General features: G+C 39.9%; 1 protein-coding gene across 3 annotated transcripts; it reads right to left on the bottom strand.

Moving 5' to 3' along the window:
* Positions 1 to 39,138: 39,138 nt before the first annotated feature.
* Positions 39,139 to 115,788, bottom strand: SMC5 (structural maintenance of chromosomes 5). 3 transcript variants are annotated; one of them, XM_007531098.3, is made up of 25 exons: positions 115,430 to 115,788; positions 110,581 to 110,722; positions 102,021 to 102,073; positions 98,084 to 98,246; positions 94,438 to 94,572; positions 91,194 to 91,334; positions 88,775 to 88,936; positions 87,908 to 87,979; positions 76,605 to 76,860; positions 72,664 to 72,818; positions 67,309 to 67,422; positions 62,481 to 62,575; positions 61,558 to 61,690; positions 60,266 to 60,439; positions 59,992 to 60,161; positions 54,756 to 54,879; positions 53,883 to 54,005; positions 48,706 to 48,831; positions 46,232 to 46,276; positions 45,733 to 45,828; positions 45,181 to 45,285; positions 44,870 to 44,989; positions 43,117 to 43,296; positions 42,947 to 43,042; positions 39,139 to 41,360 (listed from the first exon to the last, which is right to left on the bottom strand). In XM_007531098.3, the coding sequence occupies exons 1-25, from the start codon at positions 115,648 to 115,650 to the stop codon at positions 41,217 to 41,219; spliced, it is 3,345 nt and encodes a 1,114-aa protein (XP_007531160.1). In that variant the 5' UTR covers positions 115,651 to 115,788; the 3' UTR covers positions 39,139 to 41,216. The 3 variants fall into 3 exon arrangements, with proteins under 3 accessions (XP_007531160.1, XP_060055693.1, XP_060055694.1); XM_060199710.1 differs by lacking the exon at positions 94,438 to 94,572; XM_060199711.1 differs by lacking the exons at positions 110,581 to 110,722; positions 115,430 to 115,788 and adding an exon at positions 103,310 to 103,329.
* Between the last annotated feature and the right edge of the window lie 2,501 nt (positions 115,789 to 118,289).

Consider the following 118,289-nt stretch of genomic DNA (forward strand, 5'->3'; position numbering starts at 1 on the left):
TTAAGACTTTTTTTTTTTTTTTTTTACATTTAACAGGAGATTGGGTGTGGGGGAGGGTAGTTAGGGTAGCACAGCCTCACTCTGTGAAGTTTCCCCTCTACAGGTGAGGACTTAAACCCCAGTCCTGGTGCACCACTGCCGAGCCCCTGCCCTCGAGATGTTGTTATCTGTAAGAACATACAGGCTGACAAACTGATGCTTTGACCTGAAACTGGTGGTTACCAGAGGTCAGGAGAGGGCTCTCCATTGGGTGCACAGGAGGAACAATGGTGTTGGGTGTGGTATATGTGTACATATACATGTATATTGTGTATACGCACATAACTGAAACTACTCCTAAAATATTATAAACCACTGTTAAACTGATAAAGAAACAGAAGAAGGGGGCCAGGTGGTGGTACACCTGGTTAAGCGCTCATATTAGAGTGTGCAATGGTCCCTCGTCCCCACCCATAGGGGAAAGGGTTCACAAGTGGTGAAGCAGGTCTGCAGGTGTCTGTCTCTTCATCTCTGTCCCCCGCCTCAACTTTTCTGTCTGTACAATCATAAAAATATTAAAAAAACAAAACACAGGTTGAGATCTCAAAGGCAGGGCAGCGGAACCTATTGAAGATGAACATTGGCGTGTACATGTGTGTGTGTGGGGGGTGTCTCACTTAAATTTTTATTTTGTAGGGACATATTGAAAGGGAAAAGGACAGAGAGGAATAGAGACCTGCAACACTGTTTTACCACTGGTGAGAGAGACATTCCCCTGCAAGTAAGGACCTAGGGCTTGACCCCTGCTCCTTGCACATTGTAATTTGTGCTTTCAACCAGGTGCACCACTACCTGGCCCCTTATATATATTGTAGCTAGTCTATATGTATGTATATATCTGTTTGCTATTATTAGGCACTTACAGTATGCTGGTGCTTTTTTTTTTTTTTTAATCTTTTGTTCCCATTCAATCCTCACTATTGTTAGCTACATCTTTTAGATGAGGAGACAGGGTGAGTTAACTTGCCAAAAGACATCTCACAGGCACTCTAACTAGTGTTTGATCTTCTGGCCCCAGGGTCTCCATCTTTCCCATGTCTGCTTCAGCTCAATAAAGGATTTCCTGAGTAGAAATTTAAAAGAAAAAATGTATTCGTGGATTCACAAGATGACAAGGTCGTAGGGGTATAATTGCACATCCTGAGTGACATTTTCACATGATCCATTTTATTGAGCATCTGGTTGTGCCAGGTCGTATATGCCCCTGAGGACACAAAGCTGCAAAACAGACAAGCTCTCTGCATTCTGAGTTTATGTAAATACACAGTGAAGGAAAACAAGCAAACATGATGTGTGCAATTTCAGATACTGATCGCCAGGGTGTTGGACACAGACAACTTCAGTTAAGTCTCCTTGATGGAACGTTAAGTACATGAGCTGAGGCCTGGATGACACAGGGGAGCCAGGCCTGCAAAGACACTGAGGAGACAACCAGAACAGCAGAGGAACTAGGAGTTCGGAGTAGCTGGAAGAAGGTAGGGTGGCTGGAATACAATACAGACTAGATCAGAGGGGCCTTCTAATACAAATTACAACATGGTGTTTGCTTTTGATTCTGAGATTTAAGCTTGGAAATGCACAGCTGGAAGAATAGCTCACTTGGACAGTGTTCTGCTTTGCCAATTGTGCAAAGCAGATTCAAGCCAGGCCCCTACTACATTGGAGAAAGCTTTGGTACTGTGGTGTCTTTCTCTCCCTTCACTTTTTTTCTATCTCTGAAAAATTTATTCTAGAGCCTTGGTGATGCCAAAAAAAGTAAAGTCAAAAGGCTTTATGATGCCCATCAACAGATGACTGGGTAAAGAAGTTATGGGATATATATTCCATGGGATACTACTCTGCAATCAAAAGAAATGATATTGTGTCCTTTGGGGCAAACTGGATAGAACTGGAGGTGATTATTAGAAAAATAAGCAAAGGTATGAAAGATAACTACAAGATCATCCTATTTTTATAAGCAAAATCTTTCAAACCTTTAAGGAATCATTATTGCCTTAGAAATTTAAACAGAACACAGGCCACAGAAATGCTGGGAAACATCTTAATTCATGCAGAAAGATTGTTTAACACTATTTTATAAGAACAATAACTATTTTGTAAAAGAAACAATATAGTGGTCCAGGAGGTGGCGCAATGGATAAAGCATTGGACTTTGAAGTATGAAGTCCTGAGTTCAATCCCCAGCAGTACAGCACATGTACCAGAATGATGTCTGGTTCTTCCTCTCCTGTCTTTCTCATTAATAAATAAAATCTTAAAAGACAAAAAAAGCTATAGGGGAATTTGCCCCACCAGGAATTATGGATGAAAGTAGACAGCATAATAGACTCATGCCTGAGGCAACAAAGTCCCAAGTTCAATTTCCTGAACCACTATAAGCTAGAGCTGAGCAGTGCTCTGCTTAAAAAAAAAAAAAAAAAAATTGTGTATGTGTGTGTGTGTGTGTGTATATGCCGTTTTCAAGATATGAGGATTTATAAGAATTTAGTGTATTTTATAAAAGTGGCATTCAAAATCAATGGAGACAGCAGGAATTAATCATTGTATTCCGTCAGCTGATTATTTTTTGAGGTGAGAAGATATACATACATTTATGTGTGTGTATATAATTGAATCTTATGTGGATTAAAGATTTAAAATAAGCACTTAACATACAGGCTAAAGACTCCTAAATCATAATATGGAGAAGAACCCAAATGTACAAATATAAAGGTAAATTCTATTAACATAAAGATTAATAAAACTTTCATAATGTGAAAAGTAGTATAAAATTTGAAAAAAAAATGAGTGTCTTTTACATATAGCTTCATAAAAGTGAATATATAAAAAATGAATAGGTATATTTAGAAAACTGACAAGTGATGTGAATTGATACTTTTTTCCCCAGAGCACTGCTCAGCTGTGGCTGATGGTGGTGCAGGGATTGAACCTCGGACTTGAAAGCCTCAGGATGAAGAGTCTTCTTTAGCATAGCCAATATACTGTATTATCATTATCATCATTATTATTAATGTGCTGTGCCAGTAGTTGAACTCAAATCTCGCACGTGTGCTTCATCAAGCGGCCTCCTTCCCACCTGCCTGACCCAGTGATTCATTTCAGGTGTGAGTGAAAGAACACGCACCAAGCACTGCTCCACCATTCATGGAGTCCAGGGCACTCAACTGAACCAGGGGCCTTCGGTTTGTGCGGCAGGTGCTGCTGCATTGCCAAGCCACCTCCTCTCCCTCCTCTTTCAAATTCATGCCTGACTATGAGGACAGTGCATTCCCTGAGGAGCCTTCTCCTTTGTCCTGGGCTTACTCAGGAGCCCCTTTAATTGCTGTGTCTGCTGCCTCCACCTCTTGACAGTCATTTCACAAAGCTGCAAGTGGTGGTGGGTTTATTTGTGTTTTGAGTTCAGTCCCAGAACCCCACTGCACTTTTCCCAGTGATGGAGTAATTTCTTCAGAATCTGATTAATGAGAAGAGCTCGGGACTGGGCAGTGACGCACCTAGTTGGGCACACACGTTACCATGGACAAAGACCCCGGTTCGAGCCCTCAGTCCCCACCTGCAGAGGAGAAGCTTCATAAACAGTGAAGTAGTACGCCAGATGTCTCTCCCTCTCTATCTCCTCTCAATTTCTCTCTCTGAAATGAAATAAGTAGTAGGTGATTCTGCAAAAAATCTTTCATGCCTGAGGCTCTAAGATCCCAGGTTAAATCCCCTAACCACCATAAACCAGAGCTGAGTAATGCCCTGTAAAGAAAAAAGGGGGATGGCATGGGGCAGGTGGTGGCACCCCTGATTGAGTGCACATGCTACAATGCACAGGGACCTGGGTTCAAACCCTTGGCTCCTACCTGCAGGGGGAAAGCTTCACAAGTGGTAAAGCAGGGTTGCAGATGTCTCTCTGTCTCTCTCCCTCTACCTCCCCCTCTAGACTTATCTCTGCCTCTACTGAAATAAATACTTTAAAAAAAAAAAACACCTTTTTGGACTGTGGAGGTCACATAGAGGTTACACAAAAGACTTTTATGCCTGATGCTCGGAGATCTCAAATCCAGTCCCCAACACCACCAGAAGGCAGAGCTGAGCAGTATTCTGGTGAAAAATAAACATACAACTAAGAAACTTAAAAAAAAAAAAAAAAAAGAACACTCAGTTTAACCTTTTGATGCATACATTTTGGGGAACATACTCATTTCTTTCTGTTGGATTTATGCATAGGATTGGAGTTGGTCCATCGGAGGAGAAAAGGCCCAAGATTCCACATTTGAAAAATAGATTTTCCAGTTGGGCTTGAGGCCACAAGCCATCAAGGTGGCCCGAGGGAAATTCCCAGGTGGGCCAGAGATCACCAGAACAGCCTCCTTAAAGCAGAGTGTTGTCTCAAGTTGAGAACCAAAGAGGGAAGGCAGTGGTTGGAAGGCCTAAGGGAGCCTCGCTGTCTCCGTGCTGGCTTGTGACAGCCGTCCGCAGTAACAGATGTCCGAAGTAAGGATAGGTGACCTCCAGGAGCTGGGGGTGGCCCTTGGGGGCATCAGCCCTCCAACTTCCCAGACATGGAGGATATGGATTTCTTCCTAAAGACTCCAGACCAGAACTTAGTCCTTTCAGCCGCCTGGTCTCAGATCTCTCATCCACAGAACTGTGAGCTCATATTTGTTTTTATTCCTCTATGTTTGTAGTCATGTGCTAGAGAGCAAAAGAAAAGGTACCCATGGAAGGCGTGTTGTTTGTTTTAGTAGGTGTTGTCAGTTGCTTTTTTCCTTTTTTCTTTATTCCCTTTTGTTGCCTTTTATTGTTGTAGATATTATTGTTGTTATTAATGTCGTTGTTGGATAGAACAGAAAGAAATGGAGAGAGGAGGGGAAGACAGAGAGGGGGAGAGAAAGATAGACACCTGCAGACCTGCTTCACCGCCTGTGAAGCGACTCCCCTGCAGGTGAGGAGCCGGGGGCTCAAACTGGGATCCTTACGCCCGTCCTTGCACTTTGTGCCACATGCGCTTAACCACTGTGCTACCACCCCCAACTGCCCAGTTGCTTTTTTTTTTTTTTCCAAAGGAACAGTCTTTCTTTTCACCAGCATAGCCTGAGAGTTTTGCTTCTATCAAATCCACACAGGTTGCATCACGAGCTATTAGGCCTATAGTAGAAAATAGCTTGGTTAAAGATCTAAATATGAGTCATTTACAAAATAGAATCAACCATTTAATTTCTTATTTATTAAAATAGAATTGTAATAAGTCTTCTGTTTCAAAAAAATCAAGATTAAAAAAAATTCTACTTGACAAAGCAATTGTCAGTTCAAAGAATTTTCACGAACATCTTCAAAGATTTCATCATACAAGTGTACATGGTAGTGTTGTTTACAAAAGTAAAAAGTGGAAAAATGCTTTCAACATTTGGTTCTAGCGGGTCATCTCGATAATGATGGAATATTATGTCTGCGTCTGTTACAGTTGAAGTAGAATGGATTGTCGCCAAGGGGATGCAGAACATTAATTTCCAAACATTACTGTACCAGATTGAATGATTAAGTAAGTCTGGGGAAAGCCTGGGGAGGTGACCAGGTTACTCTATTAAAGCTCTTTGCAAACCTTTACTTTTGTCAAATCTGCATTGCTAACACCTGAGAGCTGGGGCACGGGGGCGTGCACAAACCCATTTGATTATGCTTGTGTTGCTTAGCTTTAGGTTTTCTCTTTAGCCATCTTGCAAATTTAGACTTTGGGAAACGACAGAGAAAATATGTTCATGATCTACTGGGAAGGGTAAAAACAAATGCTATATCATAGCCCCCCCTTGAAAACTGTAAAGCAAAGTCCAAAAGGGTTGCAGAACTATCACATGAAAATGTCGATCTAGATTTGTCTGATGTTTCTCCCTTTGTATAAAGGGAAGAAAGAAAATGCTCCAAGTCAACCCACATAGAGTCCGTCTCTTGGGGCAGCAGTGTGTGGAAGTAGGCTCTGACACTGAAGTCCACTTGCTGGATGGTCCTGTCTGGTGTTGAGATTTGTTCATGATTTGCTTCTAAACAGCAGATCCCAGCAGAGCAGTCCACCCTAGGGACACCCGCCGGAGGGAGATTTGCATTGACCAGGTTGGGGGGGGGGGACGGGGTTGCTGTCCTAACAGAGTAAGGATTCTCAGATTCTCAGCTTCTTTAATGTGGGCTCAGGCACAGCTGCCTCTGTTTACGCTGGCCTCCAGGCTCGTGCTTCTTGCACTCCAGCTGTTCAGAGTGGAGGCTTCTATCTCTACCCTTGATGGAGTTTTCCTCAGTGCAGACGCCACACTGGTTCAAAGCCAACCCCCACCGCACTAGAGGAAGCTTTTGTGCTATGTATTTTTCATACTCTTTCTGCCCCTATGTAAAAATAAGTCAATGTGAGGGATGTCAGGTGGTGGTGCACCAGGTTAAGTGCACATAGTAGGAAGTGCAAGGACTGGTGCAAGGATCCCGATTTGAACCCCAGGCTCCCCACCTGTAAAGGGGTCGCTTCATTAACAGTAAAGCAGGTCAGCAGGTGTCTATCTTTCTCTCCATTTCCCCTTCACTCTCAATTTCTCTCTGTCCTGTTCAATACAATGAGAAAAAAAAAAGGCTTCCAGGAGCAATGGATTTGTAGTGCAGACACTGAGCCCCAGTGATAACCCTGGAGGCAAAATTAAAAGTGAGAGAGAGAAAAGTTAGTTAACCTCTGTTATATGTATTCTTTACTTTTTTTTTCATTTAAAAATTTTAAAATTTCATTTTTTCATTGCAGGAGACAGAGACACCAGAGCATTGCTTCCCTCTGGCAGATGGTGGTGTTGAGGATTGAACCTAAGACCTCTCAGGCATGAGAGTCCTTTGCAGAACCATTATGCTGTCTCCCCAGATCCTCTAGCCTGTTCTTAGTCTAGATATTTACTTTACTTGTTTATTAAATGAGAGAGTGTGTGTGTGTGTGTGTGTGTGTGTGTGTGTGTGTGTGTGTGTAGGGGAGAGAGAGAGAGAGAGAGAGAGAGAGAGAGAGAGAGGAGACACACCAAGGCAGCACTCTGGTATATGCATATGCAGTGCTGGGGCTTGAAGTCAGGAACTAAAATGTACATAAGCCTCTGGGCCACCTCAGTGGTCACCTAAACATTTGACAGTAAGCTTTATTTTTTTTACTTTTTTACCTTGCTCAGCTCTTGTTTATAGTGCTGCAGGGAAGTGAATTTAGGACTTTGGAGTCTCAGGCAGGACAGTGTCTTTGCAAAACCATTGTTTTCTCCCTGCCCTATCCCCTAATTTTGTGTGTGGTCTGTTGTTCCTATGTGCCTTGAGAATGGCTAAACTTTTGGAGTTTTTCTTTTTTAAAACATTTTATTTTATTTATTTGGGTAGAAACACAGAAATCAACAGAGGAGTGGAAAGATAGGGAGAGAGACAGAACTGCTTCACAACTTATGAAGCTTTCGCTCTGCAGGTGGGGGTCTTGAACCCAGTTTCTTGTGCATTGTAGCATGTGCACTCAAATCATGTGTGCCACTGCCTGGCCCCTGGAGATTTTTCTTATAGAAATCAAAGTGACTTGATTGTTATAATTTTTAAATATTTTTTTATTAATGAGAGAGACGGAGAGAGGAGGGGAGGAGAGAGAGAGGGTAGAGGGGAGGGAGAGGGGGGAGAACCAGAGCATCACTATGACACATGCAATGCTAGGGAATCAAACTCAAGATCTTAGGCTTGATAGACCAACTCTGTATCCACTGTCTACTGCACTACCTCCTGGGCCACATAGCCACTTGGTGAAGTTTCACAGTCCCCTGCTATGTTTTTGGGCTGTTCTTTGGTAATCTTGAGCAGCCTTAAAAATAACTTTATTGGGTCTGGGTGGTAGCGCACCTAGTTGAGTACACATGTTACAATGGGCAAGTACCCAGGTTTGAGTCCCCAGCCCCCACCTGTAGGGGGAAAGCTTCAAAAAGTGGTGAGGTAGTGTTGCAGGCGTCTCCCTTTCTCCCTCTTATTTCCCCCTGCCCTCTCAATTTCTGGCTGTCTCTATCTAATAATAAAGATAATAAAATATTTAAAAAAGGGAGTCGGGCGGTAGCGCAGTGGGTTAAGCGCACGTGGCACAAAGCACAAGGACCAGTGTAAGGATCCCAGTTCGAGCCCCTGGCTCCCCACCTGCAGGGAAGTCGCTTCACAAGTGGTGAAACAGGTCTGCAGGTGTCTATCTTTCTCTCCCCCTCTCTGTCTTCCCCTCTTCTATTTCTCTCTGTCCTATCCAACAACAACGACGACGACATCAATAATATGACTACAACAATAAAACAACAAGGGCAACGAAAGGGAATAAATAAATAAATATTTAAAAATAAAAAAAAAAAATAACAGTTATCAGCACCCATGTAAATACCAATTGGCTTCCAAGGAATTTACCTAAATGAGTCAGCCTCTTTGTATGCTTTAGTGATGTTTTTTTTAATATTCAGGGCTTATCACTTGCATGGTTTTTTATCTTCAGAATCCTATGAAAGAATGTCTTGGCATGTGGTCTGGGAGGTGGCACAATGATAAAGCTTTGGACTCTCAAGCATGAGGTCCTGAGTTTGATCCCCAGCAGCACATGTGCCAGACTAATGTCTGGTTCTTTCTCTCTCCTTCTATCTTTCTCATGAATAAATAAATAAAAACCTTAAAAAAAAAAAAAAAAGAATGTCTTAGCACTTACATATTTACTTTTTTTTTTTTTTTTTGCCTCCAGGGTTATTGCTAGGGCTCATGCACCATGAAGCCTTTTTTTTTTTTTTTTCTTTTCCCTTTTTGTTGCTCTTGTTGTTGTAGCCTTGTTGTGGTTATTATTGTTGTTGTTGATTTCATTCATTGTTGGGTAGGACAGAGAAATGGAGAGAGGAGGGGAAGATGGGGAGAGAAAGACAGACACCTGCAGACCTGCTTCACCGCCTGTGAAGCGACTCCCCTACAGGTGGGGAGCCAGGGGCTGGAACCGGGATCCTTACATGGGTCCTTGTGCTTTGCGCCACATGCACTTAACCCGCTGGCGCTACCACCCAACCCCTAGATATTTACTTTTTAAGTGTCTTCAATTTAAATATCTGAGATTTTATATGTACTTACTCCAAAAGACATTTCAGAATGAGGCTGGCTAAACTTTACTTTGGAAATCAGAATTTAATTTTTTTGGTATAGACGCCCCTGCCCCAGCCCCCAAACAATGTATGAAATCTTAATGATAAAGTATATGAAAACAGTTGAAAAATAAGCTTCATGGGCTGGGGAAACAGCATAATGGTTGTGCAAAAGCCTTTCAAGCCTGAGGTTCTGAAGTCCTAGGTTCAATCTCCAGCACCACCATAAGCCAGAACTGAGCTATGACATATATATATGCTTCATTTATTTGGGGGAGGTATACCAAAAGTTAGAGTAGACCTCTGTTATTCTCTGGAGATGAGGGAGGTGGTGAGTGAGCGTGAAAGCGGGAATAAATTCTTCTTTTTAATCATACATTCATTTTTCTTTCTTTAAATTTTTTAATTATATTTATTTATTAATAGAGATAGCCAAAAATTAAAAGGGAAGAGGGTGATAGAGAAAGAGAGACCTGCAGCACTGCTTCACCACTCACAAAGCTTTCCCCTGCAGATAGGGACCAGGGGTTTGAACCTGGGTCCTTACGCATTGTAATATGTGCACTCAGCCAGGTGTGCCACCATCCAGCCGCCTTAGGGAATAAATTCTAAAGTATTTTTATAAGAATTTTTTATTTTTAAAATTATTTTTAATTTATTAGTTGATAGGACAGAGAGACATTGAGAGAGAAGGCAGAGAAAGAGAAGAAGAAAGAGAGATACCTACAGCCCTGCTTCACTGCTCATGAACGTTCTCCATTGCTGGTGGGGTCCCTAGGCTTGAACTCAAGCCCTCGAGCATGATAATGTGTGCTCTCACCTGAGTAAGCCAACACCTGACCTCAAGGTTTTTTTTTAAAGATTTATTTATGGGACCAGGTGGTGGTGCTTCCTGTTGAGTGCACACTTTACCAAGTGCAAGGACCCTGCCACCCCCCCAGTCACATGATGCTCTCTAAGTAACATAAAGCATTTTCTGCCCCCCCAATTACAGAGCTACTCTACCTGTCACCACTTTCCAAAATACATTTTGTGAGCAGCACTACTGATTGACTTAGTGACTGTTAACTACCAAAAGCCAGCTAGAGTCTGAGCAGGGGAACACGGGGTTTTATTGATTTACTTTCTCATGACTATTATTTTGCCACCAGGGTGATGGCTCACTCTATATTCTTTGCGTGTATGCAAGTTTTCTGGAAGTACACCTAATAATGGGTGTGTGTTTATTTGTTTCCTCCAACCGGAGCACTGGTCAGCTCTGGTGGTGGTGAGTTTACATATGAGAGCCTCCAGAATAAAAGTTTGCATGGCCATTATGTTATCTCCTTGATCCCTAGTTGTTAAGTATTGCCTCTGGGGAGGGAGGTGGAGGACTCTGAAGTAAGAGGGGACTTCCCTGTTGACTTTTTTTGTGTGCCACATACCTGCCCCTAGTAGATTTTAAATTGAAAAAGTATATACATTGCTTTTTTGCACCCACAGGCCCTCTCCAACCCCTCCCTTCCTTCTTCCCCAGAGTCCTTTGCGTTGGTGCAATGCTAAGGTTGCAGATTGTCTTGTAAGGTAGCAGCTACTCAGGAGGCCACACAGTACCAGGATACCTACCCCCCAAACCCTCCTCCACCCCCATCCCCACCCCAGCCCGCTGGTGATGTGGACAGACTGCAGAAATGGGCAGGGCAGGGGCAGGGCAGGGCAGGGCTCACCTTACCTTACCTTACCTTTATCCAAAATGGTTTCTGAGACCAAGGTGAGGCAAGGTGAGGGGGGTAGACTGAGGGTCCCTGCAGGGGCTCTGGACTTGTGAGGCCTGAGGGGGAAAGGCCCTCCCCTACCCCTTCTCCCACCCCCAGGGTATGGCATTGTTCTCAGGAGGCCTGAGGAAACTCAGCACCCTTGTGCAGCCCTAGCCTTCCACACAGAGAAGACAGAATTGGAGAGAGAAACATTCTAACTGCCAGTGGCCCTGCATTTTAAGACTGGAATGAAGGGAATATAACTCGAGGGAGAAGACCGTTATTCAGTGGACACAATGAGGGGAAATGATGGAATGAATTTATACTTCACAGCAGTCACAAAGGTGGTTTAAGGAGTCAGAAGGCTTACAGACCAGGGTGCTACAGTGCCAGAAAGCAAGTACAGAATCTGGAGTTTAAGGTAAAGATGGGTGCTCTTGGGGAAAGTTACTTTTTTTCCCCAGAGCCCTGCTCAGCTCTGGCTTAAGGTGGTGCTGAGCTTAAACCTGGGACCTAGGAGCCTCAAGCATGAAAGTCTTCTTTGCATAATAACTAAGCTCTCTCTCCAGTCCCCTCCCCCCTTTTAAATGGCTTTTTAATATTAATACTGAAGCTTATAAGAGGCTGGTTAGTGGCCTCTTATGTTATAATACATAAGAACTAGGGTTTAAGCCACTGAAGGAGGGAAGCTTCATGAGTGGTAAAGCACATCTGTAGGTGTCTCGCTTTCTTCTCCCTATTTCCTCCGCTCCTCTAAATTTCTTTGTCTTATTAAATGAAAGAAAGAAATAAAAGTGGAAAAAATGGCAACTGCAAGCAATAGATTCATCATACAGGCACTGAGCCTTAGCAATAACCCCAGCAGTAATAATAAAAAAAAAATTCAACAGTGGGGCTGAGGAGACAGCCTAATGTTTATGCAAAAAGACTTAAAAATATTTAAATGAGGGTCCAGGTCGTGGCACACCTGGTTGAGCACACATTGTTACAATGCACGAGGAGCTGGGTTTGAGCCACTGGTCCCCATCTGCAGGGGGAAAGCTTTGCAAGTGGTGAAGCAGTGCTGCAGGTAGGCGTCTCTCTCTCCCTCTCTATATCCACTTACACTCTCGATTTCTGGATCCCTATATCCAATAAATAAAGATAATAAACAAAATTTTTTTAAAAGTCAAGCAAGTTAAAAAATATATTTACTTGAGAGAGAGATTGGAGCACTGCTTAGTGCTAGGTATTGAACCTGGGACTTTAGAACTCAGGCATGGAAATCCTTCCATAACTATTATACTGTCTCCTCCATTGCAAAAAGACTTTCATGCCTGAGGCTCTCATGTCCCAGGCTCAGTCCCATAATCACTATAAGCAAGAGCTGAGCAGCTCTTTGATTAAGAAAGAAATTCAACAGGAAGGCAGCCAGTATACCAGGGCTTAGAATCTGAAGCAAGACAAAAGTGTCAAACCACAGTCCTGAGGCTTAATCACAGTGGAGCCTTGTGAGAAGGACAGCCTTTGTCAGCCTTCATCACCTCCTCTGCAAACTGAGGATAGCCAGGAACAGGGGAAATTGTGTTGTAGGGACTAAATGCTGAGCCCAAGGTCTGGCAGTGCAGCCAATGCTGGTGTTAACTTGTTAGTATAAAAGGTTTTCCCACTACTGGGCAAAAAGGGAAGGGATGGGAAAACTGTTTTAGAGCACATGCAACATAACCTACCCCCATAGTGTGTCTGCAAGGCAGGCTCCACTTGGAGTCCCACTGTGCAGATGTTGGCATAGAAGCACAGTGGTTTAGGTTGGGGAGATAGCATAGTAGTTCTGCAAAAGACAGTCATGCCTGAGGCTGTGAGGTCTCAGGGTCAATCCCCAGTACCACTGGCAGTCAGAATTGAACAATGCTTTGGACTCCTGCTCTCTCTCATTAAAATAAATAAATTAAAAAACAAATGCCACATAGGTTTGAGATCCCTTGTTCGTGGTATATAGGTCTCTGGGACTCCAAAGTCACCTGGCTTTCTTAGCCTAAGATATTTTTCCTCTGCTACTCTAGTGGATATTTTCCCAGTGGGAGAAGATAGGCCTTTGAAATGGGTCTTTGAAAGAACAGACCTGTGGAACTGAACATGCATGCCTCAGAAGAATGCACCCAAGATGAAATACATATGAGAGCATAAGTGAAAAGAAATAAGCAGAAGAGAGGGAAATAATAATTATTATATAGAGAGGGGTGGAGAGAAAGTGTTAAAATATGCAATGTTTGTGGAACTTTTCTTGGCTTCCTGATGAGGAAAATTGTAAATGTAAAAAGTTATAATAGCTCTCACAATTAAAACCTGTGAGAAAGAGATATGAAATTACTTTGGCAAAATAAAAAGAATTTTCCCAATACATTAGTACCAGATGTGAGGTATTCTGTAGCTGCTTTGGACAGTGTTCTAAGGCAATGTTTTGGCTTATGGTCGTGCAGGGGATTATTGAACTTAGGACCTCAGGCTCAGGCTTGGAAGTCATTTTCAGAACCATTGTGCTATCTCCCTGGTGCTGACCATAACATTATATGAAAATTAACAGCTCCAATCTCACTCAGGAGACACATGGTAATCAGTTTATTCCTCTTCCTTGGTTGTTTACACCCTCAGAATAATCAATCACTCACGAGACTTAGTTTTGGGATTGCACTTCCTAACATTGTTGGGAGGAACCATTTATAAAGAGCCACGAGAACTCTTTGAAGCTAACCGCTATGTCTGGGGTACAGTCAGCTGGGACTTTGTTCTTTATCATGTGGACAAATGAGGTTTTTTGAATTTTTAAGGGGAGGATATTTTCTAAATGAATTTTGCTGACTCTATGTCGAAAGGGCTTGGTAAGGTCTCCTGGAAACTCCCAGTATCAATAAAAGCTATGGTGACAGGACCCACAGCCATAGAACAAGCAAACCAAACAAGAGGCTGTATGAGAAACCGCCTCTGTGCTGTGACTGGTTCTGGAGTCAAAGTCTTTGCCATCTGTTAATATTCTCAGATTTATTCTGGAAGCTCAATATTTGATGAAATAATTTTAACAGTTTGAGTCAGTTTGACATAGTAGACACTATAAAGTCTTGATTTAAGTTCTGATGTAGACATGCCTGTTTACATATAATAGATACCCGTAACGTCATCACATTCCATGAGAAGGAACATATCCATCAGCTATCAGCTTCAAAGGGTTCTCATGCCTTATTATTATTACTACTAGTAGTATTATTTTACCAGAGAACTGCTCATTCCTGGCTTGAATGGTAGTGCTGGGGACTGAACCTGGGACCTTTGGTGCCTCAGACTAAAAGTCTTTTTGCAGAATTAGTATGCTATCTCCCCAGTCTCTCATGCACCTGCTCCCTCCCAGCATAAGGGAAACCAGAGTGAAACTTGGACTGGGTGGGGTTTTCTGCAGCAAAGCAAAGACACTGATGTGTATGGAGGGGGGATACTGGGGATCCAGTGCAGGATGGTGAAGAGGGACTTGGGTTGTTGGTGGGAGTGGAGTGCAGACACCTGCCATGGGAAGGTGGGAGGTTAGAGATTGCACCAATGTGCCCACAACTGTCCTGCAAACCATTATTTGCTCAATAAAATTATTTTTAAAAATTCCTGCCTCCTATTTTTCCCCGCTCACCTCAGGTCACATTTTCAAGTAACCGCTGATCTGGTTTTTATCATTATAAAATAGTTTGAAGGGGCTGGGTTGTGACGCATCTGATTGAGTACACACATTACCATGCTCAAGGACCCATGTTCAAGCCCTCCATCCCCCCCCCTCCCCGCAACCCCGGACCCTGCCACTGTCTTCACCTACAGGAGAGAAGCTTCACCTGTGTTGAAACACATCTATAAGCCTCTTTCTCTCTGCCTCTCTACCTCCCCCTTCCATCTCATTTACTGTCTTTACTCAATAAGTGCATGAATGAATTTTAAAAAATTAAAAATAAAGTATTTTGTAGTTGCCAGAATCTTACATTACTAGAAGAATAATACAGTGTGTTTTTTGGGGGGAATGGTATCTGCTGGCTCATACTCCGCGTAATAATTCTGAGATTTACACATCTGTTATCCCCTGCATGGGCACACCACAGTATGCCCATCTGTTAACCTGCTGATGGGCTTGGGTATTTCCAGTTGGAAGCTATCACAATGAAAGCTTTTATAGCCATTTATGAAAAAAAAATTTTTTTTTAACCTCCAGGGTTCTTACTGCTGGGGCTCAGTGCCTGCACTAGGAATCCACTACTCCTTGCAGCCATTTTTTCCATTTTATTGGATAAGACAGACAGAAATTGAGAGAGGAAGGGAAAATACAGAGGGAGAGAAAGATAGACACCTGCTGACCTGCTTCACTGCTAAGTGAGATCATCTGGTATTCCTCCTTTTTCTTCTGGCTAATCTCACTTCATAGGATTTCTTCAAGTTCTTTCCAAAATGAGGCAAAGGAGGAAATTCCATCATCACCTACAGCACAGTAACATTCCGTCATGTATATAGACCACAACTTTTTTATTCACTCATCTGTTTATTTAAATTTTTTATTATCTTTATTTATAGGATAGAAACAGCCAGAAATTGAGAGGGTAGGGGGAGACATAAAGGGAGAGAGAAAGAGAGATACCTGCAGCACTGCTTCACCACTTGCAAAGCTTTCATCCAGTAGGTGGGGACTGTGGGCTCAAACCTGGGTCCTTGTGCATTGTAACATGTGCACTCAGGTGCACCACCACCCGGCCCGACACTCATCTGTTGTTGGACATCTGAATTGCTTCCAGGTTTGGGCTATTACAAATAGTGCCACTATGAACACAGGTATACACACATCTCTTCAGATAGATGTTCTTCCTTTATCTGGATAACCTCCTAAAAGAGGAATGATTGGATCATAAGGCAGATTCATTTCCAGTGTTCTGAGGAAATTGCAGATTGAATCCCATAGAGGTTGAACCAGTTTACAATCTCACCGGCAGTGTGCAAGGGTTACTTTGCTTGTTTCTGTCCTTCTAATGTGTAACATCCTCACAAGTGTAAAGTGATAACCCATTGTTGTCTTTTTTTTTTTTTTTTTGGTGGCCCTGGGTGGGCATGAACCAAATTATTGTCTTTATTTTGCATGTCTCAGCTAATCAGTGACTTCGAGCATTTTTTTTTTCATATGTCTTTTGGATATTTGTATCTCTTCCTTGGTGAATATTCTGTCCATGTCCTCTCCTCATTAAAAAAAAATGTTTATTTATACATAGGGAAACACTGACAAAAGCCACAGGATAACAGGGGTACAACTCCACACAATTCCCACCACCAGAACTCCATATCCCATCCCCTTTCCTAATAGCTTTCCTATTATTTTTTTTATTTAATTTTTTATTTATAAAAAGGAAACATTGACTAAACATAAATATAAACAAATACATAAACATATATAAACAAATAAGAGGGTACAACTTCACACAATTCCCACCACCAGAACTCTGTATCCCATCCCCTCCCCTGATAGCTCTCTTGTTCTTTAACCCTCTGGGAGTATGGACCCAAGGTCCTTGTGGGAATGCAGAAGGTTGAAGGTCTGGCTTCTGTAATTGCTTCCCTGCTAAACATGGGCACTGACAGGTCAATCCATACTCTCAGCCTGTCTTTCCCTTTCCCTAGTGGGGAAGGGCTCTGGAGAAGCGGAGCTCCAGGACACATAGGTGGGGTTGTCTGTCCAGGGAAGTCTGGTCGGCATCATGCTAGCATCTGGAACCTGGTGGTTGAAAAGAGAGCTAACATACAAAGCTAAACAAATTGTTGACAATCATGGACCTAAAGGCTGGAATAGTGCAGATGAAGAGTTGGGGGGCCCTCCATTCTGTAGATAGCTAGTAGGCATATTTTAGTTATATTCCAAAGGGCTTGTGGCTATACTAGTTTTTTTTTTTTTTTGCCTGAGCCTGAAATCTGATATGCAGGTGGATCCTAATTATTATCTGGGGAGGTGATGTCATGGCTAGCAGAAGGACCAGAAAGTTGGATCAGGGAAGAGAGTAGCTTCCAAATATGGGAAAGGTGTATAATATTGTTGACTATAAAACCCATCAATTTGATGTGATCTGGGGCCCATATTTAGCTTAGGAGCCTATGTGACCTCTGCATCCCTGTAGATCTGAGCTCACATTCTGTGGTCATAAGTAAGAATGTTCCAAGCTACCCCAATATCAGGACTCACCTTCCTCAGGTGTAGCATAGAGTCTATTGTCCAGCCTCTCTTCAGAGGATGGAACATTCTCTACCACTGTTGATCCAAGTTGAGGGCAAGGTCTATAGGGGGGCCCACAAAGGGGTCTACTGTGTTGTTCCTGATAGGAATGACCCATAATAATGGAGAGAGGGATTTAATCGAGGTCTAGGCCTATCATGTCTGTTTGGGACTCTAAGGACTCCCCGACTAGGGCCCCAGCTGATGGGGTGGCCTGATAGTGACTAAAGAGTCATTGTTAAAGTATGCCAGTGTCTTGCCCTTATTCATCTTCTGTATTCCTTACTTTGATAAGGTTAGCTTTGGAGTGACTGAAGGAAATGTAATAGGAAGTAGGTGAGGAGGTAAGTCTAAGTAGGTAGTCTAAGTCTAAGTAGTCACTATTTCTTTTTTTTTTTTCCTTTTTCCTTTTTTATTAGTTATTTACAAAATTACAAAAATAGCAAGGTACAACTCCACAGCATTCCCACCACCAGAATTTTGCATCCTCATTCCCTCATTGGAAACTGCAATGGTTCCCCAAAGTCACAAATATGGATTGACTATTATTTCTTTCTTTCTTTCTTTTTTTTTCTTTTTTACCAGAGCACTGCTCAGCTCTGATTTATGGTGGTGCAGGGGATTGAACCTGGGACTTCAGAGCCTCAGGCATGAGAGTCTATTTGCATAACCATTATGCTATCTAGTAGTCACTATTTCATTAGGAACTTTATGGTATCTTTTTATTTCTTTCTACTTGCTTGCTGCAGACTACTGTGTACTTTTGCTTTCAGGTATATATTTTGCCCTAATTTATGGATACATGTGAACATATGACCTATCTCATGGGACCTGGTCTATATCTAGGTTTTGGGTTTTGTTAGGAAGTGAACCTCCAGGAATGGAATTTGAGAATACTATGAAAGGAAAGGTCTAACCCAAGTAATGAGGGTGAAGGGTTCTATACCTAACGTCTCTGGACAGTCTGAAGTGAAGCAGGCTGAGGTGGTACTCGTTGCATTGATTAGGTTGAGATCGGCAGATGGAATATCATTTGGTATGAATTGAGAGAAGCATGCAGGAAAGTGAGCCCCATCCTAGAAGTTCCAGGACTGGGAGAAATATAGGCTCTATAGAGGAAGCAGGAGGTTCCTGCTGTCTTAGGGCTTAAGAAGACAATAGATAGTTATTGCTATAATCTCATTATTTGGCAATTGGGTTAACTTTGAAATATCCCTTTGTTAGGATTTGCTGCATCATACACACCATCACCATAATTTATGTCCTTTGACATTATTTGTATATAGCTGTGCCACCGGTTGTTTCTGTTCTCCCTGGTCTAAGCTTTTAAGAGAATCAGCATACCAAAGACTCAGCCCATGTATTAAAAAGACTCAGTCTGTGATTTTAAAAATTTGAGACAATTTTCCCCCTCTCATATTAATTAGTGATTTATATGACTATAAATTGATAGGAGTGTACATAAACACCATTCCCACCACCAAAAGACTACCCTTCCTCCCTTCCCCTCCCTCCCCCCCCCCCCCCGCACCCCATGAAGCTGAACATTCACCCTCATGCCCTACTCCCTCTTCTCATTTTTTAATGGGCTTGGTTTTTGTTGCTGAGTTTTATGAGCTCTGTATATTTTAGTTATTAGCCCTTTGTATAACACATGGTGTTAAAGATCTCCTATTCAGTAGAGTGTTTCTCTGTTTTGGTGATGCTTTCTTTGGCTGTGCAGAACCTTTTCAAATTGATTTAATCCCATTGATTATTTTTTACTTTTGTATTCTTTGCTGTTGGAGTTGAGTCTTCAAAGATATTCCCAGAACAAGCATCATGGAGTGTTCTGCCAATGTTTTCTTCTATGTGTTTGATGGTTTCTGGTCTAATGTGCTAGCTTTGATGAATTTGGAGTTGGCTTTTGTGTATGGTGATGCATGGAGGTCCAGTTTGATTCTTCCAGATGTTTCAGCCCATTTTTTCCAGAACCATTTGTTGAAAAAGCTCTCCTCTTTCCATTTTAATGTTCCAGGCCTCCTTTGTCATAAATGAGTTAATCCACCAGTGTGAGGGCTTATTTCTGTTCTCTCAATTCCATTCCACTTCTCATAGTGTCTATTTTAGTTCCAGTACCACACAGTTTTGACTACAATAGCCCTGTAATATAATTTGAAGCCAAGAAGCATGATACCTCCTCCTCTCTCTCCCTCTCTCTCTTTCTCTCTCTCTCTTCCCCCAAACCTCTTTCCTTTTTAGGATTGCTTTCATAACTCTGGGTATTTTCATGTCCCAGATAAGTTTTTGTATTTCTTGTTCTATCTACTTGCAGATATTCAGTGGGACTTTGGTAGCGATTGCTCTAAATTTATACCTCTTTGTAGGCTGGCTATCTGAATGAATTTAAGCCATGAGCACGGAACATTTTTCCATTTCTTTTTTTTTTTATTTTTTTTTATTTTTTAATTTATTTCTTTATTGGGGAATTAATGATTTACATTCAACAATAAATACAATAGTTTGTACATGCATAACATTCCCCAGTTTCCCATTTAACAATACAACCCCCACTATGTCATTTATCATCCTACATGGACCTGGATTCTCCCCACCCACCTACCCCAGAGTCTTTTACTTTGGTGCAATATGCAAATTACATTTCAGGTTCTACTTGTGTTTTCATTTCTGGTCTTGTTTTTCAACTTCTTTTTTTTTGTGTGTGTGTGTGTGTTTTTTTTTATTTTAGGAGGGGTACAACTCCACACAATTCCCACCGCCCAATCTCCATATCCCACCCCCTCCCCCGATAGCTTTCCCATTCTCTATCCCTCTGGGAACATGGACATTGAGGGTTGCAGAAGGTAGAAGGTCTGGCTTCTGTAATTGCTTCCTCGCTGAACATGGGCGTTGACTGGTCGGTCCATACTCCCAGTCTGCCTCTCTCTTTCCCTAGTAGGATGGGTCTCTGGGGAAGCTGAGCTCCAGGACACATTGGTGGTGTCTTCAATCCAGGGAAGTCTGGCCAGCATCCTGATGACACCTGGAACCTGGTGACTAAAAAGAGAGTTAACATACAAAGCCAAACAAATTGTTGAGCAATCATGGACCCAAAGCTTGGAAAAGTGGAGAGGAAGTATTAGGGAGGTACTCACTGCAAACTCTAGTATACTTCTGCTTTCTTACTTTGGTGCCATACTCCAAACTCAATTTCTGCTTTGCGTTTCTACTTTTTTTTTTTTTTTTTACATGCATAACATTCCCCAGATTCCCATTTAGCAATACAACCCCCACTATTTCATTCATCATTTTTCATGGATCTGTATTCTCCCCACCCACCCACCCACCCACCCCAGAGTCTTTTACTTTGGTGTAATACTCCAATTCCATTTCAGGTTCGACTTGTGTTTTCTTTTCTAATCTTGTTTTTCAACTTCGGCCTGAGAGTGAGATCATCCCATATTCATCCTTCTGTTTCTGACTTATTTCACTCAACATGATTTTTTCAAGGTCCATCCAAGATCAGCTAAAAATGGTGAAGTCACCATTTTTTACAGCTGAGTAGTATTCCATTGTGTATATATACCACAACTTGCTCAGCCACTCATCTGTTGTTGGACACCTGGGTTGCTTCCAGGTTTTGGCTATTACAAATTGTGCTGCCAAGAACATATGTGTACACAGATCTTTTTGGATGGATGTGTTTCATGTCCCAGATAAGTTTTTGTATTTCTTGTTCTATCTCCTTGCAGATATTCAGTGGGACTTTGGTAGCGATTGCTCTAAATTTATACCTCTTTGTAGGCTGGCTATCTGAATGAATTTAAGCCATGAGCACGGAACATTTTTCCATTTCTTTGTGCTTTTTTTTTTTTTTTTTTCCTATTTTCTTTAGTAGTGACTCAGGTTTTTTTTAGTGTGTAAGTCTTTCACCTCCCCTGTTAATTTTATTCTATACACCTAATTGTTCTTGTTGCTTCTATAAATGGGGCTTATTTCTGTGTATCGTCTGTTTTTCTATTTGCAGAGAGGAATGCCACTGATTTTCTTGTATAGTAATTTTTCAGGGTGCCACTTTACTATGTAGTCTGACCATTTTCAGAGGTTTTCTGCTGGATTCTTTGGGATTTTCTCTGATTACTATCATATCATCTGTGAATAGTGACAGCTTTACTTCTTCTGTTCCATTTTATTTATTTTTTCTGTTCCATTTAGTGTGTATCCATTTTATTTGTTTCTTATGCCTGATGGTTAGGACTTCCAAAACTATGTTGAAGCAGTGATAATTGACAAACCTGTCTCATAAAGGCTTCAAAAGACCTGAGAACTTATCTTTTTTTTTTTAACTAGGCCATTTGCAAATCTGTGATTAACAGTAGTTTACAAAATTGTAAGGTTACAGGATATGACACCCAAATGAGAGCTAATATCTTAACATTGCTAAATTTCAGCTGACTTGGATGGTGTACTGCTTTGCCGTGTGCATGACTCAGATTTGAGCCCAACCCCCACCACACTGAAGGAAGGTTAAGGGCTGTGGTCAGACTCTCACTCTCTCTCTCTCTTTATTTCTCTCTCTCTCTCTCTCTGCTAAGTTTTTCCAACTCACAGAGAAAGTGCCTTACCATATTTTAGCTGTACTTCATAGCTTTCAGTGAGTAAACCTTTCACATTTTGGTTAGTTTACTGTAAATACTAAGCTTTTTTATATCACTGCAAATATTTTTTTTATTTTCAATGTCTATTCATTGCTAGTGTACAATAAAATCTTGCATATTGATCTTGAATCCTACACACTTACTTTACTGTTGGGTCTACTCGTGATTTGCATTATTTTCTTTTGGCCTCCAGGGCTGTCGCTGGGGCTTTGTGCCAGCACTATGATCTCACGGTTCCTGGCAGCCACTTTTTCCTTTTTTTAAATTTTTCATAGGACAGAGAGAAGTTGAAAGGGAAAGGGGAGATAGATATATAGGTAGATAGATAGATATAAAGATAAACACTAGGGATAGGTGGTTAAGTCCTCACATTATAGTGCATGAGGATCTGGGTTCAAGCCCCTGATCCCCCCACCTGTAGGGGAAAAGCTTCATGAGTGGTGGAGAGGCTGCAGGTATCTTTCTCTCTTTCTATCTCTCCCACCCTCTTAACTTCTCTCTGTATCTACCCAGTAATAATTACATAAAAATATTTTTTAAAGAAAAAAGACACCTGCAAACCTGCTTCACTGCTTGTGAAGCATCCCCCCTGCAGGTGCAGAGCCAGGGGCTCAAACCTGGATCCTTGTGGGTCCTTGAGCTTTGTACTATGTGTGCTTAATCGGTACGCTGCCGCACCTGGCCCCCACATTATTTAATTAGTAAACTAATAATGATTAATAGATTGTAAGATAAGAGGGGGTGCAATTCCATATAGTTTCTACTATCAGAGTTCCATGTCCCATCTCCTCCACTGGAAGGTTCCCTATTCTTTATCCCTCTGGGACTATGGACTAAACATCTTCATGGGGTACAGAAGGTGGGATGTCTGGCTTCTGTAATTGCTTTCTCTGCTGGACATGGGCATTGACAGGTCCATCCATAACCCCAGCATGTTTCTATCTTTTCCTTAGTGTGGGGGAGGGCTCTGGAAAGGTAAAGTTCCAGGACACATTGGTGAGGTCATCTGTCCAGGGAAGTCAGGATGGAATTATAGTAGCATCTGCAACTTGGTGGATGAAATGCCGACTGCAATTTTTTTATGGTATTTGATGAAAAATAACTCTGCTACCAAATTTGAAGTAGGAAACATTTCTTTTGTTCATTTTTAAAAAGTTTTTATTTATAAAATGGAAATATTGACAAGACTATAGAATAAGAGGAATACATTTCAACATAATGCCCACCCCCAAAGCTCCATATCCCATCGAGGGCCTCCCTTGATAGCTTTTCTGTTCTTTATCCCTCTGGGAGTATGGACCCCCAGGGTCACTATGGGGTGCAGAAGGTGGAAGGTCTGGCTTCTGTAGTTGCTTCCCCACTGAACATGGGTGATCCATACTCCCAGCCTGTCTCTATCTTTCCCTAGTGGGGCAGGGATCTGGGGAAGTGGGGCTCTAGGACACATGGTGGGATTGCCACCCAGAGAAGTTAGGTTGGCATCATGGTAGCATCTGGAACCTGGTGGCAGAGTAATTTTTTATTTAGACAAGATTTTGCTTGCTTTCATTCTTACAAGTTCAACAGGTGTGTAATGAGGAGCCCTCATGTTACTTACCAGAAGGTGGCGCTACAGCACAAGCTCTTGGCTTCTCCCACCAGAGTTGACTTGCTGTTCATGTTGGCAAGACAAGTGGATAAGAAAGCTGTGGTGTGTTTATACAACAAAACACTAACTACTAAGCCATATGAAAAGATCTGATCTTTCTTGCTACAGAGAGTAGACTAGGTGAAGTGAAATAAGTCAGAAGGAGAATATCAAATACTGAATGTCACTTACAGTTGGATCCTAAGAGTCAGGCCAAAGGAAATATAAAGGAAATATAATATAATTATTAATGAACTGTGATGTGTCTCAGACACAAGGACTCAAAAAAATAGGAAAAAGGAGCCTGGCAGTGGCACACCCACCTGACATGCAACCCAGGTTTGAATCCTACTCCCAGGGCAATGAAGGATGCTTCATTGCTGTGGCCCCTCTCCTCTCTCCTCTCCTCCCCTCCCCTCCCTTCCCCTCTTCTCCTTTCTCTGCCTTTCTATCTTTAAAAATAAAATTAAGGACTAGGTGGTAGCATACCGAGTAAAGCACTCATATTGCAAGGACCCAGATGAAGCAGTACTGCAACTGTCTCTATCTCCTCTTTCTGCCTCAATTTATCTCTGTCTCTATCCAATAAATAAATAAATAAATAAATAAATTTTAGACATCAAATGGCACATGCTACTATGATTCTATCCTGAACTCCCTGGACAGATGACCTCACCAATGTGTCCTGGAACTTTACCTCTCCAGAGCCCTCCCCCACTAAGGGAAAGATAGAAACAGGCTAGGGTATGGATCAACCTGTCAATGCCCATGTCTAGCAGAGAAGCAATTACAGAAGCCAGACTTCCCACCTTCTGCACCCCAAGAAGAATTTTGGTCCATAACCCCAGAGGGGGAAAATGTTAGAGGAAGATGACCAGAGGGCTCTGAATTCCAACACCATCAGGACCCAGAGAGACAGAGGGAGAAGAGGAAAAAAAGGACACTCAGAAGTAGTAATAGGTATAGGTGTGACTTAGAAAAGAAGAGAAGGTAGAACCATAGAAAAATGGGCAAAAATACAGAAATAATAGTCAACCCATATCTGTAACCTTGGGAGAACCAATACCATTTTTTAAAAGATTTTATTTATTCATGAAGATAGGTGGAGAGAGAGAAAGAACCAGACATCACTCTGCTACATATGCTGCCTACATGTGGGGACTGAAATTGAGACCTCATGCTTGAGAGTCCAATGCTGTATGCACTACACCACCTTCCAGGCCAAACCACTACAGTTTCTTTTCTTTTCTTTTCTTTTCTTTTCTTTTCTTTTCTTTTCTTTTCTTTTCTTTTCTTTTCTTTTCTTTTCTGTCCTTTTCTCTTTATTTATGTATTTATTTATATTATTTATTTATAAAAAGGAAACACTGACAAAACCATAGGACAAGAGGGGTACAACTCCACACAACTCCCACCGCCAGATCTCTGTATCCCATCCCCTCCCAATAGCTTTCCTATTCTTTGTCCCTCTGGGAGTATGGCCCAAAGGACGTTATGGTTTGCAGAAGGTGGAAGGTCTGACTTCTGTAATTGCTTCCCCGCTGAACATCATGCGCGTTGACAGGTCGATCCATACTCCCAGCCTGCCTCTCTTTCCCTAGTGGGGTGGGGCTCTAGGGAAGCGGAGCTCCAGAACACATTGGTGGGGTTGTCTGTCCAGGGAAGTCTGGTTGGCATCCTGCTAGCATCTGGAACCTGGTGGCTGAAAGGAGAGTTAACATATAAAGCCAAACAAGCTGTTAACTAATCATGAATCTAAAGGCTGGAGTAGTGCAGATGAAGAGTTGTGGGGGTCTCTGTTCTGTAGGTAGCTAGTAGGCATATTTTAGTTATATTCCAAAGGGTCTGTGGCTATACTAGTTGTTTTTTTTTTCCCCTGAACCTGAAATCTGATATGCAGATGGATCCAAGTTATTGTCTGGGAATATGATGTCATGGCTGCAAAAAGGACCAGAAAGCTGAATCAGGGAAGAGAGTAGCTCTCAAATATGAGAAAGGTGTATAAATATTGTTGACTGTAAACCCTGTAAACCCTATTGATTTGATCTGGTCTGGGTCCCATATTCAGCTTAGGAGCCTATGTAGCCTCTGCATCCCTGTAGATCTGAGCTCACATTCCGTGGTCATAAGTAGGAACATTACAAGCTGCCCCAATATCAGGACCCATCTTCCTCAGGTGTAGCATAGAGTATTTTGTCCAGCCTCCCTTCAGAGGATGGAACATTCTCTACCATTGTTGATCCACCTTGAGGGCAAGGTCCTATGGGGGTCCGCATAGGGGTCTGTTTTGTTGTTCCTGATATAGATGACTGGTAACAATGGAGAGAGGGATTTATTTGAGGTGTAGGCCCATCGTGTCTGTTTGGGAATCTCAGGACTCTGTGAATAGGGCCCCAGCTGATAGGGTGGCCTGACAGTGACTAAAGAGTCATCACTAAAGTATGCCAGTCTCTTGTCCTTATTCAGCTTTTACAGCCCTTGCTTTGATAAGAATAGCTTGGGAGTGAGTGAGTGAAGTATAATAGGAAGTAGGTGAGGAGGGCATCTAAGTCTAAGTAGACACTATTTCATTGTGAACTTTATACTGACTCACTGCAGACTATTGTGCACTTTTGCTTTCAGGTATATATTTTGCCCTAATTTATGAATACATGTGAACACATGCCCTATCTCATGGGACCTGGTCTATATCTAGGTTTTGAGACTTTTTTGGGAAGTGAACCACCTGGAACAGAATTAGAGAATCCTATGAAAGGAAAGGTCTAACCCAAGTAATGAGGGTGAAGGGTTGATATTCTATACCTGATGTTTCTGGACACAGTCTGAAGTGAAGCAGTCTGAAGTGAAGTGATTAGGTTGGGATCGGTAGATGCAATATCATTTGGTATGAATTGAAAGAAGCATGCAGGAAAGTGAGCCCCACTCTAAAGATCTGGGACTGGGGGAAATATAGGCTCTATAGAGGAAGCGGGAGGTTCCTGCTGTCTTAGGGTTTAAGAAGGCAAAAGATAGTTATTGTTATAATCATATTATTTGGCAATTGGATTAACCTTGGAAAATCACTTTGTTAGGATTTGCTGTATCATACACAACATCACCATAATTTATGTCCTTTGATATTATTTATATATAGCTTTTTTACCAGTTGCTTCTGTTCTCCCTGGTCTAAGCTTTTAAGAGAGTCAACCTATCAAAGACTCAGCCTATGGCCTGTGCATTAAAAAGCTTTTTTTCTTTTCTATTCTTTCTTAGCTGAGCACTGCTCAGCTCTGGCTTATGGTGGTGTGGGGGATTGAACCTGGGACTTTGAAGCCTCAACCATGAGAATCTCTTTGCACAACCATTCTACCCCACCCCCTTTTCTTTTTGTAAATATACATTTTAGCTTTAATTTTTTAATTAATTATTCCCTTTTGTTGTCCTTGTTGTCTTATTTTTGTAGTTGTTGTTGTTGTTGGATAGGATGGAGAGAAATGGATAGAGGAGGGGAAGACAGGGGGAGAGAAAGACAGACACCTGCAGACCTGCTTCACTGGTTGTGAAGTGACTCCCCTGCAGGTGGGGAGCTGGTGGCTCGAACCGGGATCCTTATGTCAGTTCTTACACTTTGCACCATGTGTGCTTAACCTACTGTGCTACTGCATGACTCCCTAAATATACAGTTTTAAAGATTTTATTTGTGAGAAAGATAGGAGGAGAGTGAGAAAGAACCAAACATCACTCTGGTACATGTGTTGCCAGGGATTGAACTCAGGACCTCATGCTTGAGACTCCAACGCTTTATCCACTGTGCCACCTCCCACACCATACCGCTATGGTGGTGGGAATGGTGTGGAATTGTGCTGCTGTTTTCTTGTGGTTCTGTAAACCAATATTAAATCACTAATAAAAGATGAACATAAAAACAAAAATGAGCATTTCACAGCCTAGGAAGTGGCACAATGAGTTGAGCACTGAACTGTGAGGCCCTGAGTTTGATCCCTGGCATCACTCATGCTAGAATAATGCATTTTTCCTCTCTCTCTTTGTACTAAATAAAAATAAAATCTGGTGGGGGAGATAGCATAATAGTTATGCAAAAAGACTTTCATACCTAAGGCTCTAAAAAGTCTCAGGTTCAATTCCTACCACCCCATAAGCCAGAGGTGAACAATGTTCTGGTAAAGAAAGGAAGGAAGGAAGGAAGGAAGGAAGGAAGGAAGGAAGGAAGGAAGGAAGGAAGGAAGGAAGGAATTAAAGTCAAATCTTTTTTTTTTCCTTAAAGAAATGGCAATGTTGTCAGGTGGTAACACAGCAGGTTAAGTGCACATGGCGTGAAGCGCAAAGGCCACCTGCAGGGGAGTCACTTCAGGTCTGCTGGTGTCTTATCTTTCTTTTCTTTTTTTTTAAAATTTTTTATTTAAGAAAGGATTAATGAACAAAAACATAAGGTAGGAGGGGTAAAACTCCACACAATTCCCACCACCCAATCTCCATAACCCACCCCCTCCCCTGATAGCTTTCCCATTCTCTAGCCCTCTGGGAGCATGGACCCAGGGTCATTGTGGGTTGCAGAAGGTAGAAGGTCTGGCTTCTGTAATTGCTTCCCCGCTGAACATGGGTGTTGACTGGTCAGTCCATACTCTCAGTCTGCCTCTCTCTTTCCCTAGTAGGGTGGGTCTCTGGGGAAGCTGAGCTCCAGGACACATTGGTGGGGTCTTCAGTCCAGGAAAGTCTGGCCAGCATCCTGATGGCATCTGGAACCTGGTGACTGAAAAGAGAGTTAACATACGAAGCCAAACAATTTGTTGAGCAATGTCTTATCTTTCTATCCCCCCTCTGTCTTCCCCTCCTCTCTGGATTTCTCTCTGTCCTATCCAACAACAACAATAATAACCACAACAATGATAAAACAACAAGGACAACAAAAAAAAGGGGAAATAAATGGCCTCCAGGAGCAGTGGATTTGTAATGCAGGCACTGAGTCCTAGCAATAACCCTGCTGGCAAAAAGAAAAAGAAAGAAGGAGGAGGAGGAGGAGGAGGTGGAGGAGGATGAGCAGGAGAAGAAGAATAGAAGAAAAGAAGAAGAGAAGAAAAGAAGAAGAGAAGAAGAAGAAGAAAAGAAGAAGAAATGGCAATCAGGCAAGGGTAGATAGTTATGGAAAGAGACTCATGCCTGAGGCTCTGAAGTCTCTGGTTCAATCCCCTGCACCACCATAAAACCAGAGTTGCTCAGTGCTCTGGGGAAAAAAAAAAGTAATCCAAACAGTCTGGTATTAGGACAAAAACAGACAAATAGGCCAATGGGAGCAGTCAGTCCAGGATTAAACCGACAAATATGCGAGCACTTAATTTATGAATCACGACAAGACAGCCGAGAACATGCTGGTCTTTTCCTTTTAAATACTTAACGGGGGACCCAGGAGGCGTTGGACTCTAACGCGTGAGATCTGGAGTTTGATCCCTGGCATCACATGTGCCAGAGTGTTGCTCTGGTTTACCTCACTCTTTAATAACCCTTAAGCGCACATGGCGCAAAGCACAAGGGCCGGCGTAAGGATCCCGGTTTGAGCCCCTGGCTCCCCACCTGCAGGGGAGTCGTATCACAGGCGGTGAAGCAGGTCTGCAGGTGTCTGTCTTTCTCTCCCCCTCTGTCTTCCCCTCCTCTCTCCATTTCTCTCTGTCCTATCCAACAACGATGACATCAATAACCACAATAGTAACTACAACAGTAAAACAAGGGCATCAAAATAATAATAATCACGAGTTCACCTTCACAGCACAGGGAAGTACTACATCAGCCCATGGGCCAACAAATTGGCAGGACAACAAGAAGCGTTTCTGAGGCCGGGAGGTGGGTCAATGGGTAGAGACCCAGCTGTTCACATCTAAGGTTCCAGGTTTGACTCTGGTGCTTGCTCTGTCATACATTTGCAAATAAATAACTCTTTCTCAAAGTTTACTTCATCTTCAGTGTATCTGGAGATTTCCCATAGGTCTTTCTGTTAATTCTGAATTCCTTTGAGATTCAAGAAGATAATATTCATTACTTGAATCTTGAAAAAACAAAAAAGAACACCCATTGAGTTATTTTATAACCTAGAATATGGCCCGTTGACAATTCATGTGCATTTGTACAGAATGGGCATTTTGTGAATGTTGGGTGGAAGGCTTAAAAATGGCAAATAACCATCTGCTCAAGTTTTGCTCTAATCTTTCTGCTTTAAGTGGTCTATGAATTATTGAAAGAAGGGCACTGAAATCTGTTCAGTTAGTTCGAGCCTCCGGCTCCCCACCTGCAGGAAGTCGCTTCACAGGCGGTAAAGCAGGTCTGCAGGTGTCTATCTTTCTCTCCCTCTCTCTGTCTTCCCCTCCTCTCTCCATTTCTCTCTGTCCTATCCAACAATGATGACAACAATAACAACAATAATAACTACAACAACAATAAAAGAAAACAAGGGCAACAAAAGGGAAAATAAATAAATTAATAAAAAGAGAAATCTGTTCAATTAATCTATGTAACATTGTACTGTAACATTACCCACACAACTCTGTGTGTAGATCAGGACATTGTGCATCCACAGTCTTACCATTACAGACTTTTTTTTTCCCCATTCAGATAGAGAGATGGAAAGGAGAGGTGGCCCAGCACTGAAACATCCTCCACAGACGTCTCGCCTCCCATGTGGTGCTAGGCTTGATTCTGGGTGGTGAGGCCAGCAAACCAGGTGCCCTGTCCAGAGAACCATTTCTCTGGACAGTGTTGTGACCGTGCATACATTTCAGACGGGCATCATTAACAATCAACATCTGTGGATGTGAGGGTGATCTGGCTGCAACATCTGTCATCCCATTGATCGCCAGGGTTGATTCGGCTGATCTGGCTGGCTAGACAGGTGTCCTCTTCTTCCCTCACCGCTCCATGTGCGTCCCTCCCGAAGCTGCGTGCTCGGTGGAAGAGGACGGCCTTCCCCCAATGGAGACAGACGGGTCTTCAGTTGAGGGTATAGGAGTACCTGCGCTCCCCTGCTAGAACCTTCAAACAAGCTCTCAAGAATCAACATCTGGGGCCAGGTGGTGGTGCACCTGGTTGAGTGCACATGTTACAATTTTCTTTTTTTTTATATATATTTATTTTATTTACTTATTCCCTTTTGTTGCCCTTGTTGTTTTATTGTTGTAGTTACTATTGTTGTTGTTGTTGTTGGATAGGACAGAGAGAAATGGAGAGAGGGAGGGATAGACAGAGAGGAGGAGAGAAAGATAGACACCTGCAGACCTGCTTCACTGCCTGTGAAGCGACTCCCCTGCAGGTGGGGAGCCGGGGTTCGAACCAGGATTCTTATGCCGGTCCTTGTGCTTTGCACCACCTGTGCTTAGCCCACTGCGCTACAGCCCGACTCCCACATGTTACAATTTTCAAGGACACAGGTTCAAATCTCCGGTCCCCAACTTCAGTGGGAAAGCTTCACAAGTGGTGAAGCAGGGCAGGTGTCTCTTTGTCTCTCTTCCTCTTTACCACCCCTTTCCCTCTCAATTTCTGGCTGTGTCTATCCAATAAATAAAGATTAAAAAAAAAAAAGGAGAAAAAAATAAACTTTTGGTGGGGGTCAGGCAGTGGCACACCCAGTTGAGCCCACTTATTACAAAGTATAAGGATCCACGTTCAAGCCCCCCAATTCCCACCTGCAGGGAGGGAAGCTTCCCTCTCGACACCATTTCTCAAATTTTCTTTCTATCCAAAAATAAGATAAAATCATAAAATAATATTGCAAATTTCTTTAAATCATAATAAGAATATCTGGATGAACTGAGGTCACCACTTAGTCTCCTCACAGGTGACTGTTTCTGTCAAATTTACACAGTTCCCCCCCCTTCCCTCCTGGTGGCCAGTGATTGGACTCATGGTTTAAAAATTTATCTTTATTTGGTTTATCTGTTTGTCGGTTTCTCCTGACAACAGTATAAGTGAAATCACGTGGTGTTTGTCTTCCTCTGGCTTATTTCCCTAGGCAAACCCCCAACCCCACCACCACCAACCCATCTTGTTGTAAATGACAGGATTTTATATCCTCACCACCCTTGTATTTGCTGGGGTGGTATAGCAGGAATGACAGTGCCAGGTGGGGGCACAAAGTAACAGAAATATCTAATCTCACAGCTCAGGAGACAAAGGGTCCAGGAACAAGGTGTCAGCAGGACTGATGTCTTTTCTGGTTCAATCATTCTACTGCGGAAATAGTGGTTTACAGGGCAGTGGCTGTCACATGTATAAAGATGGCATCTTTTTTTTTTTTTTTTTAATTCCCTTGTGTTGCCCTTGTTGTTTTGTTGTAGTTATTATTGTTGTCATCATTGTTGGATAGGACATAGAGAAACGGAAAGAGGAGGGGAAGACAGAGGGGGAGAGAAAGATAGACACCTGCAGACCTGCTTCACCACTTGTGAAGCAACCCCTCCCCCCACTGCAGGTGAGGAGCTGGAGGCTCCAATCAGGATCCTTAAGCTGGTCGTTTCACTTTGTGCCACCTGCACTTAACCCGCTGTGCTACCGTCCGACCCCCAGAAATTATATTTGAATTAAATCTCAAACCTTTTCTTTTAAAAATATCAAAATTACAAAGTGGGGTTGGGTGGTGGCTCACCTGGTTGAGTGCACATGTTACCATGCGCAAGGACTAGGGTTCAAGCCCCGGTCCCCACCTGAAAACTTTACAAGTGGTGAAGCGGGGCTGCAGCTGTCTCTCTCCCTCTCTGTCTCCTCTGTCCTTCTTGAATTCTGGCTGTCTCTATCCAATAAAAATAATTTAAAAATTTTTAAAAAATTGGGAGTCGGGTGGTAGCTCAGCAGGTTAAGCGCACAAAGCACAAGGACCAGCGGAAGGATCCCGGTTCAAGCCCCCCCTCCCCACCTGCAGGGGAGTCACTTCACAGGTGGTGAAGCAGGTCTGCAGGTGTCTGTCTTTCTCTCCCCTTCTCTGTCTTCCCCTCCTCTCTCCATTTCTCTCTGTCCTATCCAACAATGACAACATCAATAACTACAACAATGAAACAAGGGCAACAAAAGAGAATAAATAAATATTAAAAAATTTTTTTTAAGTTTACGAAGCCTGGGAGATGGTACAGTGGCGAAAGCATGGGACTCTTCAAGCATAAGGTGTCCTGAGTCTGACCCACAGCACTATGTATGCCAGAGTGATGCTCTCATTCTCTCTTCTTCACAAATATATATGCATCTATATTAAGTTTAATAATTTCAAAAGGTAGAGAATATACTTTCTTAGAAGCAAGCACTTAGTTCCTTTTCCTTTTTCTCTTCTCTCCTCTTCTCTTTCATTTTCCTTTCTTCCCCACCCCATAGATTCGTTTATGAGAAGGGGAAGAACCAGAGCATGACGCAGGCATATGTGATGCTGGGGATCAAATTTAAGACCTGTGTTTCCCTCCCAGGTCACACAGTCACCTTTTTTAGAGTGTTTTTCATAAACTTGAAGAGAAAAAGGTATATCTTATTTATATATTTTTCTTTAATAGAAATAACAGCACAGACAGAGAGATTTTTCACACACAGCCTGGAGAATGTTATCAGTACAAAACAGCATTTTCTAAAAGCAAAACGTAATAGAAAAAAAAAACTAATTTAGCATTGGTTTAAAGTTCTATGTAAGTTTCTATGTAGGTATAGCTTCACAGCTTGACAAATATATATATACGCCTACTGCCAATATTCCAGAATGGAATCGCCATGGATCAAACAAACCCTCTTTAAGTTCCTCCCGCTCCCTTCCTCTCCACTTCCTGTTAACCACCATCTTAATCTATCAGAGTCAAAAGAGTTGCCTTTATCTGCACATCCCTTTATTTTGGCTCTTTATTCCAGTATGGGTGGGATCATTCGATATCTGTCTTTCTGACTTATGTCACGCTTACTTCAAATCCTCCCCTCCCGACCCCCAGTGCAGATATCCTACTTTGAGTCAGTTATCTTTGTGTGGGGGCACGTAGATGGTTTCCAGATTAAATGGACTTGGGGGTACATTTATCATTTTTAAAAATACATTTTTATTTTAAGAAAAGTGGGACTGAGAGATACAGGAAAAGACCAGAGCACTGCTCAGCTTGACTGGTGATGGTGCTGGGGAATTAAACCTGGGACCGTAGAGCCTCAGGCACAAAAGTCTTTTGCAGAACCATTCTGCTCTCTGCCCAGCCCCATTTGTCATTTCTAATTAGTGTTTTGCTATTCTTTGGGTCACTACTCAGAAGTGAATGTGAATGACCCATGAGTGGCACAGTGGAAAAAGTTTTGGATCTGTGGACATAAGGTTCCGAGTTTGATCCCTGGCAGCTCATGTGCCAGAGTGATACTCTGTTTCTTTCTCATTAATAAGTAAAGCAAAAGCAGATTTGGTCAATATTTTTGGTAGTTCTTTCCATACTGATGAATTTCCAGACTGTTTCTCACAGAGGCTGCAACAATGTGCATTCCCACCAGTAGTGCCCAGAACTGAGGCAGACCTGCTTCAGTGCTTGCAAAGCTTTCACTTTACAGGTAGGGACTGGGGGCTTGAACCCAGGTTCTTGCACATTGTTAACATATGCACTCAACCAGGTGTGCCACCACCCAGCCCCTATTTCCATCTTTTAAAAAAACTGGTGTAAGAATCCAGAAAGTTGTGGACACTTGACTAATAGGACTGGCTCCCTCAGACCCAGCCCCCAGCAGCACTGTGGCCAGGGATTGTGTGTGAGGATTTCTGGCTGTTGGAAGGAATCCCACAACCAGGGTGAGTGAGACTTTAGCACAAAGTGTGAGCAGGTCACCCCAAGTGGTAAGGAGTCAGCATGTCAGCGTGAGTTTGGGGTTTGCTTATAATAATTAGCACATGTCTGTAAGTGGCAGTTTGACCTAAGACATTCATTGTATCCTGTTAACAAGGTTGTAGGAGACAAAATAGCTAACTCTAATCCATGTGAAACACAGGGGTATAGAAGAAATTTTTTTTGTGGAACTTAGGCCTCACACATTGATCATTTCACTGCTCTCTGGGTCAATCTTTTCATTGAGAGAGAGAGAGAGAGACTGAGACCAAGACACTGAGGTTTCCTTCATCCTCATAGCATCTCCCTTGGTGTGCAGGGACTCAGACTTGGGCTGCACATGGCAGTACAGGCACTCTACCCAGTGAGCTATCTTTGTGGTTCTGAAAACACAGGGCTTTTGTCAACCCAACAGACAGCTGTGCCTGACAGCTGCCTTGACCAGCTGGGAATCACTGGAGAAGCACTTTAAATGACACGCTCATCCCTTTAAAAAATACATTTTAATATTTTTATGGTTAAGTAGACTGAATTATTATTACTACTATTTGTAGTAATATTACTACTATTTGTAGATTATCGGTGGGGCTTGGTGCCACTTCAAATTCACTGCTCCTAGCAGCCATTTTCCCCCCACTGTTGTTGTTGGATAGGACAGAGAAATTAAGAGAAGAGGGGAAGAGATAGATACCTGCAGACCTGCTTCACTGCTTGTGAAGTAAGCCCCCTGCCAGTGGGGAGTTGGGAGCTTGAACCAGGGTCCTTGCGCTTTGTACCATGTGTGCTTAACCCACTGTGCCACTGCCCATTCCCTGTGAAACACCTGCTGGCAGCGCTCCTCCCTGACCCGCTTTCACTCTCTCTCACCTGATTGTGTGGACCCCATTCCTTATCAGTTCTAGTAGTCTGCAATCTGTTTCACCCACTATTCTTTCAAATGTCTCTGGCTTGGCTTTATAGCACCTCTTTGGTAAATTTTCCAACAGTGCCAACCTATAAGGACATATTTCTTATTCCTCAAAGTATGGAGGTCATGCTTTTCTTATAGAACATGGGAGAAAGGACTGAATATATAAAAATGGAGTATGCTCAATCCACCATGAGTGCTGGGAGAAAAGGGTGTTCATCCCCACTTAAATTACTGAGGGCTTACAAGTGTTTTTGTAGGCTCTGGGGAGGGTTCCATCAATACAACAGTATGTCTTTAGAGAGCTCTTATTCTAGTGGGGGAAGACTAACAAGGAAGTAAAGATGTAATAAATCATGGTAAGTACAAAGAAAACAGTTGGATGAGAGGGGGCTCAAAAATGCTATTCTGATGAAAACAGCTTAGAGGCTGTGACTAACTCTGACTTATGAGTGTGATGGGAAACTGAACAACTTTTTTCTCTCTCTAAAACAAAATAATAGTGCTAATTACCTACAGGGGAATCAGTTCTCGTTGGGTCTGTGGAAGCTTTCCCTCTAACTGCTCAGTATCCACATTTGTTCTCTTGGAAAGCAGGGGGGCTCAGAGTCCACACAGACACACAGTTGAGGATGACACCTGTGAACTCTGGGTAGGGGAAAAAGCTGTGGATACACCCATGTTGGCAAGAGCTGCAGCGAGGAGGGACCCACAGCTTCTGAAGCGCGAATGGCAGAGTAACAGAGCAGCAGTTGGGTGAGGAGCTGGCCCATTGGCCCAATTACTTGTGTTAAGGGAACAACTCTATAATCATTAAAAAAAAAAAAGATTTTCTAGGTAGGAGAGAACCAGATATCATGTGTTGTCAGGGATTGAACTTGGGACCTCACAGTTCAAAGTCTAGTGCTTTATCCACTGCACTACCTCCAGGATCACACACCTCACTTAAAAAAAATTTTTTTTTAACCAGAGCACTGTTTAGCTCTGGCTAGAAGAAGAATGGTGGTGTGGGGGATTGAACCTGGGACTTTGGAGCCTCAGGCATGTTTGCATAACCATTATGCTATCTACCCTCTGCCCTCAATTCACTTTTTTAAAGAAAAATTTTGATTTACTTTATTCCCTTTTGTTGTCCTATTGTTGTAGTTATTATTGATGTCGTTGTTGGATAGGACAGAGAGAAATGGAAAGAGGAGGGGAAGAAAGAGAGGGGGAGAGGAGACACCTGCAGACCTGCTTTGCAGCCTTTGAAGCGACCGCCCTGCAGGTGGGGAGCCAGGGGCTTGAACCAGGATCCTTATGCCGGTCCTTGCACTTTGTTCCATGTGTGTTTAACTCACTGTGCTACCACCCAACTCCAACCTTGTTTAAGCTGTATTTTGGTGAAAGAATATCTTTTTTTTTTATATTAATTTTATTTATTTATTCCCTTTTGTTGCCCTTGTTGTTTTATTGTTGTAATTATTGTTGTTGTCGTTGTTGGATAGGACAGAGAGAAAGGGAGAGAGGAGGGGAAGACAGAGAGGAGGAGAGAAAGACAGACACCTGCAGACCTGCTTCACCGCCTGTGAAGTGGGGAGCCGGGGTTCGAACCGGGATCCTTATGCCGGTCCTTGTGCTTTGCGCCACGTGTGCTTAACCCACTGCGCTACAGCCCGAAGCAAGTAGAAGTTAATTACTAACCAGAAACTGTGTGGTCCCACTTCAATAGTGTGCATAATACACTATAGCTTATAAACAAATTCAGCATCAAATTTCTAAAAGAAATTGGACTTAGATCATTGCTAGTCTGGACCACTCAACTGACTCCTTTATGATGCAGATGACAGAAGATGATGGTGTAAGCCAGTTGGAAGATCTTTCCAAGTTGAACATATATTGACTTACTAAAAAAAAAAAAATTGGGGGCCAGGAGGTAGTGCATCGGGTTAACTTTGAAGTGCACAGATTGGTGTCAGAAACCCAGTTTAAGCCCCCGGCTCCACACCTTACAGGGGGGTCACTTCACAATAGATGAAGCAGGACTGACTACTCTCTTCCTGTCTTCCCCTCCTAATTTCTCTGTCCTATCCAACAACAGCAGCAATAACAACAAAAATGGGAAAAAAATGGCCTCCAGGAGCAGTGGATTTGAAGTGCAGGCACTGAGCCCCATAGATAACCCTGGAGATTTGGAAAAAAAAAAAAAACTCTTAGGGAAGGGTAGAAAACCACAGCATTACTTTAACACGTGATGCCAGGGATCAACTGACCTGTGGATTTTAGCTTGAAGGTTAAAGTGACATCACCTGATGCTAGCATATACTGAGAATGGATCGTGTCAGGGATTATGGCTAACATTTAAGTAATATGAAAATAATTTAAAATACACGACTCTATTGTATTCATGAAATGTTTTTCCGCCAACTTTTTGTTAGACTGGGTTTTTTTTTTTTGCCTTCAGGGTTATTGTTGGGGCTCAGTGCCTGCACCATAAATCCACTGCTCCTGGAGGCTATTTTTTTCCCTTTTGTTGCCCTTGTTTTATCATTGTTATGGTTATTACTCTTGTTGATGTCATTGTTGGACAGGACAGAGAGAAATGGAGAGACAGACACCAGCAGACCTGCTTCACCGCTTGTGAAATGACCCCCCCTGCAGGTGGGGGAGTTGGGGAGCTCAACCCGGGATCCTTAAGCGGGTCGGTCCATGTGCTTTGCGCCATGTGCGCTTAACCTGCTGCAGTACCACTGGACCCCCTATTTTTTTAACTCACTTTTAAAATTTTTTTGAAAGACAAAATATTCCCCCCACTCTATAAATATGCAAATCTGAGTGCCAAGGGCGAGTAAAAGGAAAGCTTTTCACTGGTGATCAGGCAGAAAGATTAATACCTAGTATTTATGGAGAGGCCATCTTTCATGATTCCCTGCCCCAAATCCTTAATCAAAAAAGTATGACTGCCAATGGGGAAACGTCTCCCAAATGTGTTGTGTATTAAATAAGTGCTAAAAATCTATGGTGTGAGCACACAGTACTACTGAGATGGACTGGTAGATTATTATTAGGGTGGTCTATCTGGCTAATACTGCATGATGCTAGCAAGCTGTATGAAAATGACTGTGTATTCTCCAAGGCTCACTTAAAACTCATTAGTATCTATAGCCTTTGAATGATTGATACCATCAATAAAAATGGAGTAAGACTCAAATATGTATAAAAAGCCCATTACTGAATTGGCGTATCGCACCAAAGTAAAAGGCTCTGGGGTGGGTGGGTGGGGGAGAATACAGGTCCAAGGATTCAGAGGACCTAGTGGGGGTTGTATTATTATATGGAAAACTGGGGAGTGTTATGCATGTACAAACTATTGTACTTACTGTTGAATGTGAAACATTAATTCCCCAATAAAAAAAAATAAAAAGCCCATTACTTTGTTAGGAATTAAAATGTCAATGAAGCTGGAGGGGAAAAAAATTACAGTTCTAGGCATCCTAATATGCCCATTACCTTCTCAACAATTCAACAAATTAGGATTACCCTTATTTGACAGAGAAGTCTGCAAGCAATGCTTTAACCCATTAAAAGACTTCATATTATAGTGATTTTAACTTTCCATTCACAATTTTGATGGGGAGTTTAAATTATTATTTTTTTTAACCAGAACCCTGCTTAACTCTGGCTTAGGATGGTACTAGGAATTGAACCTAAGACTTTGGAACCTTTGGCAGTAAAGTCTTTTCCACTATGCTATCTCCCCACCCTAAAAGAAAATCATTTTATAACAGACAAAAACTGATTACTAAAATTTTTTTCTTAGAAAATCTAGGGTTTCCAACCTAAAATATTTATACTTGCTTTGTAAGATGCTTTAGAACTTACTAAATGTGATGAGTTTTCATTCTTTTGACTATGGATAGACTGGTAGATACTGACAAGTACACAATGAACAGTCGTGCTTCCCAGTAGATCTGAAAACATAACAACTTAAGATTCATAGTACAGAAACAGTTCTCATTTAAAATAGCATAGACCAAAAGAATATGAAAATATGCATTTATTACCAACAAAGTAGCATTTTCCACAGAGGTTCCCCCCCCAGATATATACACACAGAGAGACAAACAATAGCAGGACAAATTTACATTTTTCACGAGCTAAAGATATATACTCCAAAGAAAATAAGCATATAGCCAAAAGACATGTGAAAGAAGCAAGAAATCTTTCCTTTTGCTTTGAAAAATTTCCTTTCCTTAAAAAAAACTTAAGAGGCTCTCTCCTTAGACAAATAAGATTCTGTCATTAAAAATACTTGCTTGTCACTTTAAGGTCTTATATATTTTGTAAAATCAAACCTTTACCTCAAGTTCTTACAATTTGTACATAATTAAAAATCAACTTTTGCAGAAAATATGTTAAGTTTTAAGTGGATGAGATGTACTAGGCTTTTTTATTCTTTTTAGTATGTTAATATAATACATAATTTATCTTTCACAGCTCAAAATCCAATGTAAAACCACATATTCATTTTGTTCAGCAGAGGAATAGAAATGCTTACAAACAAGCTACGGAATAACTGTTAGTATATGTAAACTGAATAACCAGTTTATTTTCAAATACGCCTACATTTTCAAACTTTTTTCACACTGATATTTACGTTGTAGAAACAAATGACCCTAAGACAATAAACAAAATACACCAAGCACATATTAATGAAGATATTTTGGTGGAAAATAAAAAATATTAAACAAAAACACTTGGTAATATCCATTTACTAGTGTGTCACCGATTGTTCAATGGTTACATGACTTGTTCACACTAGTAAGAAATTTTTCAAAGTACATGCATTTGACTTGGAGAAAAAAAAATGTCCAAGTGAGAGGGCATAACCATACGTTTCATTAATTTGACCTAAACAGAGTAGAAATTTAGTGGTTATTTAAGAATATACAAAACCCAAATTTCATACAATTCTTCAATTTATGCAGGCTACCAAGCTAAAAAAGAAAAGTCTTTACTGACAGAGATCTCATTCACTCACTGTTCAAAGACATGGCTTGGGACTAGTCCATTTTTAGATTTATTTTTTAAATGAATAGAACTTATTTGGCACTGTTAATTTAAATTATCTGCTATACTAAATTTTTACCAAATTCTTTCATGCAGAAAGAAAAGTTTATATTTTCTTAGATAATGGAGATAGGATCAATACTGTAAGGAATGAACTATTAGGCTTAAGTTCTAGAAACATGGCTTAAAACAAATCAATGCTTTCCATCGCTCTTTACATAACACTGAGAAACTGCAAATATAAATTGTAGAAACCAGCATATGAAATCTTAAGAAAAATCTTACTAAAAATAATTATAAAAATGCTTTTAGAAATTTAAGATGTAAAATACAACTGACTTTTAAAAAAAATACACACAACATTTACTTTTTAGGGTTCTTCTAAAAACCCTCAGCACTTGATTTTCTTTTCTGGGTTGCACAGTTTTGCACCATCTAGTGGCCACATGGTGGCATCTGAAACAAGCCATGTTACTATTTTTGAACCCCAGTAATATTTTCCCCTTTGAGATACCTATACAACAGTATCAAGTTTCATAAAATTTTCTTAAAAGGCCCACAGAATTCCATTTCCAACTGAAGAGTAGGTCATTTTTTTTAATAGGAAGAAAATGAATAGACCTGTCATAAATTACTATACATAAGAGTACACATTTCCGTAGATTTTTAAAAAATTAAACATAACACCGGGAGAAAACTGACTGAAGACCTAGTCAGTTTTAGGCTCAAAAAGTTAAAGGTATTCTGCAATCAAAGCTTACAATTGCCATGTGATTGGTAACCTTTTCAGTTGTGCCTCTCTGACTTTCAATTATATATACAATGGGTCAGAGTGGTGAAAGATTCAAGTCCAACAGAACAACGAAGACTTAACTCGGACTACCAGATGATCCACAGAAAGACGTTGTTATGGTCTCCATTCACAACCCATTCGCAATAACATCAGGTTTCCAAAAATAAGCGATCTATTTTAGTCTCAGTGAATCTTTTATTCAATCGAGTCCTAATCATACACAGCACATAACAGAATGCAGTCCTCGCCCTCCCTTACTGAGGAGGCTGAGTGAATGTAATGCGGCGCCGCCGCCTCTGGAAAGCTTTCAGATTCCATCTATTTGGCTCCAGCATGTGAGGACCATTGTAGACAAACAGCACCGTCATCTTCTCAGTGTAAGGGAGATTTTGCAGCAGCTGGGAAGTGGTGAGACAAACAAAAGGTCACACCAGAGCTCCATCCCCTCCCCTTAGCTAAGGTTTTATCTGTGGCCACGTACAGCACAAAGATATACTACATGGAAAAGCAAATTCGGAAAGGCCTGTATTCATGATGGTTTTTATTATCATGTTCTATCTTCCTATGAATTGTTAATCGCTTAATGTGACTGCTATAAATTACATAGAAATAGTATTTTTTTATTGCCACCAGGGTTATAACTGGGGCTCAAGCCAGATGTGCTGCCACCCTGTCACAAAAGTCAGTTTTACCAGAGCACTGCTCAGCTTTAGTTTATGGTGGTGTGAGGGACTGAACCCGGTACCTGAGGCAGCAACGACTTTTTGCATAACCATTATGCTGTCTTCCCAGGTCTCCACAAACATTTCTACAACCAGATACTATGGCAGATTTGTATCCTCAAATGTGTGTTAATAGGGAGGTTTGATTTAAAGGCCAAGATGCTTGTAAACAATAGGATAGTAAGGGGACCAGGTGGTGGCGCAGCTGGTTATGCACACATATAACCAAGTGCAAGGATCTGGTTTGAGCCTCTGCTCCACCTGCAGGGAGGACACTTCATAAGCAGCGAAGCATGTCTGTAGTGTCTTTCTCTGTCCTACCTAATAAAAATTAGGAAAAAAAAAAAAAAAGGCTGCTGGGCATGGTAAATCTGTAGTGCTGGCACCGAGCCCTAGCAATAACCCTAGTGGCAATTTAAAAAAAAAAAATGGAGGGAGTCGGGTGGTAGCGCAGCGGGTGAAGCACAAGGACCAGCAGAAGGATCCCGGTTCAAGGCCCCGGCTCCCCACCTGCAGGGGGTTCACTTCACGCAGTGAAGCAGGTCTGCAGGTGTGTCTTTCTCTCTCTCCTATCTAACAACAATAGCATCAATAACAGCAAAAGGGAAAATAAATAAATATAAAAAATTTAAAAAATTGATTAATAGGTTTGGCTATTCCACAGAGTATCTTCTGGAAAAATTACAATACTGTAATATATAATGGGATCTCCAATGATAAATTCCACAAATACTTGGTACAATAAAAAATATCTACGTGCGTCTACTCACAGCAGAAGATGTATCAAAAGATTTGCCATTGCAATGGTTCTAGCCTGGAAAAACTAAGACCGTTTTGTCAAGGTGAATTTGGGAATAGATGATGCTGGGACAGGTATAATTCTCTGGGCCAGACCAGTGGTGAACAAAAAGTATGTCAAGACAGGTCCTTCTAGAGAAAAGAGGAGGGTCAGAGTTGTCAAGTTTACCTTTTCCTGTCAACTTTCAGTGCTAAAGAGGAACTCCTAGAGGAGTATGTGTCAAAATGAGGGAGAAAAATCTCAAATCTGAACATAGAGCTAAACCTCCTCTGTTCCTGTCTCTGATAATGATGCTCCTGATTAAGTATTTCACTACAACTTACACCCTGTAGTGATGTAAATACTACTTACATATTTTTTAGGGGAGTGCTCCTGATTCTATTTCTGTACTGGGCTAAAGTCTGTTAGATAATTAAGCCACTGAGAGCTCACATGAGCATTTTGAGGTTACTTATCTACCTACCTTTGGTGTAATAAAGAAGTACTGAGATGTGTTTTCTTTACAAGCAGTATTTACAACCATTTCAAAAACTCTCCGCTCATTGATTGGGTCCATTCCCTAAACAGTAATAACAACAATTACATTTTAATCTAATATAAGACAGTAAAATAGAAAGAAAATAAACACTATACCTGATTGATTTCATCAACTACTCTGAATGGACATCTGTTAAGCTCTTGAAGTGCCATCAAGTATAACATGGTGGAAACACTTCTTTCTCCTCCACTTTGATGATTAGGTGTTAATTCATGAAGTTGAGTACTGCTACGAAATTTCACTCTAATTCGAATTCCATATTTATCATAGTCTTCCTATAAAGCATTTAAAAGGTTGATGAAATAGTTTCCTCCAGTTACTTCTTACTGTAAATGGATCTATTATAAAATAACTAATATTGTGGAAGTAGTTTATAAACTTTAGAGACCCTTCTAGGATGTATTCAGGTAAGGAACATATTCAGATTAAAAACAACTTTTCTTTCATTATCTCATACCATAAGCTTTCCCAAGCATTTTTTGAAATTAGTAAGAGCTGTCATGTAAAGGTACTGTCTAGTTCATTAATTGCTAAGTTATAAAGCTACTGATGGAAATAGAATACAGTTAATTTTCTGCCAGAGAGGTACTTCTGTGTTTGTGTCTCACAAAGGGCTGAGAGCTACATTTCCAGGTCAGATTCTGAGGAATGAGACCTAAGTGGTTACCTTATCGGAGGCCTAGGATACAGACATTAAGTATGTCTATAGAAACACAAACCTCTTTACCATAAATGCAGGGATTCTAGTAAGCTCTAAAAAATCTAGAAGTATGGCCATAAAACTCTGTCCTCTCAAAACAAAATCATAACAAAGGATAAAAAAATTTTAATATTCTACTTTTTTATCCCCAAGTTTTAATTATTTACTAACATATAATACTTTCTTAATAAGAGCTGACCAGTGCTCTGGCTGAAGGACATTGTTTCTACAGTAATAATGAGGATCACTCAGTGGGGGGACAAGAAGTAATGATATCTGTTTGATTTATTTTTTACTTATCACTGGGGCTTCAGGCTTATCACTGGGGCTCAGTGAATCCCACTATTCCTGGTGGCCCGCCCCCCTTTTTTTTGACAGGACAGAAATTGACACCTGCAGGTGAGGGTCAGGGGCTTACGCCAGTCCTTGCACTTCACACCATGTGCGTTTGCTTAACCACCGCACTACCACCTGACCCCCATCCCCCCTTTTTTTTTTTAGCCACAGCACTGCTAAATTCTGGCTTATACTGGTGCTTAGGGATCAAATGTGGGACTTTAGGCATGAAAGGCATTTTCCACTACCACAATACTATCTCACTAGGCACTCCAAGTATTTTCATGAATTCTTATTTTCCCATGTTTGTCAGCTGATTGATAATTGGGATAGCGATAGGTCTATAAAGTAATGTGTTTTCTCATCACATACGAATAACTATTACTCAGACTAGGTGACTATTGGTCGCTTAGCTCAAATGTCATTTAAAATGTAAACTTAAAGGGCTTGAAAGATAGTATAATGATTATGCAAAAAGTTTCACATGCTTGAGGCATGAAAGGTCCCAAGTTCAATATACGCCAGAGCTGAGCAGTGGTCTGGTTTTAAAAAAGGAAAAATCTAAACTTGATGGAATTTCATTGATGGTCTTTTCATTACTTTGAGCCTTTTATATTTTCGAAAGATTTCTCTTTATCAATACTGTGGACTGAACCTGCATCTAAATCCTATGCTCTATCCCACAGAAACACCCCCCTCTAGCTAGCTGCAAGAACATTTTTATGCAAGCAAAATCTCTAGAGGTGAAAAAATATATTTTTAGTATATAATTAAAACTTACTTGCCAGAAAGCATTTCAAATGCAATTTTACCTCATTTTCTGTATGTAGATCAACTTCACCAGCACACTGCATGGAACTGAAAAAGTTGCTGAATTTTTCATTAATTTTTTCTACCAGCTCTTTTAAAGGATTTAGCCATCTTTCTTTTACCTGTAAATAAAAGCAATATAAAAAGCTCAAATTAAAAGTGTCACTACATATCTGATATAAAACATGCAAGAAATTTAGCATCATTATAAGCATGATGCTTTTTTTTAAAAAGAAAAGTGGTATTATTTGACAATAAACTCTACATTCCCATATGATTAATCAGTCACTTGACAAAAAGACTAAAAAATTACCTGTGAAATGTTTTCCCTGTATTTATCTAGTTCCACATTCTTTATCTTTAGTTCCTCAGTTAATTGCTCTATTTCTTCTTCTCTTTTTGTATATTCTTCAACAACCTAGCAACGAAAAAGGTATATATATATATATATATATATATATATATATATATATAACATAAATCTGTCAAAGCACAAAAGTACAGAATTTTTTGGATCAATTAACATTAATGGAAAATGCCAATTGTGTTGCATTATTTGTATACAATTCATTTACATTCTTATATTGAAAATGCCATTTTCTATCTTGAAAAAGGCACTGCAGTATTTCAGGTTAGCCTATTCTTTTTATAAGGAAAAGGCACAGAACACTGTGTTCCTTAGGAAGAATCTATTTAAAATTCTAATAGATTCAGAATCTGGCATTTAAAGCACATTGTTCCTGCTGTCTAGCTTATTATTACCAAGGGCTCTAGTACAGAGTGGGAGGCAAGCACTGGAGGGAACTGTGTGAGTATGTGTCGAGGGTGGCGGTGACTGCAGTAGGCAATAGGGAAAGAAGCATACTGTAGGATTCAGTCCTGTGAAGCAAGATGCTCTTGATCTTTCTTCAGTTAATAAAGCATCAATTTCATCCAATGTGTTTGGAAGATCTTGGAAAGCCTGAAGAAAGAAAGAAGTTCATTATAGGCAATACAGTAAAGAACAGTCCAATTGAAATTAAAGAATAATCTGCCAATTAAATATCTGTTATGTGTTGTGACAGCATGCTAACACACAACATGAAACCAGAGGAATTATAAACAGGATTCTCTGCCTTCAAAAAGCTTATAATTTAAAAGAAAATAGAATGTATACAGCTAAATAATAATGGGGTAGCACCTTAAGGCAATGTATTGATGTTGAGTATTAAAATAAGCAGTATCAGTTCATGCTACAGGAGCTACGAGAGAGGAAAATTCCAAGAATTTTCTAGAATTCATTTCTGAGCCTTAAAGCAATTGAGTAGGAAAAAGCAAAGCGGAAGTAAGATAGGAGCTTGGAAAAAAGAATGAGCACTGCATACCATAGGGGGTGAGGAGTTGTGTCCATTTGGAATGGTGGGTACTTGCTGAATTGGTAGAATGGGTCCAGAATATGTGGGGCATTGAAAGAGAGCAAGAAGTTAGAACTTTATACTGTACTTATGAAGAACTACAAAAGCATCCTAAGACTCCAATTACTATGACAGTAGACTTGTACTACCGTACTATCTTCTGAGTCCATGTTACAGAGATGGATACTTTCCTATGAGGGAAAGCAAGCAGTACATTATTCTGCTTAGCACAATCTGTAAAATTCAACAACTACAAGGTACAAATGGATCCTGAGACCTGACACATTATAATGAGCTAATGACCTAATCTTAAATTTTGGTTTTTAACTCTTTAGACCTTCAGATATTTGGTGTGTATATATATTTGACTCTCTAATCACCTTAAATTTGTGATGCTGAGAAGGAAAACTTCATTTCACCCATCTTCTACCAGTTTGTATACATTTTGTTTTTCTTACCCATCTCAGTAAATGGCAAAATTTAGGGGGTCTCCCTCCAACCTTTTACTTCAAATCCATTAGTAATTTCTGCTGGCTTCTTCAATAAAGTACACTTCTAATTGTAAATTTCTCTTGTATGATCAAAGCAAGAAACTTTAAATCAGGGATGGAGGCTATTCACTCTGCGTGCTTTTATAATTTTTTCTAGTCCAGCCAAGGCAACCAACCGCAGACAGGAGTCAAAATTCAGTAACACATTTTATTTTAAAGTTTTTTAAATTTTTTTAATATTTATTTTCCCTTTTTATTGCCCTTGTTGTTGATGTTGTCGTTAGATAGGACAGAGAGAAATGGAGAGAGGAGGGGAAGACAGAGAAGGGGAGAGAAAGACAGACACCTGCAGACCTGCTTCACTGCCTGGCTTAACTGTCACTTGTATTTTTTTTAAAGTTGATAACTGTGTGGCCTGTAAATGATATCGATATTCAAATGGCCCTTGGCAAAAAAAAAAAAGAACAAAAAAACTCTTCCCCTCTTTCCTGTTTTAAATGGGGTTCCTCGTTCTTCTTACTGAAATTCTTTGTATTCTAATACATACCAAATATATACTTTTGCTTTAGAGGCATTGTATGAAATTTTTTTTTCTATTTTTTTTTAAAATCTTTATTTATTGATTGGATAGAGACAGTCAGAAATCGAGAGGGAAGGGAGGGGTAGAGAGGGTGAGAGACAGAGAGACACCTGCAGCACTGCTTCACCACTTGTGAAGCTTTCCCCCTGCAGGTGAGGACTAGGGGCTCCTTGCGCACTGTAACGTGCACTCAACCAGTGCGCCACCACCCGACCCCAATTCCTTCTTTTCACTGAGGCCTTGGGATTCATCTATTTGATCAACTTCCCATTTGTTACTCTACTCTTGTCTCTGTTTTAATGTTCTTAGTATCTTTTGCTTTGTGACACTTTTTTTCAATGTTTTGGGTTGGTCCATTCTCCAGGCCACAGAATAAATTTCAGTATAGGAGTACACCCATCTTCAGTGCCCAATATACAGTACATAATATATTTTTAATGGATTATTTCCTTAATGCCCTCACTCTCAAAAACAGCTTGGCTTATCAAATCAAGGTTAGAATCACATTACTTTCTGAAAGAAAACATTTGCAGACACTGTACTGATTTTTTTCCCCCTCAATAACATTACTTTGGAAGTACTTCTGGTATATTTTCAGAGACAATAGCCTCTTTATTTCTATCTAATAAATTTCTACTATGTACCTTTCAGGTCCATTCCCTATGGTTTCTATGTCTGATTATCATCAAAACTTTTGAGGATTTGAAAATTATTATTTATTTTTTTCATTTTTAAGTAAGGTTGACGTTTCATTCTCTGACACAGGTTACATATAAAATTAAGACTAAAATTAATTTTCTAATTTCTTGACATTATTTCATAAGAATAGGCATGCATGTAGGCAGATAAGCATTAAAATCACAGGGCTACATAATTAATGGTGGTTGAAAGGCAGAATTTCCTCATTTACTAACCCAATGATATACACCAGCACATAAAATTTAATGGGAAGACTTTCCCTACCAATAGTTGTTATTCCTAACAATTCACCTCCCATTGAACTGAAAATAAAAGAATTTTCAGGAAACCATTTTTCTTGACTTCTAAATATTTGTTTACTAACTCATATGTATCAATTACTGGTGATGTTTTCACACACAAAAAAAACCATACTGCATCTTGCAGCCCTAATTCTTAAAGGTAACATGGGAAGAAAAAAAGTCTTGTTTAATTGAAAGAATAAAATGGTATGGTATTATAGCTCTAGTACAAGCAATAAGAGAAAACTTACTAACAAAATCACAACTTTCTCAATTTAAAAACTGGAGGGAAATGCTTTTTCAGAACCTGTTAGAATGCCTAACAAACTTTAAGCTTAAAAAATAACATGTCAAGCATGCTAATTTGTAGCATAATATATTTTTTATACTTACTGTCTGATATTCTTGAGGAACGGTCTGTTCTGCACCCAGGTTACATACTTGCCTAGCTCTTTTCATAAGTTCCTTGCATTTTTGTAGTAATCTCAGTCTATTTTCATCCAGTTCAATGAAATGTTGCTATCAGGAGAAAAATATTTTGAAAATTGGTATGTCACCAGAGGACTGTTTTATAGTACACTTCACTAAACAAGTCAATTTTATAATAAGCAATTTATCTAAAGATCTATCTCAAATCAAGAGTGCTTTTTAATTTGAATTTACTACTTAAAATACACCATTTCTCTAATCCACAGAAACACTGAGCTTTAAATTTGTCTTTTCCCAAAACAGTCTAGTTATAGGCTTCAAATAAAAAACCCCAGTGCTCAGGGCCAGGTGGTGGTGCACCTGGTTGAGCGCCCATTACAGTGCGCAGGGATCCAGGTTTGAGTCCCTGGCCCCCACCTGCAGGGGGAAAGCTTCCTAAGTGGTGAAGCAGGGCAGCAGGTGTCTCTTTCTCCCCCTTCCTCTTAGTTTCTGGCTGTCTCTTATCAAATAAGAAAAGATTAAAAAAAGAAAACCCAGTGCTCGAATAAAGGTAAACCTTTGAAATAGTGTTCTTGACAGTTTTCCAAGTATCCTTCATATAGTTATCATTTAATCAGGGTCTCAAATACTGAGCATATAAATGCCAGCACTTTATTGTATGTTAAGCATGTAATAATTATCATAAAATAGTATCTGCTGATAGCATGTGCAGCAGTCTCTAATTTCTCACAAAACACTATACAGTTATTTCCATTTTTCACATCGAAAGTTCATACTCAGAGGCTGTTGAGACTAACATCCATGTCTACTTACAGAGCCTTTTCCCCCATTTCCTTTCTCCCTAGGGTACCATTGTTTTGTATACAAGACTATGTTTTGGGGGGTACCAATTCTTATATTTTCTTTCTTCCCTGCTATTAGAATCATCACTAGGGCTTGGTGCTGGGACTACACATTCACTGCTCCCTTCGGCCATTTTTTTTTCCTTTCTACTTTATTGAACAGGACATAGAAAAACAGAGGGATGGGGGTGAAAGAAAGATATCTGCAGCACCACTTCATTGGTCATGAAGCATTAGGGGTACAATTCCACAGCTCTCCAGAGTGTGTGTCACCATATCACTTCTCCAACACAGTCTGATGTATCCTTCCCCATCTGATAACCTCGTTTCTGCAGTCAAAGTCTAAGGGCTTGTTTTCACTTGACATTTTTTTTTTAGACCTGGCTTAATGGTATTAAGTAGCATGTCTGAGTTTAAAGAACTAGCATATGAACAAGTTTTTGATTAACAAAGCAAGTTTAGTTTGCTCTATCAAAACCTTGGGTCTGTACCAAAAAAAATGGTGTGGTGATAGTGAGGGAGCTAAGTTCTATTAACTATATTGAAAATAAAATGTATTAAAAATTCTGTTCATGGGGAATGTTATGCATGTACAAACTATTGTATTTACTGTTGAATGTAAAACATTAATTCCCCAATAAAGAAATAAATTAAAAAAATAAATAAATAAAAACAAGATCAGAAAGAAAACACAAGTAGAACCTTAAATGGAATTGGCGTATCACACTAAAGTAAAAGGTCCAAAGAATGCAGGTCCAAGAAGGATTCAGAGGACCTAGTGGGGATTGTATTGTTATATGGGAAACTGGGGAATGTTATACATGTACAAACTATTGTACTTACTGTTGAATGTAAAACATTAATTCCCCAATTAAAAAAAAATCAGGAAAAAGAAAAAAAATTCTGTTCAAATGACAAATCTATAAATCTATTAAGATCTCTGACATATGGCCTGGTAGGTGGTACAGTGGATACAGTGCTGGACTCTTAAGCATAGGTTCCAAGTTTGATCCCTGGCATTGCATGTGCCAGAATGATGCTTTGGTTCTCTCTCAGAAATAAGTACCTCTTAAAAAAAAAGATATGTGGGGGAAGCAATTACAGAAGTCAGACCTTCTACCTTCCGCAACCACAATGACCCTGGGTCCATGTTCCCAGAGGGACAGAGAATGGGAAAGCTATCAGGGGAGGGGGTGTGATATGGAGATTGGGTGGTGGGAATTGTGTGGAATTGTACCCCTCCTACCCTATGGTTTTGTTAATTAATCCTTTCTTAAATAAAAAATAAAAAAAAGATATGTGGACACCTGTATTGTCAACAAGATCCTGAGGTGATTTTTGAACATTTACATTGGACAGCAAATGCACTAAGATATAATAGTTTAAAGGACAGCCTGGAGAAGTCCCACCTTCAGCACTGTATATGCTCAAGTGATAAATTAAAAAAAGAAAAGACAAAGGGTATACACTGGACTGAACTGAAAATACAAGCCAGCCTTTACATAATCATTAGGAATACAATTTCCTTGAATGAATTCTTTAGTCCCTACACCCTGAACAAAAATCAAAAGTAAAACACTGAAGACTCCCTGGTGCCTCTCACCCCCCTGCCCAGCATTCTCTGAGGCTTGTCATCAGGCCCTGTAACGAGGCAGATGAAAAGCCAGGGACAATGCTGTAGAAACAAAACCATCCTTCCTAATTTCATCTTTTTTTCTGCCTCTGATTCCGCTGGACCTTCCTGAAATGAATGAAAACAGTGGAGGAAATAAATATTCATGACTTATTTGGAGTTCTGGATATAGGAGGGCAATAGTTTCCTTACCACTTGGTGGCATATATAACTTTTCGGTCAGAGAAAATGTTCTTATCTATCTAAAAATAATGGAAGAAAGACGTCAAATTTTGAAATATAGCTTACTTTGCAGACAGTGTAGCCTGAATGAATATATGAAAAGTATATACTATAATCAGAATATTAATAGTATTTCCTTTGTTTGATTGACATGAAACATGTAGAAATATTTTGACATTAAATAAAAGCTTTTTTAAATATTTATTAATGAAGTTGAGTAATGGTATAAATACATACCTAGAAGCCTAATGGTAGCAAGCTTTATTATTAATATTACTTGGTTATGGAAGTGACTGCTAAATATATTCCAATTATTATTATTTTTTAAAACATCAGAGCACTGCTCAGCTCTGGCTTATGGTGGTGCAGGGAATTAACTGTCAGCCTGCTAGTGTTTATTAGTCAAACATTACAAAATATATAATTCTTGTTTTTCCATTGTATGCAAAATGAAAGAACAAGATGTACCATTTCTCTGTTGTATGTTGGATTATGTAGGAAATGTTTTGTGAGCAATTAAAAAAAAAGATGAAAAAATGCCTGTAAATGTTTTCTGTAGTATCTTGGCCATTTGTACTGATAATATAAAAAGTTCACTTCCAAATAAAACTCTCTTCATGCTAGGGAAAAAAAAAAAAGGAAAGAAAAAGCTTCTTAAGGGGGCCCTCTAGTGATATAAATCAGAATTTACTAGGTAATATGTTGCACCATAAAACTACTTAACATAGTACTGTATTTAACTAGCAAATAGAGTCAAAGGATGAAAATAATTAATGTATGAAAGAAAGCTGAATGTAGCATGACTTTAATGAAACACTACTTGTAAATAAAACATTTCTTCCTTAATTTTCCTCAAATTCAAATGTTAACTATGTTAAGTTCTAGTATCTACCAGCCAATATATACTTTAGAGATAATCCTTCAAATTTTAAAGTCAAGTTCAAATTGTAGGAATTAGTAATGGTGACCAATTTTTTATTTAAAAAGTTTTCTTTTTGAGAAATGCCAGAATACCTTTCCTGCCATCTTAAGTGACATTGAGGATCAAATTCAGTCTCGGGAGTATATGCTCTATTGATGAGCCAATTCCCTGGCTCTCAAATGACTATCTAAAATACAAAATTATAACTTCTGTTATAATCAGTATAACAGTAAGCAATAATGTAATGACAATAATACTATTAATGTGTTAAATGATTTTTCCTTTGGAGCAATATCTCTTCTTTAAGTAAAAGACTCCTCCAAAATTCTGTATGTGTGGTATTTTATTTTATTGGGGAAAAGGAGACTCCTGCAGATGGGGAGCAGGGGCTTGAACCTGGGTCTTTTCATACTGTAACATGTGTACTCTACCAGGTGCATTACCATCTGGCCCATTACTTCATTTTTTTTTTTTTAAATACGTTTATTGGATAGAGGCAGAGAGAAATTGAAAGAGAAGGAGGACGTAAGAAGGGAGAGTGATGGGATTTACAATCAACAATATTTATACACCTTTCCCATATTAGGGAACTATTCTTTTCCCTGATCCAGCTTTCTGGTCCTTTTTCCAGCCATGACATCATCTCCCCAGACAATAACTTGGATCCACCTGACTATCAGATGTCAGGCTCAGGAAAAAAAGAAAAAGAAACAACAACAAAGTATAGTCATGGGCTCTTTGGAATATAAAATAGGACTACTATCTATGAAACGGAGACCCCCCCCGACTCTTCATCTGAACTATTCCAGCCTTTAGGTTCATGATTAGTCAACAACTTGTTTGGCTCTATGTTAACTTTTTTTCAGCCACCAGGTTCCAGATGCTACTATGATGCCAACCGGACTTCCCTGGGCAGATGACCCCACCAATATGTCCTGGAGCCCTGGTTCCCCAGAACCCCACCCCACTAGGGAAAAAGAGAGGCAGGCTGGGAGTATGGATCGACCAGTCAATGCCCATGTTCAGCAGGGAAGCAATCACAGAAGCCAGACCTTCCACCTTCTGCATCCCACAATGACCTTGGGCCCATACTCCCAGAGGGATAAAGACTAGGAAAGCTATCGGGAGGGGATGGGATATGGAGTTCGTACCCCTCTTATCCTATGGTTTTTGCCAGTGTTTCCTTTTTTAAAAAAATTTAATTAATTTTTTTTTTTTTTTTACTTTATCGTTGGGGCTCAGTGCTGGCGCTATGATTCCACTGCTCCTGGAGGCCATTTTTTCTCCCCCCTTTCTACTTTGACAGGACAGATAGAAAGTGAGAGGGAGAAAGAGACCAGCTTCATGGCTCATGAAGTGCCCTCCCTCAGGTAGGAAGCAGGGGCTCAAATCCTGATCCCTGAAGCATGGTGATATATGTGTGCTTAACTGAGTGTGCTACTACCTGGCCCCCCTGTGATGTTTTTAAATCTTTCTGAGGCAACTATTAACTCAAAGTAAACAGTAGAAGCCAAAAATATACCTCTGTGGTACGTAGTTGAGATGATGAAGCCATATAATCTGATTCTAACTTGTTCTTCTCAGAGATCACTGTAGTATTTTGAAGAATTAAATCTACTTTTTGGATATGCAAAGAAGTACAAATCTAGGAATAAAAACCCACAGGCTTAATAAAAAGTATTTTTAAAACAATTATAAGTCATACAATATAATTTTTTGATGTGTCATATACCTTGAATACTTTAGCCAAGTAAACAGAAGAAATAGTTATATTCTGTGTGTGCATGCCAAGATCAAACCCAGGACTCAACACATACATTCCACCATTGAACTAGCCCATAGCCCTTTTAAAGCTCTTTAGCTCTGGTTTATAGGAGTCTGTAAGGATTGAACCTGAACCTTCAGAGCCTCAGGTATGAAAGTCTTTTGCGGGAGTCGGGCGGTGGTAGCACAGAGGGTTAAGCGCACGTGGCACAAAGCACAAGGACCGGCATAAGGATCCCAGTTTGAGCCCCCAGCTCCCCACCTGCAGGGGAGTCACTTCACAGGCGGTGAAGCAGGTCTGCAGGTATCTTTCTCTCCCCGTCTTCCCCAACAATGACGACATCAATAACAACAACAGTAAAAAACAACAAGGGCAACAAAAGGGAATAAATATTAAAAAAAAGTCTCTTTCATAAGCATTGTGATCTCTCCCATACCCAAGTTTTTTTTATATTTAATTAATGAACCTGGAATGATAATTTATATTACTGAATGATCATAACCAAATTACTGACTTTATGAGAAATGTCAACAGGGAAAGCTGAAAGTACTGATAAAAATTCCTTGATCATATTGTACAATTTTAATTGTCTGCTATAAGACTATAATTAAAGTTAAGAAAACGCTTTACCTTTATCAAGTTTGTTAATTCAGTAACAAGTTTAGCTTTTTGAACATTTAGTTCTTTTATTCTGGTATTTGCTTTCCGTTCTTCCTCTTCAAGGTTGCAAGTATCTTGTTCCATCAGCTTTAAACTACACAAAAGCACAGTTAAGCACACTAGTTAAATTAAAATCTCTAGGTCCTACCCCATTTGGGAAAGACAGAAATAAGCTGGGGGGGTTACAGATCAATCTGCCAAAGCTCATGTACAGCAAAGAAGCAATTACAGAAGCCAGAACTCCCAGCTTCTGCACCCCAAAAAGAATTTTGACCCGTACTCTCAGAGGGGGACAAATGTTAGAAGATGACCAAAGGGCTTTGAAACACAATTCTATCAGGACCCTGAGAGTGAAGAGGAAAAAATGAAGGACACTCAGAAGTAGTAATAAGTGTAGGTATTACTTAGAAAGGAAGAGAAGACAGGACCTTAGGAAAAAAAGAGCCAAAATAATATATAAATAACAGTCAACCTGTATTTGTGAGCTTGGGAGAACCATTTCCAGTGGAGGGAATGCGGGACACAGAACTTCTGGTGGTGGGAACAGTGTGGAATTATACCCATTATCTTATAATTTTGTAACCCAGTATTAAATCACTAATAAAAATATTTACCATGAAAAAATGTTTAAGTCCTGTTTCATGGGTTTTTAGCTTTGTTACTCAGATGTATAAACTGGTAGCTTCTAAATTATACTAAAATTTTAAGCAACCACTTAGGGGGAAAAAGTATTCGTTAATATATGTAATACATGAAGCATAGTTAACTAATAATATTTCTACACGATATAGAGTCAAAATTTGGATTTGAATTTCCCGTCACCAATGGGTTGTTATACTGTTACATGGTCTGGTTTAGTGTCCTCATCTATAAATTTCAAAAATAACAATTCTTTTCCCACAGTATTGGTAAAGATTAATCTTGTAAATTATATAACAAACTTAGTATATACTGCCTAGCCTATAAGTGATTAATAAATATTCACCACTGTAATTACTGACAATTTGTAAACACAATCTTTTCAAAGGAGTTTAACTAGTGAGACCTGATTAATGGGTAAGAAGATATTATACAGTAATTCTAAAAGATGATACTTTGCTCTTTGAGATGGAAAAACTGAGACTCAGAAGTCAGCCCAGCAATCTGAGATGAACACGGACATTAAGTGGTAAATTTTGTTTGATACCAAGGTCCAAGTTCTTCCCCACTATGCCCTGCTTGACTTGAGGAAAAAGCACGAGCGAAACATGGCAGCACAAAGTAAGAAAGGGTCATCAGAAGATGATATAAAGTGTGGCCTGAATGGCACCTGGAAGAGAATACTAGAAAGCTAAGTTGGAATGGGTAGAGAGAAACAAGGTCTGAACAACCTGAAAGCCAGTCTAAAGTAAAGCAGTGTTTGATTAAATGCTACGTATTAACAGTAGGAATCCATGACAGATATTCTTAAGTGGTGTAGAAAGGTAAAAAGAAGACAAATTAAATGAGTATTTTTGATATGCTAAATGGAGTGGGCCCTGCCCACCCAGGCAGCATTTTAGAGTGAGTGGCCGCAGGTATGAAATAGCAGGCCAGGAGTGGGCATTAAAGGCCATTTCCCTAGATAAGCTAACATTACTTTGAAAGAAAATTTGGTTTTAAACAGTGGGTCCAGTGCAGCAGTTGCATAGTAACAGTGTTTTATAGACGACTAAAGAGAAGAACAAAAGAAGGGTTAAAAGCTGACAAAAATTATAGGTAATTAAATGACTAAATCTCACTTTAAGCTACCAGAGTATATATCATTAACTTTTAAAGTAAAAATAAAGGGCACTTTTTTAAAGCCAAATGTTCCAACTGCATCCAATACTGTTAGGTCAAGGCCAGGGGTGCTGTTAATGTCTTTATATTCTAAAGGCGAGAAGCACAAAAGAACAATAAGAAAATGGTCCTGAGTTGAGTCATGGTAGAACAGGGGGAATTCTCTTATTAAGCTGTAAGCTATTTCTTCCCCTATACTGAAAACTAGTTAAATTAAAATAATTAAAATTAAAATTAAAATAAAACTAGTTAATTCTTATCCTGTCTTAATAGGTCTCAATTTCTGTAAAATATCAAAAATGAAACTTACTATCAGTTCGAGAATGGTAAGAAAGCTAGAAATTTTTCTTTAGGAAGAGTCTTGAGAATATACACACCCTTCTTAGAATTCTATGAACTATGTCACTATTAAGACTGAGTAGATGTACTTCCAGTTGTAACAAGGGAGACTACAATTGAGTTAGATAACTGGGTGCTCATTCTATGCTGTGAATCTTTCCTACTCTACTCAGAACTGATGAAGAAACAACCATCACAATAACCTTTCTGCCTATACATTCCCTGCCTCTTTTTTCACCAATCCAAACTCAAAAGATACTCATCTAGAGCAGATGTTCTCAAAGTATAGCCACAGGTCCCCATATGAAACCTTTTTAGTAGGTTCATAAAGCCTCCTAATAGACTATTCCAGGAGGTACATGTAAACTATTTTCTCTCTGCGACCAGGGTTATTGCTGGGGGCTTGGCGCTCTTTGCACCTGGCATCTGCACCCCCCCCCCCATTTTGATAGTGAGACAGGCCAAGGGGTAGAGAGAGGGATGAGAGATACCTGCCACCACTCTTCCACCACTCATGAAGCTTCACCCCTAAGGTGTGACATCATTTGCCCTGTGTTGACATTTGCAGTAATTAAGATGAGCCTATGTGAATAGAAAATGCTAATACTTTGGAACAATTAAAGTGGTATACCACCAAAGTGAACTCATTCATTAATATCTTTATTGTTGAACTCATTTGCAGTAATTAAGATGAGCCTATGTGAATAGAAAATGCTAATACTTTGGAACAATTAAAGTGGTATACCACCAAAGTGAACTCATTCATTAATATCTTTATCACATATTTCTTAAATGTCAAATTCACTTAATACTCTTGATAACAGTAAAAATTCATTTTATTAAATCTCAAACTTTTGATTTGCATCTTAAGAAAAAAAGGATTTAATGAGAGACAGACTTCAGAACTAAGCTCTAGCATTTAATGCAGACAATACAACCTAGAATCTAATGCATGCAAATCCTGTCCTATATTGTGTTAACACCTTCCTGGCTGCACATTATACCCTTTTAACATGCAGTGTGCTGAAATAAATACATAGTAAATATTAACTAACACTGCTGTGTGTCAAAAGATAACAGGTATTCTGTCTCAAGGAAAAACACTGTATGACTGTGAATTAGGAATGTACTAGATATGTTTATCACAGAATGCTTTTTTAATGATAATGAAAAACTATGGTAATTCCTATTTGTTTTGAATACTGTCTTAACCCCAAAATTTAACAAAGCGAGTCTATCAAGGTAGACAATAGATAGTATTTTGTTGTCAGATAAGATCTGAAGTGGAAATTTGGAAAATGTGTCCACCATTTTGATGTACTATTAATAAAAGAACATACAGAAGCCAGGCAGTGGTTAAGCACATATTACAGCACACAAGGACCCAGATTCAAGCCCCTGGTCCCCAACTGCAGGGGGAAAGCTTTACAAGTGGTGAAGCAGGGCTGCAAGTGTCTCTCTCCCTCTCTATCTCCCCTTCCCAGTAACAAATAAAGATTATTATTATTATTATTTTAAAGATTTTAAAATATTTTATTTCCTTTTTGTTGCCCTTGTTTTTATTATTGTTGGATAGGATAGAGAGAAAGATAGACACCTGCAGCAGACCTGCTTCACCACCTGTGAAGTGACTCACTCACCTGCAGATGGGGAGCCAGGGGCTCAAACCTGGATCCTCACGCCACTCCTTGCACTTCGTGCCACGTGCACTTAACCTGCTGTGTTACCGCCCGATTCCCAAAGATTATTTTTAAAAAATGAATATATACATTTATAGAATGTATCAGTCTTCTCTTTCTGACCACTAATGATCCTTGAATGATACTAAAGATAAGGGAGTCAACTCTTCCCACACTAAAAACTCTCAAAAGATTTTTGGTGCCAGGAATTAAACCCAGGGACTCATGGATATAAGGAAGGTACCTGATCACTAAGCTACCTGTCCAGTTTTTATTTCACTGTTTTATGAGAGTGAGACAGAAAGAAAAAGAGGTCAGGTGGTGGGTGGCTCACTCAGTTGAGGAGCCAGGTTCAATACCCTAGCCCCCACTTGTAGGGGAAAAGCTTTACCAGTGGTGGAGGAGTGCTGTGGGTGTCTCACTTTCCTCCTCACACCCAGCACAGAAAAAAAACAAAAACAGAAACACCCAAAGGTCAGATCACTGAGAAAGGTGGAGTTGTGAAGGCATTAAGTTCAATAACAACTCTGGTGGCACAAAAAGACACCCAAAGTACTGTTCCACTTGTTCTGTCTTCCTCTCTCATTCTCATGTGCACAAGGCATAGGCTTCGAACACTAAATTACCTCCCCAGCCCCCAGTAAGTTTTTGATGCACTCTCTTTAGAAAAAAAAAAAAAAAATATATATATATATATATATCTCACAAGAGTAAATACACTGATAGTAGCGTGTAAAATTGTCTGTTTTCAAGTGACTACACAATTTAAATCTATGTTAGGGTCAGCTGACAATCTTGTGAGGCCAGGCTTTTCTTCATATGTTGCTACTGACACATCTCAACAAACTGGATGCAAAAGCAGGTAAGGAAGAAAAAAAAACTTTAAATACTGACACAGTGTTCAACAATGCCACTCTTCCTGCCAAATATATTTTGCTTGGCAAATTGTTAATATATATCTTAAAATGTTAGTGCAAACTGGACTTACTGTTGTCATTTTTAATGTACTCAAATGCATGAGTCTTGTTTGCATAACCATTATGCTATCTCCCTGACCTAGACTCAAATATTTTAAACTGTTCACAGTTTTAATTCCTAATGCAAAAATGACAATAGATATGATCTATAAAAACAAAAGCATCTTTAGGGCCCGAGTGTGTCCAACAACAAAGACAGAATACTTTCTTTAGGGAACAGAAAATTGTACCATACTTAACCATCACCACCCTTTAAACCTGTAGACTAAATCTGTTGTGAGTAGCAGGACTAAAGTTTAAAGAGAGGTTACCACGAAGCATGCCTGTGAGAATAGCACTGTGGTTTCAGAGTGTGACGATCCCGCCATGCTGCTTTGTACCTTCTACCCCCCCTAGCTGGCTAAGACATACCTTCCTAGTTTGGAACTAATTTTCTGCTCCAATTGTCTTTTCTTGGTTTTTCTTTCAAGAAGCTCCTTCTTCTTCTGTCGAAGTTCATTGTCTTTGTGCTCTAGCTGCTTGTTTGTCTCACGCAAGGCAATCAATGCTGAATCTACTGCTTGCAATTTCCGATTAATTTCCTATGAAAAATTTACACGTGTTTTTATATTTAAAAATGGTTAAAGTACTGTCCTTAAATCTGTAATTAATTATAAATATATATTTTTTTAATACTCCAACCAACCTTTAGCTGTTCTTCTAAGTGTCTTCTTTGCTCAAGATCCACAGTGACTGTGAGAAACTGGGCAACTTTTAAGGATGTGTTACTAGAAATCACTTTGTTTGAGTAAAAAGAAGTCTTCACCACATACTTTTCTTCTGCTGTATAAATTTGCTTTAATCGGGTTTCTTGTATTACCTAGAATTATAAAACAAGCATTATGGCACATCTAGTTACAATTTCCACTGATTAATTCTAGTTTATTGAAAGTACACAGGGTACCGCTCCAACATACATGGACCTGGCACTTCATTCGTGCAAGCCCTAGACTCTACTTGCTGGGATCATCATTTATAAATCTGATATTTGATAAATGGTCAGTAAAAAGATCAAAATACCTGAGAAAAGGTTAAACTTAGGATCTCATGTATGTGTGAGGTTGCTAAGCCATGTCCCCATTCATTTTAAGACTTTGTTTTCTATTTAGAAAGAAATATAGCAATGCACCAATCCACTACTGCTAAAATTCTACCTGTTTCTGTCTGATGTTAGGAACACAGCCCAGGTATAAGCCTACTGCTAAGCCATCTTCCAAGCCCACTTTAGAAGAGATTTCTTCTAAGTTTCTGCCTGTGATAAAAGTAACACACATGCTCTAGTCATAAGGATTACTTCTAGGAAGAAAAACCTAAGGAACATTAGCAGAATACAGGAAGTAAAACTTTATGTACTGATACTTGCCAGGCAAATGAGATCCTGTAAGATAATCTCAAGCAGGATTTAAAAAGAGGAATCCCCTCATTTCCCACTTCTCCAAACCAATTCTATATCTTAGACTACCACCCTGAAGTGTAATCTGACTGAAAGATAATCTAGAATACAACAATTTAAAATGATTAAAGAAGGCCAGGCTTGTCTTTTCAGTTAGAAAAAACTATATATATTACCACAGCACTGCTCATATCTTAGCTTATGGTGGTGCCAAGGATTGAACCTAGGACTGTGGAAACTCAGGCATGAGAGTCTTTTTGCCTAACCATTATGTTATCTACCCCACCCATCTTTTTAAGTTTTAACTTTATCCAATTACCCTACAGGGGTGTCATTTACTCCAGATACTACTCCACCATTCCTGATATGAACTATTAGCCAACAGTCACTGTTTTATTCATATCATGCAATAAAAATGTTAAGTAACAAAGATAATTTCTGGGCATATAAAACAACAGAATGATTTGTCATTTCCATTTTCATTTTACTTTAACTTACAAAGTTATAACAAAACAACATTGTTTGAATAGGTTCAGTACTCTTACCCGCTCAATTCTCTCTCGGGTCCTTTCAGTTCCTACAGGAACTTCATGAATATGATACTGGCAGCAAAGGTAACTCATGACAGGATCAGGAGCATCAAATAACTCTCGCAAATAAGAGAAGAATCCATATCGTCTGAAAGGAGAAGCACAAAGTAGATTTTCCCCCCCTAAAAATATCATTTGGATGGTCTAGGAGGTGCAATGCATAAAGCATAGAACTCTCAAGCATAAGGTCCCTTGCTAAGGTTCAATCCTTAGCAGTGTATACACCAGAGTGATGCTCTGGTTCTCCTTCTCTTTCCTAGCTCTCTTTGATGAATAAATAAAGTATTTTTTTAAGTTTCTGGTAATAAGGCACATTATATCTAATGACACAATACTTTATTTCCCCCTCTCCCCCCAAGATTATTGCTGTGGCTTGGTATCTGCACAATGACTCCACTGGCACACACACCTACCTATTTTTTAATTGCAATTTTTCCATTTAGTCCTCCTGGAAATACTTTTGCACTATAAGGTGATGATTTATCTTTTAGCCTACCCAGTACTGCTATATCAATGTGAAATGCCATCTTATTTTAAGTGCAACAGTCTCACTTTACTTGTAGCTCTGTGGTCTCAGCTACTTATGGTCAATTATCTCAGTTAAAGTGGTTCAAAAATACTATGTCTAATAAGTACTGGGAGAGAAGCTGGGAAACAATATGCCTGTATGTATAAGAGGCCCAGAGTTTGAGGCCTGGCACCATATGGAAACAGTATATAAGGCACTAGGAGAACTTCATGGATGCTGGGTTGGTGCTGTTGTGTCTTGTTTCCCGTGGTGGTGATATGCCTGCATAAGACATGGCACCACACTGGAAAAAAGCGCTGGGAGAGAAAATTCAAAAGAACAGGTTAGATCTAGGATCTATGAGACTTACTTGAGTTCATTTAGAGATCTTGATGGTGCTCTGTCTGCATATGAACTCTTGGGAGCAATAACAGCATTTACTCGTAATTTTTTATTATCACGAACCTGAATTTAAAACAAGGAAAATACTGTTTTAATTACCATCTACAATCAAACCAATTTAAAAAAACTTTTGTATTATCTTTATTTACTTATTGAATAAAGATAGTCAGAAATCGAGAGAAGGGGGAGGAAGAGAGGGAAACAAACAGACACCTACAGCCCTGCTTCACCTGGTGCAAAGCCCCCTATAGGTGGGGGCCAGGGACTCAAAGCCCTGAACCCTTGCACATTGTAATGTGTACTCAATCAGGTATACTACCACCCAGCCTAAACCAATTTTTAAAGTCACATATTCCTACTGCTATTCATGATTATATGAACAAAGGCTAGAATATTTATGCTACTTATAAGATGTCTTTATACTGTGATAATGTCATGTAGTTACATGCTTTGAAGTCATTTTTTATTTTTAATGATAAATACTTAGGAACTTAGTAATGCCAATTTTTCAGAAAATAAATAGCACAGTCATTACCCCAAAAAAAGTCCTTAAATCAAAATGACCAAAACATTACAATATTTCTTAGGAACACACAGGCAAAACCCTTGACAAGAAACATTATATACCAGTGATGAGAATGCAGCAATATATGAATCACATACATGATCAAGTAGAGCTTATCTCAGGAATGCAAAATTGATTTAACATTCAAAAAGTCCCCCCCCCGCCCCCCACAATATGCCAGAACTGGGCAGTGCTCTGGTAAAAAAAAAAAAAAAAAAAAAAAAAAACAACCAAATGATTATCTCTACAAAACAGCAGACAAAATCCAACAACCATTTATGATGAAAATTCTTAGCAAACTATTATAGAAATCATAGTTTGTTGTTTTTCTTTGGCCATCTTTACATACTGCTGTGAATCGCCATCATAATTTTGGACATACCTGGGTACTATAATTTTTTTGTTTTCCCCTTTCTGGTAGTGCTGGAGATTTAACTTGGAACAGTGGAGCCTCAGGCATGAAAGTCTTCTCTTCTTAACCTTTCCAATATTCATTTCATTACTTATTTGATAGGACAGAAAGAAACTGAGAGAAGATGGGAGAGAGAACGTCCTGGGCAGAGGTCTGACAATATAGTCTTTTTTTTTTTCTTTAATTTTACTATCTTTATTTATTGGATAGACAGCCAGAAATGGAGAGGGAAGGGCGTGACAGAGGGAGAAAGACAGAGACACCTTCAACACTGTTTCACTACTAGTAAAGCCTTCCCCCTTAAAGTAGGGACTGGGGGCTGAACCTGGGTCCTTGTGCATTGTAACATGTGCACTCAATCAGGTGTGCCACTATTCAGCCCCTCACAACCTAGTCTTGAGAAGTTGGATCCCCCAGAAAACAATACAACAAAACATCTAACAAATTTCAGAGAACAGCTGGGATTTCTGGTAAAGAAAGGAACCTCACTATCTGAAGGTTGGTGACTGTGGACTGTAGGAGTGTGGTGAGAGAGACAGGACTTAGGCAGAAACAGCACTGCTGTGCTGTGTTGTCTGCCGGTGCCTTACTTGTAGTTACTTTGAAGCCATGTGAAGAATTTAAAGGGCCTGCAGAAACTGCTCAGGAACCTAGTGACTTAAAAAAAAAGGCTCAGGACTGCTGGTTAGAGATATAGAACATAAGGGCCACCTAGGGGAACCAGGAAGTCAACCGAACTGTATCCAAGCTGCCGTCGGAATCCTATGGACATCTATCTCATCTTTGACAAGGTACCCAGACTATTAAATGGGGAAAGGAGAAGACTGCTTGGAAATACTAGGTTGAAACATGCAGAAAAATGAAAATGAACCACTATAATTCATCCAACACAAAAGTAAATTCCAAATGGATCAAGGACTTTGATGTTTAATCAGAAACTATCAAATACTTAGAGTGAAATATTGGCAAAACTCTTTTCCATGTATATTTTAAAAATATCTTCAATGAGGGAGTCGGGCGGTAGCGCAGTGGGTTAAGCGCAGGCAGCACAAAGCACATTGACCGATGTAAAGATCCCGGCTCCCCACCTGCAGGGGAGTTGCTTCACAGGCTGTGAAGCAGGTCTGCAGGTGTCTATTTTTCTCTCCCCCTCCTCTCTCCATTTCTCTCTGTCCTATCCCACAACAACGGCATCAATAACTACAACAATAAAACAAGGGCAATAAAAGGGAATAAATAAATATTAAAAAATATCTTCAACGAAATGAATCCAATTACAAAGACCTAAATAAAAAAAATAAGCCAATGGGACAACATCAAAATAAAAAGCTTCTGTACAGCAAAAGAAACCAATACCCAAACAAAGAGACCACTTACAGAACTGGAGAGATCTTTACATGCCATACATCAGACAAGAGGCTAATAACCAAAATATATAAAGAGCTCACTAAAATCAGGGAGAAAAAAAAAATCCCAAAATGGGGAGAGGATATGAACAGATTATTCTCTGTATCTTTTTTTTTTTGCCTCCAGGGTTATTGCTGGGGTTCAGTGCCTACACCACAAACCCACTGCTCCTGGAAGCCATTTTTCCCCTTTTGTTGCTCTTGTTATTACTATTGTTTTTGTTGGATAGGACAGAAAAATCGAGAGAGTTGGGGAAGATAGACGGGGAAAGAAAGATAGACACTTGTAGACCTGCTTCACTACCTGTGAAGTGACACCTTTGCAGGTGGGGAGCCAAGAGCTCAAACAGGGATCTTTATGCTGGTCCTTGAGCTTTGTGCCACGTGCACTTAACCCGCTGTGCTACCTGCTACTGAGCCGCTCTGGTTTATGGTGGTGCAGGGAATTGAACTTGGGACTTCTAAGCCTCAAGCATGAGAGTCTTTTTGCATAACCATTATGCTATCTATCCCTGCCCCTTGAACAGAATATTCTCTATAGACTCTTCTATTCAAAGGACCAACAAACATGGAAAAATGCTCCAAGTCATTGATTGTCAGAGAAATGCAAATCAAGACAAAAATGAACCACTATAATTCATCCAACACAAAAGTAAATTCCAAATGGATCAAGGACTTCGATGTTTAACCAGAAACTATCAAATACTTAGAGTGAAATATTGGCAAAACTCTTTTCCATGTATATTTTAAAAATATCTTCAATGAGGGAGTCGGGCCATGTCATACATCAGAAAAGGTAGCAGCAACAAATGCTGGAGAGGTTGTAGGGAACAAAGTTTGTTCCCTACTGCTCTGTGGGAATTATATTCCCACTGGGAGTTATATTCCCACTGCTGGTGGGAATATAAATTAGTCCAACCCCTGTGGAGAGCAGTCGGGAGAACTCTCAGAAAACTAGAAGTGGACCTACTCTATGACTCTGCAATTCCTCTCCTGGAACCAGACACATCCATCCAAAAAGACTTGTGTATACCTATGTTCATAGCAGCACACTTTGTAATAGCCAAAACCTGGAAGCAGCAACCCAGGTGTCCAACAACAGATGAGTGGCTGAGTAAGTAGTGGTATATATACATAATGGAATACTACTCGGCTATCAAAAAGGTGAATTCACCTTCTTCACCTCATCTTGGATAAAGTTTGAAGGAATCATGTTAAGTAAGATAAGTCAAAAGCAAAAGGATGAATATGGGATGATCTCACTCATAGATAGAAGTTGAGAAATATGAACAGAAGGGAAAACACAAAGCAGAACTTGGACTGGTATTGGTGGCCATTTTTTTCTTCTAGAGAGAAGTTGAAAGACAAAGAGGAAGAAACAATGCAGAACCTATCATGTACTAACCTCCCTCCAAGGACTCCCCAAGAAGTGGCCAAGGATTCAAACCCAGGTCCTAATATTTGGCAGTTCCTGGACTCTTAACAGATGAAACAGCTCCTAGCCTCCCTCTCAGTATTTTTATCCATACCAAGGAGAAAGATGCTCCACTAGCTCAGCATGCTACTTAATGCATATCATCATCTTAAAGCAACAGCTAGAATACAGAATTTATTAGCATTTTTTTATAGTCTTTACTGTTACACAATTAAAATAAAATATACTTCTTAGAATATACTTCTTAGAACTCAGAATTCATTTAAAGAAAAATATTCACAGTACAGTATCCAGATATGGCTAAAATTGTGATGGCCATGCATGGTAGTATGTAGAAATGGCAAAAACTATGGAGATACGATATAAATTACTGAAGAATGGAAATGGTTCTCTAGTAGGTAGCATTACAGGAGGAGTTCATACACAATTTCATGACTTAAGAGAAAATACACAACACACACACACACACACACACACACACATTACAGTTCTATGTTCAGTAGACAGTTCTGGCCTATTGGTAAGAAATAATAGACAGGTAATTGTCAGAACACACAAGAAAACATCAGGTTCATGTATCATATCATCAATTAGCTGGTTTAAATGTTTAGCACAGAAAAAGCATGAGTGTTTTAGGGAAAGCAACATTCTCATTCTCTCTCTCACTAAATTTGCCACTTACAAAGTAAAAATCTAATTACATCTTACTGAATGCCCTTCATAGTGTACCACATTTCAGTTAAAAATGTTATATATATATATATATATATATATATATATATATATATATGGAGAGAGAGAGAGAGAGAGAGAGCACGCAATGTAGAGTGAGAATAATGATAGCTAATACAATATAAAGACCTTTTCAATTGTTAAGTGATTTAAATCTCCCAACCATCTTTTGAGGTAGATGATATTTTTCTCCACTGTATGTGAAAACCAAAAGTGAATTAAAATATTAAGTTGTTTAGTACTTGCCTCTTTGAGAAAAACTTCCATATCTTCTTGACTTTCAAATACAAAGGCTCTCAAGTCATTTGATGGAATATGATTTTCAATGTATTTGGCATTTTTATTATCTTTCATATTGATCTAAACAAAATGAAAAATAATTTTTATGAAATTCAAAACTGATTACTGGAACATGACCACAAACATATTTTATTTCATTATGTTACATATAATTGAGAAAATAGATAAAAGAATAATTTAGTATTGAAGGGTCAACATTTGACATGTTGCCCATTAATAACCTATACAGAATAAAATCCAAGACTTGGAGGGAGAAAGAAGGAAACCTTCACCATTTGTGAAGCTTTCTGCTTGCAGATGGGGACCTGAGGCTTGAAGCACGGTCCTTGCACACAGTAATGCGAGCACTCGACCAGGTAAGCCAACACTCAGTTTCCTGCTAAGCACAAATTCTTCTTTCTTTTAAATTGTGCCTGCATGTAAGCATGCGTATGTGTGAGAGATCCATAAACAGAGAGACAGAGACAACATACTAGAGCATCACTTTAGTATACGTGATACCAAGGACTGAATTTGGGACCTCATGATTACAGTTAAGATGCCCTACTCGCTGCACCATCTGCAATACTACTAAACAAATTGGTCTTACAATCCCAAGGTTCATTTTTTTTTGTTTGTTTTATACACTTCATCTGTTTTTCTCTATAATCCACATGAGTAAAATCCTATTTTTTCGTCTCTATCCATTAGTCTTTTTTCCATTAAGTATGAGCTGAATAGAACATATAATCAACTTATTCAGGAGGTAGACAGTAGAATTCAGCAGGAAGAATCTCTCTGGTAAGTACACCCAGGAGGAAAGTGATACGAGAGTTAAGATCTACACTGATTGATTCATAGCTATTTTTTTTTTTTCCTCCAGGGTTATTGCTGGGCTCGGTGCCTGCACCATGAATCCACCGCCCCTGGAGGCCATTTCCCCCCCTTTTTGTTGCCCTAGTTGTTGCAGCCTCGTTGCGGTTATTATTGCCACTGTTGACGTTGCTTTGTTGTTGGATAGGACAGAGAGAAATGGAGAGAGGAGGGGAAGACAGAGAGAGGGGAGAGAAAGATAGACACCTGCAGACCTGCTTCACCGCCTGTGAAGCGACTCCCCTGCAGGTGGGGAGCCGGGGGCTCGAACCGGGATCCTTACGCCGGTCCCTGCGCTTTGTGCCATGTGCGCTTAACCCACTGCGCCACCGCCTGACTCCCAATTCATAGCTATTTTTAAAAAAGTGATTTCTTATAGCCATACTGGGATACTATTTCTACAGGTTGTAGCATTCAAATTTGTAACATTCTTTCCACGAAAGTAATTGACAATAAAAATAACTGAAATAATGGATATTAAATGTTCATAGTGTGTGTCTGAGTAGTCGCATTTTATGTGATTTTAACTTTTTTATATTTTATTTATTTTATGTTTGAGAAAGATGCAGAGGGAGAGAGAGACAGAAAGAAACACTAGAGCACTGCTCAGCTCTGGCTTATGGTGCTGCAGGGGACTGAACCTGGGAATTTGGAACCTCGGGCATGAGAGTCTGTTTGCATAACCATTATGCTATCTCCCCTGCCCCTGATTTTTAAAAATCTGTTTCCCCCACTTTTATACAATGCTAGTAATATAAACTAACAGCCCAGGGATGCAAGGTTGGTTTAATATATGTGAATCAATCAATGTGAACCACCACATCAATAAAAGCAAGAGCAAAAACCACATGGTCATATCAATAAATGCAGAGAAAGCCTTTGACGAAATACAACATCCTTTATGATCAAAACACTACAAAAAATGGGAATAGATGGAAAATTCCTGAAGATAGTGGAGTCTATATATAGCAAACCTACAGCCAACATCATACTTAATGGTGAAAAACTGGAAGCATTTCCCCTCAGATCAGGTACTAGACAGGGCTGCCCACTACCACCATTATTATTCAACATAGTGTTGGAAGTTCTTGCCATAGCAATCAGGCAGGAGCAAGGAATTAAAGGGATACAGACTGGAAGAGAAGAAGTCAAACACTCCCCTATCTGCAGACAACATGATAGTATACACAGAAAAATCTAAGGAATCCAGCAAGAAGCTTTTGGAAATCATCAGGCAATACAGTAAGGTGTCAGGCTACAAAATTAATATTTAAAAGTCAGTGGCATTCCTCTATGCAAATACTAAGTTAGAAGAAGATGAAATTCAGAAATCAATTCCTTTTATTACAGCAACAAAAACAATAAAATATCTAGGAATAAACCTAACCAAAGAAGTGAAAGACTTCTATACTGAAAATTATGAGTCACTACTCAAGGAAATTGAAAAGGACACAAAGAAGTGGAAAGATATTTCATGTTCACAGGTTGGAAGAATTAACATCATCAAAATGAACATACTACCCAGAGCCATATACAAAACTAATGCTATCCTCATCAAGATCCCATCCCAACCACATTTTTTAGGAGAATAGAACAAATGCTACAAGTGTTTATCTGGAACCAGAAAAGACCTAGAGTTGCCAAAACAATCTTGAGAAGAAAGAACAGAACCGGAGGCATCACACTCCCAAATCTCAAATTGTATTATAGGGCCATTGTCATCAAAACTGCTTGGTACTGGAACATGAATAGACATACTGACCAGTAGAATAGAATTGAGAACCCAGAAGTAAGCCCCCACACCTATGGACATCTAATCTTTGACAAAGGTGCCCAGACGATTCAATGGGGAAAGCAGAGTCTCTTCAACAAGTGGTGTTGGAAAAAATGGGTTGAAACATGCAGAAAAATGAAACTGAACCACTATATTTCACCAAATACAAAAGTAAATTCCAAGTGGACCAAGGACTTGGATGTTAGACCACAAACTATCAGCTACTTAGGGGAAAATACTGACAGAACTCTTTTCAGCATAAATTTTAAAGACATCTTCAGTAAAACAAATTCAATTACAAAGAAGACTAAGGCAAGTATAAACCTATGGGACTACATCAAATTAAAAAGCTTCTGCAAAGCAAAAGAAACCACTACCCAAACCAAGAGACCCCTCACAGAATGGAAGATCTTTACATGCCATACATCAGACAAGAGTTTAATAACCAAAATATATGAAGACCTTTCCAAACTCAACAACAAGACAACAAATAACCCCATCCAGAAATGGGGAGAGGACATGGACAGAATAGTCACCACAGAAGAGATCCAAAAAGCCAAGAAACACATGAAATAATGCTCCAAATCTTTCACTGTCAGAGAAATGCAAATAACAACAATGAGATGCCATTTCACTCTTGTGAGAATGTCAAAAATCAGAAAAGGTAGCAGCAACAAATGCTGGAGAGGCTATGGGGTCAAAAGAACCCTCCTGCACTGCTGGTGGGAATGTAAATGGGTCCAACCTCTGTGGACAGCAGTCTGGAGAACTCTCAGAAGGCTAGAAATGGACCTACTCTATGACCCTGCAATTCCTCTCCTGGGTATATATCCTAAGGAACCCAACACACCCATCCAAAAAGATTTGTGCATACCAATGTTCATAGCAGCACAATTTATAATAGCCAAAGCCTGGAAGCAACCCAGGTGTCCAACAACAGATGACTGGCTGTGCAAGTTGTGGTATATATACACAACGGAATACTACTCAGCTATTAAAAATGGTGATTTCACCATTTTCAGCCCATCTTGGATGGAGCTTGCAGAAATCATGGTAAGTGAAATAAGTCAGAAACAGAAGGATGAATATGGGATGATCTCACTCTCAGGCAGAAGTTGTAAAAGAAGATCAGAAGAGAAAACACAAGTAGAACCTGAACTGGAGTTGGTGTATTGCACCAAAGTAAAAGATTCTGGGGTGGGGGCGGAGGGTAGAGTATAGGTCCTGGAAAAGGTTGACAGAGGACCAAGTGGGGGTTGTATTGTTGTGTGGAAAACTGAGAAATGTTATGCATGTATAAACTATTGTATTTACTTCTCAAATTTAAAAAAACAAGTAAAATTAAAAAACAAATCAAAACTTGATCGATCCTGGTTACACTAAGGATTTGAAGTAGCATCTGACCACTGAACCCTACCTTTTAATTAGTATGCTGCATTTTTATACAGAGTATATAAATACCCTCTTTCATGGTTTTTCTCCCCCAAAGAAAATTTAATTTTCTTGTATCAAAGCCTAAAGACTTCCTACTAAGAATGAATAAAGACTATGTTTAGCAGTGTAACTATAAATAAGTCTGCACATTTCTTCTATTCTAGATTGTAACTGTAAGATAATTCATGGAAATGAATTGTTCACTGGCAAGTTATACATGATCAAATTAAAAAAATTTACTAATGAGAGGCTGAGAGATCACCAGAATATATGTGATGTCAGGGATCAAACTCAGGACATATTTGCAAGTCAGAAACTCTACCTCTTGTTTCACCTCCAGGGTTCTGCATAACTGAACTTTGTAGTTTACAGACTGCTAAATTGGCTATGGAGGTATGAGAATTTCAACTAAGGTGATCTAATGGAAGGAAGGACTAGAAAAAGTGAAGGGTTATTTCAGGAGTGGCAAAAAAAGGGCAAAGGATATCTAAAAACTTTAAATGTAATCTCAAATATATGACTTTAGTAATCTACTTTAGTAATACACTACTATTATGAAATAAAGTTATTAAAATCCTTATTATCTTATGCATGGGGCTTTAGTAAAAATCTGTTAACAATTATATTTGCACTGTAACATATTAAACTAAGGGCCACAACAAGTTTATTTTCTTTCAATCATTACCAGCTTAATGAAAACAATGCTGGCATCCCAAATAGATATTCCCTTCTTGATCTGGCAACAACATTTTAATACACAGCTGAGCTAGGAGAGATCAAAGTCTTATGCATATTAATAAAAGACAAAGAATGATTTTTTAATGTATCACAGATTTGTCTCAAAAAACACAGAACTTTTCAGGAATCCTGCAAGGGTCCTTAGGAATTCTTTTATCCTTTTTCTAACCAGACTGTGCTCACTGATGCCAGGGATTAGAACTCAGGACTTTATCTGTTCTATCTCGCCAGTCAATGAAATTTTCTTTTGAGAGTGGTAGGGCAGTACTGTAGAATATATGCCCATGACTGTGTGTGCTACACACACACACACACACACACACACGTACGTGTCATGGTGAAGTCACGTAGGCACCAAGTATTGGTAACAAAAAACCAAAACAACTCATACACATGGATTCAGCAATATTCCAGATATTGCTAACAGAAAACCAGTGCTAACAGGGCTCAGTATTCTTAAGACAAAAATCTACAGTGATTACAAAATAAATACAATTTCTTACCGTAAGCATTATGGGCTCACAGACTCTTTGCTTAAATTTGTCTCTGTTATTTCTTAACCATAAAACTGCATCATAAGTATCACGGTATCTTTGTCTCAGCTTATCTTCTTTTTGGTTCATAAGATTGTCAAAACGTACAATGTGATCATCCACACCTAAAAGTAGGAAATAAAGATTGTTTTTCTGGAAACTTTGATTAGTGAAATAATCTATTAGTACAAAAGAATATCTAAGATCTGAAAAGGACAAGTATCATTCAACACATATCCAGCACATTAACAAAGAAAAGACAGACAATGGACAAATCTTCCTCAAATGTCTGAATTATATATATAAAAAAAGACCTTTATAGGATATTGATAGCTAACATTCAAAAGATTGAGAATACACTAGATTTACTATCAGAAGATAACTGCAATAGGCTCAGAGATAAAATGCTTGAAAATTTTTTTTATTGGATAGAGACAGAGAGAAATTTAAAGAGGAGGAGAAGATAGAGAAGAAGAGAGACAGAGCAGCCCTCTTCCCCACTTGTGAAGCTTTCCCGCTTCAGATGGGAATCAAGGGCTTGAACCCCAGTCCTTGAATACTGTAAAGTGTACACTTAATCAGGTACATCACCACCTGGCCCCTCAACAAAATGCTTTTAATCTAGAACTGTATATACACAAAGTCAAGAAAAGGGGATAATAAAGCTATTTTCAGGAATATAAAGACACTGAGAAAAATCAAAGATGCCTTCTTAGGAGGTCACATGAGGATGTAGTCTAAAAAAAAAATAAGGGACCAAGTTATTGTCTGGGGAGATGATGTCATGATTGGAAAAAGGACCAGAAAGCTGGATTAGGGAAGAGAGTAGCTTCCAAATATGGGAAAGGTGTATAAATATTGTTGACTGTAAAAACCCTATCAATTTGATGTAATCTGGGGCCCAAATTCAGCTTAGGAGCCTATGTGACCTCTGCATCCCTGTAGATCTCAGCTCCCGTTCTATGGTCATGGGTAGAAATGTTCCAAGCTGCCCCAATATCAGGACTCACCTTCCTCGGGTGTAGGATAGCAGATTTCAGGCTCAGGGGAAAAAAACAAAACAAAACACAAACTAGTATATCCACAGGCCCTTTAGAATATAACTAAAATATGCCTACTAGCTATCTACAAAATGGAGACGTGCCCCCCCCCCCACTCTTCATCTGCACTTCTCCAGCCTTTAGGTTCATAATTAGTCAACAATTTGTTTGGCTTTATACGTTAACTCTCTTTTCAGCCACCAGGTTCCAGATGCTACCATGATGCCAACCAGACTTTCCTGGACAGACAACCCCACCAATGTGTCCTGGAGCTCCAATTCCCAGAACCCCGCCCCACTAGGGAAAAAGAGGCCGGCTGTCAATGGCCATGTTCAAAGGGGAAGCAATTACTAAAGTCAGACCTTCCACCCTCTACATACCACAATGACCTTGGGTCCATACCCCCAGATGGATAAAGAATAGGAAAGCTATCGAGTGAGGGGATGGTATACAGAGTTCTGGTGGTGGGAACTGTGTGGAGTTGTATCCCTCTTATCCTATGGTTTTTGTCAGTGTTTCCTTTTTATAAATAAAATAAAAAAAAAAATAAGGGACCAGTTAAAAAAAAGACTATGGAATTTAGGAATGCTTTGTATTAACAACACAGAAACGGCATGAGGAAAATAACAGATAATAGCTTTGAAAACAACCTATTTACATGAAAGGAGGATGGAATACTTCAGAACTTAAGAGAATGCCAAGCCAAAAAAAAAAAGTGTCTTTTCTTTCAAGTTAAGGAAAACAAATGGTGTTTTCTGGAAAAGGTTAAATTAAAGCCTTTAAAATAGCTATGAATGAAATCAGATTTCATTGTTAATAGGAATGAGTGTTTTGCAGAACCATTATGCTGTCTCCCCAACCTTAATACTTAACTTTTTTTTTAGCTTCTAGAATTAACCCAAATACATGAGCACATACAGTTTAGTAGTGGTGCTCAGTAAAATGTTTTCAGCCTCAGAAATATAAAAATCAGAGTACAGATCTAAGACTTTAGAATGTAACAAGGGCCCCTTCTCTCTGGATTTCTGGCTGTCTTTACCCAATAAATAAATAAATAAATAAATAAATAAAGAAGGTGTTGGTGGTATAGTGGTGAGCATAGCTGCCTTCCAATAAATAAATAAAGACAATGAAAAATTAAAAAAAAAAGAATGTAACAAGGAAGTAAAGAGGAAAGATAAGATAGTTATCAAGTATGCATTCAAGCCATGTTAATAGTTAAATTACAGAAAAATTAAACATTAGTGACTGAAAATTAAGATAATCTCACTTGAGAAACTATAATGACAGTGAATGCAATATATAGCAAGAGCTATAACACATATATTTTTAACAAGATTTATTTACTGATAGAGGACTCTGGAGCATCACTCTGGCATACGTAGCACTAGTGACTGAACTTGGAAACCTTAGACTTTCAAGTCCTATGCTGTATCACTGTGCCACTGTAATCTATAGTTAAAACAATAAGTATCAAAAGATAATGCCTAACACTGATTAGTGAAGCCATTAACAAAATAAGAATGAGAAAGGTGCATGAGACTTCCAGAAAAAACTTCTACAACAATTAAAAGTGGCTACTCTTGAGTTGGTCTAGAGACAGGAACTTCTATTTTTAACAACACAAACCTAGTAATTTGAAAAACATTTTTTTAATTTTATTTTTTATATTTATTTTCCCTTTTGTTGCCCTTGTTTTTTATTGTTGTAGTTATTATTGATGTCGTTGTTGTTGGATAGGACAGAGAGAAATGGAGAGAGGAGGGGAAGACAGAGAAGGGGAGAGAAAGACACCTGCAGATCTGCTTCACTGTCTGTGAAGCGAATCCCCTGCAGGTGGGGAGCCGGGGGCTGGAACCAGGATCCTTATGCCGGTGCTTCACGCCACGTGTCCTTAACCCACTTCGCTACCGCCCTGACTCCCAGAAAACCATTTTTAATAGATGCCAGGTGAGGTGCACCTGGTAGAGTACACATATTAGTGTGCAAGGACCTGGGTTCAAGTTCCTGGTCTCCACCTGCAGTGGAGAAGCTTCATTAGATGCTGCAAGTGTCTCTCTCTCTCTCTGCTTCTATTCCCTCTCAATTTCTGTCTCTATCCTAAATAAGTGAAAAATAATTTTAAAAAGAGTTCTTTTCATTCTTACTGATCTTAGTCACATACAGTGAGGACACAGAATGTAAAAGCATCTTTATTTGAATAATGCTACAGACTCTTCACATAATCTGTAGGAAAGAACAAAACAGAAAGGCTAGACTAAAGAGCTTAAACTTGATTTGAAACATAATAGTAAGTTTGTAGAGAAAATAAAGCTAAGCATTTTTAGAGATTCAATTTGTATAATATGTTTTTTTTTTTTTCCTCCAGGGTTATTGCTGGGCTTGGTGCCTGCACCATGAATCCACCGCTCCTGGAAGCCATTTTTCCCCCTTTTTGTTGCCCTAGTTGTTGCAGCCTTGTTGCAGTCATTATTACCATTGTTGATGTTGCTTTGTTGTTGGACAGGACAGAGAGAAATGGAGAGAGATGGGGAAGACAGAGAGAGAGGGGAGAGAAAGATAGACACCCGCAGACCTGCTTCACCGCCCATGAAGTGACTCCCCTGCAGGTGGGGAGCCGGGGGCTCGAACTGGGATCCTTAAGCCGCTTTGCACCACGTGCGCTTAACCCACTGCGCCACCGCCCGACTCCTTTGTATAATATATTTAAATAAGTATAGTCTGCTGGTGACAAGCCCCAGTAACAAGAAAGGCACAAGCAGTAAAGAGAGTTTGAAAGAGTTCCCTCAACAAGGAGACTTCAACATTTAGAGACATGATACCAGAAGAACATCATCAATGGAGATAAATCTTTATTTTAACAAAACTTACTCCGTTTCTCCTTCTCTAGGGTCTCCCTCTCTCTTCGCTTATCAATGATCTCGCCTTCACACAATGCTTTTTCATCTTGAACTTTTCTCAGGTCATGTGTTATGGCATCAATCTGGGGTTGGAGATTTTCACAGTTTTCTGTGGTCTTTAGTTCATTCTGCAAATCTTCTATCATTTTTCGGGTATTACTTATCCTCTTCTGTCGGTCATGCTCTTCATTCTGTTTTACTATTAAGGCCTGCTGAAGTTCCTCAATCTAATTTGAAAAAAAATCAGTAAAAGCTTAAACTTATATTTGCACCAAAGTAAAAGACTCTGGGGTTGGGGGGGGGGGAAGAGTACTGGTCCAAAAAGGATGGCAGAGGACCTAGTGAGGGTTGTATTGTTATGTGGAATACTGAGAAATGTTATGCATGTACAAACTATTGTATTTACTGTTGAATATAAAACAACAGCAGGTGGGGACTGGGGGCTTGAACCCATGTCCTTGTGCACTGTAATGTGTGCACTTAACCAGGTGTGCCACTGCCTGGCCCCTACCTACAATATTTTTTAAGTATGTTTTCATTTTAATGAGAGAGAGACCAGAGCACTGCTCAGCCCTGGCTTATAGTGGATGAACCTGGAACCTCGGAGGCTCAGGCATGAAAGTCTTGTGCATAACCACTATGCTGTCTCCCCGGGCCAATCAACCTACAGTATGTTCTGTTATATGGATATGCCACAGTAAGATTTTTATGAGATTCTTCTCCCCCCCAACCCGCCGACCAGAGCACTAGCCAGCTCTAGGACATGGCAGTGCTGTGAAGTGAATGTAGGGCCTCTGAGGCCAGAGGCATGTAAGTCCTGTGCTCTTATGTCGAGTCAACTCTCTAGTCAACAAATCACATTTTATCCTATTTCCTATTAAAGATCTGAGTTGTATCAAGTTTTTTCCCCTGAAAATTTAGTTCTGGAAATTCAAGATAATGAACAGAACCAGTATTAGAATTCCCTCTCCTATAATAAAAATATATAGAGAAACAATATTAACTTCTGTGCTTAAAAATTACAGATATTTGATGCACCTAAAAAGAAGCACACAAGAAATGACAGTTTAGTCAGGAAGCTCATATTGTCCAAGTTAATTCAGAAGACTATCACAGATGTCCGAAATTAAGAATCATCACACACAAAAGTCCTTTTTCGTTTAAGAGAAGGAATAAGTAATTTGACAAATTGAATTATTTTTAAATTTTTATTTATTGGATAGAGACAGCCAGAAATCAAGAAGGGGGTAATAGGAAGGGAGAGAGACAGAGAGACACCTGCAGCCCTGCTTTACCACTCACAAAGCTTACCCTTTGCAGGTGGGGAATGGGGGCTCGAACCTAGGTCCTTGTGCACTGTAACATATATGCTCAACCAGGTGTGCCACCACCTGGCCCCACAAATAGAATCTTTGCACTACCAACAAAAATAGACCACCAAGTTACTAAAAATCCCTTGGTTGATGAAGGAAGTTGTACCAAAAGATGGTCTTTGTCAATGGCCTGAAAAACTGAATAGTAGTCTAGAGGTTCCTATATACTGATTCATTTGCTACCTTCATCTAAGAAACTACTGCCGGGGTAGGTATCATAATGGTTATGCAATTAAACTGTCATGCCTGAGGCTCCGAAGTCCCAGGTTCAATCCCCCGCACCACCATAAGCCAGAGATGAGCAGTGCTCTGGTTAATTTAAAAAAAAAAAAAAAGTACACACATCTAAGAAACTACAAAGAATAATCCCATGCTTAGCTCATGGATAACCCAAGTCTCATATAATTACACATCTCCACGAAGATAATACCCACACTATGGATCTACCTGCCCATGTCCATATCTAAATTGGAGAAGCAATTATAGAAGCCAGAACTTCCACCTTCTGAACCTTAAAAAGAATATTGGTCCATACTCCCAGAGGGGGAGAAATATTAGGGGAATATGACTAAAGGGCTCTGAACCTCAATTCCATCAGGACCCTGAAAAGAGGGAAAAAAATAGGAAGGACACTCAGAGGTAGTAACAGGTTTAGTTAGTATGGCTCAGAAAGGAAGAGAAGGGGGCCTGGTGATGGCACACCTGGTTGAGCACACGTTACAATGTGCAAGGACCCAGGTTCGAGCTCCCAGTCCCCACCAGCAAGGGGAAAGCTTTGTGAGAGGTGAAGCAGGGCTACAAACCTCTTTTTTAAGAATTTTTTTTTCATTTCATTTTACTATTTATTTAATTACTTATGTATGTGTTTTTTGCCAGAGTACTGTTCAGCTCTGGCTCATGGTGGTATGGGAGATTGAACTTGGGGTTTTGCAGCCTCAGACATGAGAGTCTCTTTGCGTAACCATTACACTATCTATCCCTGTTGCAGAGGTCTGTCTCTCTATCTCCCTCTTCCCTCTTGACTTCTGATTGTCTCTATCCAATAAACAGAGAAATTAAAAAAAAAAAAAAAGGAAGAGAAGGCAGGACCATAGAGGGGAAAACTGGATATATATAAAATAGTCAACCCTCTCCTCTCCTGGATCAACTAGGAATACCAAAGGAGACCACCCGGGACCAAAACAAGACAGGACTAGAATGACCACAGGAACTCACTAAATCACCGGTGAGTACAAACACATGTGGCTGGTGACAGAGAGGAGAGAGGGGCCTAAGGAGAGATTAAGTGACTGCTAACAGTTCAGCAGTTTATCAGTTGAGACACCACCTCCAGTCTGCTCCACCAACAAGGGGACAGCTTAAGGGAGGAGAGGACTCCCCAGAGACTCACCAAGTGCAACTCTGAGTCTCCATTGCTACTACCCTCAGAATCTGGAGCAGCGACAGGAAGGGACACCAGGGGACAGAGATCTAACTAGGAAACTCAGAAGACCTATACCTCGGTGGCATAGCTGAGGGGCTGTGAAAGTCTCTTTGCATAACCACTGGATTATCTCTGCCACACCCTGCTTTATCTCTTGATCAGGAGTCAGTGATTAAGCTAAGAAGCCTATTGATAGTTTAAAAGCCCTCAGGCTCCCATAGCCCTCAGGGAAGGGAAAAAAAAAAAGAAAGGCTTTTAAACCACTGAGCTCCAACTCAGGGATTGAAATAACTGTTAACTTCCACCACGGTAAACCCTTTAATTAACTTACTTAGACACAAGTCAATCCAGGCAATAGTGATCAATAATTTGAAAAGTACTGATAAAGAGAACTCATAACATAATATATAAAATGGTTAAAACAACAAGAAAAAATATTGGAGAATCGAACCTGGACAAAAGTCCAGCTAAAAGTCCTCCAGAGGGTGAAGCACAAAATAATGAGTTCAACATCCAAACATTAGCTAAGGAAATAATAACAGGAGTAAAGAATTTGAAAACATTGTAATCAGAAATGCAGGAACAACAAATGAGAATATGGAAGAAAATACTAATTATCTCATGGTTATTAGAGAGCTGAAAGCTGAAATCACTGAGCTAAGAAGGCAACTAGCTGAACAAGCTAAAACAGTATCAGAGCAGGGCAACAAAATAGATGAACTCCAGAAAGCAGTAGAGGGCAGAGAGAATAGAATCTTTGAGGCTGAAGACAGAATTAGCAAGATTGATGAATTAGAGACAACTAAAAAAGAAGTAAGAGATCTCAAAAAGAGATTAAGAGATGCTGAAAACAACAACAGAGTCCTATGGGATGACTTCAAAAGAAACAATAAAACAATATACGCATTACTGGCATACCAGAGGAAGAAAGAGAAGGAGAGGAAGAAAGCATTCTCCAGGCCATAGTAGCTGAAAACTTCTCTAGTCTAGACAACATCAAAGACATAAAAATTCAAGAAGCCAAGAGGGTCCCAAACAGAATTAACCCAGACCTAAAGACACAAAGACATATCATACTTAGAATGGAAAGGAATAAGGATAAAGAAAGGATCCTCAAGGCTGCAAGAGAAAAACAAAGAGTCACCTACAAAGGAAAACCCCTAAGATTAGCAGCAGACTTCCCCATACAAACACTACAGGCCAGAAGAGAATGGCAAGATATCTATCAAGTGCTCAATGAGAAAGGCTTTCAGCCAAGAATACAAGTCCTGCTAGACTGTCATTCAGACTAGATGGAGGCATCAAAACCTTCTCAGACAAGCAACAGTTGAAGGAATCAACTATCACCAAGCCTGCCCTGAAAGAAGTTCTGAAAGGTCTCCTATAAACAATGTCACTTTTTTCTTGTCATTATTCTTCAGAATTTGGAAAGGGGGAGGGTGTCGTCGTTAATCACCATTATACCCCTTACTCCTTTAAGTGAATTCTATTTGAAGATCATGAGATCAGACTTTACCAACCAAGATTCTCCTTTGAAATCCTCTTAACAGATCCCTCTCTCCACCATCACTAGTCATCTCCATCAGGAACATCATTATAAACCCTCTTGTGGGCCTCTACAGGACCTTGCCCTCAATGTAGAACAACAGTGGTAGAAAATGCCCCACTCTCTAAAGGGAGGCTGGGTCAACATACTCTGCCACTCAAGAAAGACTTGTCCTGAAATGAGTGCAACTTAGAATGTTCCTAGCTATGACCATGGAATACGAGCTCAGACCAACAAGAGATGCAGAGGTCATACAGGTTCCTGTGCTGAATATGAAGAGATGGGACCCAGGTCAGAATGATGGGGTTTACAGTTAACGATATTTATATACTTTTCCCATATTTGAGAGCTATTCTCCGCCCTGATCCAGCTTTTTGGTCCTATTCCCAACTCTGACACAATCCTCCCAAACAATACTCTTAGCCCACCTGCACATTAGCTGTCAGACTCAGGCAAAAATTAGTAAAGACATGGGCCTCTTGGAATATACCTAAAATAGACTTCCTAGCTTCTTCCAACATGAAGACCCCAATTCTCATCTGCTATAGTCTTTACTAGGTAGGTCCTCATCTGCTGTATTCTTACCTTTTGGTTCCTGATTATTAAACAATTTGTTTTTCTTTATATTTTAATGCTTTCCAGCCACCAAGTTGCAGATGCTTCCATTATGCCAACCTGGCTTCCCTGGGCAGATAACCTCACCAATATAGCCTGGAACCTCACCTCTCCAGAGACCTGCCCCACTAGGGAAAGATAGGAAACAGGCTGGGAGTATGGATGACGGGTCAACAGCCAAGTCCAGTGGAAAAGCAATTACAGAAGCCAGACCTCCCACCTTCTGCACCCCACAAAGATCATTCATTGGTCCATACTTCCAGAGAGATAAATAAGGAAACTTCCAATGGAGGGGATAGGATGTGGAACTCTGGTGGTGGAAACTGTACCCTTCTTATCCCATAATCTTGTCAATCATAATTAAATCACTAATAAAAAAAAAAAGAAATCCTCATCTTAATCATAAACTCACTGTTCAATTCACACTATGCTTGACTTAACAGGGCTTTAACATATAGGTAGAAATTAATTGGGGGCCAGGTGGTGGCACACCTGGTTAAGTGCACATATTACAGTGTGCAAGGACCCAGGTTCAAGGCCCCAGTCCCCACCTGCAGGGAGAAAGCTTTATAAGTAGTGAAGCAGGGCTGCAGGTATCTCTCTCCTCCTCCCCTCTCAATTTCTGTCTCTATCCGATAATAAGTAAATAAAAATATTTAAAAAATTAATCTTAAACTTTAGTCTGTATTCCTTGACTTAAATATTTATTTATTTTAATGAAAGAAATAGAAAGACCAGAGTACTGCTTAAGTTCTAGCTGATGGTGACTGAACCTGGGACCATGGAGCCTCAGTCATCAGTCTTTTGCAGAACCCTGATGCTGTCTCCTGAGCCCTTATTCTTTGACTTTTAAAGCTTCAACTATCTTTTCCTAAAACCTACCTCTTCCTCCATGATCTCTGAGCTATACTGCACATTGTATAAATCGCCTGTCTCTGATTACCATTTCATTTCCTTCCATCTCACTTCCTGTGATATTCTCATTAGGTTTTCTGACTCCACAAGATCTTGCAATCTACTGACATGCTTAACTTTTTACTATCATTTATTTCTTGTCAGTCAAAGTTCAGGGCGCCAATATGCCAGGCTAGCTTCGCAGGCGGGAGACAGACGACCAGGGACACATGGCTGAGCGGAGAAGCAGTATTTCTTTATTCACGAGCAAACGCTTCAAAAAACTAATCTAATCTAATCACAACCCAATTCTGTCCTGCCTGTCTCTCCTCCGGCGGAAGAGTCAGGAACCAAGGAAGTACGTAGGATAGGGGGCGGGGAGAAGGAAGAAGCGCGAACTAGCAAGGACTAAACCAAAATCTCCCGGAGGCAGGGGGAGTGAGACCAAATCAATTTAACAGAATGACCATGTAAATAGACCACAACAAAGGGATCCCAGAAGCAGAACTAGAAGCATACCAACAATTTCTTCTTTAGCTTACTGAATTGCCACAACCCAGCACTATAACTACTCTCAAGCAAAAGACATTTTGACCACCTTGTCACATTATAGGAAGAGCGAAACAAAATAACCTCCATCTTTATTAAACCTGATAATCCTGACTCTATGCCCTGTGTGTCCGTATCTGAACAAATGAAGAAACTCTCAAAACCAGGTCTCACTTTGTATTTATTGCCACACGAGCATTCACCACAACCAAGCAGACCTCTTACACCTCTCTTTCTAAGTCCACACTCTCCTTAACTCCCTCCGTCCTCGACTGCTGCATGCCCTTTACTCACTCAGCAAATGGTCTTGTGGTGAAATTCAACCCTGCAACACCAGAGTACTCTCATCAAGCAGTTTTCTTGCTTTTAAATCCATCACCTTACTTCCAGGTATATTCACTCTGACTTACTTTGTAAAATGTGAAAAGCTCTTAATATGCTGTAGCTATTAAAATCTAATCCCTCCAAGGGTACTTCAGAGCTGTGCATATGATGACAGACAATTAAACTTCAAGCCATCCTGAGCTAGCCTAAATAAATTACTAACAATGATTTCAAAGAACAGGCTGGCAATTCCTTCAAATATGATTAGATAATCTAATTAGATAATTAGATAATCTAATTCTAGGAAATAACCAAGAGACATTAAACTATATATATATATATATATACATATACATATATATATATATATATATATATAGTCTGGAAATTGTGAGATGTCAGGAAATTGTGAGGCTCCTCACAATTTCCTGACATACATATATATATATACATACAAAAGTACTCAGTGATTTTCTTGGTAATTGCCTTAATCCAGAAGCAACCAAAATAACCAACAGCAGATGAAAGGATACACAGACTTCAATCTCAAGAAAAGTCAGGGATCAGGAAGGAGGCTCAGAGGGCACACATGCCTTACTCTGCATAAGGCCCTGAGTTCAATCCCTGGTACCACATGAGAGTACCACAGGCAGTGCCTTGTGAACTGCACAGATGACAGGGCAGTGCTTTGGTGGGGTTCCCTCTCCCACTCCCTCTCTTCAAGACATGCAGACAGAAACTGAAGAAGGGTCTAGAGAGAAGAGAGACACCTGAAGCCCTGCTTCCCTACTTGTGGACCAGGGGCTTGAAATTCTCTAGTTTCTAAAGGTAGTTTTATCCTGATGCCAAAAGCAGACCATATAAAAAGAAAACTACCAAAAGATAAACCTCTTGAATAAAAGACGCAAAATCCTTTAGCTAGCAGCTGAGGATTGGGGATATGGCTGAAGCTGGTAGAGCATGGAACACTAAGCCTGAGGTTCAATCCCTGGCACTGAAGATGCTGTATGTAATAAATAAAGTAAATCTTGGGGCCGGGGTGGTGGCACACCTGGTTAAGTGCACATGTTACAATGCGCAAGGACCAAGGTTTGAGTCCCCAGTCCCCATCTGCAGGGGGAAAGCTTCACAAGTATTGAAGCAGTGCTGCAGATGTCTGTCTCTCTCCCTGTCACCCCCTTCCCTCTCGATTTCTGGCTGTCTCTATCCAACAAATAAAGATGATAAAAAAATTTTTTTAAATAAAGTGAATCTTAAAAATATATATCCTCTATTAGCAAACAGATTTCAAATGGATATATATATATATATATATATATATGCCACAATCAAGTGATTCTTACATAAGGTTTACTTAACATTCAAAAAAATGGGCCATAAGTAGCTCACAGGTAGGGCATGTAACTCGCCATGTGAGCTGTTCAGGTTCAAACCCCAGCACTACACAGGAAGTGCCATGACACTGAAGGAAGCTGCTGCTCTATGGTGTCTCTTCCTTTCTCGGAGTAAAAAGGTGGCCTGAAATAGTAAATTTCACATGCACAAGCCCCCAGGTCCACACATAATGAGTGTATTTAAAGATGAAAATGTACATGATCATATCAGATGGAGAAAACACATGTGAAGTAATCTAATACTAATTTAAGAAAAAATTGTTGGTGTATTGTAGCAAAGTAAAGGATGGGGGGGCGGGGGCTAAGGGTGGGGGTCAAGCCCTGGAGCATGATGGTGGAGAACAACCCAAGTAGAGGGTTAGAGTGTTACGCAGAAAACTGAGAAATGTTACACGTGTAGCAACTACTGCATTTACTGTTAACTGTAAATCATTAACCCCCCAATATAATTTTTAAACATTTATTTATTATTGGATAGAGACAGAAATTCAGAGGGGATGGGGAAATTGGGAGGGAGAGAGACAGAGAGACATCTGCAGCACTGCTTCACCACTCGTGAAGCTTTCCCTCTGAAGGTGAGACCAGATGCTTGAACCTGGGTCCTTGTAGACTGTAATGTGTGCGCTTAAGCAGGTGTGCCACTGCCTGGCCCCTCAAAAACAATTTAAAAAAAATATTTCTTTATTCCCTTTTGTTGCCCTTATCATTGTGGTTATTACTGTTGTTTTTATTGTTGTCGGATAGGACAGAGAGAAATGGAGAGAGGAGGGGAAGACAGACAGGGGAAGAGAAAGAGACACCTGCAGACCTGCTTCACCACCTGTGAAGCGACCCCCCTGCAGGTGGGGAGCCAGGGGCTTGAACAGGGATCCTTACTTCAATCCTTGTGCTTTGCACCACCTGCACTTAGCCTACTGCGCTACAGCCTGACTCCCCAAAAAACCTTTCAAATAAACCAATAAAACAAGTCTAAATAAATACATTAAAAATAATGTTTTAACATTTAACAAGTAAAATGATGATACTAACATGGAATGGAGGAAGAAGAGATAAAAGCACCATGAGAACTTGATCTTAAGAACAAAAATACTGATCAACTTTGAACATAGATTAAAAAAAAATTTGTAACAGATAAAGTGAAACATGGTAAAGAACAGAACAATAAAGCTTTGATATCTAGTAAACAAAAATGAATACAGGGAAAAACAGACAAACCTATACTCATCAAGGCAGGTATTAAAGGTAAGTCTTTGAAAATGGATGAATTGGGAGTCAGCAGGTGTCCAGTCATATGTAACCCAGAAAAAAAAAGTTCAATTTTCAGTTTTCAACAAATCACGTTAGCAACAATGGTATCACCTGGAAAGAGGGCTTGGCAAGAGGACACAGGCTGTGCACACACAGGCTCCAGGCTTGATCCTGGGCACTGCACATGACAGGCTCCCTCATAAAACTAAAATTACAAATACTGACAATTGGCAGCAAACCCAGACAGGAGAAAAAACTGCAAATCAATTCAAGGACAACACTGCTGAATCACTTCACAGCTCAGCATTACACTATAAAATCCACTAAAAAGCAAAACAAAACTGTAGGCAAATCTCGCATGGTACAAAAAAGATCTTAAATGTAAGATGTTTCTAGTTAAACCCAGTAATGTACTGAATTACTAAGTGAGATTTAATGACTGGGACACAAGAATGACTTAAGATGACCTTTAATACTGAGGTTTTAAAAATAAATCTTGAGGAGGACCTAGTGGGGGTTGAACTGTTATGTGGAAAACTGAGAAATGTCACACATGTACAAACCATTGTATGTTACTGTCAACTGTAAGCCATTAATCTCCCAATAAAGAAATTAAGAAAAACAAAGAAAAGAAAAAAGTAGTAATTCTTTATGCTTTTTCTCTGCTACATTCTAAATAAGTAACAGAAACAAAGTGAAAAAGGATTTCACCCTACAGGAAAAGGAATGAGGGACATTAGCAAAATGAAGATATCAATATTCAGAAGATGAAAGACAGTAGAAGGATAATTAACAAGTTTAGCATTCTATTATAGGAACTTCAGTGTTAGGAGGAGGACTACCAGGAAAAGGAGAAGAGCTAACTCTGGGGAAGGAGGACAGAGGGATGGGGAGTGGCTTTCCGGCCCTGGTACATGATGGAGGACCAAAATCGGGGGTGAGTGTTCTGCAGACACTTATCTTGGTGAGATGAGAAACTGTATCCATGTGCCAACAACTGTGCTGTAAACCATTCTCTCTCCAATTAAAAAAATAAAGGGAAAGAAAAGATAATACACAGAGTAAAACAGAAAAGCCCTACCAGGATTCTTGTCCCCACTTTCCTTCCCACACCCCTTGGGAACATGCCACTGACATTCAAGCTTCAAACATAGAAATCTGTAGTTTATTATTATAATTTTTTAATATTTTATTTATCAATGAGAGGGATAGTAAGAGAGAGAGAGAAAGAACTAGACATCACTCTGGTACATGTGCTGCTGGGGATTGAACTCAGGACCTCATGCTTGAGAGTCCAATGCTTTATCCACTGCACCACCCCTCCTGGACCTGAAAATAAATCTGTAGTTTATTCTATGGATAAATCAGAGGGAGTCTTGTGATTTGAAGACAAAAGAACAAAGTGATAAGGACCCTGTACCCCTAAAATAGGCAATTCAATTTTTAGTTTTTGAGTAGTCTTGGAGAATATGACTCAACATGTATTTGTAGACCTGTAAGCTGAAAAGCTCATTTTCTTGCCCCAAAAAGCTAAAAATTTTGCCAACCAACCTTATCCTCTACATGTAATTAGCTTTAAATATAAACTAAATTGCATAATAAACTTATTATCTGATAGCCACTGCTAAGATAGATAAATCCAATTATACCATTACTTGATTAAATAATTATAGTCACCCAGATACAAAGATCATAATTTTTCCCAACGGTCCTCTGTTTAACTCTTACACTTCCAAACCTTAGTTTTCCTGACAGATTAAGGCTGAGAAACAGAGAATCTTATTTGAGAAAGATCAGAGAAAGAAAAACTTAAGACAACTCCCAAAGAAGAAAATGTTCCATATAAGGACCCAAAGACAAAAGTTAGATCAAATTAGCAAAATGGAAATAACCAAGGTGAAAGCTTACATGTTTATCTTTCCTTTCTATAACATCTTGCTTTTGCTTGCATTTTTGAGATGTTTCCTTAATATCGGTTGCCTGTAAAGGGGGAGAGCATATTAGTTAAAAACAAGAAATCCATGTATGGGACACTCTCCATAAAAGGTATCATTATGCAAGTTAACCCACAATGTCTTTTTTCAAACCAGTTTCATAATTATCAGCAAGATAATTAAGTTACTTACAAATCTATCAGTTATTTCTACTCATATAAAAGTACCAATAGATATACATGTTTACCTCTTCATTTATTGTGTCATATTATTTCACCTAATCCTAAAAATCATCCATAGACTAGCAGGACCCAGTTTAAACTAGTTTCAAAATAATCTCTGACCCCAAAGTATCCCTAAAATCTCTCATGATAATAAAGTCACAAATTTTCAAAAGATGGAGATAATTTCATGACATTTACTATGCATTCTAAGAAATATTAGGTTTATATATCTCCATTTTCCAAAAGGGGTTACAAATAGAGTAGATAAAATAAACTCACAGAAGGACTCCAAAGCTTTTAGGAAAACTACTCAAAATACTCTTGCAATTGAGAAAAAAAAACCTCATTTCTTTATTACATATCTCAGCTTCTATAAAGTAGCAATCCTTCAACAATGAAAACTAGGGCTCTGAAAGCCTAATGGTGGCAGAATTCCTAGCTGAAGAATTTAAGGAACAAAGAAATCTATAAAATATTTTATAAGACCTTCAACATACTGGGTTATCAGGAAGGTCATAATACATTTCTGCATAGAAAAATACATCATGACTTTTCCAACAATACTTTTTCATTTGCTAAAATAAAATGCAGAAAATTCAAATAAAGCCAGAAAGAACCTTCTCTTTGATTCGCGCTTCCAAAATGTGTCGCTGCTTATCAATTTCTTCAATCCGTCGTGTCATGGGAATCTGTCCTTCTTTAAGTTTTCTGACCTCTTCCTTTGCTCGGTCTCGAGCTAGTTTTACTTCCTCATACTCCTGACGAACATTTTCATACTCCTGCAATTATTTCCCAAAACATGAGTTACTGTGCTGCTTAGTTTAAACTAACACGAAGGCATTAAAACTAAGATATATAGAGAAATGAAGTTTCTGAAAAATTTTAGTACGCCCGTGTAGATATATTTATATTAATTTTGTCCTCTGAAACAACAGTTCAGAAGTGCAAGAACATGGCTTCACGCCCCTAGTCCTCGCCTGTAGGAAGAAAACTTTACTAGCAGTGAAGCAGATCTGCAGGTCTCTCACTTTCTTCTCTATCTCTTCTTCCCTTTCTCAATTCCTTTTTTCCCCCTTTTGTTGCCCTTGTTGTTTACCATTGTTGTTACTGTTGTTGGATAGGACAGAAAGAAATTGAGAGTGGATGAGAAAACAGAGAGGGTGAAAGAAACATAACCTGCTGATCTGCTTCACTGTCTGTGAAGCGATCCCCTTACAGGTAGGGAGCCCAAGGCTCTACCCAGGATCCTTAGGCTGACCCTTGCGCTTTGCGCCATGTGCTACTGCCTGGCCCACTTCTCAACTTCTCTCTGTCCTATCAAACAAACAAAATCTTTAAATAAATAAATTAATTAATTAAAAAAATGGATCAAAAGGAAAAAGAAACATTCAGATGAAACTGATTTTGTAGGGGCCAGGTGGTGGCACACCTAGTACAGTGCATACATTACAATGTGCAAGGACACAGATTCAAGCCCCTGGTCCCACCTGCAGGGGGAAAGCTTCCCAAGTGGTGAGGCACTGTTGCGGGTGTCTCTTTTGCTCTCCTTTGCTTCTCACTTTCTATCTCTATAAAAATGAAAAAGGGAAAAAAGAAGAAAGGAGGAGGAGAAGAAAGAGAAGGAGGAGGAGAAGGAAGAAGTGGCTTTGTCATGCAGGCACCAAGGACCAAAAAGGAGCCTGGGGGCAATAAAAATTTTAAAAATGGGGAGTCAGGTGGTAGCACAGTGGGTTAAGCATAGGAGGCGCAAAGCGCAAGGACTGGTGTTAAGGGTCCCAGTTTGAGCTCCCGGCTCCCCACTTGCAGGGGAGTCACTTCACAAGTGGTGAAACAGGTCTGCAGGTATCTGTCTATTCCCCTCTGTCTTCCCCTCCTCTCTCCATTTCTCTCTGTCCTATCCAACAATGACTATATCAATAACAATAACTACAACAAAGGCAACAAAAGGAAATTAGTAAATATTTAAAAATTTTTTGTTAATGTTCTTGTGATATCAGAATAAATGAAGTGTTAAAATAGATATAGTAAGAGTGGATAGGATGAGTAAAGGGAAGGAAATATAAATGTAATCAAAATGGGTATGAAAGGGAAGAACAAAAATGTAGTTATGAGACAGAGTACAGTGAATACAGACTAGGTGTTGGGGTGGGTGAGGGCCATAAATACAGTCGCAGGTTCCATCAATATAGCAATACAACATTTCATGCTAAATTTTGGAATAAGCAAAACTATAAAGGACTGGATAAAGTGCACCACTTGACACAGCAGTCTCAGTAAGAGGCATTTGAGTAGAAGCTACAGCTCTTATCCTTCAGCTATGTCGAATGCTGAAGTTGATATAGATGTTACACGCCAAGGGATTTCTGTAAACTCAGTACCCTCAAAGATTTAATTTTCCTGTGTCAATGTTTGTATCATTAACATTTTATAAGATATAATTCCGACGAGGACTCAAACCTGGAAGAATTAAGAATGCAGACTTAATTACTGTTGTTTGCTACACAGTACTAACAGTACAGCAATACTACAAAGAGATTAAGTTTATTCTGGATGGTAAAAAGCAAAAACTAAAAAGGACACCTATTTTAATATAGATTAATGAAGTGCCTTCTTTAAATTTTTTTTATCTTCACTTATTTTTTTTTAATTAGTAAGACACATCCATAAATCGAGAGGAAAGGGGAAATAAAGGAGAGGAGGGGTCAGTCGGTAACGTAGCAGGTTAAGCGCATGTGGTGCGAAGCCCAAGGACTGGCATTAAGAATCCTGGGTCGAGCCCCCGGCTCCCCACCTGCAGGGGGGGTCACTTCACGAGCGGTGAAGCAGATCTGCAGGTGTCTATCTTTTTCTCCCGTTGTCCCCATCTCTTTCCATTTCTCTCTGTCCCATCTAACAACAACGACATTATCAATAAAAAAAAAAAACAATAACTACAACAATAAAAAACAAGGGTAACAAAAAGGGAAAATAAATGCCTTCTTTATAGCTTAATTGTTATTTAAAGATTATTTATTTTCCCCTCTAATTTAGACTTACCACCCATGGTCTTTTTGCTTCAAGCATCTCAATCAAATCTAAATGTCGCTTTCGTTCATAGAATCTCTCCACATCTTGTTTATATCTTTCATTTCTCTGAATCATTTTCTCTAGATATTCAGTTTTCTCTTTACACGAGGTCTGAAATAAATATTTAATAATTTCATTAACTAAAAAAAAAGTTCAAAACTTCTTTTAATTAAAAATGTACAATGACAGCAAATTTCACAAGAGTTCCATATAAAGTTCTTAATAACTGTGCACAGAACTAATGCACACTTGAGTTCTGATGTAGGCTCTACAATCTATTAGTCACATGTCTGTGAGGAAGCACTGACATTATTGCGGGACTTGATTCTTGTCTGAAGAGAGACACTTGTCTCATTCACCTCAAGGAAAGAAGCGATTCATATGAGATTTGTTCATATATAAATGGTAAGTAGTGCTATTGTTTTTTAATGATTAAATTTATTTATTATTGGATAGAGACAGAAAAATTGAGAGGGGACAGTGAGACAGAGAAGGAGAGAGACCAAGAGACACCGGCAACCCTAATTTACCACTTGTGAAACTTTCCCCCTACATGTGGGGACCAGGTGCTTGAGCTTGGGTCCTTGCACATTGTAACGTGTGCACTTAACCAGGTGTGTCACTGCCTGGCCCTCTAAGTACTGTTACGAGTATGCTATGAAAATACAAATGATTTAAGAATTCACAAGTGGTCCAGGAGGTGGCGCAGTGGACAAAACACTGGATTTTCAAGCATTAGGACCCCAGAAGCACATGTACCAGAGTAGTTCTCTATTTCCTTCATGAATAATTTAAAAAATTAGAAATGAGATCAAATTGTCTTCATATTGCTAATTAACAAATGCTGCAGACAAGGAAGCTGCACAGAGGGCAGAGTGCACAGAATGTGCAGTTGTGAGATCCCAAGTATGATTCCTAACATAGTATGTCAGAGCAATGATCTGGTTCTCCTGTCTTGTTAATAAATCATAAGCACTCCCCCCCCAAAAAAAAAAACAAGAAAATGTCAACAGCTCCAAAAGGTTGCACAGTAAAGTACTGGACCCTCACTTAAGAGGTCCTGAGTTTGAGTCTTTTTTTAAAAAAAGCCAAAGATGTACTCAGAACCTAGTAGAATATGTGCACGCTTTCTTTAAAGGATGGTACGTAGTTTAGTTGAAGGTTTCAGTGGGAGGCTTAAGACACAGTGAAGGAACAATGATTGATGGAGTATCTGAAGCAGAGTCAAGTAATCATCAAAAAGTCAAAAACAATAAAAAAAAAAACCCCTCAAAAACAATTCCTTTGGTCATTCACCTTATTAATAAATGCAATAATAAAGATACTAAATTACAATAAAGTACATACCATCAATAATATAATTAACAATTTAAAAGAAAGCAAAATCTTATTTACAAGATTTGTTATAAAAATATTCTGGATTTGTGGGGGAGGAGTGGAGGATCTCTGAGGATTCTGGGGACTGAATACTCTATGATAGAAGCTGAGTGCAGGGAAGCCTATATTGGGTGAAAAAAATGCCTCTGAGGAAACAACTGCCCTGAAAATCAACATTTCCCCTCTCTCTCTCTCTTGCCTCTAGGGTTATCGCTGGGGCTCGGTGCCGCCTGGCGGTCATTTTTCAATTTTTAATTTTTTTTATTGGATAGGACAAAGAAATTGAGAGGAAGGGGAGATAGAGAGGGAGAGAGACACAGAGACACCTGCAGACCTGCTTCACTGCTCATGAAGTGCCACCCCGCAGGTGGGTAGATAGGGACTTGAACCCGAATCCTTACATGGGTCCTTGCACATCGTACTATGTATTCTTAAACCGGTGCACTACTGTCTAGCCCCCAAATCAACATTTTCTCAAAAAGCAGTAAGGGGAAAACAAAACCCCCAACAATATAGGCTAATTATCAATAGATGCTGAAAAAAAACACTGACAAGAATCAACACTCACTTATGATAAAAAAAAAAATCCTCAAGGTGAGAAGTGATTAAGTATGTCACATGAAGCATACTTTATCGTGGGAAACTGAAACCTTTTCTTCTAAGATATTTAATGTCTACTCTGACCACTGTGTTCAACATGCTTCTGGAATTTTTAGCCAGAGCAACCAGGCAAGAAAGAGATATGAAAGGAATCCACATCAGTAGAGGAAGTTATCACTATTCGAAAGGAGCAATGTATATATAAAACTATACTAAAATATTGTAATAAAAATTTTTTTTGAAAAATAACCGAATAGGATAAGGGTTGATAGCATTATGCTTGAGGTTCCAAGGTTCCAGGTTCAATCCCCCGCACCACCATAAGCCAGAGCTAAGTAGTGCTCTGGTTAAAAAAAAAAAAAAATTACTGAATGTATTTTAATTATGATGTGACATAAAAAATTATTCACTAAAAATATCTTTTCAAATAGTATGCTATTAGAAGTAGTGTTTAAAAATCTGTGTATTGAGGTGATGCTTAACAATACTCTGCAAGTCTAGGAGTACAATCTCACACCCTGAGAAATATACACTATGACTACCAAAGGTGAAAATAAAATCTGAATGGTGCAACTAAGTGCACAGTTCTCTTACCAAGTCTATGTTCCAGGGCCCGGTGGTGGGGTACCTTTTTAAGTATACAGGATACTATGTGCAAGAATCTGGGCTCAAGCCCCTGTCCCCACTTGAAGGGGGAAAGCTTCACAAGCAGTAATGCAGTGCTGCAGGTTTCTGTTTCTCCCTCTATCCCTGCCCCCTTCCCTCTCAATTTCCCTCTGTTCTTAAAAAAAAAAGTTTTGTAAAAAAAGTCTGAGCTCACAGAACTGAAGAAACATGACAAATAGTTCAAGAGAGATGCTATATTAAAAGCTATATGGACATATTCTGTATTACTCAAAGTGTTATACAATGCCTGGCATGTGTTAGGTGTTTACAGAGATTAAATATAACGAGAGAATACTTCTGTAACTTGGTGAGGAAAAAAATGCCTTATAATACTATTTTTCATTCCTTAGTAATTCAAATAGTAACATGCCTTAATAAAATGAGTAAAAATGGCTGCATTATTAAATTCATTCTCACCTGCTGTCACTTATTATAATAAATGTCAACAATTCGATTCTTGTTTAAAAGACTCACAAATACAAGACTTGAATCAAAAGTATTGCTCATTCTCTCACACTATGTGATAGGAAAACCACTGAGGGACAAGAAAAATGAGTGTCTTTTTAAATACCTCTAGTTGTTTTTCTTTCTCCCTGAAGTTTTTGAGTTCACAGTGATATCTGTGCATTTCTGGAGGACCAATTGACTTCTCAGTAGCCTCGAGGAGTTCAATTTTACTGAGTTTGGCAAATTCCCCAACTTTATCCTAGGGCATAAAACTTAAAATATTAGCAACTGTTGTCATTTACAAATATCTTCAAAACAAATTTCACCCAATGATAACATATGTCAAGATGAAACTCATTTGAAAGGAGCTTTGGGGAAGAACCGAAGAGAGCTCAGTGGGAAGGGTACACACCTTGCCGTGTGTGCTACCCAGCTCAAGATCTGTGTTTCAAGGCTGGAGGGAGGGCTGGGGCCATGGGGCCCATCTCCAGAATCAAAACTTAGGGCTGCAGCAGTGAAGCAGTACATGCACAAGACTCTGGCTTCACAGAAGAAACCGAGAAAGACTCTTTGCAGTAGGATCCTGTCAGGTAGGGCACGGGCTGTACTGTGTGCATAGCAGGGTCTAAGCCCCATCACAGAGCCCTGGTAGTATCAGGGAAAAGATCTGGTGCTGTGGCTTCTCCATCTTGAGATCTGAAGGGAAAAACTGAAGCAACTGAAGCCTGTAATCAATCATACATGTGAGAGGCTACGGCACCACAAAAAATTATTTTGAGATGTGGATCTTTTTTTCCCCTCTTATTTCATTGGATAGGACAGAGGAAAACTGAGAGGAGGGGGAGAGAGTGAGAAAGAGACACCTGCAGACCTGCTTCACTAATCATGAAGCTTCTTCCCCCCACAGGTAGGAAATGGGGGCTTGAACCTAGGTCCTTACACACATTACAGATAGTAATGTGCATTTAACCAGGTGTGCCACACTCTGGTCCCTAAGATGTGAATCTTACTATAAATGGCATCCTTTCAAATAGTAATTGTTAATGTGGTTGAGGGAGGTGGCTTAGTAAGGAAGCCTAAGTCTCAAATACAGGCCCTGAGTTTGATACCTAAGAGCCACATATGCCAGAGTGGTCTGTTCTATAAATAAATAAATATTGTGGGGAGAGTGTGAAAGGGAGTGGAGAGAGAAAGAGAGAGAGCTTGCACTCAAAAGGTAGGGCCTGTGCCTCGCCATGTACGTGGCCCACATCTGAATCCCAGGCCCACATGGGGAGGTGCTAGAGCACTAGATGACTTCCTAGTGCTGGGTGGGATGTCTCTCCTCTTTCTATCTAAATAGAAAAATAGCGGTAAAGCAGGAGAGGGAAGAGAGAGAGGAAGCAGCTTCTGCACATGTGCAATCCAATCACCCAGCCACACAATAAATTAAATAATAAAAGAAGAATTAGGACAGAAACTGTCATCTTTTTGAAAACCTTAAAAAAACACATGTCATTATTTCCAGGTTGAAATATTTATATACAAATAAAAAGTAGTTTGGAAATAAAAAAGTTCCCTGGATTGAAATGATCATCTATGAAACAATAGAGAACTTTAAATGTCTACTTCTGGGGACTATATGACATCATATGATAAATGCAAAAAGCTTTTAAATTTTATTTAACTTGAACATATAATCAAATAAACATTGATTCTAAAGGGAAAAATGAACTGGAATTCAGTTATAAGACAGCACTCAAAGATAAATTTAAAAAGTAATTTGATGGGGTTAGGCAGTAGCTCAGCGGATTAAGCGCACATGGCACAAAGTGCAAGGACTGGCTTAAAGATCCTAGTTCGAGCCCCCAGCTCCCCACCTGTAGGGGGGTTGCTTCACAAGCGGCAAAACAGGTCTGCAGGTGTCTATCTTTCTCTCCCCATCTTCCCTCTCAATTTCTCTCTGTCCTATCCAACAATGACAACAATAACAATCACAAAAAAATGGAAAAAAATAGCCTCTAGGAGCAGTGGATTCCTGGTGCAGGCATGGACCCCTGTGATAACCCTGGAGACAAAAAGAGAAAAAAAAAAAGAAGAAGAAAGAAAAAATCCCTCTCCAGGGGTAGGAAGCACAAAAAAAAAGTTATTTGCATTTAACATTTAACGAATTATCAAAACAGTAGAAAGCCTATCTCGGGTTAGGGAGACAGGCTAATGGTTCTGGAAAAGACTCTCATGTCTGAGGCTCTGAGTTCTTACATCTCAGGTTCAATCCCCAGTACCACCATAAGCCAAAGCTGAGTAGTACTCTGGTGTCTCCTCATCCCACCCCTGATTGAAATAAATATTAAAAACAGAATAAAATTGAATCTTTAAATAAAGAAGGTGCATCTACAGATTTGAGTTTTAGTAGTTGTAATATTTTATACAAATAGTGACTAGGAGTTGTTTATCACCAAAATCTCAAGAACTTACAAATGAAATTCTATTTAAAATACTGTATTTCCTTTATAATTTATAACTTAAGGCTTCTTGCTAACTGAAATTTTCTAAACTACTAGAAATTATAAGATTACACTATAAGGGGGAAGTCGAGCGGTAGTGCAGCAGGTTAAACACATATGATGCAAAGTGCCTTAAGAACCTACGTACAGATCCCGGTTAAAGCCCCCAGCTCTTCACCTGCAGGGGAGTCACTTCACAAACCGTGAAGCAGGTCTACAGGTGTCTATCTTTCTCTCCCCCCACCCCCCGTCTTCTCCTCTTCTCTCCATTTCTCTGTTCTATCCAACAACAACGGTATCAATAACAACAAAAAACAAGGGCAACAAAAGGGAATAAATATTTAATTTTTTTTTAAAAAAAGATTACATTATAAGGGATAAGATGTAGTTTTTATTTTATATTTTATTTTTATACTGTCATCAGGGTTATCACTGGGGTTCAGTGCTGCCACTACAAACCCACTGCTCCCAGTGGCCGCTTTTTTCCTTTCCTTATTGGATAGGACACAGAGAAATTAAGAGGGATGACAGGAGTCGGGTGGTAGCGCAGCGGGTTAAGCGGGTGGCGCAAAGCACAAGAACCGGAGTAAGGATCCCGGTTCAAGCCCCTGGCTTCTCACCTGCAGGGGAGTTGCTTCACAGGCCGTGAAGCAGGTCTGCAGGTGTCTCTCTTTCTCTCCCCGTCTTCTCCTCCTCTCTCCATTTCTCTCTGTCCTATCTAACAACGATGACATCAAGAACAACAATAATAACTACAACAATAAAACAACAAGGGCAACAAAAGGGAATTAAAAAAAAAAGAGGGGTGAGGAAAATAGGGAGAGAAACATCTGTAGACCTGATTCACCACTTGTGGAGCATTCCCCATCAGGTGGGAAGTGGGGGTACAAACCCCAAGTTCTTATACATGGTACTATGTGCACTTAGCCAGGTGTGCCACCATCCAGCCCCAGAAAAGTACTTATATTCTTATACAACACAATGCGAAAACATTATAAGCAAAATCTCCCCATTTTAAATTTGATTTTTTTTCCTTCTCTTTCTTTTCTTCTTTTAAAAATATTTTCTTTTTATTTTGGGTAGAGACAGAGAAAAGCTGAAAAGGAGGGGAGGTAAAGATACAGATAGAGAGAAAGAAAGACACTTGCAGCACTATTTCACCATTTGTGAAATTTTCCTCCTGCAGGTGGGGACCAGGGGCTTGAACCCAGGTCCCTGTGCACTGAAATATGTGCACTCAACTGGGTGTGCTACCACCTGGCCTCCATTTAACTTTTTCCTTACCTGAGGTAGAAACTGGCAAAGATTGCCCACTTGAATATTTAAGGCTGCAACTTGTTCTTCTACTGTTTTCTGGGTTGTAGCTTTTTTATTGATGAACCAAAAGGACTGATTTTTTGACACATCAATCTCACGGGTGATTATAAGATTTCCAGAATTCCTGAACCTAGTTAAAAAATAATTTAAAAATCTTTACATTCAAAATAGATACATTACCTAGAAAAAATTTCTCCCCCAAATTCTCTTGTACCAAGTATCAGAAGACAACCTAAGTCTTTATTGTTTTGATGTAGCACTCATCACTAACATAATATACATTTACCTACTTACCTGTTCCTAACAATAAATTTTAAAAGCACAGTATGCTGCATCCCCAGTGAAGAGGGAAGTAATCAATACATATTTGAGAATGGCTGCATAAATGCATGGCAGAGACGTTATTCACCATTCTGTGAGTGCAATGCCAGTAAAAGCAATTGTTTAACAGTAGGTACGACTTCTAACGAGCCAATCAGTGTTTGATGCTCCCAAGGTCATGTGGGCTTTGTGGAATGAGTAACCACAATATAACCGTGTTAAATCTGGCAAGGAAAAATTTCCCATTGTGCTGGATTTGGTAAGAAGTTAGCTCTGGTTAATGGTAAATTACTAGAGCTAGTTAGATAACAACTAGACCTCGGTAGTTGAAAGAATGTAAGAAATTCTAAGACCTGCAGCTATCCACACTGGACTTATGAAACTTAAAAGATTACTTCTCTATTTTATATACTGGATTACTATATGTTTCTGTATCAATTTCAACATTTGAGAAGCCAATTGATTAGTTAGTGGTATTAAGGATAATCATAGAATGACCCTGGCAAATCTTTTTTGAGATAATTTGCACACCATGTAATCTACCACTGGAAATAAATAAAAGCAGTACCTGAAATAAAACCCAGAGCCTCATACATTCACTGAATCACATTCCTGGCCCAACTTTTTCCTCTTTTAAGAATGGGGAAGACAGTGACTGAGAGGAAGCAAATCGCTGTTTCACCATCTGCAGACTTTCATTTGCTGCACCCATGTGCTGCTCTAGCTTAGGGTGGTGCTGGACATTGAACCTTTACTGCCTCAGGCATGAAAGTCCTTTTGCATAACCATTAGACTATTTCTCCATTCCCAAACTCAGAGCCTTAGGCATGCAAGATGGGAGGTTTATTGCTCAGCCAACTTCCTGACCCATAACCCACCACTTTAACTGTATACTTCAATAAACCTTTTAATTGTGGTAAAGAAAGAAAACCCAAGATGATTTTGAAAAGTAGAAGTATGTGCCAGGTGATAAAGTGTACTGTAAAGATTTGGATCGTGCAGTATTGGTGTGGGGAATCTAAAAAGCAAAATAGAGAAGATAGGAGCATATCTAAACACATCTGAAAGTTTATTGTAAAGGTGGTAGTTTAAATGAGTATAAAGTGTTCAAATTAACTTGAAATCATTAGCTGGTTCTTTTTTTTTTTTTTTTTTGCCTCCATGGTTATCACTGAGGCTCTGTGCCTATGCTACAAATCCACTGCTCCTGGAGGCCATTTTTCCCATGTATTTTTTTGTTGTTGCCCTTCTTGTTGTTATTATTATTGTTATTGCTGCTGTTGTTGTTGGATAGGACAGAGAGAAATCAAGAGAGGACGGGAAGACAGAGAGGGAGAGGAAGACAGACACCTGCAGACTTCCTTCACTGCTTGTGAAATGACACCCCTGTAGGTGGGAGGGGGTCTCCTCAAATCGGAACCCTTATGCCAGTCCTTGTGACCCCATCATTAGCTGTTTTTAAACAGATAAATTTATAAATTTTTCAAATAGTACACACTTAAGTAAAATCTAGATATATTAACCACTCAATGAAAAATATATAACTTGGGAAACACATTAGATGTTTTTTTAAATTAGGTTTGGGAAAGGTCTTCACAGGTAGAGCAGGAGACCAAAGAAAAGAAAGACAATTTAGGATCCATAAAAATCTACCTAAAACTAATACAATAGTTTAAAATAAATGTCAGATTGGAGAAAACCTTTCAATACAAATAACGTGCAATTTTTTAAAAATAAAAATAACTGATCTCTAGTAGAATTAAGGGGCCAGGTGGTAACACAGCTGGTTGAGTGCACATATTACAGCGCACAAGGACCCAGGTTAGAGTCCCTAGTCCCCATCTGCAGGGAGAAAGCTTTGAGAGTAGTGAAGCAAGGCCAATTTCTGTCTCTATCAAATAAAGACATTAAAAAAATAGAAGCAGAATTATAAGACTTTCATTATTGCTCAACAATTTGTTTGGCTTTGTATGTTAACTCTCTTTTCAGTCACCAGGTTCCAGGTGTCATCAGGACACCTGACTTCCCTGGATTGAAGACCCCACCAATATGTCCTGGAGCTCAGCTTCCCCAGAGACCCACCCTACTAGGGAAAGAGAGAGGCAGACTGGGAGTATGGACCGACCAGTTAACGCCCATGTTCAGCGGGGAAGCAATTACAGAAGCCAGACCTTCTACCTTCTGCAACCCTCAACGACCCTGGGTCCATGCTCCCCGAGGGCTAGAGAATGGGAAAGCTATCAGGGGAGGGGGTGGGTTATGGAGATTGGGTGGTGGGAATTGTGTGGAGTTATACCCCTCCTATCTTATGGTTTTGTTAATTAATCCTTTCTTAATAATAAAAAAAAGACTTTCATTATAAAATTTATGCTCTTCTATGTTTTTTCTTTTTTATTATTTTTTAATATTTATTTATTTATTCCCTTTTGTTGCCCTTGTTTTATTGTTGTAGTTATTATTGTTGTTGTGGTTGTTGGATAGGAGAGAAATGGAGAGAGGAGGGGAAGACAGAGAGGAGGAGAGAAAGATAGACACACCTGTAGACCTGCTTCACCGCCTGTGAAGCGACTCCCCTGCAGGTGGGGAGCCGGGGTTTGAACCGGGATCCTTATGCCGATCCTTGTTCTTTGCACCACCTGTGCTTAACCCGCTGCGCTACAGCCCGACTCCCTGTTTTTTCTATTTTTAAAAACTATATATATTTAAGACCAGTGCACTGCTGAGCTCTGGCTTATGATGATGGGACTTGAACTTGGCATATCAGAGTCTCAGGCAAGAGAGTCTTTTGCAGAACTATCATGCCATCTCCCCAACCCAGTAAGATGTATTTCTTAAATCATGAATAGGCATCTTAAATCTATAAAAGCAAATCAACCTCTTTTTTGAAAATAAACATTTATTTAATTTGATAGGAAAGAAAAATTGTGAGGGGACTGGGAGACAGCAAAGGAGAGAAACACCTGTAGCACTGCTTTACCACTTCTCCCCCAAGCCCTACACGTGGGGACCAGTGGCTTGAACTCAAATCCCTGCAGTAATGGTAACGTGTGTGCTCAACCAGATACACCACTGCCTGGCCCTTATAAATCAACCTCTTAATATTCAAGTGGCTATTTCTATTTTACTATCTCACAAAATTTAAAGAATTCTTTCCAATAGAAAATTCTTATAATTTGGATTCTATAAAACACTGTATAAATGTATATTCTTGCTAAAGTATTTTAAAATTACTATTTCCAGTTAATGCAACTTTAACTATACTGCACACTGTTAACTCTATGCTTTTTTTAATATAATGTTTACTACTTTTGATAGGACAGAGAGAAATCGAGAGGGAAGGGGAGTAGCAAGAGAGGGAGAGGGAGAGAAAGAGATATGCCTGCCGCATTGCTTTACCACTTGCGAAGCTTCCCTCCTGCAAATGGGGACTGGACCTTGAACCCAGGTACTTGTGCATGGTAACATGTGCGCTCTACCTGTTGGGCTACTACCTGGCACCCCCGTTAACTTTATTCTAGTCGTCAGAAAAGCATGAACATAAAACAAATACGTCAAAGGGGTGATTTAAGCACTTAACACTTACAATTCAATTTCGACCATTCCTTTGGTACATCCTCTCTTCACAAAAAAGCCAACCTAAGAAATGAGAAAATAAATAAATCAATAATAAAAGAACCAGTTGGCTAGGTGATAACATTCTAGGTTAATAGAGTTTTAGCAAAGTCACAATTATATCTCAGATTCAAGACAGTTTCAGTTACTAATAGTATGTCTCTTCTAATTGCTGTGAAATAATGTATTTTTTAATATCTTTATTGGGGGATTAGTGGTTTACAGTTGACACAACAGTTTGTACATGTGTAACATTCCCCAGTTTTCTATATAACAATTCAACCCCCACCAGGTCCTCTTCTGCCATCATGTTCCAGGACCTAAACCCTCCCCACTACTCTAGTGTCTTTTACTTTGGTGCAATTCACCAAGAAATATTAGTTAACATTTATTGAACCTTCTATGTGCTGGGTAGACAACTTTTTAAAAAATTTCTTTATTGGGGGATGTTTTATAGTCAACAGTAAATACACTAGTTTGTACATGTATAATAAGCATTTCTCAGTTTTCCACACAATAATACAATCCCCGCTAGGTCCTCTGCCATTTTATTCCAGGACCTGAACTCCCCCACCCCTTTCTCTCTCTTTTTTTTTTAAGAGATTTTATTTATTTATTAATGAGAAAGATAGGAGAGATAGAACCAAAGAACCAGACTCTGGTACATGTGCTGCCAGGGATTGAACTCAGGACCTCATGCTTGAGAGTCCAATGCTTTATCCACTGCACCACCTCCTGGACCACACCCTTTTCTCTTTTTAATACTTATTTATTCATTTAGTGGATAGAGACAGAGAGAAACTGAGATCAAAAGGGGAGATAGAGTGTCAAGAAAGAAAGAAACTTGCTGTACTGCTTTACTGATCATGAAGCTTCCTCCTCCCACCAGGTGGAGACTGAAGGCTTGAACCCAGGTCCTTGTCCATAGAAAATGTGTGCACTCAACCAAGTGCACTACCACTTAGCTTCCCTCAGACCCCCTCTTATGAAGTTAACCTACATATCCAAGTGAAATTATGGAAATACTCACTTAAGTATCATTTGCAGTACGTTTTAGTATGTCAAGTAACAAGCAATAGTGACAGTGAAAATAAATCTAGGTTAATTAGTCAAATCTTGAAAGCATTATTTAATGTGAAGTGCCATCTTGAAAGAATATAACATTTGAAAATATATAATATGGGGCCAGGTGGTGGTGTACCTGGTTAAGTGCACACATTACCACGCTCAAGGACACGAGTTTGAACCCCCAGTCCTCACCTGCAGGTGTCTCTGTCTCTATCCTTCTCTATTTCTCCCTTCTCTCTTGATTTCTGGGTGTCTCTAGCCAATAAATAAATAAAAATCCATTTAAAAAAAAAAGAATATATAGAATATTCCAAGACAAAACACACCGTGTGTGTTAAGACTTCAAAGCAAAGGACTGTTACACAGATAAGTGTCAATAACCACTCTTATATCATTAGCCTGTTATTAACTAGATATAACTGTTGCCAAGCATCATTTTTTTTTTTTTTTTGCTACCATGATTATTGCAGGGGCTCAGCAGTGGCACTAAAAATCCACAGCAGCTGGTGGCTATTGTTCCTTTTTTTTTCTCTATTTTACTTTTACTTGACAGGACAGATAAACTAAGAGGAGAGAGGGAGAGAGATAGACACCTGATAGACCTGCCTCACCACTCATGAATCGGACCCCCTGCAGGTAGGGAGCAGGGGCTGGAACCCAGGTCCCTGAGCTTGGTGATATGTGTGATAAACTAGGTGTGCCACTGCCCAGCCCCTTTAAAAAAATTGAGGGGGCTGAGCTGTGGCACACCTGGTTTAGTGCACATGTTGCAATGCTCAAGGACCCAGGTTCGAGCCCCAGGTCCCCCACCTATAAGGGGAAAGCTTTGCGAGTGGTGCAGCAGTGTTGCAGGTCTCCCTCCCTCCATCACCTTGATTTCTGGCTGTCTCTATCCAATAAAGAAATAAAGATAGGGAGCTGGGCAGTAGCGCAGTGGGTTAAGCGCACATGGCGTAAAGTACAAGGACCAGCTTAAGGATCCCAGTTCAAGCCCCTGGCTCTCCACTTGCAGGCGGGGTTACTTCACAAGCGGTGAAACAGGTCTGCAGGTATCTGTCTTTCTCTCCCCGTCTTCCCTTCCTCTCTTGGTTTCTCTGTGTCCTATCCAGCAATAACAACAACAATGATAAACAACAAGGGCAACAAAAGGGGAAAAAAAAAAGCCTCCAAGAGCAGTGAATTCGTAGTGCAGGCACCGAGCACCAGCAACAACCCTGGAGATTTAAAAAAAAAAAAAAGAGAAAATAAAATTTAGTAAACAGTTTACTGAGCTACCACCATCCATAAAGAATTGTGCACAAATCACTGTAGATGTTCCTAAGTGGCTACACCTTGTACTCTTCCATCCCTGGCTGAGCTAAACAAGCAAGCTGGGGAGTAACGTATTTTTTTATTCTATCTACAAAAGGTTCAAAAACACAAAACAAGTCAGTGACTTTAAGTCATATAATGTTTACCTTTGGAGAGGGAGGTAAATAACTGAAAGTGGATGCTGATTCTGACCCTATAGGTTAAGTTTTACCTGTTTTTGAACCTCACCTAAACAGAATTAAAGGATATTATCTTTTGCGTCTAATAAAGGCTACTGATACTTGGATTTTTTTTGTTTGTTTGCCTCCCGGGTTATTGCTGGGGCTCATTGCCTGCACTACAAATCCACTCCTCTTTTTCCTTTATTCTTCTTCTTTTTTTAAATTGATATTAGAGAATTTTAGAGAGAAAGGGAGGTAGAGAAGGAAAGGAAAACACCCACAGCCTTACTTCACTTCTTGTGAAGTGACCCCCCTGCAGGCAGAGAGCTGGGGACTTGAATCAAGTCTCCTCGTGCTTCGTATTATGTGCACTTAGCCCAGTGCACAAAGCCCCTATGTTTGTATGTTAATTACGTGCAATTGCTACTTTACTAAGTTCTTAGTTTTTTTCTTAAATAATTAATGCTATGTATTTAATCCAAATGTGTAGAAGTAAACATCAATAGTACAAAACAGTGGTTAATATAAGTAGAACACACAATTCTTTAATTTAGGAAAAAAAATCTTTTGCTTTGGCTTCCTTTGAATTGAATCTATACAAGAACTAAGACGGGTTGGGTGGTGGCACACCTGGGTTGAGCAACATGCTACAGTGCGAAAGGACCTGGGTTTGAGCCCCTGGCCCCCACCTACAGGGGGAAAGCTTTGCAAGTGGTGAAGCAGAGCTGCAGGTGTCTATCTCCTCCTTCCCTCTCGATTTTTGGCCGTTTCTAGCCAATAAATAGATAAAAATAAATAAATAAATAAATAAATAGAGCTAAGACAACAACCAGAGTTCTAGAATAAGGCGTGTAGTTAGCTTAGCAGCTCAAGATAAAATTTAGATCTTTTTTTTAGGATTTCTCATATTTCAGCAATATTTTTTTTTCTTTCCACACATTTTCATTACTGACATTAGTCCCAGCTGAGCAATCACATACAAAATATTTGTACAAAAGCAGTAAAATAACAACAGTAATAACAATGATACCTAATCAGTAAGAAAATTCCTTATTTTCGGGGCCGGGTGATGGCACACCTTGTTGAGTGTGCACTCACAACTTTGTTTAGGGCAGCAGCCAGACACTCAAATTTATGGGTGACTGCTGTGGCAAACCAACCCTTTTCTGTGTACATGTACACACACACACACACACACACACACACACACACACACACACCCCTCTCTACCTTTGTTGAGGACTGGGGCATTCCCTAAATCCATCTGTGACTGCTGAAAAATATACAATCTGCCTCCAAAAAAAAAACATTGCACTCCAGAGTCTTCCTTAAAATCTCTTCCACTAAAGGATAAGAGATGTTCTTTATAATAAAGACAAAATAAATGTAAAGGTTGGTGAAAATTGTTATAGCCCAATGTATTCTGACTATATAGCCCCTGGAGTATAACCCAGTAGACCATTACAGAGATAGGATTGAATGATTTCTGTATACACAAATAAGTATCAATGTTCTATCAAAACCTCATGTTGGTCCTCGAAAGTTCCCTACTGTGATCTCTGAAATAAATGAAAACTGAATTCCAGAAAAAATGACTGGACCCTTCTAGTCCTTCAAACATGATTTTTTGTGAGACATAACCAAATAGTCTAAACTTGCTGTACTGCATAAGAAATTTAGAATACAAGCATCTAACACTAACTTTGTAAAGGACTGAAAATTAACCCTAAAATAAGGGATTGAAAATTAGTGGATCTGGTAATCCTGTGTAATTTTCATTCTAACTGCTCCTCTCTTCTCAACAAAAACCTCAAAACTGAGTTGTAGATCATTCTTTTGTTTTGAAGTCTAACACACACACACACACACACACACACACACACACACACACGGTGTATTTTATTTTGGACTATTCTATATACTCAAATTACACATATTCTTTCAAGATGGCATTTCCCATTAAATAATGCTTACAAGTTTTGACCAATGAACCAAGATTTATTTTCACTGTCATTATTTGTTTTTACGTGGCATACTAAAATGTACTGCAAATACTACTTCCATAAGTATTTCCATAATTTCACTTAAGTATTTCCATAATTTACATGTATAAGAGCTTACTAAGGTACACAGAGTAGAACCAGCAGTCAGATAAGTAAACAATGAAGTAAATACACTAGCAGCCTTGCTACCTAAGTGACTACAAAAAGCCTTTTACACTGGATGATAAGAATTTACCTTCTGTGTTTTTAACCCACTTATAGCTATCGCTCTTTAAAAAATCTATTCCAGGGTGGGAGTAGATAACATAAGGGTTATGAAAAGAGACTGTCATGTCTGAGGCTCCAAGAGTCCCAGGTTCAATCCCCCACACCATCATAAGTCAGGTCTGAGTAGTGCTCTAGTTACCCAAAAAAAAAAAAAAAAAAACTACTTTATCTTGAGTTACTCATTCCATTAGTCTTTCTGAAGAACTGTTTTTGGTTTTTACTAAAATCTTTCCTATATCACTATTTTATTATTCTCTGCTCTCTTAAGATTTTTTCCCCCTCTAACCTGCATATATAACAAAGAATATATTTCATTCCAGACAAATCAGAAAAGTTTCAGGTATTTTTCTCTTTGTTATTATTACTATCATAACAGTATTGTGGCCAGAGTATGTGGTCTGTATGATGTCTTTGTTATTTGCTTTAATGTTGCTGTAATCATTCCATCTATGCTCAAAACAATGTGTATTCTCCAACTGCTGTGTGCAGTGTTCATAATCTGTTAGTACAAGGTTACCTGTTTTTTCTTTTTCTCTTGCCACCGGTTTTTTTTTTTTTCCCCTGGGGCTTCATGTGCAGACTTTTTTGTTTGTTTGTTTAAGATAGAGGCAGGGACAGCGAGGGGGAGGGAGAGAAAGGCAGACCACACTGAATCTTCCTTCAGTGTGGTGGGGGGCTGAACTCCGACCTGCCTCACACACATGGCAAAGCAGCACACTATCCAAGTAAGCTACTTCACCAATCTTGGACTTATTTCTCCATCCATCCCTCCCTCCCTCCCTTTCTTTTTTTTTTTTTTTTTTTATTTTTATTGTCTTTATGTACTGGATAGATAAAAGAGTCAGAAATCAAGAGGTAGGGGGGAGATATAGAGGAAGGGAGACACCTGCAACACTGCTTCACCACTCAAAAAGCTTTCTCCCTGAAGGGGGGAGCCAAGGGGCTCGAACCTGGGTCCTTGTGCACTGTAACATCAACCAAGTGCGCCACCACCCAGCTGCTCCCTTCCTTTTTTATATAGCATTTAGGTAAATGACAGAAAGGGAGACAGACACACAGAGAGATGAGGGAGACACCACAATGTTGCTTTTCCTCTTGTCAAACTTCCCTTTTGCCATGGAGCTTCCACATGGTGGCCAAGGGCTCCAGTCCTCATGTATGATACAGATGAGCTATCTCCTGACCCCTCACCTGTTCTTTAAATATTTCTTATCTTTACAATTTATCTGATTGATCTACTAATAGCTCTCGCATTATGAATTTGCTTTCTGTTTATTTTATTATGTATTTTCGATGAGTACATTAAGTTGATAACTGAATTCTTCTTGCTGAAATGAGCTTTTCACCAATATTTAAAGACCATTTTTCTTAATTTTTTTTTATTATCTTTATTTATTTGATAGATACAGCCAGAAATCAAGAGGAAGGGGAATATAAGAGAGAGACAGAGACACCTGAAGCACTGCTTCATCATTTGTGAAGTTTTTCCCCTTGCAGGTGGGGTCCAGGAGCTTGAACCTGGGTCCTTGCACAATGTAACATATGTGCTCAACCAGGTGTGCTACCACCTGGCCCCATGACCATCTTTATGTCTAAAAAACATTTTGAGGTCTATTTTGCCTGTTCAAACACACCTACTTTCTTCTGCATAATAATCACCTGGTGTATTTTCATTTTTCTGTAGCTTTTAAATTTAATGTTTATTGTGAACAAAATAGAACTGAACTTTATTTATCTACCTTGGGTTTCTCATTGCAAGAACTTAGGCCATTTATTCTTTTTTAAAATCTTTTTTAATTATCTTTATTTACTTATTGGATAGACAGCCAGAAATCGAGAAGGGGGTGATAGGGAGGAGACAGACAGAGAGATACCTGCAGCCCTGCTTCACCACTTGCAAAGCTTTCCCTCTGCAGGTGGGGACGGGGGCTCAAACTCAGGTCCTTGCGGGCTATAACATGTGCGCTACTGTCTGGGCCCCATTTATTCTTATTGTGATTATATATGCATGTATCTTTGCCATGATCTTATCTCTTTATAGCTAGTTCTTTAAATATCTTATTAATTTTTTGTGTGTGTGCCTTCAGGGTTATCATTGGGGCTCAGTGCCTGCACTGTGATTCCACTGCTCCTGGAGGCCATTTTTCCCCAACTTGTTGCCCTTGCTGTTGTTGTTGCTGGATAGGATAGAAATTGAGAGAGGAGGTGAAGGCAGAGGGGGAGAGAAAGATAAGATACCTGCAGACCTGCTTCACTGCTTGTGAGGCAACTCCCCTGCAGATAGGGGAAAGGGGCTCGAACCGGGATCCTTAGGCTGGTCCTTGAGCTTTATGCCACATGCACTTAACCCGCTATACTACTGCCCAGTCCCCATCTTATTTATTTTAATGAGAGAGATACAGACAGATACACACAGACATATAGCAGAGCACTAGTCATCTCTGTCTTATGGTGGTGCTGGGGATTGAACCTAGGACCTTGGAGCCTCACCTGAGAGTCTTCAGCATAACTATTATGCTATCTCCCCAGCCCATGATCTCATATTTATGTTTTTTTTTTCTTAACTTTCTTATATTTATTTTTTTCCCTTTTGTTGTCCTTGTTGTATTTTATTGCTGTAGTTATTGATAATGTCGTTGTTAGCTAGGACGGAGAGAAATGTAGAGAGGAGGGGAAGACAGAGAGGAAGAGAGAAAGATAGAAACCTGCAGACCTGCTTCACTGCCTGTGAAGCGACTCCCCTGCAAGTGGGGGGCCGGGGACTTGAACCAGGATCCTTACTCCAGTCCTTGTGCTTTACAGCACATGCGCTTAACCCATTGCGCTACCACCCGACTCCCTAAGTGTTTCTTTTATCCTCATTCTTTCTCAAATTTTCTTGTTTGAGTAGTAATTGCTTTTCTCTTCTTGCCTATTCAACTAGGCCATGCTAATCTGTCATGTTCAATTTTAGCCATTGAGCACTTACCCTAGACGTTTTACAGCGCTAATCTAACTTAATAAACTCAAGTATATTATATAACTTCCCCATAACACAAACCCATAGAATATAACTCATAACTTACCTCCTATTGCCCAGGAGGGATGACTATTTCTAATTTGTTTGGATCAAACTTCACCCATTAGACACCTGTATTATTTTATATAGTTTGCAGGTCATTCCTTATGTCTATCACTCTTTTGCATATTTATTACACTTCAGACTTTCCTTCTGATATTGTTTCCTGTCTTTCTAAATCACATACTTTCAGAGTTCCTTCGGTGAGGGCCACAGATTTTATAATATGTTCCTTTTGCCTCCATTGTAAGAATATATTACCACTGTGCTTGGTATTCCGTAACTGAGTATAATGAGCTAACAATGAAGCATGGAGTCTCAAAGTCCCATTCTGTGATGTTCCTTGTGCTACCTGTAATGTTTGACTTTTAATTTTATCTTCTAGAACTTCCCACCTTTGTGCAGGTGGGGACCAGAGGTTCAAGCCTGGGTCCCTCCCTGCACACCGTAACACGTGCTTGTTTAACCAGGTGTGCCATCACCCGGCCATGTCATAATATTTATAGAAATGGAAACCACCTACTTTCTCTACTTGCCAACTTCATTCTTCATATTCAAATACTATTAATATAAATTTCCTATGTGGAATACAGAAACTGATTTGTTACCAAATGCCAAGTCACAGCTTTCAAATTTCTGAAATAAGTGTTGATATTAACTTACCTTATCTGCTCGTCCCATAAAAGCAGGTTTGCCTGCTAGTCCAAGGCAAATGGCACACACAATGCTGGATTTTCCTGTTCCATTAGCTCCAATAATCATATTCAAATGGGGTCCAGGAGATACTTCACAGATATCATATGTTCTGAATTGTGAAGAAGTGAAATTACTAAGTAGGTAAGAAATGATTATTTCCATTTCTTTTTCTTCTTTTTTTTCTTTACACTACCATTATCTACAAATGCCCTTAACTTACTTTAAATTATGTATTTAAAGTTATTTCTAAGTTATCGATAGACCTGAGGGGGGTAAAAATCAAACAGAAGCAGAAAATAAGAACACCAGTTTAGGGAATAATGCTTCATGAGCCTTTTTCAAATAGGACTGTTGAATCAAGCTAAAGTTGATATTTATTTTTTAACAACTATAATATAGAATGCCAGTCACTATACAAACAGAATATTTTTGTAAGCCATAGTTTATCTTAAAGCTGCAGATTTTATATTTCTCTTTATTTAAAATGTCTAATAGCAATTTCTCATATTTTAACATTTGAAGCATTTCAAGTTTTCATTTTGATTTAAAAAGACACACACACACACACACACACACACACACACACGTGCTTGTGCCCACACTGGTAGAGTGCACGTTTCAATGTACACGGACCTAGATTTAAATCCCACTCCCCACCTGCAGAGGGGAAGCTTCATGAATGGTGAAGCAGTGATGCAGGTGTCTTTCTCCCTCTGTTGCTCCCCCTTCTCTCCATCCAAAATAATAAAATTTTATATATATATAAAGCCTGACACACATTTCCTTAATATACTGCCAGAGATTTACCAAAGGATCTAACAGGTCAGGTTCAAATGGTTGTTATTCATAATATTCCTTCACACCAGAAAGGCTCAGGCTGTCCAGCATGCTAACATGTAATAGTAGCATCCTTATTATTCTATTACTTGACAGGAACAGTTGTGACAAAAAAGTGAAGGAGCTGGCAGATATACTTTTAACTTTCTGAATAATCTCAACTGTAACTCTTAAATAAGAAGTCCTGTTCCCACAGGGTTTCAGTTAGTTGCATATGAACTCCCCAAGAATTAATGCTTAGCCTACTACTAATCTATTAAATAATGAAAACAAGCACACTTTTTTTTTAATTGCCACTGGGGTTATTGCTGTGGCTTGATACCTGCACTACAATCCACTGCTCTCAGTGGTCATTTTTCCTTTTCTTCTTTTTGTTTTAATTTGATAGGACAGACAGAAAGAGGTAGAGAGGGACAGAGACAGAGACACCTGCAGCCCTGCTTCAGCACTTGTGAAGCTTTCCCCTAGCAGGTGGGGACCGGGGGCTTGAACCTGGGTCCTTGTGCACTGTAATGTGTGTGCTTCACCAGGTGTGCCACTGCCTGGCCCCTCAAGCTTTACTTTTCTACTGTCTTTTTTTTTTTGACTTGCAAACTCCCCCCACCTCCCACTGTTTGATCAAAGTGTTAAAGATTCCCCAATTGCTAAATGAATGAGCTCTTCTCAGGCCGTTTAAGGAGGCTACTATGTAGTGGATGGCATTTCTCAAACACTTTCCTTAGTTTCTCTGATAATACTCTCCCACTGTTGTCCCTGAACAGTTACTTTTTCAGTCTGAGTTCCTCTGCCATTTTCCTACCCCTAAATGCTGGCATTTCTCCTGAACTCTACTCTTCTTTTATAATTCCTATTCAGCAATCTTGGACATGTCCCCAACTTAGACAACTTCACAATCACACATCTTTTCTCAACAGTTCACATTCTCCTCTAAGTCCAGACCCATAGCCATCCTGCTTAGAGAAGATTTCTTCCAGATCTTCTACAGAAACTCCAAGTCGTAAGACCCAAAAGGCATTATCTTTCTCAAATTGTTCTCGATTCTAAACAGCACCAGATTTGGTAAGGCAGACAGAAAACACTGCCTTACCTTCTACCCTCATGTGTCACAAAGAGTCCTTACTTATCTTTAAAATTTTTTAAATTATCTTTATCAGATAGTCAGAAATTTGGGAGGGAAAGGGGTGAAGGAGAGGGAGAGAGACAGAGAAACGCCTACAACACTGCTTCACCACTTTCAAACCGTTCCCCCTGCAGGTGGGGACTGAGGGCTTGAACCTGGGTCCTAGCATACAACAACAGGTGTGCCACTACCTGGCCCCTACTGATTTTTTTCCTCCACTTCTACACTCTCCTCAGTGCTACTATTTTCTTTTTTTTTTTTAATATTTACTTTATTTATTTATTCCCTTTTGTTGCCCTTGCTTTATTGTTGTAGTTATTATTGTTGTCGTTGTTGGATAGGACAGAGAGAAATGGAGAGAGGAGGGGAAGACAGAGAGGAGGAGAGAAAGACAGACACCTGCAGACCTGCTTCACTGTCTGTGAAGCGACTCCCCTGCAGGTGGGGAGCCGGGGTTGGAACCGGGATCCTTATGCCGGTCCTTGTGCTTTTCGCCACCTGCGCTTAACCCGCTGCGCTACAGCCCGACTCCCCAGTGCTACTATTTTCAAACCTCGGTCATCTCTGCTTTCAGTAAGTAAGTCTTACCTCCTTCTTACGCTATTTTTAAATGATCCCTCTCAGGGCTGTCAGACTAACAAAAATCACACGCTGTTCCCTATTTAAATGCATCTTGTGAGACACCACTTCACCAGTGAGGATGGTCCACATCAAAAAGATGAGAAGCAGGGGCTGGGCGGTAGCTCAGCGGGTTAATCACATGGCTCCAAGTGCAAGGAGGATGTAAGCATCCCAGCTCCAGGCCCCAGCTCCACCACCTGCCAGAAGGTCGCTTCACATGAGGTGAAGCAGGTCTGCAGGTGTCTAGCTTTCCCTCCCCCACTCTGTCTTTCCTTTCTCCATTTCTCTGTCCTATCCAACAACAGCAATAACAACAACAGTAATAACCACAATGATAAACAACAAGGGCAACAAAATGGGAAAAATAGCCTCCAGAAGCAGTGAGATCACAGTGCAGGCACTGAGCCCCAGCAATAACCCTGGAGGGAAAAAAAGATTGGAAGCACGAAATGCTGGAAAAGTGGAGACAAAGGTATCCTGTACACTGTTGGGACTGTAAACTGATGGAAAACAGTGTAGAGTTCTTAAATAAAAATATCTTGTGCTCTAGCAATGCTACTCCTAGGCATATGTCCAAAGCACATACGAACACTTCAGAAGGGTACATGTACCCCAACGTTCACCGTTCACAATACCCCAAATATGGAGGCAACCTGACATCTGCATAAAGAGGTTATAGAATATAACTGCAATTTTAAAAGAAAATACTGTATCCTTGTGGAGAAAATGGACAGAAGTGAAGGTGATTATATGAGAGGAAGGACAAAGCAGATGGATTTGCTTATAGGTAAAGTACAATTAACTAAAGCAAATGAACTTTCAAAATAAATTAACCAAATTCTCTCCCAGACTTTATGAAAGTGATGGTGCTTATTAGACCGAGGTGGGGAGGTAGTTGGTAGTAGGTGCCTGAGTTGTGCATGCACGAATATGGGTGTGAAAACTATGCCCACAGATGTGTGTCTTTCTGTAAACCAATGTTAAGTCACTAATTAAAAATTTAAAATGTAGCAGGGGAAAACAATGTGTTCTGGTTGCTTATAGGATGAAGTTGGAATTCCCCAGAATACTAAGTGCAGACCAGCCTTAACACAGTGTAAGTTCAATATAACTTCTGTCCACATTCTTTCAGCCACATTAGAATACTTGACCCTTCCTACATGGAACTGTTTCAGCAGTTCCACTTGTCTACAACACTCTTCCTTTCTTCTAAGACTCACCTAACTTCCTTCACAAAGGAATTTTTCCTTTCCACAATCTCCCCCACTGGTATTTATACACTATTATGGCGTCTACTCAATTTGATTACATTTATTTTCCCCGATTTGGACTCAAAAGAGATCTTCAGCTGCGTGCTTGATGCATAAACCTGAACAAACAGACAAACCTCTGAGCTTATTTCACCGAACTGAGATGATACAACCCGTGACAAAGGAAAAAATGAGGACTCTGTGTAAACAAAGGGCCAACTTTTGAATCCAGCACATGACAGGTGCTTGACTTGCTTAAAAAACAATCAAAACACCGCCATTACAATCCCGCTTGCTGTCACTGTGAGCAACTTCAAGAAAGTCCCCCACCTGCGGTGAAGATAAAACAGGGCTGCAGGTGTCTCTCTCCTTCCCTCCACTTCTCTGTCTCTATCCAATAAATAAATATATAGTTTTAAAATGCCCCTGACTAAATGAATTATAAGGTCCTAGGCAGACACACAGTTTAGGTGCTCAAGAACATTCAGTAAAAACACTGATTGCGATGATTACTGGAGGGCGAAAGGGAAGCCGGGAGGAAAGCTGGGGTTGGAGGGCTCGGGGCTTGTCTAGGGGAGGCCCCGATAATCGAGAGCCGAGGCTGTTTTGCTTTTGTGTTTTCCTGCACGCTGCATCCTGCATCTTGCACACAGCCGCCTTCACCCTGGGGTCACCCTGGCACCTGCTTCCTCGGCGAACCTGCCGGACACCAAGACACCAAGACCCGACTCAGCGGCTGCACCCCGGAGCGGCGGAGGGCTCGGGAGGGGGTGAAACTGGGACACATGACGTCCTCGCCCTGCCCACCGCCGGCCAGATGACGCCTTCAGAGAACGCAAGCGGAATGATCACGAAAATAAACAAAAACATGTTAACAACAACAACAACAAAAACCCTGCATCACGCAGGAGGCGCAGCGAGAGCCCCGGCGGGAAGGGCCCCGGCGCGGCGTCCCCCGCCCCCGCCCCCGCCCCCGGGGGCCACTCACAGGAAGTTCTCCATGGCGATGCGGACGATGGAGCCCTCCACGAAAGGCCCGGACGACTGCAGCGGCGCCGGCGGGGGAGGCAGGGGAGGCGGGGGCCCCGGGGGCGCCGACGGGGTCGAACTCTTTCTCTTGTTCGGGACCTCCGCGGAGGAGTCTCTGGGGTGCGGTCGCTTGGAGGCTTGGGGGCTGGAGGACGACGGTTTCTTGCTCGGCGTCGCCATCCCGGCTTCCCCGCCGCCCTGCGGCGGCTTCCGTTCCCACCGACTTGCAACCCCGGGCCACGGCGCTTGGCTCCCGCGCGAACTGCCCGACGCGCGACGCCCTCCCCCGTGATCCCGCCCTCCCGCCCGTGCGCACGGAGCATGCGCAGTGGCGGCCTTGTGACGTCAACGCGCCGGCGCCGCCCGCTCGGCCTAAACTTGGGCGCTGGGGGCGGGAGCTCTTACAACCGCTGGGCCTTCTTTGCGCCTGTTTTTCTTTTTTTTTTTATTTTTATTTCTGTCCTTTTCATTCGTGAACAGATGCCAATTCCACTTAACGTTTTTGAAACTCACATTAACAAGCCTAATTAACGAATCTGCGAACGGGAGAGGGGGCGGTGCCGGTCATGGCAGCTGCAAGAATCAAGTCAAAACAAAAACCAACCTTCTCAAAGCCTCCACGCCCAAATCCTTTAGATCAACGCGATAGGTTCTCCCGCGCTTTCCGATTTGGAAAGCCATACTGCTCACATCATGCTAATTGGTGCACCTCCCCCTGGCTCCCGAATTTTCTAGAAAGACTTCCCCACCCTTGGGCTTCTCCAAATAACAGCTGGTATGTGCCCGTGTCGTTTGAGAGGCTGCCTTAAGTTTAACCTGATGGGGGGGAGGGACGAGAAGCTCACTTGGATAGTGCGCTGCTTTGTTGTTTTGTGCTTAACACAGGTTCAAGCCTGGCCCTCACTACACTGAAGGAAGCTTGGGTGCTGTGGTCTCTTTCACTCCTTTATCCAAAAAAAAAAAAAAAAAGTCGACCTGCTATCATATTAATTAAGCACCCCCCCACCCCATTAAGATGAGGTACCCTGTAAACTATGCAAATCATGATTCACTCAACTGAAACCTGATACAAGATTTGAATTGGGAATTTAAAGGAGCCAGTCAAACTGTGCTCGAAGCTAAGATTCTGGTGTGGGAGACAAAAAGAAACAATTGATCAGGGTATCTTCAGACCCTAAAAAAAGGTGATAAGATAGAATGATTATAATAAGGACTGAAGGGGTCTATGTCTTCAAAGGCCTATCAGACCACGTGGTTTACCCTGAATCCTGAAAGACAGGATAAAAGAGCAAAGAGAATGCTAAGTAAGGACAAGGGCTCTGAGATGGGGAAACGTTGAGGTTCTTGATGTGCAACAGGAAGGCTCATAAAGCTGAAAAGGAGTGATTAACGACTTTAAACATAAAGTGGCCAGTTATTTTACTAGAAGAGTGAGTTTTTCTGTGAATAGGAGGATTGCAACCCGAGAAAAACCATAGCAAGCTACAAAGAGACAAATGAAAGGCAGATTTCGGTTAGGCTTTAGTAGGAAGGGATGGGGGCCGTTTTGAACAAAAGTTTATTGCAAAACAGGTGTTTGAGGTTGTGGCAATTAACCACTGGTTGCTTAAATGTAAGCAAAGGTCACGTGGTGGTACCACACATACAGGTGCTGTCTCTGCTTTATTTTTAATATCTTATTTTTTAAATATAAATTTCATTAAGACTTTCTTTTTCTTTAATTATCTTTCTTGGGGCTGGGTGGTGACGAACCTGGTTGAGCGCACGTTACACTGAACAAGGACCATGGTTGGGACCCCTGGTCCACACCTGCAAGAGGAAAGCTTTGCTGTGGTGAAGCAGTGCAGCAGGTGTCTCTGCCCCTCCCTATCTCACCCAACCCTTTCTATTTCTGGTTGTCTCTTTCCAATAAATAAAGATAATTTAAAAAGTTAATTTTTTTTTTTTTGCACATCTCCCCCTGCTCACTGGTATCATCATCATCATTACTATTTATTTTGTCACCAGGTTTATTGCTGGGACTCAGTGTCTGCAGGACAAACCCACTGCTTCTGGTTCTGGTGGCCATCCTCCCTCCTTTTTTATTTCTTTTTTTCTGCATAGAAAGAGATAAACTGAGAAGGATGGGAAAGAGAGACACTTGCAGCACTGCTTCATCACTCATGAAACATCCTGCAGGAAGGGACCTGCACTTGAACCTGGGTCCTTGTGCATGGTAATATATGCTCTACCTGGTGTGTCACTGTCCACACCTCTGCCTGTTATTTACTGAACAGTATTTTGCCTGTAGAAGCTGCCTCTGTATTTTCCCCTCACACAGTAGTACTTACAAGGCTAGCCTTAGTAGGTGGCTCTTGGACCACATTATTCTAAAAGGTCCCAAATAAAGTTTTGTTTTTTACTTGCAAAAAAACTATTGGCTATTTCTGAATTATTATCAACAACTGTCATTTCCAATGATGCTTTTTGAAAAGTAATTAGAGGTTGAGGGAAGCTGAGTGATAGTTAACACAGTAATGGCATCTGTGGATTCCAACCCTGGCACCACAAGGCAGTGCCATATGGCACCAGAGCTCTGCTGCTGTCTTCGCTCTGTTTCTAGCTAGTTGAAGTAAAATGTGAGAAGAGGGTTAAGGCTGTAGCACACCCCTGCTGGAGCACACCTTGACATTGCCTCAAGGTTCCGAGTGAAGCAGAGCTGCAAGAGTCCCTCTCTCTCTCCCTCTCCTCCTCCCAATGTCCCTCTGTCCTATCAAATAAAACAAATAAATGAATATTAAGAAAAGTTCAAAGAATGAAAATGCTGGCCCAGAAGCAGT

This window comes from Erinaceus europaeus, chromosome 10 (genome assembly GCF_950295315.1).
Source record: "Erinaceus europaeus chromosome 10, mEriEur2.1, whole genome shotgun sequence".
In the NCBI taxonomy this organism is placed as follows: Eukaryota; Metazoa; Chordata; class Mammalia; order Eulipotyphla; family Erinaceidae; genus Erinaceus; species Erinaceus europaeus.

Bases quoted from the DNA above. Each gene is read 5' to 3' on its own strand.
- SMC5 (XM_007531098.3), bottom strand. From the start codon at position 115,650: ATGGCGACGCCGAGCAAGAAACCGTCGTCCTCCAGCCCCCAAGCCTCC. The intron at 91,335-94,437 runs GTATTTAAAAAG...TATTTATTTCAG, and splicing joins AGAAAGAAAAACAACTAGAG to ACCTCGTGTAAAGAGAAAAC. The intron at 43,043-43,116 runs GTATAGTGTTTA...ATTACTGTTTAG, and splicing joins TAGTTGATGAAATCAATCAG to GGAATGGACCCAATCAATGA.